This window comes from Vicia villosa, linkage group LG5, assembly GCF_029867415.1.
Source record: "Vicia villosa cultivar HV-30 ecotype Madison, WI linkage group LG5, Vvil1.0, whole genome shotgun sequence".
In the NCBI taxonomy this organism is placed as follows: Eukaryota; Viridiplantae; Streptophyta; class Magnoliopsida; order Fabales; family Fabaceae; genus Vicia; species Vicia villosa.
This window is the reverse complement of record NC_081184.1, coordinates 438745-582923: the sequence shown is the minus strand read 5'-3', so window position 1 is coordinate 582923 and position 144179 is coordinate 438745. Positions and strand designations below refer to the sequence as shown.

General features: G+C 32.8%; 12 protein-coding genes, 1 long non-coding RNA gene and 2 pseudogenes across 14 annotated transcripts; 8 read left to right on the top strand and 7 right to left on the bottom strand.

Moving 5' to 3' along the window:
• The first annotated feature begins 6675 nt into the window (after positions 1 to 6675).
• LOC131601594 (F-box/LRR-repeat protein 3-like) lies at positions 6676 to 8460 on the top strand. Its single transcript, XM_058873452.1, has one exon. It carries the CDS (start codon positions 6676 to 6678, stop codon positions 8458 to 8460), a length of 1785 nt encoding a protein of 594 aa, XP_058729435.1.
• Positions 8461 to 13319: 4859 nt separating this feature from the next.
• LOC131606079 (ERAD-associated E3 ubiquitin-protein ligase HRD1A-like) lies at positions 13320 to 16480 on the bottom strand (annotated as a pseudogene).
• A 107-nt stretch (positions 16481 to 16587) lies between these two features.
• On the bottom strand, positions 16588 to 17174 carry LOC131601579 (uncharacterized; annotated as a pseudogene).
• Positions 17175 to 24711: 7537 nt separating this feature from the next.
• LOC131601578 (uncharacterized) lies at positions 24712 to 26245 on the top strand. Its single transcript, XM_058873428.1, has 3 exons — positions 24712 to 24816; positions 24859 to 24981; positions 25703 to 26245. Exons 1-3 carry the CDS (start codon positions 24712 to 24714, stop codon positions 26243 to 26245), a joined length of 771 nt encoding a protein of 256 aa, XP_058729411.1.
• Positions 26246 to 27517: 1272 nt separating this feature from the next.
• Positions 27518 to 34863, top strand: LOC131601567 (F-box/LRR-repeat protein 3-like). Its single transcript, XM_058873420.1, has 4 exons — positions 27518 to 28110; positions 32126 to 32988; positions 33055 to 33283; positions 34731 to 34863. Exons 1-4 carry the CDS (start codon positions 27518 to 27520, stop codon positions 34861 to 34863), a joined length of 1818 nt encoding a protein of 605 aa, XP_058729403.1.
• A 2723-nt stretch (positions 34864 to 37586) lies between these two features.
• LOC131601565 (F-box/LRR-repeat protein 3-like) lies at positions 37587 to 40030 on the bottom strand. The gene is made up of 2 exons (XM_058873417.1): positions 38276 to 40030; positions 37587 to 37785 (listed from the first exon to the last, which is right to left on the bottom strand). Exon 1 carries the CDS (start codon positions 40028 to 40030, stop codon positions 38303 to 38305), a length of 1728 nt encoding a protein of 575 aa, XP_058729400.1. The 3' UTR covers positions 37587 to 37785; positions 38276 to 38302.
• Positions 40031 to 41142: 1112 nt separating this feature from the next.
• On the top strand, positions 41143 to 41970 carry LOC131601560 (uncharacterized). Its single transcript, XM_058873413.1, has one exon. The coding sequence runs from the start codon at positions 41143 to 41145 to the stop codon at positions 41968 to 41970; it is 828 nt and encodes a 275-aa protein (XP_058729396.1).
• A 501-nt stretch (positions 41971 to 42471) lies between these two features.
• LOC131601067 (chloroplastic group IIA intron splicing facilitator CRS1, chloroplastic-like) lies at positions 42472 to 87811 on the bottom strand. 2 transcript variants are annotated; one of them, XM_058872789.1, is made up of 8 exons: positions 87023 to 87811; positions 86205 to 86724; positions 85948 to 86078; positions 85330 to 85686; positions 85077 to 85233; positions 84692 to 84984; positions 84538 to 84597; positions 42472 to 42630 (listed from the first exon to the last, which is right to left on the bottom strand). In XM_058872789.1, the coding sequence occupies exons 1-8, from the start codon at positions 87716 to 87718 to the stop codon at positions 42577 to 42579; spliced, it is 2268 nt and encodes a 755-aa protein (XP_058728772.1). In that variant the 5' UTR covers positions 87719 to 87811; the 3' UTR covers positions 42472 to 42576. The 2 variants fall into 2 exon arrangements, with proteins under 2 accessions (XP_058728772.1, XP_058728773.1); XM_058872790.1 differs by lacking the exon at positions 42472 to 42630 and adding an exon at positions 83998 to 84465.
• Positions 43759 to 45585, top strand: LOC131601446 (F-box/LRR-repeat protein 3-like). Its single transcript, XM_058873256.1, has one exon. The coding sequence runs from the start codon at positions 43759 to 43761 to the stop codon at positions 45583 to 45585; it is 1827 nt and encodes a 608-aa protein (XP_058729239.1).
• On the bottom strand, positions 59214 to 61733 carry LOC131601068 (F-box/LRR-repeat protein 3-like). The gene is made up of 2 exons (XM_058872791.1): positions 59867 to 61733; positions 59214 to 59434 (listed from the first exon to the last, which is right to left on the bottom strand). Exon 1 carries the CDS (start codon positions 61679 to 61681, stop codon positions 59906 to 59908), a length of 1776 nt encoding a protein of 591 aa, XP_058728774.1. The 5' UTR covers positions 61682 to 61733; the 3' UTR covers positions 59214 to 59434; positions 59867 to 59905.
• On the bottom strand, positions 76945 to 78663 carry LOC131606455 (uncharacterized). Its single transcript, XM_058878681.1, has 2 exons — positions 77241 to 78663; positions 76945 to 77168 (listed from the first exon to the last, which is right to left on the bottom strand). Exons 1-2 carry the CDS (start codon positions 78661 to 78663, stop codon positions 76945 to 76947), a joined length of 1647 nt encoding a protein of 548 aa, XP_058734664.1.
• Positions 87812 to 89535: 1724 nt separating the features above from the next.
• LOC131601069 (glutamyl-tRNA reductase-binding protein, chloroplastic) lies at positions 89536 to 92150 on the top strand. Its single transcript, XM_058872792.1, has 5 exons — positions 89536 to 90113; positions 90208 to 90288; positions 90991 to 91095; positions 91236 to 91385; positions 91676 to 92150. Exons 1-5 carry the CDS (start codon positions 89730 to 89732, stop codon positions 91904 to 91906), a joined length of 951 nt encoding a protein of 316 aa, XP_058728775.1. The 5' UTR covers positions 89536 to 89729; the 3' UTR covers positions 91907 to 92150.
• A 2149-nt stretch (positions 92151 to 94299) lies between these two features.
• LOC131601066 (uncharacterized) lies at positions 94300 to 101054 on the top strand. The gene is made up of 8 exons (XM_058872788.1): positions 94300 to 94502; positions 94593 to 94821; positions 96320 to 96382; positions 96493 to 96632; positions 97341 to 97378; positions 97466 to 97511; positions 98159 to 98323; positions 100510 to 101054. Exons 1-8 carry the CDS (start codon positions 94331 to 94333, stop codon positions 100683 to 100685), a joined length of 1029 nt encoding a protein of 342 aa, XP_058728771.1. The 5' UTR covers positions 94300 to 94330; the 3' UTR covers positions 100686 to 101054.
• A 3031-nt stretch (positions 101055 to 104085) lies between these two features.
• LOC131601065 (probable xyloglucan glycosyltransferase 5) lies at positions 104086 to 107620 on the bottom strand. The gene is made up of 5 exons (XM_058872787.1): positions 106527 to 107620; positions 105771 to 106079; positions 105401 to 105691; positions 105150 to 105263; positions 104086 to 105060 (listed from the first exon to the last, which is right to left on the bottom strand). Exons 1-5 carry the CDS (start codon positions 107268 to 107270, stop codon positions 104425 to 104427), a joined length of 2094 nt encoding a protein of 697 aa, XP_058728770.1. The 5' UTR covers positions 107271 to 107620; the 3' UTR covers positions 104086 to 104424.
• Positions 107621 to 126642: 19022 nt separating this feature from the next.
• On the top strand, positions 126643 to 127526 carry LOC131606078 (uncharacterized). The gene is made up of 3 exons (XR_009284720.1): positions 126643 to 127028; positions 127151 to 127220; positions 127393 to 127526. It is a non-coding gene; the product is annotated as an uncharacterized LOC131606078 (long non-coding RNA).
• Positions 127527 to 144179: the final 16653 nt, after the last annotated feature.

The following is a 144179-nucleotide window of genomic DNA, read 5'->3' as shown; positions in this document are numbered from 1 at the left end:
GAGGGGTAAGGGTCATGGTGTGACTCCAACCTCTTTTTACAAGAGTCCTAGGAGAAGAAATCCTACCAATGAAGAAGTGTTGCAAAAGTTGCAGGAATTGCAAGCACAAGTCTCTGAATTGCAAAGAGATAAAGAGATGTATATGAGAGAAAAGTGCAACACTTCATCGGTGAAATAAATTAGTGATAAGGCTAGTATCAACTATCAAAGGAAATTTCCCGAGGTAATTATAATTTTTTTTCCTTTTAAATTGTTCTATTTTATTAATGATAATGACTTTATATTTACTATTGGTTTAGGGCATTTCATCTTGCCAACTATACTTATCGGAACCGAATTATCGACTAGTTGGCAAGGGAAAAGTGCACAACACTTTGGGAGATTTACTTCACCATAGACCGCTCCCGGATGGACACCTGAAAGTATCGGTGGATGTTGTAGTAGATCATGATGCGATGCTACCGGTACCTGACATGGTCTCAGAGACGACATTGCTGCGAGATGCAATAGGATCATTTGTTGCATGGCCCTCGGAGCTCATTACCATTAGTGATGAGGTATATTGAAAACGATTATGAATCATTTAGTTTTCGAATGTCAATTCTAAACCGTTTATTAATTATTTTTTACATTTTAATTTTAGACTGCTCCTATAAAACCCGCAATTAAGGGTAAAGGGATTTTACAGGAGGAGGAGTCTGTTGCATCACTAAAAGAGGTACATTTAAAGTGTTAATAATTAATCTGAATCTAAATCTGCATGATTTTATATTTTACCTAACTTATATGATTTTTAGGCATCCGCTCGGGAGTCACAACAAGTGACGCAGCAAGTTCGTACCGTACCACCCACTGGTCCTCCGAAGCAAGCGGCAAAAAAAGGCGGTGCTTTTGTGCCTCGATACCGGTCGACGCTCGCAACAATGGTTGATATGTCCGATTTGAAAGATGGTGCTTTACGTGAAATCGATATGGATGAAAGTGTCTTCGGTATTGAATTCAAGTCACTTATTACAATTGATGACTTGGAGGAGATTTTTAGGCATGATCAACTAGGCGTCAGTAACATGCACTCATACATCCGGTAATGTTCACTCATCCGATATATTATTTAATTAGTCCCACAATATAATTTATTTACACATTTCAATGAAAATAATCTAATGTTTATTATGTTTTTATTTAAGGTTGTTGTATGACAGAGTGTTGCGCGGGAATCCATTGTCTAACAGATTCCGTTTCGTGTCTTCCGCCCATTGCAGCGGAATGGCAATTTCTTCGGAACCGAAATCAGTTAGACAACGCTTAGTCGATAGATTCATGTCCACCGGCAATACAGAAAGTCTGCATCTTTGGGCGTATAATACCCGACCAGTAGGGTTAGTTTCTCATTCTTTGTTCATCTAATCTCTGTTTCTTTTGTGTATAGCAAAATTTTCATATAACCTATTGTTTTAATTTATAGAGCACACTGGTTGCTGCTTGCTATCAACCCTATAAGGGAAGTCGTGTATTATCTGAATTCGGTAAATGGTGAATGGACCAATTATCCGGCTATGAAGGACATCGTTGATTTGTAAGTGGGATCGTTCTAAATATATATTCGTGTATATTTATATATTTACTTATTTGTGGGATTGATCTAAACATATGCTTTTATATATTTGTTAATTAGATCAATACAAGTGTTCCGAAGTCAATGGGACGCACAGGTATCCCGAACTAAATCTAACAACATTACTTGGATCCAAGTGCAGGTACATTATTTTTCACAATTTTGCTTATAATATATTTATGCTACTTGATAAAACAAGACAACTATAGAATCTTATTTGTTTTTCTATGTAGTGTCCGCAACAGCGAAACAGTTACGATTGCGGAAACTTTGTATTGAGGTTTATGAAAGAAATCCTTCAGGCAAATCAATTAGAGATTCCGCTCACGGTATGAATTTATAACTTAAGATAATTTCATATAATTTATTACATTTAACTAAATATATCATTCATATTATGTTTTTGTTTTGTAGTACCTTGACGAATTCCGTGCTGCTGGGTACCCGAGACTTAAGTTGGAAGAAATAAAAGAGGATTTGTGTCAATTTTATATTAAGCAATTTTTCATGTAGGATTTGTGTCGATTTGAACTATAATATTATCGATGTAATGATGTATATATATAATTTTGGATATTATAATGGTATTATATTAGTATATATATTGTCTTACTGATGGCTGAAATAATATCGTCGAAAATAAATTACAGGTCGAAAATATTACAGGTTGAAAACATATTACAGGTCGAAAATATTACAGGTCGACTGGGAGGATTAAATTACAGGCTGCACATTAAAATACCTCATTTAGCAACGACAGCGCTTTTAAAAAGCGCTCTTAAAGGTCCCCCTACTAAAGCGCTTCTTAGTAAAAGCGCTGCCAAAGATTAATAAAAAAGCATAAAAAATAAAAAAAAATGCAACATACGAAAGCGCTTTTGGAAAAGCGCTCTTATAGGGGGAGCTACCAGAGCGCTTTTTCTAGAAAAAGCGCTCTCATAGGGGGGGCTATCAGAGCGCTTTTCTGGAAAAAGCGCTCTTAAAGGGGGGTCTACAAGAGCGCTTTTTCCAGGAAAGCGCTCTTATAAGGGGGCCTACCAGAGCGCTTTCTGAAGCGCTTTTGTTACCTACGCCAGCGCTGCCTTTCACAGTGCTTTTAAGCGCTTTTAAAGCCCATAAAAAGCGCTTTTAAAGCCCTTCCGTGTTGTAGTGACACCAAAACTATAAGAGACGTTCTAAAAAATGATTGTGTTTCTCATAAGCCATAAGCTCCAAGTAGTTGCCAACCAAATGAAATTAATCTTCATCTTCACGTTTACATTATTCACTTTATCTTGGATATAGGTAAAGTCCAAGAAATCATCGAAAAGATGATCGAAGTCTTCTTCCAGCCACAAGAAGATCCGCTCCCAAACCACTCTTGAGATTGAACAATGAAAAAAAAATGGTTCAAAGTCTCCTAAGTAGAATTAAAAAACACATAATTATGATTGTTAGCTAGAACGAAAACACCTATTAAAATCAAAAGATCTTTCAAGGGTAGTCTGTTTATGGGCAACCTCCAAGCGAAGATTTTGATTTTTGCCGGGCATTTCATTTTCCACACTGCAGCCAGCAAATTCACCGTTGAAAGAGTCGAAGCTAAAGTTTTATGATCTGAAACCAAATCAGCAACACTAGCGATTTTATTTTTAATATATTAATTACACATTTACTCTTCTTAACTCTTTTATTATAATTAACATTTATTTTCATAAAAATACAAATGAAATAAAATTGACCAAATATTATGATTATTAATAAAAACATTTGGTATTTACTTTATTTATAGATTTATATTGTTATTAAAAAATTAATTTTTTTATAAATGGGTATAAATGGGAAAGAGAAACTCATTCCTCGTTGAGAGCTAGGGTGAGTGGTCATTTGTTACTCCCGAATAAGTTCAAATGCAGGAGCAGATGCAGTACATGGAGTCAGAGACAGAGTTAATGTGGTATATGGAGTCAGAGACGAAATAAATAAAAATATGTTTGAAAATATATAAGTTTAAACACATCTTTTATTTCCTATTTTATGAGATGTAATGAAATAAAAATATGTTTGAAAATATATAAGTTTAAATGCATCTTTTATTTCCTATTTTAAAAATATTAAAATTTGATCTCTATTTTAAAAAATTGTAGTTTTGGTCATGATTTCAATTTTGTCAATGTCGTAGTCCATAACTAGACAAATTTAATAACACATCTGCAATTTTTTTTATAGAATATAACGAAAATATTAAATTTGTTCATTTAAGAATTCTCATGTCAATAAAATTGATTTTAAAATGAGGAGAGACTAAGGCTATTTTGGTTAAAAAAATCGTTAGACTGATAACTTATAGAATAACATATAAGTTAATTGAAATGTTTGATAAAATTAATAGTTCAATAACATAAAAAACATTATATATATTGTGAAAATATTTAATATACATAAATGTTTTATTTTAAATTAAAATAAATTATAATTTATAAAAATAAATTTTAGTTAAAATAATAAGAATAAAAGTGGAAGAAAAAATCTTATTAATTATAATTTTTAAGTTAAAACACTATTTAAAATAGTATTTGAAAAATAAATTATAAATTAGTAAAATAAGTTTTTAACTCATAATAAAAAATCTGTCATCAAACAGTTTTTTATTATCATACGTGCTTGGAAGTAGGGGTGAGAATATGTTAGGTTTTGTTAAATATATTAAAAAAATATTAATGAGATTAAATGTTTATTTTCAGTTACTCATTCAAGTTTACTTATTAGGATATGTTTTGTGATATTATTTTTTTTGATAAAACTTATGAAAACAACTTTAGATAACAACTAATGACATGGTTCGTAAAAGTTTTTTCAATTTATTTTCATAAGTTTTTCAAAATAATTAAACATTATTTTTCGTATTTTAATTCAAAATACAAATATAATATAATAATAATAATAATAAAATTGTTCATGTTTATTTAAATATATCTGACAAGTTTAAAATTTATTTTTATGGCTCTTGAACTAGTCTTCTTAATTAAACAAACTTATAAAAAAATTTGAATCTATTCTATTTTAAAAAAATTGATTGAGTCCGTTTAAGTTAAGTGCAGGCCCATAACATTAAACAAACCCTAAAAAAATTAAAACTTCTAGTTTTATTCTAAACAAACCCTAAAAGGTTAAAACTTCTAATTTTATTCTAAACAAACCCTATTTTAAATAGTTAAAATACTTCATTCTAAACAAACCCTAAAAAATTAAAACTTCTAATTTTACATGTAAATAAATAGATGTAAAACTACTCCATAACTTTATAACCAGGAATAATAATCCCTCAAATATTAGACTGCACCAAAGTTTCTAAAATAAAAGGGATTTTAGTTAAAATAATAAGAATAAAAGTGGAAGAAAAAAATCTTATTAATTATAATTTTTAAGCAAAAACATTATTTAAAACGGTGTTTGAAAAATAAATTATAAATTAGTAAATTAAGTTTTTAACTCATAATGAAAAAACCGTCATCAAACATTTTTATTTTCATTGACCCCAATTGTAACTTCTACGATTTTTGTAAGGAACCGTTGTATTTTCTATCGTAGGGCCAATTGGTTGGTAATGTCTTTTTGTCGAGTTTATCTCGTTATCTTGTGTAACAGGTTTTGAGAACCCTTAGTTCTCCATCTAATATATCTTGCTTACACAAAAAAAAAAGTTTACTTATTAGTATATGTTTTGTGATATTATTATTTTTATAAAACCTATGAAAACAACTTTAAATAACAACTTAGGACATCGTAAAAGTTTTTCAATTTATTTTCATAAGTTTTCCAAAATAACTAAACATTATTTTTCGTATTTTAATTCAAAATACAAATAAAATATAATAATAATACTAATAATAATAATAAAGTTTTTCATAATTATTTAAATATATTTGATAAGTTTAAAATATAATTTTAGTGGACTAGTTTTTTTAGTTAAATAAACTTATAAAAAATTTAAATCTTTTTTAGTTGAATCTATTCTATTTTAAAAAATTTGACTGAGTCAGTTTAAGTTAAGTGTAGGCCCATAACATTAAACAAACCCTAAAAAATTAAAATTCTACTTTTATTCTAAACAAACCCTAAAAAGTTAAAACTTCTAATTTTATTCTAAACAAATCCTATTTTAAATAGTTAAAATATTTCATTCTAAACAAAACCTAAAAAAATTAAAACTTCTAGTTTTATTCTAAACAAACCCTAAAAGGTTAAAACTTCTAATTTTATTCTAAACAAACCCTATTTTAAATAGTTAGAATATTTCATTCTAAACAAACCCTAACAAATTAAAACTTCTAATTTTACAAGTAAATAAATAGATGTAAACCTACTCCATGTTGAGAATCAAGTGTGAGTGTGGATAATAGTCCCACATTGGAAATGTGTGTGGTGACTTGAGCATATATAAGTGGGAGAACCCACTCACCTATCACCTTAAGGTTTTAGGTGGAGAAGTGGTGTCTCTCCCACAAAGGTGTGTTGCTCAAAGGAATGTCCCGAAAATTAACAATGCTCCCGAACTCGACCCTCCCCCGATGTTGCGCTAACAATGGTATCATGAGCCTTTGGTTCAAGAAAAAGGGACCGGCTAAAACTTGTAGTTGAAAGTCAACGGATACATGTAGTTGAAGAGAATCAACAGATACATGTAGTTGAAGTCAACGGATACAAGTGTATGTGGAAGAGGAGCTTCCACATGAGGGGGAGCATTGTGTAAGACTCACACTTGAGGGGGAGTGTTGAGAATCAAGTGTGAGTGTGGATAATAGTCCCACATTGGAAATGTGTGTGGTGACTTGAGCATATATAAGTGGGAGAACCCACTCACCTATCACCTTAAGGTTTTAGGTGGAGAAGTGGTGTCTCTCCCACAAAGGTGTGTTGCTCAAAGGAATGTCCCGAAAATTAACAATGCTCCCGAACTCGACCCTCCCCCGATGTTGCGCTAACACTCCATAACTTTATAACCAGGAATAGTAATCCCTCAAACATTCTACGTTTCCAACATGAAGAGAAAAAGAAACTCTCTCAAATCAAAATCAACAATGCCCATGGCTGCTGCTTCTTCTTTATCATCCGTACAAACTAGAAGTGATGTTTACTTACAAGATGAATGTTGGGAATGTATCTTCAAATTCCTTATCAACCACGACACCGACTACACTCACCGTCGCTACGTTCATCTGAAGCCTCTTTCCCTCGTATCCAAACAGTTCCTCTCCGTCACAAACCGTCTTCGATCATCTCTCACTGTCTATAATCCAGCATGCCAGTTCTTCCATAGATTCTCCAACATCGCCTCCCTCGACCTATCCTACTACGTTGGTGGTGATATGGATGATCTTCTCATCCAAGTCTCTCGTTTTCCATTGAGAATCACATCACTCAATATCTCAAACCAACTCAGGATTCCAGCAAAGGGATTGCGAGCTTTCTCCGAAAACATTACTACTTTGACATCTCTCGTATGTTCCAACATTGCTACTCTCATTTATTCCCACATGGTATTCGTTGCCGAATGCTTCCCTCTCCTCGAAGAACTTGACTTCAGTAAAGCTAAAAATTTTAAATTTGACAAAACCGCCTCCTTCCCTGCAGAGGCTCTTTCGTTGGCACTGCCCAAACTCCGCAAAGTTAACTTGTCTCGTAATTCCTATATCTCCAACGAAATACTTTTCCACTTGTGCAAGAACTGTAAGCTTCTCAAAGAGGTTACCGTCATTAAATGTAATTCCATAACCATTTCTGACATTGCATCTGATCTCCACGAGAGGCCAACGTTGAGCTCTTTAACTTATTCAGCAAACTATTCCGACCGCCTTACTTCATCTTTTATTGACACTTTGCTGAGTTTGAAGGGTTTGACTTCACTTGATTTGTTCATTTTGAGAATATCCGATGAGATGCTCTCCTCTATTGCAATGGTGGGTCTTCCTTTGACAAGGCTTGGTCTCCGAAATTGTTCAGGCTGTAGTTATACTGGAATATTTTCTTTGCTATCAGAGTGTTCAAGTATACAACATTTGAATCTTGAAAGAGCTTATTTTCTAAATAATCAACATGTTGCCGAGTTGTCTTTATTTCTGGGTGATTTGATCTCTATAAACCTTCGTCATTGTGACAAACTCACAGAATCAGCCTTGTTTGCACTTGTTAGGAACTGTCCTTCACTTATTGAGATCAATATGGAGTATACATCTATTGGAAAAGAGAGCGTAAGGAATTCTAATTCTTCGATGGATTGTATTGTAAACTCTCAATTAAAGTCTCTCTATTTGGCTCATTGTGAGGAGTTAGGAGATGAAACCATCATAAGGTTTGCTTCCATTTTCTCCAATTTACAGCTGCTTGATTTGAATTCTTGCGAACTTATATCTGATGAAGGTATTGATCAAGTTTTAAGGAAAGTTTATAACATTAGACATTTGAAGTTAGCCCATTCTTCAAGAGTGGAGCTATTTGTTGGAATGAACTTTGAACTTCCTAACTTGGAGGTGTTGAATTTGTCATATACAACTGTTCAGGATGAAACACTTTATGCAATCTCAAAGCGTTGTCGTGGGCTTTTGCAATTGGACCTTCAAGATTGTCGTTATGTCACACAGAAAGGAGTGAAAGATGTGCTTGAAAACTGCACACAACTAAGAGAGATCAATTTGTGGAATTGTTATGACGTGCATGGTGATGTTTGCTCAATGTTATTGTCAAGCCTGTCTTTAAGAAAGATAATTGCTCCATCTCATTTTCGTTTCACTAGAGGAATTATGAAACTCTTTTCACATCATGGATGCCATGTTAAGATGCAACCATTAATCTACTTTTTTGATTGAATGTAAGTTATTTTTTTCAACTTTAATTCTACGAGTGTTACACGCAATTTTTAATTGTATTGCTTTTCATCACTTTGTTTTGAATTATTATATTACTTTGATAAGATTTGTGTATGCCTCATACATTGTGCTGCAGGAGAAGCTAACATCAATCACAATAAAATAGGAGATTTTTCTATATCTGTTGGTTGAAATTGAAAATCTGAAAGGAAGAAGGCACAAATTTTAGTTTCTTTTTCCAGTGGATAGAATACCAAAAAAATTGTACTTCATGTTTTGAAGACAAGTTTTGTTTTTCTCATAGTTATTCAGTATTGCTACTTTGTAGAGCAACTTAAGTTTTGAATGTTTAATTTTTTTATTTATGTTTTCAAGCTTACATCTTTAAATAAAGAAAAATGTTTAGTTTCTTTTATCATAGATTACATTAACATTCTCTCTGCCTACAACTAATTATATCATTCTTCTTTACTTTTGGCTGATCAACAGTGACCAAATCCTATTCTCCAAATTTTGCATTGTATATTTAACTTATTTCTTGTCAACCATAACATCATCACTTTCAATTCTTCATGTAAACCTTATAGATTGGTATAACACTTTCTATCAAATGTTTGCGTATACTTTTCCTCAATACCTCGTCATAGATTATCCAATTACATTGCTTCTTGTACCTTTCATTGAAAGCTAGACTAAAAGCACTTATTGTCTTAACCAAATCTTGACAAGTCATGGAGGATGAAACTACAAGAATATTTTGCTCATCATTGTGTCATGTTAATGAAACCAAAGGAAGAGGCATAGAGTTTGCCATTAGAATATTTATTTTTCTATAACTTTATATATATATATATATATATATATATATATATATATATATATATATATATATATATATATATATATATATATATATATATATATATATATATATATATATATATATATATATATATATATGATAGATTTATGCTAGACTAAGTTTAGATCTAAAATGTCATTAAAAGAAATTGCTACAAGAATATTTCTCATGTCAATTGCAATTTCTATGAGTTCGACAAAAACTCTTTGTTTTACTTATGTTAAATTTCAATTGGTGGACAATTTTTCGTTTGTGGTTTAGGCCACAGTTTTTGTATTTCGTTTCGAGATCCTTTGGTTGGTTCGTGTATATATATATATATATATACACTAGTACAAAAATGTTAATTTACACCCGTTTTTTATTAAATTTACACCCATTATTTTTAATAAAAATCGGGTGTATATCCACAGGGTGAGAAATGTCTAACGCATTTACACCCGTTTAAAACGGGTTTAAAACGGGTGTAAATACGTTCGTAATTACTCCCTATTTTAAAAATATCGGGTGTAAATACGTTCTACGTTACACCCTATTTTAACAAAAATCGGGTGTAATTTGGCGTAATTACGTTTTTAATTACACCCTGTTTTAATAAAAATCGGATGTAATTACGTTTTTAATTACATCTTGTTTTAATAAAAATCGGGTGTAATTGGCGTAATTACGTTTATAATTACACCCTGTTTTAATAAAAATTGGGTGTAATTGGGCGTAATTATGTTTTAATTACACCCTGTTTTAATAAAAATTGGGTGTAATTACGTTTTAATTACACCCAGTTTTAATAGAAATCGGGTGTAGATACGTTCTTAAATTACGCCCTATTTTAATAAAAATCGGGTGTAAATACGCCATTTATGAATGAACAATTATATTATATTTAAATCTATTTACACCCTATTTCATATACATCATTTAGTTATATTTCATGTACTATCATAATGTTTCAAATACTATAAAATCATACACATAAAAATCATATTTTAACTAAATCATAATATTTTTAATATTAACCAAAAAGTATACAAAATCATGTATAGTCATAATATTTCAAGTACTATATATCATACACATAAAAATCATATTTTAACTAAGTCATAACACTTTCTTCATATATAAGTTTTCTTCGTCTTCTTTGGCTTTTGTTTTGGCAACATTTCTATGTCTTTATCCTCTTCAACCATTTGCATCACCGTGAAGAAGTTTCAGTATCTGCATTATTGAAGAAACTTGATTAATAACCCAAAGGACACAGTGTGAGACAAAACAGAAGGGAATGAATTTGCATGACAAAGGACTTACAACTCGGATTTGAGGTCGCAATCTAGGAACCCGTCTAATACAAAGAGTAGCAGCTAAAACCATTCATTCTCTTGATCTAACAATCGTTGTATTCACTGCCAAGGCTTGGGTCAAGCAACTGGGAAATCTTCCCACTTTTCAAGATTGATGTTGCCTGAAATTGGATGTGGTCATTAGTCATATTGACTTCCAACTCTTAGGATCCAATACTAGTGGAATGCTGAGTACTAATATTAGCACATGCCTTATTTAAATACATACAATGTTGTAACTATCTTAGATGCTGAACTCATAAGACTATTAAAAAACAACTTACCCACATAACAAGGCTCTCCTGGCCCTTTGGAGATTCGTTGTTAATGGGTTTCCTATTGGATAGAAGCTCAAGGAGTACAACACCAAAAGCATATACATCAATTTTGTCGGTAACTCTACCGTGCATAAAATATTCAGGAGCTAGGTACCTGTCAGATAAAATCTTTTCAGACCAAATCAAATAAAGATAAACAAGCCATGGAAGATAGAAAAAGTAATGCTACTGACCCAAATGTTCCGGCAACATCAGAACAAATAATATGAGAAGAAGATCCCCAACTAGCCAGTCCAAAATCTGAGAGCTGAAGAAATAAACATGTGGCTTAGAGGAAGGGTATAACTGAAATCAAGTCCAAAGAAATATAAAAAGATGACAATGCCTATCAGAGAACAAGGAGAATAAATATATTACAGTACCTGTGCCTCAAAATCATCTGAAAGAAGGATATTCGAAGATTTGACATCCCTATGGATTACTGCTCGGGCACAGCCATTATGCAGATAATCCAAGGCTTGAAGCTTGTATCCTACCAACTTTAAAATTCAATTAGTTGAATCTAACCTGGATGCTGGAGTTGAATCAATTAGAAGTTTGTCCAGTAAATCTGGGATGTATAGCCTGTATAGAAACAAGAATAAAGTCCAAGATTATTTATGTGACTCAGTTGTGAACATATATTTAATAAAATCACTAAAATTTGCAAATCATACAAATGCTTATGTATAGACCGAAAACAGGAACAAAATGCACCCTACCAACACTAGATCCCTTATAATAGACTAAAATCCATCCCAAAGACTAGTAATTAGAAAAGGAATTCCAGCAAAATGAAAAGTCAAAATGACAGGGAAATAACTCAAGCAAAACATTAAGATGCTCTAACAATTGTCAACCTTAAAAAGTGTGAAATTGCTAATGCTAGCAAGCACATAACTCACTTTAAGATACAAAAAACTCTGCTAAGTAGAATCAAATTGAAAGAAACTAATACTTTAATTTCATCTCTATAATTTTCATGACAATGAATGTGGCTAAACCTATTTCATTTGCAAACCAAGTTGTCTAAGAAAGCTATCAGGGGTATCAGGAATCCAATATACCAGCATCAAGTAATCTAGTCGAAACGAACAAAGCCGATATGAGAATAACTCACCTCTATCCCACCAATGCAAAATAGAACCACCAGAACTTCAACAAACCAGAACGACATTAGTTTGTACAGCATAACCAAGAAACAAGAAGCAAACACGACGAATAAAATCGCTGCTGTGGTACTGATTTCCACGTAACCACGAGAACCAACACTTTCTGCAGTATATTCTTCTGAAGCATCCTGCAAGCTCAAAAGTCATCCATATATCAGTAACCGAATTAAAGAATTCATAAATATGAGCACAAATTTCCTTCACAGAGAAAACTCGGTAACCTTTAAAAGCTTGTCTTGCTCAATAACAACTTCTCTCGCAGTCCAAGCAGACCAATAAGAAGCACATAAAATGGTACCAACAGCCATAAGCCATAGAAACACTTCCGCAACATCAACCAATGGACGCAATGGAGAATATAACTGTATGGCCACTTAAGTGCAAGAAGTGTACATGCAATAGCACAAAGACTATATATATCAGCAACTAATTATAACATAAGCGACACTTCCAAGAAAGTCGACATACCCATCAATTTATTGTGTATGTGTCTTTCCAAGTTTAATCCAGCATCTTGTGGAAGCATAACAGCAGGAATTCCAATATCCACATCAGTTTCATTTACCTCACAAACCATCTTGAAAAGTTCTGTACGATTGTTTATAATGATAATGGCTGAAGCACCGGCTTCATCAGCTATATTTCCCTTGGTTGTGAAGCTACATATTCATAGGAAAATCCATGTTGCATCCATTAGGGAAGTGGCTAATATCTCTAAAAGTTTCTACCTGTAAGTTAGAATAAGTTTACTTTTAAAAAATATCTAATTCTACCAATATAAGCCACAGGTCTCATTGAAATTATAAATAAGGCAATGTTACTTATTTTACATGAACTCTTCACATAGATTAGTTGAATTTAAATGAACATAAATTATTGTTTTTACAGTGTTAACTATACTTTATCTTACTAAAATTAGGGAACAAATTGTCACAACAATGCATTGACATAAGTGAAATAAGTAATTATTTAATAAAGAAAAAATTTAAAGTGGAGTTTGAAAAGAGAAAAGATCCGAACCAGCGGAGCTGTTGGAAATATCGACGGTATCTTTGAAAGTGGAACCGAGCAAAATGCCGACGACGTGCTTGCGCGTGTCCTAGGCGGTTCTGTTGTAGTTTCAAAATGAGATTGTCCATAACAATTAACAGTTATTCAGCACATCATAAGATACAAAATTCATAAAGAATAAAAACTGATAAGTATGTTACATTCAGAGGAACTCTTGATTCACAATAATGCCTGCAAAAACAAGTTCAGTGTCACTTCCCTTTACACAAAAATACAGCATGGGCTATACAAGGTTAGATGAAACGTATATCAACATGGAAAATCACTTTCAGAAGTGGGACAAAAGAATATCAGACGATGATAATCATCAAAGAATACCAGACAAAACCAAAATCCGCATCAAAAGAAAATTAAGGTTAGAATAAAGAGAAAGAGAAGATCTCATTGTTTGGAGAAGTAAAAAAAATAATAGTAAATAATACAAAGTAAGGAGAAACAATATCAAAAATTAATATACAATAATATATTTAAATTAATGAAATATTTTATGTACAAGGCACATGAAAATGTTTAACACAATAAAATAATTCATTTTTATTTAAATTGATCTGATAGCAAGTACAATTATTTTTATAATTTAAATTTTGATATTTTCGAAATGACATTTTCCTACCATAATTTCAAATAATTTTAGACATGAGATAGATGTGCAAAACTAATAGTGGATTGGAAAGGTTTCACTGTGAGTCAGGGACTGAAACAGAGAGAGCATCCACTTCCTAATGACATTTTGCACATCTATCTATTTCTAGACAACAACAGTTTCAAATATCATATCATATGAATTAGACCTTTGATAGCTTATCTAAAGCATATTTTCAATTCCAAAGAAAGTGGATAATTGTTCCAAACTTTCAAAGATTCACAAGTAATGAAACTTTGTTGGCATATATTCAAAAGTTGCATAAAACTTTGAAAGTAAGCTTTTCTAAGTGGCTAACATTTTATATCAAGAAAATAGTTCTTTCAAATCTCAATGAAAACTAGTTAATTCAAATAATGTTGTATATATAAATCTAACACTCACATGCTCGGTGAGGGCTAGATTTGCCTCAAAGAATTATCCGATGGTCCCTATGTCTTCCCAGTAATCATTGAAGAGATAAACCTGCATTCAAATTTCCGCCTTAATATTCATAACAAGTGAAAGTAAACTTTCTGCTGGTGCAAAGGTAAGTTTCCATATTCTATTTTATTTTTTGAGTCATACCTTCATGTAAAATTCTATGCAAAAAAACAATAAAGCTATAAGATATAATGACCTATAAGATACCTGTATATAGCAGCATCTCTTCGTGCATTTGTTCTCCTCCAGGAGCATTGCACTGCAATTGTTGCTTTCTTTAGCCTTTTGAAATAAGAATGAGCTAAATAACATTTTTAGTAACCCTATGATTGAAAAAAAAAAACTCACATTAATTTAAGCATACCTTATGTATAAAAATTCATCAAATATCATATTATATAAAATATATGATGGGATTTATAAAATAATAAAGCTTATTACATTGAAGGCAAGGGTAAGCAGACGCCTCTTGCAAGCAGTCACCTCATCAGGGCTGCAGATATATGTTTGTTATTAATTAGAATGTTGCGATAAAAATCTAGGTGGTTAATGCAATTCAAATTGATGTTAATTATGTTCATTATGATCACATTCATTTTAAGATGTACATATATATATTCAATTTAAGATGTATCTTGAAAATGATATCAGTTCAATTTTCAAATCTTGCATACCATTGACAAGTTTTACAAGCACCCTACAGCGGATGATTGGATGATTATCATATGATTGTGTTATTACCTTTCCGATGGGCATTAGATTGTGATCCATGCTTACCCCCAGCCGCGGTTGTTCCATTTTTGGCTGGTACAACCAAGGCTCTGCAGGTAAGGCAAGTATGTTGTCGCTCTAGCCATGATCGGAGGCATTGGACATGAAAAAGGTGTCCACATATCAGTTTCTTAGCAGCAATCATCTCTTCAGGACAGATAATACAAGTTGCATCACTACTGCACAACCATTTAAAATAATGTAAATTTATTTCACATTAATATTAAATTAATAAGCTGATATGCTATATCAAGTTTAGAACCCACGCTTCAAGCTCTTCGAGGGTTGCATCTGGAAAGCGATCATTCATATTTGAAGTGATCTTACGATATCTAATGTAATATTCAATGCGAACTTTGAAGTTCCTAAATGTCTCGTACAACTCCCGTATTAGGTGCAAGGGAATACCGTAGTTTCTAATAGATCAACTTCAAGTTAGTAGGTAAAAATGATATTTGGGGGAAGGTTAAACATGAAATCAAACCAAAATAAAATGAGTATGAAAAACAGAAACCAAATGTATGCATGGGAGTGTAACATAAAGGCCGAGTATCATTGTCAATTAAGATAGTAAACTAGATTATAAGTGCAACCCAAAGGTTAAATGACTAAATCTCAATGAGACACGCATAAAAACAGAGACTATCCCCTCTAGTACACACACACAAATATAATATATAATATAATTGACTGATCTCTTACACAAAAATAACAAAGAAGAAGCACAGATACATGGACAAGTGCAGCAAGTCCTTCATAAGTTCCAGGTAAAACGTGAAGACTGGTTTCTTTTCCCACTGTCCCTCCATAAGCATGTCGCTGACATAGAAAATATATTTTACAAAAATTGACACGGTTGTTGTTGCCAGTATCATGTACCTGAGATAGAAAAAAATAACTTGTCAACAAAAATACTCAAGTATAAAGTATAAGAAACAACTATTTTCTCCCGAGTGCCAAGAAAATATGATAATAAGAAGGCTTACTCAAAAGCAAAGAACAGAGAAATCGAAGCCTGCCACGTTTCTATCAAATGCTTTAAAGAACTATATAAAAAATGCTATCCAAAAGAATAAGGAAGCCCATAAAAGACACAATCCGAACATGAGACAACACGGTCACAGTAGGAGTAGTATCAATATACTAAGCTCTCTTCTGAGCCAACCAATGCAAATCCTTAATCAACAACAAAGTCGTAACCATCGCAAGAAACGTAACCGAAAATCCTGCCTAAAAATAGTAATCGTAAAGAGAATCACCATAACCTCCCTCCACGATTGCTCATTAAGCCTCTCAACTTCCGCCTATCGAAGCGAACCCAAGAATATCTTCTTTGTTAGCTGCCACAAAACACACATGATAACCAAACTCATGTTGAGAAAAAGCATCAAACTTATCAGATAGTTGACACTCAATCTCGCCATATCAAACTAGTCACCTCATTCAATTTTGCATTTGAAATTGACACTCAATCTATGTGATCAATAGTTGATTCTTAATTGTTCTATTACTTGCAACAGTATGCTACGCTTGTTATGATGTGATCCAATCAGTGACAACGAAAGCATTGTGTTGATGAGCAAGAGTAGTACTGTGGGGATGAAGCAAACAACAGCCTTCCAAGACGCTAAGACCAATTGCAATTTCATCATCTATAGAAGGACTAGTTAACTTCATAGGTTCCACACCAAATATATGACTCATATCTCCTACAGTACCTTACTGTAGTTATCATCATTCCTAGTTTCCTTTAACGAGTACTGAAAGAGAACCGGAACCACTGCAATCAAAGCAAAACCACCGTAAACAAATTGAAGAAATTGAAACAGTAACAATAAATATAATGAAAATGCGGAAGAAATAAAATTGACCTTGAAGTTGCGGAATGGATTGGGTTAGGTTAAAGAGGTAAATAGTAGAATCGGAATCAGCAATGGAATTGAGGAAATTGAGAATGGAGCAGAGAGCACGGAGATAGTGGAATGAGAATTCGGCGCGTGCGTCCCGAAGACCGGTAGTGAGAGCGAGAGTTACTCCACCATGGAAGCATTTGGATATGATGATCTCTGTTTCAATCCCTTCACTCCAGAGTGGTTTCTTTAGATACACGATTTGGGTTTGGATTGGGTTAGTGATGAGTCATGGTTGAATTTGAATTGGGGAAAATTTGGGTAAGAGATAGGGTTTGTGAAGAATGTAAGCGAGGATTGGGATGAAGCTCAAACTGAGAAAGTATCCGTTGGGGTGAGAGATAGAATTTCTCCCTTTGTACGGTTTTTTAGTTTATTTAAATTTACACCCGTTTTAAGTTTAACGGGAGTAATAGATATTTAATTATAATAATAGATTTAATTTACGCCCGTTTTTAAAAAATAAGGTGTATATTATCACATGATAATACTTAAAATGACACTTTATTTACAAAATTGCCACCGCGTTTCATATTTACACCCATTTTTAGAATATCGGGTGTAAATGTTAAAATTATATTGTTGTTTTTGTACCAGTGATATATATATATATATATATATATATATATATATATATATATATATATATATATATATATATATATATGTATATATAGAGAGCGTATCCGGTGAGAACTGATATCTTTGTGAGAAACGAGAACTATCTATATCAAACGTCAGATTTAATTAACGTTCAAGATTTAAAAATTCCATATAAAGATCACCCTACTGAATTATTTACTACTATGCTTATTATTTAAAAACTCCATAAAATAATACTCTTACCAAAAATACTTTTACTTAATAATTAAATTGTTATAATATTTTTTACATACATGTTTAATATTTAGTTAGAATATGATTATAAAAATATTTAACTGTAATAAATATTTTTAGTTAAAATTAAAATTATCTAAACTATTAATAATTTTCATGACTATAATAAAAATTCAAAAATAAAATTAGAAAAATAATACTGATTTAAAATAATCAAAAACTTAAATTATTTACTCCTCTTCCTAGTATTAAAATTATTTTAAAATAAAATTTTTATTTAAATTTCTTTAAAAAAAATTAACTATTATATGGTTGTATTTCACATTTTATAAAATTATATTTACTTAATCATCCCAATAAAGAATAAAGATTATTAAGTTCAAATTTACAACAACTACATAGTATATTATCTGAATAATCAATAATTAAAAAAATAATTTTATTTGATAAAAAACCAATTATTTAAAACTAACAAAGGCCAATATATATCTAAATATTGCAATAATAACTTCACCATAAAATTTTATTTAAAATTAAGTCTAGAACCACTTATTAACCAAAATAAATTATAGAAAATATAATTCTATAAAATTCAAGATACAACAGTAAAATAGATTTTTAAATGAGTTAAGATTTTTATCGAAATTTATATAACATATTTTTTTAAATATAATTTTTTCACTAGAAAGATGAGTAAATAATTTATGCTTTTTATTATTATATAATTAATATTATTTTTCTGTATTTTTATTTTAGTTTTGAAAATATTTAAAATTTATATAATTTTAACTTTAAATAAATTTTATGGATAAATTTGACTTATATTTTATCTTCATAATATTGTAACTTAATATTAATTATAATTATAATTATAAAAATTCAAGATACAACGGTAAAATAGTTTTTTTTAATTAAATTATATTTTTAAGAATTAAGATTTTATGAAAATTTAAATAAAATAATTTTTTCACTAGAAAGATGAGTAAACAATTTATGCTTTGGATTATAATATAATTAATTTTAATTTTCTGAATTTTTATTTTAGTTTTGAAAATGTTTGAAGTTTAGATAATTTTAAGTTTAAATAAATTATTTGGATAAATTTGAATTATATTTTGTCCTTATAATGTTCTAACTAAATATTAATTATAATTATAACAAATATTTTAATAAGGATTTAATCATGAAATAAGAATATTTTAGGTAAGAATCTCTTTTTATGGAATTTTTAAATACCAAGCATAATAGTAAATAATTCGCTATGATGAACTTTATTTGGAATTTTTAAATCTTGAACGTTAATTTAATCTGACGTTTGATATGGATAGTTCTCGTTTCTCACGATAGATATCAGTTCTCACCGGATACGCTCCCTATATATATATATATATATATATATATATATATATATATATATATATATATATATATATATATATATATATATATATATGTGTGTGTATATATATATATATATATATATATATATATATATATATATAGATACATATATATATATATATATATATATATATATATGTAATATCTATATATATATATATATATATATATATATATATATATATATATATATATATAAAAAAGATATATATATATATATATATATATATATATATATATAAAAAGATATATATATATATATATATATATATATATATATATATATATATATATATATATCTTTTTATATATATATATATATAAAAAGATATATATATATATATATATATATATATATATATATATATATATATATATATATATATCTTGTTTTCTTAAAAAAAAACATATTTAAGTTGTAAATTAAATTCTGATTTCAATAATATATCGAAATATTTGTTAATCAACATAAAATAAAATTCATCTATATTAAATAATTTCCATATTTCATATTAATTATGTCGTTTTAAGTTGAATTGATTTTAGAAACAAAGGATACCTAATAGAAAATTTATATTATTTAAAAATCTTAAAATATTTTTTTTTGAGAGAGGGCTAAAAAAACTCGGAGAAAGAAAATTACAAATAGACAACTCTAGGAGCACTAATGATGTTCTCATCAGCTCTACGAATATACTGTTGGAAATTATAAAATAATAATTACCATAGTGTGTTCTAATGTGACAAAAAATGGGAATATATCTTTTTAACAATCTTAAAAGTATTTCAAGCATGGCAATCGAAGTTTTTGTTTAAAGTATAAAATGGAAGAATGAAAAGAGGAGAAAAACAAATCCAAATCAAGAATACAAGAAGAATCGGTGTTATAAATCCGGGTACGTTTTAATTTTTCTCAAAAAAAAATTAAAGATAAAAATAGAGATAAAAATACTCTAATTTCCAGTTGTTTTGTTTTCAAATGAATAAAATACCGGAACATTAAAATTTAAATTATATATCTTGATGAACATGTTAAAGTGCTATAGTATGTTAATATATAAATTACCGTTCCGAGATATCATAAGGCAATATTACAAGTTTGTTTTTAAATTTACTATAAATCATTGCCTTGTTTATCATAAAAAGAAGCATTGGTTCAACTGCACTATTATGTGTCCGTTTGCGATTGTGGCACCTTTGAAAACATAAAAATAAAGGCAATATACATTTACTGTATTAGAGTTATATCTATGCATATACATACACAGTATAACAATAAGTAAGAATGTGGCTTCGTACTGTGTTAAAAGATATTAAATTATTTTAAAAAGGCTTTAACCTATACATAAAAGCAACATAACTTAGTTCTATATTATCTAATTATGATTCCTATTTTGATATCATAATAATATATATAAAATGTATATATATCTTATGTTTATAGAATTTCTATTGCACATATATATGATTATGTATATATAAATGATCAAATTTATTGAAGCTTATAATTTTAAATTATACAATTGAATTATGATCTATATGTTATGTGAATTGTTTGTGTTTGATGAAACTTATTATTATAAGACATATAAAGATCATCCGAAAATGGATCATGTCTTATATAACAATTGAATTCTGAATTGTGGAATTTTGAGAACCTTATCACGGAGGATATGGAATTTGAGATTCCCACAAGTTAAGAACACTGTGAGGAAGGTTCTCCACTAATCGTTGAAATACAATCAAAAGTTTGTCAATGTTTTTAAAATTAAAAAAAAAAAAAAAACTCGAACTTAAAATAAGCAGAAAGTCTGAAAGGCTAAGGATCTAGGACCAAACAAAATTGATTGTCGACATATTTCTTTTATCAAGTAGAAGAAAATAGTGAGAATTTTGTTCGTAAGATTCCTATTATTCTTCGAGTGGAAGATGATCCTAAAGAGTTACAATGAAGATGTAATTTCAAGGGACTTCTCTTGGAATGATGTTATCCAAGATGAAATAGATTCAATAATGTCAAGCCATACTTGGAACTTGTCAATCTACCTAAAGGATAAAAATCCATTGGATGAAAATGGATGTTGAGAAGGAAGTATCATAGTGATGATACACTAGACACCTACAATGATAGATTGGCCAAGAGTTTTATACAAAAGGAATGTGTTGATTATTTAAACACATATGCACCACCAACAAGGATGGCGATGATTAAAAGTATCGCTTACATTAGTTTCTTGGCATGATCTTATTGATCAAGTAACTGTCAAACGACATTCCTAAATAGAAATCTCAATGAGGAGATTTATATGGAGCAATCAGAATGTTATGTACTTCCCACTGATGAACAAAAAAGGTGTACAAGCTTGTTAAATCCTTGTATAGATTAAAACAAGTACCGAAACAATGACATTAAAAGTTTGACTTTGTCATTGTAAGATTCTCCGATTAAAGAGGAAACACACAAATTAAAAGGGACACACACAAGTAAGGGGCGAAATTTCAATTTTATCAAAACAAGAATTCAAAGAGTTTGTCATCACCAAAAATGGGGAGATTGTGAAGAATATATATCTTATATTTAGTTTTGATGAAGACAAAGATTATCAAAGAAGTAAAGGATCAAAAGTGTCATGCACATCAATGATGAAGTTGATCAAGAAGTTTTAGCATAGAAATTCAAGTGAAGAACTTGAGAGAAGTGAACATAACTAAGGTACTCATTGCAATTTATATTATACTATTTTAAATTGCTCATGATTTCATCTCTCACTTCATCTAAAAACCTTCTTGCATTATCATGCATGATTATCTCAAACTTGTACTTCATCTAATTCTTGTGACAAGTGTTTGTAAAGAGAGTCATGTGAGAATATTGTGATATTCCTTTGTCTCTCTATACGGATTACATGTTGATAATTATCAAAGAGATGAATGGAATCTTAGAAACGAAGAGGTTTCTAACTTCCACAACCAAGATGAAAATCTTGAAATAGTGGACACTCTTTTCGATCAAAGTAAAGCGAAAGAGCGGGAGTTTAAAACATAGTCAAACACACTATATTGAGAAAAACTTCCACATTCAAGATGAAAGATCTTGGATTAATTGACACTCTTTTGGGGATCAAAGTAATGCGAAAATAGTGGGGGTTATGAACTTAGTCAAATACACTTTGTTGAGAAAGTTCTTGGTAAGTTCAAATTGTCACGTTTCAAAAAGTGAATATTCAATTTGATCTTAGTGTCAAAATGATGATGTAAGAGTTATGGCTATATTAGAATACACAAGTGAAATTGGTTTTCTAAATGCAATGTACTATATGCAATATAGCAGTTGCAAATAGTAAATGAGTAGATTTACTAGAAATCCAAATAGTGAGCATTCGAAGGACATCACAAGGATTTTGATTATCTTTTAAAACCAAATATTGACCTCCATTATGGTAGGTTTCCTGCCATAGTAGAAGGATATACCAATATGAGTTGGATATCGAGTGTTGAAGATCATAAATTTATAACTGAGTTGATATTTACACTAGTTGGAGGTGAGATTTCTTGGAAGAGCAAGAAGCAAACATGAATCGCTCTCTTGACCATGGAGCCATGGTGTGTGGATCTCGCTTCCACTGGTCAAAGAAGTTAAATGGTTGAGGGACCTTCTGTCAGAAGTTCCATTAGTTAAGCACAGTGTTTCAAAGGTGTTAACACAATGTGTTAGTCAAGCCAATTTAACAAGAGAATTCAGATAAGTGTAAAATGGAAAGTCTAGGCACTGAGGCCTTAGACATTCGTGAGAAAATTGATTAAAGATGTAATCATTTACTCGCATATATACGATCGATCTATAATTTGGGAAATTTATTTACTAAGCCACTGGCCAGAGACTTAGTAAAAACAACTTCGAGAGGTATGAGGTTGAAACTCCTTGAGTAAGAGTTCCGACAGCGGCGGCAACCCAATCTTACGTTAACAAAACATTAACCTCAAGATTTTCAATGGGTAACAACAAGTCGTTGATTTGGATAATTGTCGAACATTTCGTGATAATGTTGACCTTAAAACGAGGGTTGAGTTTTTTTTAAAACTCTTAATGAAGTTCAATACCAAGGGTACGTGTCTCGTGGAAAAGGACACAGTATGAACTTCACCTATGTGAATTTCGAGATGGTGCCGTCTCAAAGTGAGAGTTGGAGTTTCTCTCATGAAAAATTCATGAAACAGGATAGCACATGGCCATAAATAAGTGCTAAGCGAGTTATGCAGAGGAAGAACCTTTAAAGAGTGTGTGTAAGGCAACACCGGTCTAATCATATGGATTCATGGTTTAAAAGCTTTGCTACCTAATATTCCGATTAAGCTTTGTGTTGTCCTCACTAAGGTTAAGTTTTAAATCAAAAGATACCTAACTGTATTAACACTCTTTATATCTCATTTCTGGAATTATTAATTTTGTCATTATTAGAACAAGTGGGGGATTGTTGGAAATTATAAAATAATAATTACCATAGTGTGTTCTAATGTGACAAAAAATGGGAATAGATTTTTGGTTGTTACATAAATTTGTTTTTTGAATTCAAATTTACAACATTTCATGAAAGGGTGCCTTGTGTCATTATAGATGAATCATTGCAATATATGGTGAAAAGGTGTTGTTTCATCAAGAGTTGCAAACTTATGAAACAACACATGCATGGCCTATATATACACATTTATGAATCCAAAATGAAATACACAAAAAATCATTATCCTCTGATATATTTTCCAGACAGCTTCCTTGCATTCGAGTTTCTTCACCGGTCTTGTGCAGACTCGAGTAAGGCTGAATTATCCTGGGTATTCAGGTCGTTGCAACTCTAAGACAATCGAGAGTGTGCTTGAAATACTTTTAAGGAAAGTGATTTCGTTCACGATTCTAGCCTCGTTCCATTCGGTTTCAATTAATTTTCTAACATATACTCAAAATTAAAAGGACAATCTAGAAAAATGCTATACTTTTTCTACTTTTTCTTCAATAAAAAACTATGGTTTGCCAGTGCGTCAGCCAGTTGATTAGCTTCCCTATGTACATGAATGATTTCTAACTCCCAGTCGAGATCCCACATACTAATTATCTTGGACACTAAATTATTCCCTCCTTGATGGAATTTCCTCCTCTTTTGGATCCTGAACCACTACCAATGAATCCACCCCAACTTTACCTTACAAAAGTTCATATTCCTAACAAGCTGCAACCCTTCATAGAGACCCCACAGTTTAAAAAGATATCGATCACCTCTCCCAATAAATTTCGAAAAACCACTAACCTATTCACCGACATCCCCTCGAATCACACCGCCATAACTAATAATACCTTTTTTACAAGCTCCATCTATATTAATGCAAATCCACCCACTTCTAAGAGGAACAAAGTGAATTTGCATAATAACTTCTTTCCCCATACAACACTCTCTCATGATTTCGTTCGATATCGCATAACACCCAATCACCCTCCTCACTCTCTCCACCTGATTATGCGGCTTAACGAAACCTTCATCAAACTTCTCTTTATTCCTCCACATCTACAACATATGGCAAGCATTCGCCGAAAACCTGTCTCAGTTTTCCGGCCAGCCAAGGTTCCGCTTATTGCCTATATTCATGTTGATCCATGACGACAGGTTACACATGAAAAAGCTATACCTTCTAGTATTTGGAATAATACTGCTCCAAAACTGAAACGTCAACTTACAGTCCCGCGGGCCGCAGCACGTGAAGTACCATTTTCGGGAACTCACAATTGCGTATGCCTAAGTCCCATACGGTGTTTCCGAACATTAGTCACAACATGAATTATGATTTTAATAAATTTCAATAAAATCAAAATATTTGCTATTAATCTATAAAATATTTCTCTCTAATTTTTCATTGTTTCATATAATTTTATTAATGATCGAGTAACATGATGCCTATTGATCTTGTAAATTAAATTATGATTTCAATAAAAAAAAATTATACTGACAAGGTATATCAATTAAACTCAAAATAAAATCCATCTATATGAAATAATTTCCATATTTCACATTAAATGTGCCGTTTTAAGTTGATTTGGTTTTAGAAACAAAGGATACCTAATAAAAAATTTATATTATTTAAAAATCTAAAAATATTTGCTATTAGTCTATCAAATTTTTTTCTGATGTTTTTTAAAATTAAAATATTTCTGTTTGTGTATTTTTTTTTTTTGGGTTAGCAGGTGTATTTAGATATAATATCTGATTTGATTGAAACAGTTAAAAGTTTTAAATCTATAAAAAAATCCAAACAAATTATATTTGTTAGATTTAGCGGAATTTTCGGTAGTAGTTTAATTTTTTTAATGCTATATATAATCTCAATATGTAACAAGAAAATAAGAACCACGCGCGACTCCAATATTCCATTGTTCTTCAACGTAATAGTCTCAATATGGAACAAGTATTGAATATGAAAAATAAGAAAATAACTTGTATTGAATCTTCGCAGCAACAACAAACAACAACAGACCCTATTGCTGCAGAACCTGATTTTTACTTACCTGATGATTGCTGGGAGTATGTCTTTTCATTCCTCGACGGCGACTTTAACTCTCTATCCCGAGTCTCTAAACACTTCCTCTCCATCACCATCCGACTCACATTATCTATCAACATCTCTCATCCATCACATTCTTTACTATCATATCTCTTCCATAAGTTCTACAACCTTAATTCCCTTGAAATCAGTTTCCACTCCCTTGATCTCGATGCAGGCATTGCTTTGGCTCTCCGTGACACACTAACATTGAAATCCTTATCTATTGCCTGGATTGAATTTAATCACGTTACTTCACAGAACATTGACTCATTCGTGAGTTTGAAGGGTTTGAGTTCTCTTAAATTTTACCGTTCGAAAATTTCAAATGATTTGCTCTACTCTATTGCAAGAGAAAGTCTTCCCTTGAAGAGATTTGTTCTTGAAGAATGTATCGGCTATAGTTATAATGCAAAGTGTTTGAGTGGATGGGGGCTGTTTCGTGGTTATCCTTAGCCGAGTTTAAGGACTTCGGCTCTATTCTAGTAAAGGTGAGGAGAACTAGCATAAAAGATAAGCTCTTATCAGTGTGGATTGCAACTACTTGGAGTCTTTGGTGCATGAGAAACACTATGGTGTTTGAAAATAAGATGTATAGTTGTGAGTGGGTGTATAACAATATTATCTTCTCCTCTTGGAGGTGGCTGTTTGTAAACAAAGATTTGGTTAAATGCGGTTTTTACGAATGGTACAAGGCTCCCTTAGTTGGCCTTTGATCCGTTTTTATTGGATCTTTTTGTAAGGGTTGCACCCCTAGTGCACTACCTCTAATCAATTGCTTATTGAAAAAAAAAATTGTTTATTATCCAAGTGTTGCGGGATACAACATTTAGGTCTTCAAGGTGATGCTTTTCTAAATGATGATCATGTTACCCGATTCTCTCCGCTCCTTCCTGATTTGGCGTCTATAAACCTTAGTAATTGTTGGAAACTCTTAGAGTCAGCCTTGTTTACAGTCATAAGAAATTGTCATTCACTTAGAGAGATCACAATAGAAGGCATATTTATCTTCAGAGAGAGTGTAGATAATTCTGATTCTTTGAAGGATTTTCATGTGAACCCTCGATTAAAGTTTCTACATTTGGCTTACAATTCATTTATAACTGACGAAAGTCTCATATTGTTTGCTTTCATTTTTCCAATTTGGAGTTTCTTGATTTGAGTTATTGTTATCGTTTCACAGAAAAGGGAGTCTTGCGCGTCGTTGAAAAGTGCACACAACTGAAACAATTTGATTTAACATATTGTGATAAGTTGAGTGGTGATGATATTATCACAATAGTTTTATCAAAGCTATCATTAAATAAAGATAAATGCCCCATCTCATTTTTGTTTTAGTGACATAGATAGAAACTAAGGATGTCTTGTTTGCAAAGTTTTAACTCTTAAATATAAGATTTTTTTCTTTCTAGACTTGTTTCTATGAGAGGTAATTTTTTTCAGAATACCAATTTACAAATTAAATATGTATTTAATCGTCATTTGGCTACTCTTCCTTAAATTTTAATAAACTTATAAAAATACTTAAACCTATTTGAGTCGGTTTAAGTTAAGCTGTAGGCCCATATTTCTTACCCTAGTTAAAATACTTCATTCTATTCCATAACACATACACAAAACACCAAAAACGAAAACCTAAGGTTGCTTTTCTCAAATATTGGCGGCACCAAAGTTTCCAACAACATGAAGAGGAAAAGAAACTCTCTCAAATCAAAATCAACTATGCCCATGGCTGCTGCTGCTTCTTCTTCTTCAAGTAATGTTTACTTACTAGATGAGTGTTGGGAATATATCTTCAAATTCCTTATCAACCACGATACCGAGTACACTCACCGTCGCTACGTTGAACTAAAGCCTCTTTCTCTCGTATCCAAACAGTTCCTCTCCGTCACAAACCGTCTTCGATCATCTCTCACATGCACCGTCTATAATCCAACATGCCAGTTCTTCCATAGATTCTCCAACATCGCCTCCCTCGACCTATCCTACTACGTTGGTGGTGATCTCGATGATCTTCTCATCCAAATCTCTCGTTTTCCATTGAAAATCACATCACTCAATATCTCAAACCAACTCATTATTCGAGTAAAGGGATTGCGAGCTTTCTCCAAAAACATTACAACTTTGACATCTCTAGTATGTTCCAACATTGCTACTCTCTATTATACCCACATGTTATTCATTGCCGAATGCTTCCCTCTCCTCGAAGAACTTGACTTCAGTAAACCTAAACAGTTTAAATTTAACAAAACCGCCTTCTTCCCTGCACAGGCTCTTTCGTTGGCACTGCCCAAACTCCGCAAAGTTAATGTTGCAAATTATTAATGATAATTAATAATATGATTATGTTCCAAAATGACAAGGAAAATATGTTATGATTTGAATTTTGAATTCGAAGAGTGGTAACTCTTCATGGAATATTGCAACTGTTGGTGAACCATGCTGTGGGCCAAAAGTCATAACTCTTGGAAAAGAAATTGTTTCACCAAGGGTCGCTACCTTGTGAAACAATATCAGCATGGCCTATAAAAGCATAATTTCGGATTCATAATTAAAATCAGAAAAAATGCAAATCCTTTAGAATAATTCCAGTGCACTCTTCGCTACATTCGAGTTTTCGCCGGTCTTGCGCAAACTCGATAAGGCTGAATTATCCTGGGTATTCCTGCGTAGAAACTCCAAGACAAATTGGGAGTGCTTGAAATACTATAAGGAAAGTGTTCCGTACACGATTCTAGCCTCGATTCCATTCGGTTTAAGTTAATTTTCTAACAATCTTATAGTACTTCAAGTAATGGCAATCGAGACATTTTATTTCAAACATCAAAAGATGAACTATTTTGTTGTAGACACATTCTTAACACAAGAAGAATTTGCATCATGAATCCGGGTACGTTTTATCATTTTCATAAAGATTAGACAATATATGGTGTTTTGTATGAATCAGAACACAACTATTTAAAGAATAGTTTTCTAACATATATGTACATAATTATAATTTGTAATTGCCGAACGTTGCTTGCCTTGATGTAGAAAGTTTTATGTAGAATATGATTTCACATTAATAGAATATTGGCAAAAAGAATGAATCATATATCTATATCATATTAAATTATACCATGGTAATGTTTCATGTTATTTTATTAAAAATAGTTCAATTTCCATCAATATATAATATTATATAATTAGAATTAGAGACTCATAAACAGCATCCAAATCAAAATCGAATTCCATATTTGTGAATTCAAATGTACAGTTACCTTAAAAAATCTGAATTGTATACAATGTTTTATGTTTTAGTAGTCTCAGATACTGTGTATAATACTTGTCTTTTATAAATACTGAAACGGTGGTATGAACATATTAAAATATGTAATTGTCTTGTACCGGTTGGTATTTTAATGGATTTAACGGAACGATTAGAAAATGACGTAAAATATGGAAATGTAATATTGGTGTATGCATGATAAATGATCGATACTGGTCTTAAACATTTAAGTGTGTTTTTGTTTTTTGACAAGATGTAAGTGTGTTTTTGAAAGCAAGTGTTGGTATAAATAAAAATATTGGAACGTAATCAATTTCAAAGATAGATTAGTGCCAAGGATTTTATACAAAAGAAATGTGTTGATTGTTTCAACACGTATGCACTAATATAGCAAGCATAACGAACATTGGAGTTTCGTTTGCATTATTTTTTTTGCATGATCTTATAGTTCATCAAATGGAGATCTCGATGAGGAGATTTATATGGAGAAACCAGAAGGTTATGTGCTTCCTAGTAATGAACAAAAGGTGTGAAAGCTTGTTAAATTCTTGTATGGATTAAAACAAGCACCGAAACAATGACATTAAAAGTTTGACTTTGTCATTGTAAGATTCTCCGATTAAGGAGGAACCACACAAGTTAGGGGGAGAATTTTCAATATTATCAAAACAAGAATTCAAAGAGTTTGTCATCATCAAAAAGGGGGAGATTGTGAAGAATACATCTTATATTTAGTTTTGATGAAGACAAAGGTTATCAAATAAGAAAAGGATCTAAAGTGTCATGTACATCAATGATGTGGTTGATCAAGAAGGTTGAACATAGAAGTTCAAGAGAAGATTTGAGAGAAGTGAACATAACTAAGGTACTCATTGCAATTTATACTATTTATTTTAAATTGCTCATAATTTAATCTCTCACTTCATCTAAAAACCTTCTTGCATCATCATGCATGATTATCTAAAAACCTTTTTCATCTAATTCTTGTGATAAGTGTTTGTACACAAAGTTGTGTAAGAATTTTGTGATATTCCTTTGTCTCCATGTTGATCATTATCAAAGAGACGAATGAAATCTTAGAAACAAAGAGGTTTCTAACTTCCACATTCAAGATGAAAAATCTTGAAATAGTGGGCACTCTTTGCGATCAAAGTAAAACGAAAGAGTGGGGGTTGAGAAAACCACATTCAAGATGAAAGATCTTGGACTAATTGACACTCTTTTGGAGATCAAAGTAATACAAAAATAGTGGGGGTTATAAACTTAGTCAAAGATACTTTGAGAAAGTTCTTGATAAGTTCAAACTATCACGTTTCCAGAAAGTGAATATTCAATTTGATCTTAGTGTCAAAATGATGATGAAAGAGATGTGGCTTTATTAGAATACGCAAGTGAAATTGGTGTTCTAATGTAATGTACTAGACCTGACATAGCATTTGCACTTAGTAAATGAGTAGATTTACTAGCAATCCAAATGGTGAGCACTCCAAAGAAATCACAAGGATTTTGATTATCTTTCAAAACAAAATCTTGACCTCCATTATGGTAGGTTTCCTACCATAGTAGAAGGATATACCAATATGAGTTGGATATTGAGTGTTGGAGTTCATATATTTACAACTAAGTGGATATGTACACTAGTTGGGGTGAGATTTCTTGGAAGAGCAATAAATAAAGATGCATGACTATCTTGGCCATGAAGCCATAGTGTGTGGATATTTCTACCACTGGTCAAAAAAGTTGAATGATTGAGGGACCTTCTGTTGGAAGTTCCATTGGCTATAAACACGGTGTTTCAAAGGTGTTAACACAACGTGACAGTTAAGCCAGTTTAGCAAAAGAATTCAGATAAGTGTAAAATGAAAAGTTTGGGCACTGAGGCCTTAGATATTCTTTCGTGAGAAAATTGATTAAAGATGTAATCATTTCATTCACATATATACGATCGATCTATAATTTGAATGATTCATTTACTAAACCAATGGTCATGGATTAGTAAAGACAATCTCAAAAAGTGTGAGGTTGAAACTCCTTGAATAAGTGTTCCAACAATGATAGCAACCCAATCTGAAGTTAATACATCTTAACCTAAGATTCAATGGGTAACAACAAGTCGTTGATTTGGAAGTTGGTGCAACATTTTGTGACAATGTTGACTATTATATAATTGAGGGTTGAGTTTTTATAGAAACTCTTAATGAAGTTCTATATCGAGGAGGATATGTATCTCAAGAAATAGATACAAACTGAACTTCACCTATATGAATTTCAAGATGGTGCCGTCTTAAAGTGAGAGTTGGAGTTTCTCTCATAAAAAATTCATGAAAACAGGAAAAGCACATGGCCATAAATAGTGCTAGGCGAGATATGTAGGCGAAGAACCTTTAAAGAGTGTGTGTATAGTAACGCCGGTCTGATCACATGGGATAACGGTTCAAAGCATAGCTACCTAACGTTCCGATTAGGCTTTGCGTTGTCTTTACTAAGGTTAAGTTCAAATCGAAAGATACCTAACTGTATTAACACTCTTTTGCTTTCTATATTCTGGAATTAGACTTGTCATTATTAGAACAAGTGGGGGATTGTTGCAAATTATTAATGATAATTAATAATATGATTATGTTCCAAAATGACAAGGAAAATATGTTATGATTTGAATTTTGAATTCGAAGAGTGGTAACTCTTCATGGAATATTGCAACTGTTGGTGAACCATGCTGTGGGCCAAAAGTCATAACTCTTGGAAAAGAAATTGTTTCACCAAGGGTCGCTACCTTGTGAAACAATATCAGCATGGCCTATAAAAGCATAATTTCGGATTCATAATTAAAATCAGAAAAAATGCAAATCCTTTAGAATAATTCCAGTGCACTCTTCGCTACATTCGAGTTTTCGCCGGTCTTGCGCAAACTCGATAAGGCTGAATTATCCTGGGTATTCCTGCGTAGAAACTCCAAGACAAATTGGGAGTGCTTGAAATACTATAAGGAAAGTGTTCCGTACACGATTCTAGCCTCGATTCCATTCGGTTTCAATTAATATTCTAACAGTTAACTTGTCTCGTAATTCCTATATCTCCAACGAATTACTTTTCCACATGTGCAAGAACTGTAAGCTTCTCAAAGAGGTTAACATCATTAATTGTTGGCGCATAACCCTGTCTGACATCGCAGCTGATCTCCACGAGAGGCCAACGTTGAGCTCTTTATCTTTTTCAGCAAGCAAGTTCCACCCCCTCACTTCATCTTTCATTGACTCTTTGGTGATTTTGAAGGGTTTGACTTCACTTGATTTGTTCAATTTGAGAATATCCGATGAGTTGCTCTCCTCTATTGCAATGGAGGGTCTTCCTTTGACAAGGCTTGGTCTCCGAAATTGTTCAGGCTGTAGTTATACTGGAATATATTCTTTGCTATCCAAGTCTCCATGTATACAACATTTGATTCTTCAAAGGGCTTCTTGTCTGAATAATCAACATGTTGCCGAGTTGTCTTTATTTCTGGATGATTTGATCTCTATAAACCTTAGTCGTTGTAAAAGACTCACAGAATCAGCCTTGTTTGCACTTGTTAGGAACTGTCCTTCACTTATTGAGATCAATATGGGTGGGACATCTATTGGAAAAGAGAGCGTAAGGAATTCTAATTCATCGAAGGATCCTATTGTAAACTCTCAATTAAAGTCTCTCTATTTGGCTAATTGTGAGAAGTTAAGAGATGAAACCATCATAAGGTTTTCTTCCATTTTCTCCAATTTGCAGCTGCTTGATTTGAATTCTTTCCAACCTGATGAAGATATTGGTCAAGTTTTTAGGAGATTTTGTAACATTAGACATTTGAATTTAGCCAAATGTCCAAGAGTGAAGCTACTTGTTGGAATGAACTTTGAACTTCCTAACTTGGAGGTGTTGAATTTGTCATGTACAAGCGTTGACGATAAAACACTCTATACAATCACAAAGGGTTGTCGCGGGCTTTTGCAATTCAACCTTGAAAATTGTCGTAATGTCACACAGAAAGGAGTGAAACATGTGCTTGAAAACTGCACACAACTAAGAGAGATCAATTTGCGGAATTGTTCTAATGTGGATCGTGATGTTTGCTCAGTGTTATTGTCAAGCCTGTCTTTAAGAAAGATAATTGCTCCATCTCGTATTCGTTTCACTAAAGGAACTATGAAACTCTTTTCGCATCATGGATGCCGTGTTTGCAAGCATTCTGCAAAAATGTAAGTTTTTTTTTTTATCAACTTTAATTCTATGATAGTTAAATGTCAACTTACAACTGAGTATTTACTCATTAGTCTGCATATGATAATCATTTACTCATTAGTCAATCATTTAGTGATATGTTGTTTAATCACATTATCAGTTTGGGTGCTTGAAAGTGTTTCTAGATGTTTTTGTTTTCTGTTGGGTAATATTGCTTAATTAATAATCCACAAGTGTGTTCTTCTATATGATGAATCATAATTGAAAACAGTGAATGGCACTGACTAATACACAACACATCATTGTGCTGCAGGAGATGCTAACATCAACTACAACTACAGGGATCTGTTGGTTGAAATTGAAAATCTGCAGATAGAATACCAAAGAGAGTGCTTCATGTTTTGAAGACAAGTTTTGTTTTTCTCCTATTTATTCAGTATTGCTACTTTGTAGAGCAACTTAAGTTTTGAATGTTCAGTTTTTTTTTATGATAGATTACATTAAGGCTTTGTTTGGATTGATGGAATCGGATGGAGCGGAGCGGAATGGAATGGAATAAAATGATATTCTGTTGTTTGGATAATTTAAAAACGGATGGAGCGGAGCGGAAATGAATGGTATGGATTCCATTCCATTCCATCACTTACCACCATATTCCTTCCCCTCCGATTTGGGCGGAATGAATAATTTGTCTTATTCCGTTCTAAAATTTCCAAACAATGGAATGGTATATTCGTTCCGCTCCGTTCCACTCCATCCCACTCCGCTCCATTCCATTCCACTCCGTTCATTTCGTGATATCCAAACATACCCTAACATTCTCTCTGCCAGCAACTAATTATATCATTCTGTTTAATGTTATCATTCTTCTTTACTTGGCTGAAACAGTGACCAAATCCTATTCTCCAAATCCTATTCTCAAATTTTTTTCTCTGTATATATTTTTTGGGTTAGCAGGTGTATTTAGATATAGTATCTGATTTGACTAAAACAATTCAAAGTTTTAAATCTATGAAAAATCCAAACTAATTATATTTGTTAGATAGAGCAGATTTTCGGTAGTCGTTTTTTTATTGTTATATATATATATAATCTCAATATGTAACAAGAAAATAAGAACCACGACACCAATACTCCATTGTTCTTCAACGTAATAGTCTTAATATGGAACAAGTATTGAATATGAATAACAAGAAGATAACCTGTATTGAATCTTCGCAACAACAACAATCCCTTTCTTCTACCAAAACAACAACACCCCCTATTGCTATTGCTGCAGAACCTGTTTTTTACTTACCTGATGATTGCTGGGAGCATGTCTTTTCATTCTCTATCCCGAGTCTCTAAACACTTCCTTTCCATCACCATCCGACTCACATTATCTATCAACATCTCTCATCCATCACATTCTTTACTATCATATCTCTTCCATAAGTTCTACAACCTTAATTCCCTTGAAATCAGGTTCCACTCCCTTGATCTCGACGCAGGCATTGCTTTGGCTCTCCGTGACAGACTAACATTGAAATCCTTATCTATTGCCTGGATTGAATTAAATCACGTTACTTCACAGTACATTGACTCATTCGTCAGTTAGTGCAATAACTGAAATAAAGGAATTGTAAATTGGGGAAAACGGAAGAAAATGTTTTGATGCTTTCATCTCTTAATCATGAATTGCGAGACAACCAAAGTGACTCTAATTGAAAGCTTACAACAATTAATAAAGTTTGATTATGTTAGATATGTGGGTGTTTAGCTGCCTTCTTTAGTTGGACTTTGAAAGTTTGATTTCTATCTTGATTCAAATTTCATGTTGTAAATATTTTGACATGGTTTTGTGTTGAAATTATTATTAAATTAATTGATTGATTATATTTTGTTATGATTTGTTCAAAATTTGAATTTAGGACCTGTGCCTGAGGAATAGTAGATGTCCCCGATTAATCTTTACCATAGCGACTTGATTCTTAATTATTGGGTCTCTCATGTATGCTATTATTTTTCGTCAATGCCTACCGGTAGTGATGTTTAAATATGTTACTGATTTAACTATGCAGTCATATTGTGAACTAACCAAAATCTAGTTTGTTAAAGACATTTTTGATGTTTTTCATAATCTATTTTGTGAAGTGAATTGAAATTGGTGACTCCATTGACATATGAGTGGAGGGATTCAAACTACATTATTGAAAGACACTTGGAATTATGTTTTATTATACATTGCAGATAGGAAATAAAAAGCCTAGCTAGGGAGATCAAGCATTCAGGCATTAGACAAACAAATAGAATCATCCAATTTTTCTCCTTTGTCTCTCCCGACATTGCTGATAACCCCGCTTTTGTGAAAACATTGAGATAGAGGTTGTAGGCTGACTTAACCAAGTAGTTGTCTTGTCGAACACCTGTTCAGTTCTGTTGATCGGTTTCATTTTGATGCAGAGTTTGCATGCACACATTTGTACGACATGTCAGGGTTCTCTTAAACCTAAGCATATTAGTATTGGAATAAAAACTTGAACCAACCTTTAGCTTGTTGATTTCATATTCCAAATTTAGATCAATACTTTGACTTTTTTCTATTTTGGATATTGCTTAGGAATATTATTGATATCTGAGTTCACAATCTGTATCCCATGATAGATTAATCGAAATAACGGTGAACAAATGATTTTGTTTTATTCTTTAATTGAAATATTATTGCTGCCCTTAGTTATTCTGTTTTATTCTTTAATTGAAGCTTCAAATGTGTTTACTCCGAAGAACAAAGTTTATGTGCATTCTAATACTCCTATGATGTGTTTGTTATGAAACATGGACTGTGTTGCAAAACTCGTGTGGCTAATTAAGATCATAAAAAGGGCTTCTTTATTGGATTCAAAAGCATATAAAAAAGAATGACATTTAAGGACCAACACTTGTATATGTTTACTGCCTCTATAATAAATAAACTAGGTAAGATAATTATAATAAAAACTTTCAGTTTGAAAGCAATAATATGCAGATAAATAACAACATGTTTACTTTCTTCCAGTTTCAAACGATTTTCCATTCAAACCAATAATCAAATTACTTTTATAAGGCAATTCTAAACCAATAAGATTGAAATTCGAAGTGAATTATAAAACGTATACATATACTCATAAACGAAGAGCTTAACAAGACTCCAGATTTTGTTCTCATACCTTGCATTGGTAGTAAAGAGGGTTTCCATCTATGCCACTCTTAAGTTGAACCGTGTTAAAAGGCACGTTCGGGCCCGACACCTTTGAAAAAAGGCATGTTCGGGCCCGTGTCAGACACATACACCTACACTTATGAATTATGATTACATTTAACTTATTCATTTTTTCAAATTATTACCAGTATTTATTGTCGTGTCAGACAGTGTTAGTGTCTTGCTCGGGGTGTCCATGCTTCAGTCTATAATAGAGTGTAATGCTATATTCAACTTGTTTACTTTCATGTTGATCGTTCATAATCTATGGGGGCTTTTCATATGTTGCAGAAATCGTCTTCCACGGTCTCCTCAGGTCTGCTGAACTTGTGCAGAATAGAATAGCTGAATTTCATACTGAGTTGGATGGTGACATGATCTCAAGTAAAATTGAGTGCTCGGCAGACAGTGCCACATGAAACATATGTTTATTTCATGGATCTTTTGGCAAAGACAATCAGGTCAAAGTTTCTCTTATCAATGCATGATGTTATCTTATTGTGATTTTACTTGATGTGCCTAAATCTCGCTGCCCAATAATGTTATGTTCTCCCACACTAAAGTTATTATCTACTAATTGCAGGAGCACCCCGAGTGGGAAATTAAGAACGGTTCCGTCTTCTATCAAAAGGCAAAAGACTCTGCACCTTGCAAAGAAATACCATCTCTGCAACTCATCAACCAAACACTTAGTTATGCTAGGGAGTTGGAGAGGATTATCTAAAAGGAAATGCATGCAAATAGGCCTGCGTTTTCAGAAATTGCTAAACACTGTCTTTTGTCTATGGATTGACTTCTATATCATAGGAATTAGATAACTAATGAGGATGCAGTTCCAATTTCAAGTTAGCGGAAATGGATTCAGTGACTTTCCCCGGTAACTTTGGTGCAAATTGCTGTGGTGATGGCTTTAAAGTCACTCAAACTTTATCCGAAGTTAATAACTTAAGTTTGGTCAATACAATCTCAAAATCCAAATTAGTAATCATTTTCCAATCTATAATACCGAAAGCAAAGAAAACATTGAAGCTGTCAGATAATTCTTAACTTCTATTATATATCATTTTTCTTGTAGGCAGAGAGAATGTTAATGTAATCTATGATAACAAAAAACTAAACATTTTTCTTTATTTAAAGATGTAAGTTTGAAAACATAAATAAATAAAAAATTAAACATTCAAAACTTAAGTTGCTCTACAAAGTAGCAATAGTGAATAACTAGGAGAAAAACAAAACTTGTCTTCAAAACAAGAAGCACTTTCTTTGGTATTCTAGTTGTAGTTGATGTTGGCTTCTCCAGTCCTGCAGCACAATGATGTGTTGTGTATTAGTTACTGTCATTAAACAGGATGAGCCATACATAGCAAAAAAGCAGTCACTGCATTTGTTGTTTTTTCAATTGTGATTTCATGGATCAGATTTGTGTCATATAAAAGTAATGCACTATTATTAAGCAATATATAATTTGATTAAACTGACCACTAAATGATTGCAAGTTTTGTTCAAAAAGAAATACATAAAGTTGATAGAACGCATAGAAAACTCAAAAAAGTAACGGTAGAGAAAATCGTGCTGTGTAAAGATATTAATTGCAGAGACGTGAATTCAAATTTACGACATTCGGTTTGTTCACCTTTAAAAGAGTGAATTTCAAATCAAACCATACAATAAAACAGAGGCTTGATTTGCAATTTTGCATTGCACAATAATTAAAGCTATTTCATACACATTAACTTTCTTAAGAAAAACGTAATTTCTTTTAGGAGTAAATCTGAGAAGAAAAATATCTTACATTCTTAAACTTTAACAAGACGCTCTCCTAATGTTGGCAAATAAGGCATCCATGATTCGAGAAGACCTTTCTCTCTTTCTTGCTTAAATAACAATGACTTGGAGTTGTTATCTTTCTCAATGATGGTCTTAATACCACCATTGAAGCAACAAATTTTGAACGCACGTTATCGCAATACCCCAAGTTGATCTCTCTCAGGTGTGTGCAATTATATATCACATGCTTCACTCCTTTCTCGGTGATATAATCACAACCTGCAAGGTTCAGTGTCAAAAGTTGACAACAATAGTTTGAGATCACATAGAGTGCTTCATCAATAACTTCAGTAAATGACAAGTTTAACACCTCTAATTTAGAAACTCCAAAATTTATTCCAGGTAGCATAACTTTAGAACAATCTTCTAAGTTGAGATGTTTAATCTTTAAACATCTCCTTAAAACTTGACCAACACCTTCTTCAGAAACGTTGCGACAACCATTCAAATCAAAGAGCTCTAGATTAGGGAAAATAGAAGCAAACATTATGATGCTTTCGTCACTTAACCATGAATTAGAAGCCAAATTGAGATATTTTAATTGAGGGTATACACATACACCCGAGTCTATACAAAAATTAGTATCATGTATACTCTCCCATCCAATTTCTTTCATTTTGATCTCACCAAGTGTAGGACAGTTTCCAACAAGTGCAAACAATGTTGATTGTGTGAGTTTCTTACATTTGCTAAGATTTATAGACACCAAATCACTCAGAAATAATGACAATTTAACAACATGTGCATCCTTTAGGAAACCAGCATTTTGAAGATCCAAATGTTGTATTTGTTGACACTTGGATAATAGATTAAAGATTCCAACATACCTATAGCCGGTGCAATAATGGAGGACAATTCTCCTCAGAGGCAAACCTTCCCTTGCAATATCGGATAACAACTCATCGGAGATATTAAGAAAAAACAAATCAAGACAAGTCAAACTCTTCAAACGCACCAAAGAGTCAATGAAAGGTGGAGTAATGTTAGTTGCAGGTTTGGAAAAGGAAAAAGACCTCAATGAAGGTCTCTCAGAGAGAGCTAACGCCATTCCTGCAATAGTTATTTTAAAACAGCAATACAGGTTGGCCTCTTCTAGATGGTTGCAATTCTTAAACAAATGGAAAATCATTTGATCGTTGATATAACTATGACCAGAGAGGTTAACCTTACGGAGTTTGACAAGTGGTATTGTAAGCGCTTCTAGCTTTTGGAGGTATTTACCGCGGCATTCTTTGGGATTACTGAGGTCGAGTTCTTCGAGTAAAGGAAAACAATCAGCAATGAGTAAGAGGTCCGTGGTCTTGATAGAATGTAAGTTGGAACAAGTGAGAGAAGTCAAGGTTGTAATATTTTTGGAGAAAATTCTCAATCCATTGGCGGGAATTGTGGGTTTATCGGAGAGATTGAGTGATGTAAGGTTGAGTTGAAAACAAGATATTTGAGAGAGAAACATGTTGAGGTCACCGTGGAAGCAGGTAAGGTTGAGGGATATGAGATTGGTGAATCTTTGGAAAAGGTTAGGGAGGAATGGATAGTAGAGAGTGAGAGAGGATCGGAGACTGTTAGTGATAGAGAGGAACTGTTTTGAGACAGTTGAGAGAAGCTTGAAATTGTCTTCATCTTCTTCTTTGAGGAATTTAAAGACCAATTCCCAACACTCATCTAGTAAATAAAGAAATTCTTGTTTTGAAAATTTGAGAGATTTTCTTTTCCTTTTCATATTGATTGGAACAAATTTGTGATGTGATGGTTTAGGGTTTAGGTTAGGTTATGATATATATAATAGTAACAAACTCAACGAAGATTTTTTAAAAACAAATCGGTTGCAATACAAATACCATGTCAAAGTTTGTTTTAATCTTACGGAAAAATAGGTTATTTAAACCTTCCATCCCAGATAAAACAAAATAAAATCTTTCTCATAACACAAATATTTATGGTTGCATTTTTATTAGGTCAATTTACTATCAATTTATCAAATAAAACAAAGTTAAATCTCTCTCAACACAAATATTTGCTGAATATAATTCGGCTAAATTAGAGGATTATATATTAAGATTTATTTCTCAAAAAATACAAAATATATACTTTATAATTTTTAAATAGCCTGTCAATAGTTACTAAATTTTGATCTTTAAATAAATGAAATAGAGAAAAACGATAATAAATAACATTAAAGTATAGAATTTAATTGAAATACACTAACGTCGAACGGTGTAAAGAAGTTTTACACTGTTGGTGAATCTCAACCGTGATTTGTTAAAATTATTAGTACTATTATCTCGAATAAATTTAAAATTCATTTTTCCATTTTTCTATTTTATAATTATAATAATTTATTAATTTCATAAATATGCATTTAAACTGATTTATTTAATACATAATTCATGATCAATTTATAGAAAAATTAAAAATATTTATTTACTTAAAATTAAAACCTAATAAACATTTATTCAAAACTTCTCAAACAATAAAAATTCAAATTTCAAAAATTCAAAAATTCAAAACTAATGATTTATCTTTTTTTAAATTTCAAAATTTAATATATAAATTATAAATATGAAATTTAAAATTTAAAATCTTCTACAAACTTAAATCTTATCCAGTCATAGGCTAGCTGTAAATTTAAATCTAATATTTTATTTCCAAAAAAGGTTTGGAACTGCAATTTTTGATAATAGTCAAATATAATGGATAAATTTGTAAAGTATTTTGATTTTTGTGATAAGAGAAACCCACTTATAATTGTGACGTGAAGACCAAGAAACCTCTCTATCTATATATAAGGTTTTACCCTAACCCTTATTTTCAAATCCAAATCAACACCACGATATGAAAAGGAAAAGAAATTATGTTCAAGTTTCAGAAGTACGAGATGATTTCTATTTACCGGAAGAATGTTGGGAATGTATATTCAAATTCCTTAACGAAGACTTCAAGTCTCTCAGCGTCGTCTCGAAACAGTTCCTCTCTATCACCAACCGCCTTCGATTCTCTCTCACTCTTGTCCTGTATCCAAATCTACCTTTCTTCCTTCGCCTCTTTCAAAGGTTTACCAACCTCACTTCCATCGACTTCTCGCGAGTCTACTGCGACCTCAACACTCTTCTCCACGAAATCTCTCGTTTTCCATTGAATATTACATCCCTCAATCTCTCCAACCGATCCAACTTTCCTGCCAATGGCTTGATAACCTTCTCCCAAAACATTAAAACTTTGACCTCTCTTACTTGTTCCAACATTAATTTTGACTCTAACTACCACTTGTTCCTCATTGCACATTGTTTTCCATTACTACAAATACTCCACTTAAGTAACATGGAATGTTATATCTTAATCGACTCGTTCATTGAATTTGAATTTCCCAAATTAGAGATGTTGAAGTTATCCGATACAAGAGTTGATGATGAACAACTCTATATAATCGCAAAGGCTTGCCCTCGACTTTTGCAACTCTCACTCAACGATTGTCACGAGGTTACACAGCAGGGAGTAAAGCGTGTGTCAGAAAACTGCAAACAATTAAGAGAGATTCAAATACTTCCTTCAAAGGTATTATCAAGGCCATCATTGACAGATATAAGAGAACCACGATGGAGCAACATAGAGAATGAACTTTTTTCCAATTACATTGAGAAATTTCCTTTTGCTTTTATATAATGTAAGAAATTTGGATGAAGTTATCAATAAAGACAAATCTACCCGCATTTAACAAGTGGTTGTTCATCAGTTGTTATGTTTGTTCCCTTCACATAATATAGACATGATTTTCACTCTCAAGTGTTATGTTTGTTTTCTAATTATTTTGTTCTGCATGTAATATGTGTATGCAATTGCTTCATCGAATTCAGTTTGCTATGTCTTATAGGTTTATGTTCCTGTTCCATAATTGATTGCATAAATTTGACTGGTTTTTTATTGAGTTTTTCATGAGCTTGATTTGCAATTGTAGTTTGAATAAGTAATTTCTGCACAACAGACTTATTAGGTCGATTATGCCGAGAAACAGCAATATGAGGTGAGCATGTGAGCATGTTATGAATTATTTTACCCTATGAGTAAATGGTTACTTAGACAAGTCTTCATTCAGAATTTGTACAACATGTTTTTACAATAATACCGACACCAAACAATAACAATAAAACAGAGAGTTGATTTGCATGCTGAGCCATATTGAATTTTTCGTATGTCTTATCCCGTCGACCGTCGATAAGCGGACAATTTAAGAACAGTTGCAGGTTGAAACAAGTCTTAGACATGCATGCATTAGTTTTCAAATTCTCTAACCTCAATTTCCTTTCCCTGCTGCTTAAGAGTTTCCTAAAGTTTTGTCAAAAAAAAAAAAAAAGAGTTTCCTAAAGTTGCAAAAAGAATCTCAGCTATACAATAGAACAAATAAAGTTAACTTGAAGCTTAAGTTTTCAACCATAGATTATTGGAACTTACCAGTTTCAGCTTCAAATCAGAGATTGTCTTCTCTCTCTGATGAGCAAAAAACTTCAGTGACTGAAAAGTCACTGAAGTTTTCTTTTGGTTAGAAGTTTTCTTTTGGTTAGAGATTGTCTTCAAGAGACCTTTGCAATGCTTTTCTTTTGGTTAGAAGATTTCTCGCGATCCTTTCTTTAGGCCGGCTATAGTTCTTACCGCGGTAAATAATAATAGCATGTCCCTCTTTTAGTTTATCAACCGAAACTAAAATTCCGCCACTCTCTTTTTCTATAAACTGTGCAGTGTAGATGACCCGACTGAGTAGTCTCTGCATCGTTATGACCTTCGCTACTTCCCTGAATTTCCAATGTTGATGCAGTCCTTCCAATACACCGTCGAAGATTCCTCGCCTTCCTGCGCTCATTGTTGAGTATAGTTTCTTAGACAAGGCTATACAGACTAACGAACAGAGACGAATCGAAATTCAAGAAGTGAAATTGGTTTACCGAGAACAAGGGAATTTTAAGATAGCAGCAGCTAAGCCTTGAAGTCCTTTGTTTCTTCCTTCATAATAAAGATCGAATTGCATCTATTTTTTAGCATCAACCATAAAACAAGAAAATAAAAATCTATAATATATTTTAAGCCTGATAAGAAATTGAAGAACTTAATCAAGAAGGAGGGTACTACCGAGTACCGAGAACAAAATGAGTTGGTAAAGGGTGCGAAATCTTTCTGAAGTATGTTAGTTTTTTAACTTATTTTCGTAAGTTTTTCAAAATAATTAAACATTATTTTTCAAAAATACTTAAACCTATTTGAGTCAGTTTAAGTTAAGCTGTAGGCCCATATTTCTAACCCTAGTCAAAATACTTCATTCTAAACAAACCCTAAAAAATTAAAACTTCTGATTTTACAAATAAATAGATGTAAAACTACTCCATAACATATACACAAAACACCAAAAACGAAAACCTAAGGTTGCTTTTCTCAAATATTGGCGGCACTGAAGTTTCCAACATGAAGAAGAAAAGAAACTTTCTCAAATCAAAATCAACAAAGGCCATGGCTGGTGCTTCTTCTTCTTTATCATCCATACAAACTAGTAGCAAAGAAGTAGCTACGTTTTCAAGTAATGTTTACTTACTAGATGAATGTTGGGAATGTATCTTCAAATTCCTTATCAACCACGACATCGAGTACTCTCACCGTCGATACGTTCATTTGAAGCCGCTTTCCATCGTGTCCAAACAGTTCCTCTCCGTCACAAACCGTCTTCGATCATCTCTCACGGTCTATAATCCAGCATGCCAATTCTTCCATAGATTCTCCAACATCGCCTCCCTTGACCTATCCTACTACGTTGGTGGTGATCTTGACGATCTTCTCGTCCAAATCTCTCGTTTTCCATTGAAAATCACATCACTCAATATCTCAAACCAACTCAAGATTCCAACAAAGGGATTGCGAGTTTTCTCCAAAAACATTACGACTTTGACATCTCTCGTATGTTCCAATATTGCTACTCTCTATTATACCCACATGTTATTCATTGCTGATTGCTTCCCTCTCCTCCAAGAACTTGACTTCAGTAAACCTACACATTTTAAATTTGACAAAACCGCCTCCTTCCCTGCCCAGGCTCTTTCGTTGGCACTGCCCAAACTCCGCAAAATTAACCTGTATGGTAATTACGATATCTCCAACGAAGTACTTTTCCACTTGTGCAAGAACTGTAAGCTTCTCCAAGAGGTTACCGTCATTAAATGTTGGCGCATAACCCTGTCTGACATTGCAGCTGATCTCCACGAGAGGCCAACGTTGAGCTCTTTATCTTATTCAGCAAGCAATTTCTACCCCCTCACTTCATCTTTCATTGACTCTTTGGTGATTTTGAAGGGTTTGACTTCACTTGATTTGTTCGATTTGAGAATATCCGATGAGTTGCTCTCCTCTATTGCAATGGTGGAGGGTCTTCCTTTGACAAGACTTGGTCTCCGAAATTGTTCAGGCTGTAGTTATAGTGAACTATTTTCTTTGCTATCCAAGTGTCCATGTATACAACATTTGATACTTGAAAGTGCTTCTTTTCTGAATAATCCACATATTGCCGAGTTGTCTTTATTCCTGGGTGATTTGATCTCTATAAACCTTAGATATTGTAATAAACTCACAGAATCAGCCTTGTTTGCACTTGTTAGGAACTGTCCTTCACTTATTGAGATCAATATGGAATCTACATCTACTGGAAAAGAGCGCGTTAGGAATTTTAATTCTTCTAAGGATTGTATTGTAAACTCTCAATTAAAGTCTCTCTATTTGGCTGATTGCGAGGAGTTAGGAGATGAAACCATCATAAGGTTTGCTTCCATTTTCTCCAATTTGCAGCTGCTTGATTTGAATTCTTGCCCACTTATATCTAGTGAAGGTATTAGTCAAGTTTTAAGGAGAGGTTATAACATTAGACATTTGAAGTTAGCCTATTATTCAAGAGTGAAGCTATTTGATGGAATGAACTTTGAACGTCCTAAATTGGAGGTGTTAAATTTGTCATATACAACTGTTCACGATGAAACACTTTATGCAATCTCAAAGTGTTGTCGTGGGCTTTTGCAATTGGACCTTCAAAATTGTGTTTTTGTCACACAGAAAGGAGTGAAACATGTGCTTGAAAACTGCACACAACTAAGAGAGATCAATTTGCGGAATTGTTATAATGTGCGTGGTGATGTTTGCTCAGTGTTATTGTCAAGCCTGTCTTTAAGAAAGATAATTGCTCCATCTCATATTCGTTTCACTAGAGGAACTATAAAACTCTTTTCGCATCATGGATGCCGTGTTTGCTAGCATTCTAAAAGTACTTAAGTGTAAGTTTTTCTGCTGTTACTTTTCTGAGTATTTCTCTTTGAACAAAACTTGCAATCATTTAGTGATCTGTTGTTTAATCACATTATCAGTTAGGGTGCTTGAAAGTGTTTCTAGATGTTTTTGTTTTCTGTTGGGTAATAATATTGCTTAATAATCCACAAGTGTGTTCTTCTATGTGATGAATCATAATTGAAAACAATGAATGGCACTAACTAATACACAACACATCATTGTGCTGCAGGAGAAGCTAACACATCAACTACAACTACAGGGATCTGTTGGTTGAAGTTGAAAATCTGCAGAGAGAATACCAAAGAGAGTGCTTCATGTTTTGAAGACAAGTTTTGTTTTTCTCCTAATTATTCAGTGTTGCTACTTTGTAGAGAAACTTAAGTTTTGAATGTTTAATTATTTATTTATTTATTTATGTTTTCAAGCTTACATCTTTAAATAAAGAAAAATGTTTAGTTTTTTTATAATAGATTACATTAACATTCTCTCTGCCAACAACTCTAATTATATCATTCTGTTTAATGTTATCATTCTTCTCTACTTTTGTGTGATGTTAATGAAACCAGAGGAAGAGGCATAGAGTTTGCCATTAGAACTTTGTGAAAAGCATTCTCTAGCTTGTCTAGGGCAGTGCTAAGACTTCCTCCATCGAAGTGCATACCGTTCTCCGTTGTCTGCCATTCTTGCAATATTCTCAATGATTTGTTAACATTCAATAGGTAAGAGCCATTGGTATTAACTGTTGATTTGTTTTGTAACAACTTAAAAACACTCTTCAACCAACAGCAATTTGATGTTTCTTCAAGCTTCTTTGTGTATGAGACATATTATTTTGATGTTTCTGAGCCATAACCACAGCAATTTGCACCAAAGTTACCGTGGAAAGTCACTGAATCCATTTCCGTTAACTTCAATTGCAAAAGAAACATGTCAGAAACGCCATCAACCACCAATGTATTTGAAATTCGAACTACATCCTCATTAATTATCTAATTCCTATGATATAGAGGTAAATGCATGTATACAGTAAAAAAAGAGAAAGGAAAAGGTACACCAAGAAACAATCCCTAGACAAAATCATATATGTTGGAGAACTAGTTAAAAGGAAAAAAAATCAGGTAGTAGTGATGCATTTTATCAAAAATACATATATTAATCGATTTATTATTAATCCGGAAACTCTAATCAAAATCAAAGTTTATATTTTTTTGGCTAAAACCTGTCCCAATTTTCCGGCCAGCCAAAGTTCTGTTTATTGCCTATATTCATGTTGATCCATGAGGACATGTTTATACCTTCTAATATTTGGAACAATACTGCTACAAAACTGATACGCCAACTTACAGTCCTGCAGCACGTGAAGTACCGTTTCTGGGAAGCCATGACATTAGACACAATTGCGTATGCCAATTCCCGTACTGTGCTTCCGAACATTAGTCACAATTGAATTATGATTTTAATAAATTTCAATAGAATCAACATATTTCTATAAGACTATTATATGCTATGGAAGGGGTAAGAAGCAGCTTAAAATAAGTATATAATGAGAATACTGGATTGGTCATAAATTAGTAAAGAATCACAACAGAACATTAAAAATGTAAGGAATTAAGAATAATCATGCATGTAGTCAATATTGAAATAGCCATGTATCTTAGATAAGGAAATACTCCTAAAGAACTTCATAAGCACCAACGGCCTCCAAGTCGCCTCCTTTCTAGGATCGAAACCAACCGGAATACCAAAAAAATAAAAATTGCTTTCCTCCACTTTACAAGAGAGAAAAGAACCCGCGGCTTCCACAAAAGACTCCGTAGTATTGATTCCAATTAATTTGCTTTTATGAAAATTGATACCGAGACCCGACACAATCTCAAAAGCTCTTAAAACCCCCTTTATCGCCCTTATTTGCTTCCAAGATCCTTCCCCCACCAAAAGAGTGTCATCCGCAAATTGGAGAATATCCACCCGACAAGTGTTTTTAATTCTAAAGCTCTCAAATTCCCCAATTTCTATAGATTTCCTCACCAACCCCGCAAGACCCTCCGCCACCAAAACGAAAAGAAAAGGAGAAAGAGGATCTTCTTGTCTTAACCCTTTGAAAACACCAAAATCCTTCCTAGGACTTCCGTTGACAAGCACCGACATACTACTATTGAAAACCAACAATTCCATCCAACCCATCCATCTCCTACCAAATCCCATTCTCTTCATCATATATCTCAAAAAACTCCAACTAACTTTATCATACGCCTTCTCAAAATCAACTTTAAACAACACACAATTTTTTCTTTCCTTCCTCGCATAATCCACCACCTCATTAGCCACCAACACACCATCCAAAAGGTATCTACCGGGCACAAAAGCATTTTGACAAGGAGAAATCACCGTATCAAGTACCCATTTTAACCTCCCCGCCAAAAGCTTTGCCACCACTTTGTACATGCAACCGACCAAACAAATGGGTCTATAATCGTCAAGAGATAGCGGGTTACTATTCTTCGGAATCAAAGATAAAAACGAGGAAGATATTGCCTTTGAGATTACATTGCCGGAATAGAAGTATTTGAAATAATTCACAAAATCATCTTTAATGATACTCCAACATTTCTTAACAAAAAGAAAAGAAAACCCATCCGGGCCCGGGCACCTATCCCCCCCACAACTCCACACCGCCTCCTTTATCTCCTCTTCTAAAAACGGTTTTTCGAGACTCTCCGCCACCTCCTCATTAATACCCTTGAAATCAACACCCTCCAACAAAGGTCTACTCTCCTCCACCTCGACAAATTTATCTTTAAAGTGCTTAAAGACCGAATCCCTCACTTCCTCCACCGTAACCGCCATTCCCTCCTCCGTAGCAATAGGACCTAAATGATTAAAACTTCTCTTCTCTTTCATGACCTTGTGGAAAAACCCACTATTAGCATCACCATCTTTAATCCATCTCAACCTAGCTTTTTGAAGGAGCATATTTTCTTTTATTCTCAAGTTTCTCCAAATCTTACTAGAAGCCTCCCTCCTTAAATCAAGATTGGCCTCAATAAAGTCCTCGGAAATATTCTCCAAGCAAACATCAACCGCATTCAAGTCCCTAACACCTTCTTCCATGTTCAACTCATACCTACCGAAGACCTCCCTATTCCACACCTTCAATTTATCCTTCAAAAGCCTAAGCTTTTCTTTAAGAACAAAATCACCCCTCCCATAAATTCTCATGTTCGCCCACTCCTTCTCCACGAAAGGCAAAAAGGAATCAAAAGAAAACCATTCATTATTGAATCTAAACGGTTTTGGACCCCAATTCGAATTATCCACCTCAAGCCAAATAGGACAATGGTCGGAAATATCCCTCTCACCAATCAATTGGCCAATCACTCCCCACCTACTCACCACATTATCCGCCACAAGGAAACGATCAATTCTACTCATTGATTTTCCATCTCCACTATACCACGAGAAATTCTTCCCCTTACAAGGAACATCAACCAACAAACTTTTGTTAATGAACTCCGTAAATAATCCCATTTCAAGATTATTCACCATACCCGTTCTCCCTTTCCTCTCTTTTCTATCTTTAACCGCATTAAAATCCCCTCCAATGATCCACTCCCCGTCAACATAAGACTCCTTCAATCTAAGAAGCTCGTTCCACAATAATCTCTTCTTAACCAAATCACAAGACGAGTAAACATTCACAACATAATAGCAATCACCCTTCCATAACACTTTAATACCTAAATAACCCTCTCCTTTGAAACTATTCACCACCTCCATTTTTCCCGCCTTCCACAAAATTAATAAACCACCCGACCTTCCCAAAGAATTAGAGAAAGAATACCCAATATCCGGTGAGACCCAAAAACTTCTCGCCACCTCCTCATTCAAAGATGTAATTTTCGTCTCTTGTAACAAAAAAATCTCCGTTTTGCCCCTCCTTATCACCTCATCAATTCTCCTCCTCTTTAGCGCACTAACGCCTCCTCTAATATTTAGAGACCCAATAATCATTGCAAACAACTTTTAAACCCCTTCCTTACCCCCTTTCTTCCATTCTCCAAGGTATTTATTCGGCTTTCCAATTTTTTCCTTCCCTCCGCATCTACCACTCCCAAAGCTACGATAGCCGATAGTATTTTATCGCCACTATCACCATCCAAGAACGCCCATTGTCTTTTATTACTCCTACAAATATCTGACTCCTCATTTTGTTGCCCATATTGGATTTTGTTATCAACAAACAAACCCTTACCCCTTCCTGCTATCACCGCCCCACTGCCAGAATCAAGACATTCCGACTTGCTCTCCTTTCTTTTATTCACTTCTCCCTTCTTACTCCTACCTGCTAAGTTGACATCAGCCAAGCATTTAATCTTTAACTTTTTTTCTTTGACAGCCACCAAAGGATTCAAACTGCATTTGATAGGCGACTCCGATAAAGATCCTGGGAGCATGACCGCAGCATCTCTGCCTGGGCTAGGAACAATCCTTTTATGTTGTAAACTAAGCAAACTGTCAAACTGTCCCACAGAATCCAAACTGTTCTGCTGAACCGACACAGAATTAGCTGGGACTTGATTTACTGAGCACGGCATACACGCATTAGGATTCGAGAAAAACCTCCCCTGTCCAATCTCCTCAACCTGTCCCAACTCTCCAATTCCATCAGCCCCTCCCTTCACCGCCGAAATCTCCTCCGAGAATTCCACTATGCTATCCTTCGACACTGCCCCCTCTAAATTAACAGAAACATTTTCAAAATATTCAATCGAATCTCCCCCCACAGACTTTTCGTTATCCACCTGCATATCATTAACAGAAAAACCATCCGAGTCTGAAGACTCTCCACCAGGGTTTTGAGTTTTGCGGTTACCTGGGTTTGTTCTCATAGCGTCCAATTTGTCTTCTCGTATCATCAGAGTGAAATCATTACCGTCAATGTCGACAACCACCCTCTCTGGTATACTGACTTCTCTTTCCACACTAATCATAATCCTTGCGATGTCGTAGCTATCTTCATTTTCTGTTTGGGCATCTAGACAGATGAAGGAACCAAAACGTTCAGCCAGCTGCTTGAAGAAATCCACAGACCAAGCAACAACCGGAACTCCGAAAATGCTTATCCACACCACCTTGCTCGTATCAACCATGTCTTCCTTCCATAAAGAAATATCTTCGAACCAACATTTCCACCACTTATCTCCGTCTCCGATCAAATCTGCAATAACACCACCTTCCGTCTCTTCCAGCAAAACAAGACTCCCACCCATCGGTGTTGCTTTTATGGTGAAGAAACCCCCCATCTCGAACTGGGTTTGTATGTTATACGCAGATCCTGGAACTTTAACGCGCCCCACAAACGCTTTGCTCAATCTCGTCCGCCTGTGTTCATCCACCTTAAACCCCCACTTCTCTATATCCTCCTTCGATGTTTCCCCCATCCTGTGCCTCTTCGCAACCACCTCAACATAACTTCTGTCATCCCTTTCCTTCGCGCTTACCCCTATGAGCTGAGAAACAGACTGATGCTTTGCAAAAACCCGACCATTACTCTTGTTCCGAACTTCTGCCTCCCCCTCCCTTTTCGATCCCCTTTGAAATCGAGGAATATTCGCGTGAATCTTTTTCCCAAGTATCTGAACATTATCCAACCTCACCCCCAGCATCCTCTCATCCTCCACTTCAATGAATCTAGCGAAACCGAAACATTTTCCTAATTTGTTTCGTCTTGGTGAAATTGAGACCTCCACCACTCTTCCAATACACCCAAACAGCTCGAAGAACTCCTTTGCTTTGAACTGGAAATTCAGAAAAATAGAAAGAAGACACCTTTGTCGCACTGTTTCCCTGATTTTTGAGCCACCCACCCAAAGGGAAAGTATCCCAATTTGGCTTCAGATTCCTGAAAACCCTACTCCGCCGTACTTCCTGCCATCCTCCGCCCCAGTTTCCTTCTCTCCGGCCACCGCTCATCGGCTAAAAGACAACACCCTAACCCTCTTCGTAGAGAGAGGTTATTGTGATAAAAAATGGTTTAACGTATGCATTTATATTATGTAATTTAAATATTTTGTGACATGCACCCTAATAAATCTCCCGGCCCCGACGGCTTTAATCCGGCTTTTTACAAAAACTTTTGGGAACTTTGTGGTAGAGACATTTGGCAGGCAGCGACTGAATGGTTTCGAGGGGGTATTTTCCAACATCCCTGAACAATACCAACATTTGCTTAATCCCGAAATGCTCCAACCCTCAAAGTATGAAGGATTATCGACCAATTTCCCTTTGTAATGTTGTGTATAAACTGGTGTCAAAAGCTTTAGCCAACAGAATGAAACATTTATTGAATAAATGTGTCACAGAGGAACAATCAGCTTTTATTGAAGGTAGATCGATTCTCGATAATGCTATGATCGCTTTTGAGGTCATCCATGCACTTAAAAGACAAACACGAGGCAATAGGGCGAACTTGGCCCTTAAAATCGACATTAGCAAGGCGTATGATAAAGTGGACTGGGGTTTCCTAAGAGGTGTTCTATCCCGTTTGGGCTTTGATGAGAAATGGATTCATTGGATGATGATGTGCGTTACTTCGGTACACTATACTGTTCTTGTTAACTCGGATCAGGCAGGACCAATTGAACCAGGGAGAGGGCTTAGACAAGGGGACCCACTGTCCCCTTACTTGTTTATTCTTGTTACGGAAGGTCTTTCCAAACTCATGAAAGCATCGGTGGCCCGTGGTGATACTCGCGGGATACAAATCTGTAGAGGGGCACCTAAAGTGTCCCATCTACTTTTTTCTGACGATTGTTTTTTGTTTTGCAGGGCAAACTTATCCGAAGTGACAAACTTGATGAAGATAATTAAGACTTATGCGGAGGCTTTAGGTCAGGAAATTAATCTGACTAAATCGGAGGTGTTTTTTAGCCGCAACTTATCCAAACCAGCCCAGGAGGATCTTGCCAGTATCATGGGAGTTCGTCATGTGTTAGGAACAGGAAATTATCTTGGCTTATCCTCCATGATTGGAAGAAGTAAGAAGACTACGTTCGCTTATTTAAAGGATCGAATCTGGAATAGGATTAACTCTTGGAAAGGGAGATCTCTATCTAAAGCAGGCAAAGAAATTATGATCAAATCTGTTTTCCAGGCTATTCCATCGTAAATTATGAGTCTTTTTATCCTTCCAGAGGCTGTTATACAGGATATTGAAAGGATGTTGAATGCTTTTTGGTGGGGAGGTTGGAAGGATGGTGGAGGAATTCGTTGGATGGCATGGGATAGGTTAGCGTGTCCTAAGGAAGAAGGCGGTTTAGGCTTTCGAGACTTTAAAGCTTTTAACATGGCTATGGTTGCTAAACAAGGTTGGTCCTTACTTTCGAAACCAGATACCCTCGTTTCTAGAATTTTCAAAGCAAGGTATTTTCCCAATAATTCTTTTCTTGACTCTTCTCTTGGTTATAATCCGAGTTTTGTCTGGAGAATTATCTGGAAATCCCGTGATGTTCTAACTCTAGGATGCAGGTGGTGTATTGGTGATGGTAGTCAGATAAATATTATGCAGGAACCGTGGTTTCGTGGTAGCAGTGACGGTAAATTAAGAGGACCACAAAAACAGGAGGTTTACCATCTGTCTGTTAATAATCTTATGCAGGTCAATGTTAAACAATGGGATGTTGATATCGTTAGAGACCTTTTTGATGCGTCGGATATGGAAAAAATTCTGTCAGTTCCTTTGATTGAAGAAGTTACAAAAGACAAAATGATTTGGAAGGATGAGCAGGATGGTTTCTATAGTGTGAGAAAGGGTTATAATCTGTGGCGTAACGCGGTAAGAGGTAGTGAGGTGGTGGGGGGGGCAGAGAATTGGGGAAGTATTTGGAAGATCAAAGCACCTCCTAGAGCCAAGCACCTTCTTTGGCGAATTTGTAGAGATTGCCTTCCTACTCGAGAGAGACTCAGGAAACGTTTTGTGATGTGCCTGTCAGCCTGTCAGTTCTGTGATAGTACATCTGAGGATGAATGGCATCTTTTTCTGACTTGTATTGTTACTAATCAGTGTTGGAGGACAGCAGGTTTGTCTCATCTTATCGATTCCCGATTACATTCCTTTCAAGATATTAAATCTCTTATCTTTGATATCTGCTCGAAGGAAAGCCGGGAAGTTGCAGGTAGATTTGCAGTCATGTTAGATGGTATTTGGAAAAACAGGAATGACTATGTTTGGCATAATGAGCAAGAAGAAGCGTCAGCTTTGGGTTTAAAAGCGAATTACGTATGGAATGAATGGTTCCAAGCCCAAGAAAGAATGACTAGTAATGCTAGTCCCAATCATGTTCTTGATTGGAGTCCACCTCCCGTGGGTTGGCTCAAATGTAACGTTGATGCGGCTTTTAATAATAACAACAGCACTACTAATAGGGGGTGGTGTGTGCGTAAACACTTTGGCAACTTTATCTATGCAGGTATAGCATGGGATCTAGGAACTCTACCCGTCTTTGAAGATGAAGCCTTGGCTCTTAAAGAGGCTATCCTTGGGGCTATATCCTCGAATTTGGAGTTCGTAATTTTTGAAAGTGATTACCAAATTGTTACACAAGCTGTCCACTCAAATAAAAAGGGTGACTCTGAGTTTTGTCTTATTATTGATTATATTTGTAGTTTATTGTGTAACACCCTTCTAAACCCCCGCGGAAAATAGAATAATATTCAGAGTAAACATGAAATACAAGGATGTCACAACTTCTTTAACAGAAAAATACCATGGTCATTTGTCATGCTACACGAGGAACCACTTAACATAATTACAATTCATGTTCAACACAGCGGACAATAATCCATAACATTGCATATTCATTATCCATGCAAGTTATTCTAAAACAATCATAAAACAACAAGACCGACATAATAATTCGTCTCTAAACTATCGTTCCCCAGTGTTACAATCAGAGCATGACTCGACACGAACTACGGGCTAGCTTACAAGCTATCTTCACCCAGTCAAGACGCCGCTACATCCTTAATCTGAAATCATCAAAGTAAGGGTGAGTTTCATTCGAATTAATAAGCATTATGCAATCATAAGCAATAAAATCTCATAGTAATTATCATCCACTCAATCATACATATAATCGGAATTATTACAACAAGCAAGCATCATCCAACAATATTGGCCATCGGCCCACAACTCATCAATTTCATCAAGGATCAAGTCATATTAACAACATCTTCTTCATACATCAACCATGTAAAAACACACCAAGGCATAACACTGGATCTCATCCAATCATGTCATAACCAATGCATATGATTCGACTGACACTATGCATGTGGTACCAAAATTCGTGAATCATATCACAGGACTTCTCTCTTTGATACTGCCCTCTAGTCGCTCACACCCCACATGGGCACACGACTACTGCCTCATCGCTCACACCCCACATGGGCACACGATGACTTCCCGCTAATCTCCGCACAATGGGAATTAGCCTTCCAATGCAAATGATTTATGAATAATGCACACACGACACATACTTACATCTTTATACATCATCATCATTCCGATGCTTAACATCGCTTATCACCTCTTACCAATAAGGTCACAACAAGTATGTACATGTATAAGCATCATTAAATCATTCACATCCATACATCACATCATCACAATTAACATACACATCATATTAATGTTAATTGCCAACATATTAATATTAACAATATATTAATTTTCACAATCACCAATCATCATCATCATACACATACAATCATTCACATATGTACACTACATCCTCACAATTAACATACACATCATATTAATGTTAATTGCCACCATAACCAACATTTTAATATTAACAATATATTAATATTCACAATCACCAATCATCATCATCATACTTCGTACATCTATCATCATTACACACCACATATTAATTATATAAGACAACTCAACAGTAAGTCACACAGCATGTATCATTTACGACATGTTATACACCAACATCATTCATTGGATATTATAATCCCATCACCAACATAAATACATGCATCAATAGTCATATGAATAAGCACATATACGTATACCATGTTTCAATCATCAATAATTAATTTGAGTTCTTAAAGTAAAGTCGGCTACTGCCCATTTATCAATTCATCAGTTAAAGCATCTCATTAGCTTCGCAACGCCCAAAACGGCACATAAATCGGATACTCAGATCAGAAGTTATGAGTTTTCAAAGATAAAACATTTTTAGAAAAATGCTGCAGGAACCGGGTTGTCCCTACGTGGGAACCGGTTCCTGGCAGTCTCCAGAATCACGCCTCGGATTTTTACTATGGGGAACCGGGTTGTCCCTACATGGGAACCGGTTCCCAGCAACCCAAAATCCATACCTCTCTGTTTTTACAAGGGGGAACCGGTTCGTCCCATACGGGAACCGGTTCCTACGTACCTGCACAGCAAAATTCACTATTTTGACAGCATTTCCCTATCCCATTTTCAGGTACATAGAACATACGACACATATAACATCAATTTTCATATAAACACATAATTCAGACAAATTTTATACAAGTATTAACAACACATAACATGAGCATCAACAGAATCATGTAATTCATACCAATTCATCAAAACCTAACAAAGTCCCAAACCCGACACGTACGATTGAACTAGACAACAATCCTTATCAATCATACTACCTATAATCACATAAGGAATACTAACCCGAAGAATCCCCCCTTACCTCAGAGTCGAATCTTCGAAGTTCTTCTCCCCCTTTGGCTCTTCTCACTTTCACGTGTTCTCCTTTTCCAAAATCTGCTTCTATTGCTTCTGCTTCTCTTTTCCCAATTCCTTTATTTTATGAAAAATAAAATAAAATATTATAATGGGCTTGCTTAGTTAACACCCCCTCTTCTGCTAATCACCACTCTAGGCCCAATGCCAATAACTCATCATTTTCCAAATAATTCCAAATAAAATACTAAAATTCCAATTATTTAATTTAAATCCAAATTAAATTAATAAACTGAAATTATGGGGTGTTACATATTGCGGTCCTTCAAAAACTTTGAGGTAAAGTTTGTCAAACGTCAAGCGAATTCGGTTGCTCATTCTCTTGCAAGGGCGGCCAATTCTTGGGTTCGACGTAGTTTATTGAGTTCGACACCTCTTTGTATTGAACATCTTTTGATTAATGAAAGTCGTTAAGTGTGTTTTATTAAAAAAAAAAACTTGAATTATGATTTTAATAAATTTCAATAAAATCAAAATATTTTTTATTAATCTATAAAATATTTGTTTTCTCTTAACGATTGAGTAACAAGATGTCTATTGGTCTTCACAACGTTTTTAAATTGTAAATTAAATTCTGATTTCAATAAATTCCAATCATATATCAAAATATTTGTTAATCAACATAAAAAAAAATCCATCTATATTAAATAATTTCCATATTTCATATTAATTGTGCCGTTTTAAGTTGATTTGGTTTTAGAAACAAAGATACCTAATAAAAAATTATATTATTTAAAAATCTTAAAATATTTGCTATTAGTCTATCAAATTTTTTTCTGTGTATATTTTTTGGGTTAGCAGGTGTATTTAGATATAGTATACTAATTATATTTGTTAGATAGAGCGGAATTTTCGGTAGCCGGATGTGACAAGTTTAACATCTCTAGTTTGGGAGTTTCAAAGTTCATTTTAAGTAGCTTAACTCTCAAGTAGCCGGATAAATTCAAATGTGTAATCTAACAACATCTCCTAAAATATGAAAAATACCTTCTTCAGATATGTTAGTGCAATAACTGAAATAAAGGAATTGTAAATTGGGGAAAACGGAAGAAAATGTTTTGATGCTTTCATCTCTTAATCATGAATTGTGAGACAACCAAAGTGACTCTAATTGAAAGCTTACAACAATTAATAAAGTTTGATTATGTTAGATATGTGGGTGTTTAGCTGCCTTCTTTAGTTGGACTATGAAAGTTTGATTTCTATCTTGATTCAAATTTCATGTTGTAAATATTTTGACATGGTTTTGTGTTGAAATTATTATTAAATTAATTGATTGATTATATTTTGTTATGATTTGTTCAAAATTTGAATTTAGGACCTGTGCCTGAGGAATAGTAGATGTCCCCGATTAATCTTTGCCATAGCGACTTGATTCTTAATATTTGTCTCCCTTCTCATGTATGCTATTATTTTTCGTCAATGCCTACCGGTAGTGATGTTTAAATATATTGCTGATTTAACTATGCAGTCATATTATGAAGTGACCAAAATCTAGTTTGTTAGACAAATTTTTGAAGTTTTTCATAATCTGTTTTGTGAAGTGAATTGAAATTGGTGACTCCATTGACATATGAGTGGAGGGATTCAAACTACATTATTGAAAGACACTTGGAATTATGTTGCAGAAAGGGTTTCCATCTATGCCACTCTTAAGTTGCACCGTGATAAAAGGCATGTTCGGGCCCGACACCTCTAAAAAAAGGCATGTTCGAGCCCTTGTTAGACACATACACCGACACTTATGATTACATTTAACTTATTGATTTTTTCAAATTATTACCAGTATTGTCGTGTCAGACAGTGTTAGTGTCATGCTCGGGGTGTCCGTGCTTCAGTCTATAATAGAGTGTAATGCTATACTCAACTCATCTACTTTCATGTTGATCTTTCATAATCTATGGGGGCTTTTCATAGGTTGCTGAAATCGTCTTCCACAGTCTCCTCAGGTCTGCTGAACTTGTGCAGAATAGAATAGCTAAATTTCATACTGAGTTGGATGGTGAAATGATCTCAAGTAAAATTGAGTGCTCGGCAGACAGTGGCACATGAAACATATGTTTATTTCATGGATCTTTTGGCAAAGACAATCAGGTCAAAGTTTCTCTTATCAATGCATGATGTTATCGTATATGTTTCACGTTTCCATATATATATTGAGCTTATTGTGATTTTACTTGATGTGCCTAAATCTCGCTGCCCAATAATGTTATGTTCTCCCACACTAAAGTTATTATCTACTAATTGCAGGAGCACCCTGAGTGGGAAATTAAGAACGGTTCCGTCTTCTATCAAAAGGCAACAGACTCTGCACCTTGCAAAGAAATACCATCTCTGCAACTCATCAACCAAACACTTAGTTATGCTAGGGAGTTGGAGAGGATTATCTAAAAGGAAATGCATGCAAATAGGCCTGCGTTTTCAGAAATTGCTAAACACTGTCTTTTGTCTATGGATTGACTTCTATATCATAGGAACTAGATAATTAATGAGGATGTAGTTCGAATTTCAAATTCATTGGTGGTTGATGACGTTTCTGACATGTTTCTTTTGCAATTCAAGTTAGCGGAAATGGATTCAGTGACTTTCCACGGTAACTTTGGTGCAAATTGCTGTGGTGATGGCTTTAAAGTCACTCAAACATTATCCGAAGTTAATAACTTAAGTTTGGTCAATACAATCTCAAAATCCAAATTAGTAATCGTTTTCCAATCTTTAATATGGAAAGCAAAGAAAACATTGAAGCTGTCAGATAATTCTTAACTTCTATTATATATCATTTTTCTTGTAGGCAGAGAGAATGTTAATGTAATCTATGATAAAAAAAAACTAAACATTTTTCTTTATTTAAAGATGTAAGCTTGAAAACATAAATAAAAAAATAAATAAAATTAAAAATTTAAAACTTAAGTTGCTCTACAAAGTAGCAATACTGAATAACTAGGAGAAAAACAAAACTTGTCTTCAAAACAAGAAGCACTTTCTTTGGTATTCTAGTTGTAGTTGATGTGTTGGCTTCTCCTGCAGCACAATGATGTGTTGTGTATTAGTTACTGTCATTAAACAGGATGAGCCATACATAGCAAAAAAGCAGTCACTGCATTTGTTGTTTTCAATTGTCATACAGAAGAACACACTTGTGGATTAATAGACGAAAGTAATGCACTATTATTAAGCAAGTTTTGTTCAAAATATAAAGATGATAGGACGCATAGAAAACCCAGAAAAGTAACAGTAGAGAATATCGTGCTACAGGAAGTATGCGAAACTCATATACCAAGGAGGGCTGCAATAAATATGACTCAAATCTTATCAAAGTAATATGATAATTCAAAACAAAGCCATGAAAAACAATACAAATAAAAATTGCATGTAACACTCAAATGCTTACAGAATTATCATATGCAGACTAATGAGTAAATACTCAGTTGTAAATTGAAAAAAAAAACTTACATTTCAGAGTTCAAACTTCAATAAAGTACTTTTAGAATGCTAGAAAACACGGCATCCATGATGTGAAAAGAGTTTCATAGTTCCTCTAGTGAAACGAAAATGAGGTGGAGCAATTATCTTTCTTAAAGACAGGCTTGACAATAACATTGAGCAAACATCACCATGCACATTATAACATCTCCGCAAATTGATCTCTCTTAGTTGTGTGCAGTTTTCAAGCACATCTTTCACTCCTTTCTGTGTGATATTCCCACAATTTTCAAGGTCGAATTGCAAAAGCCCACGACAACCCTTTGTGATTGCATAGAGTGTTTTATCGTCAACGGTTGTATATGACAAATTCAACACCTCCAAGTTAGGAAGTTCAAAGTTCATTCCAACAAGTAGCTTCACTCTTGAACAATTGGCTAAGTTCAAATGTCTAATGTTACAAAATCTGCTAAAAACTTGACCAATACCTTCATCAGATATAAGTTGGCAAGAATTCAAATCAAGCAGCTGCAAATTGGAGAAAATGGAAGAAAACCTTATGATGGTTTCATCTCTTAACTCCTCACAATGAGCCAAATAGAGAGACTTTAATTGAGAGTTTACAATACAATCCATCGATGAATTAGAATTCCTCACGCTCTCTTTTCCAATAGATGTCCCTTCCATATTGATCTCAATAAGTGAAGGACAGTTCCTAACAAGTGCAAACAAGGCTGATTCTGTGAGTTTATTACAATGACTAAAGTTTATAGAGATCAAATCACCCAGAAATAAAGACAACTCCGCAACATGTTGATTATTTAGAAAATAAGTCCTTTGAAGATTCAAATGTTGTATACATGAACACTTGGATAGCAAAGAAAATATTCCAGTATAACTATATCCTCCACAATATCGGAGACCAAGCCTTGCCAAAGGAAGACCCTCCATTGCAATAGAGGAGAGCAACTCATCGGATATTCTCGAATAGAACAAATCAAGTGAAGTCAAACCCTTCAAACTCACCAAAGAGTCAATGAAAGATGTAGTGAGGCGGTCGAAATAACTTGCTATAAAAGACAAAGAGCTCAACGTTGGCCTCTCGTGGAGACCAGCTGCAATGTCAGACAGGGTTATGCGCCAACAATTAATGACGGTAACCTCTTGGAGAAGCTTACAGTTCTTGAACAAGTGGAAAAGTAATTTGTTGGAGATAGAGGAATTATGAGACAAGTTAACTTTGCGGAGTTTGGGCAGTGCCAACGAAAGAGCCTCTGCAGGGAAGAAAGCTGTTTTGTCAAATTTAAACTGTTTAGGTTTACTGAAGTCAAGTTCTTCGAGGAGAGGAAAGCATTCGGCAATGAATAACATGTGGGAATAATAGAGAGTAGCAATGTTGGAACATATGAGAGATGTCAAAGTCGTAATGTTTTTGGAGAAAACTCCAAGTCCCTTTGTTGGAATCTTGAGTTGGTTAGAGATATTGAGTGATGTGATTTTCAATGGAAAACGAGAGATTCCGACGAGAAGATCATCCAGATCACCATCGTAGTAGGATAGGTTGAGGGAGGCGATGTTGGAGAATCTACGGAAGAATTGGTATGTTGGATTATAGATAGTGAGAGATGATCGAAGACGGTTTGTGATGGAGAGTAACTGTTTGGAGACGAGGGAAAGAGACTTCAGATGAATGTAGCGACGGTGAGTGTGTTCGGTGTCGTGGTTGATAAGGAATTCCAAGATATATTCCCAACATTCATCTGGTAAGTAAACATTACTTGAAGAAGAAGCAGTAGCCATAGCCATCGTTGATTTTGATTTGAGAGAGTTTCTTTTCCTCTTCATGTTGGAAACTTCGGTGCCGCCGAATATTTGAGGGATTATATTACTGGTTATAAAGTTAGGTTAAACTCAAATTTTGATAAAATCAACCTTGGATTTCGTTTTTGGTGTTTTGCGTATTAGAAGCAGGCCCGGCCTAAGCCCAAGGCAAGTAAGGCAAGGGCCTTAGGCCTCATAATTTTGGGCCTTTATTTAGGCTTCATATGCTAAATAAAAATAGGCCCCGTTTTAAAATAATTTGTAAATGTTCCGCAGTAATATATTGTGATATAAGTTGACGGAATGGTAACGTGATTTTTAAGAGGGATGATGTTGTTGGGCTCGATACCCTTTGCTAATTGTTTTCTATTTTTAAATATTTTGGCATATCACATGATGGTGCATACTTGCATGACTTTTGCTAATATGCATAAGGAAAATGCTTATGCATCATGCATAAGCCTTATATAAGCCATTTGATCATGTTTTTAATACAGTATTAAGTATTGAGTATTAACTATTGAGTGATGAATATTGAGTATTGAGTAATAACAATTGATATCTAGAATTTAATCCAATGGTCCATAATAATCTATGCATGGTGCATATATTTTTATCTATGCACGGTAACTGCACCCTACTTGCACTACCTTATAAATATTTTTGCATATCATCATGTTCTTATTTAATTTAATATACACCGTTTTAAAAATTGTATATTTAATAATTAATAAAATTTAAAATTACTTTATAAATATCTATTTTTTATTTGTTAGACATTTACTTTAAAAATTTAATAAAAAAAACGTTTTTTTTACAATTAAACATTTTTAAAAGTAAAAATTAGTATGATTCTAATTCAATCTAAGACTAAATGTATACACCAGCTTCTATAATCATTATATTATATCAAAAAAATTATAAAAAATTATGTAAAAATTTAATACATTGCTTTTTTATTTTTATTTTAAAAAAATTATTAAAACTCTATTATTGCTTATACACAACAAAAACTAACATTAATCATAAAAATTATACTTTCAAATAAACTAAATTATTCTTCTTTCGCCTTAGGCCTACAAATATGTTGGGCCGGTCCTGATTAGAAGTTTTAAATTTTTAGGGTTTCTTTAGAATGAAATATTTTAACTATAAATAAGGTTAGTAATATGGGCCTATGCTTAACTTAAACTGACTCACTAATAGATACATCATCATATGCAATTGTGTAGCCGGGTAAATAGCTTTCAATTTGTATTTAAGAAAAACTTTGAGGTTGTGTTAATAGTGCAATTGTGTATCCGGGTAAAAATACTTAGTAATATGATAACATTTAACTATAAATAGCTTTCTTATATACATACATCATATGCATTTTCTTCACTTATTAAAGTTTTCTTGGTTTTTTTATTTTCACCACCCATATAATTCGGTAAATCTCTAATATTATAATTTATTATCTTCACTAGGTATAAAACCTGCGCGTTGCGCGGTTGGCCTATACTATATTACTGTTATTGCACATAAAATTTTAAACTTTATCAAAATTTTAGATTATTGTTTTGTTTGTGGACTATTTTTTAAATGATTTTATTTGAGTAGTTATTATATATAGTTTTATAAACACATATTTAAAAAAAATGAATTTTAAGAATAATATAAATAGTCATTTGATTATGTTTATATGACTTCTCTTTTAATGAGTTTGTTTGAATAATTATCTATAGAATGAGTTTATTATAATAATTGAGAAGATGTTAAATTTTAAGAAGTAATAAAAAAGATCGATGTAATATAAATAATATGGGAATTAGATTAAATTTTATAAAATTGTATCTTGAAAATTTAATGAATGAATATTAATATATAAAATAACATTTGTTTGATTGTCATTTAAATGATTAAAATTTCTATTAATAATAAGTAAGAAATATAAATTCAAAATTTCTAATACTCACCGATTATAAGTTTAGGATTAGAATTGATAGATAATTATTTGGAGTTTTTAGAAATGTTTCATATTTTATCATAATATTGTATCATATTTTTTTAATTAATATCATGTATTAATATAAACTCTAATATTTATTATATTTATTTTTATCAATTATATGTCGGAGGTTGTTTTTAACTCTTGGATGTGACTTCATTTTTATTATAATTTAGAGGAAAATTGTAACTTTTATGTTTGAAGTATTCTACCTCTCACTTGTTTTGAATAATAGAAATTTTCCGCTTTGTATTTACTTGGAATATCCCTTATACTCTTTTCATAATTCCATTGTTTATTAATTTTTTTTTTACCATAACCTTTAGCAAATATTCTTGATATATTAAATGCAATATTATTTACGATAGAGGGTACTCATGTCATGTACCTATTATTTACCATAACCTTTATATGTTATTTTTGTTATGAATAAAAATTTGTATTTAATATTTGTCAAACGGTTGTAATGCCCAAATAAAAGAACCATATTCAACTGAAAAAATTAGTGTAGTCACAGTAGAAAATAAAAAATTCTGAAACCACAAACCACAGTAAATAATTATATTTTTATTAAATTAATAATTTTAATGCAATTTATTCTTCTGACCTAACATAAAAAAAATAAACAATAAAATATATGTAAACAAAAATAAATATATTAAATAAATTTAAGGAGTAAAAAAGTGGAAAAGAAAATATTAAAATTTATATATATCTTGTTGTTCTTCTGATCTCACAAACTAATCCACCCTGAGGTATTGGAGTATTGTAGATTCAAAAATAAAATTTAAACCTGAAAAAGCTTGAAAAAAATATTATAAGACATAACAAATTCAAAAATAAGATTCAGATCTAAAAAAAAATACAAAATGAAATTTTAAAAACTACATAACTTTTATTCTTCTTACCTAGCATAGAAAAAAACATAAACAATTTATATAAATAAAATTAAATATTTTAAAATTAGATGCAATTCTTCATAAACAATTTATAAATTCTAAAATTTGCATACCTTGATGTCCTTCTAATCCATACACTAATACACTATAAGATTCAGATAAAAAATAAGATCTAGGCTTAAAAAATAAAAAAAATAAAAAAGAATGTAAGTTATTATAGATACAAAAATAAGGTTAAAAGAGATACATTTTTTTTCCAAAAATATACACATTTTTATTCTTCTGATGTAGCCTGAAGAAAATAAATATAAATAATATATAAAAATAAATAAAATTAAATATTTTTTTTCGAATCAATAGAATTTGATTAATTCAAAAAACATTCTATACACGGCGATCGCTCACGATCCAGCACAAGCACAAGCCCGAAAACAAAAACAAACTATGTGCCTACACCTACAGCATAAGCAAAGCTAATTGGTCCCTATATTTCTTAGCATTCCAAAGTCTATATACAAGAGTATCTATAATATCTTTATCAATGGCATCTATGTGATTTCTCAGACCAAAAACCATCTCATTCCTCGCTTTCCACACAGCATACACAGTTTCGGTAATGGCACTTTTCAAAAGTGTCGCTCTCCAACTTTTGCCCTTGCAATTTCTAGTAGCCCAAGCAAGTTCTCTATCCCAATCCATTGGTGCGTGGGTAATATTGGTCCAGTGCAGAACTTTTTCCCAGATACTTCTAAGACGGGTACAACAGAAGAAGAGATGGCTTATAGTTTCCTGTTGCGAATAGAACGAACATTTATCCTCGGGGAGCAATCCAAATCTCTTCATCCTCTCTTTTGTTGCCAATCTACCATTACATGCTAACCAAAATATGAATATAGATCGAGGTCGAGCAAAGTTACCAAACATCATATGCTTCCACACAGGTTTCACATCCGTGGCTAGAAGTTTGAAGTATAGGCTCTTCAACTGCAATTTATTACCAGCTAGAGGAATATCCAGATCTTGGTATAACTGTCTAGTAAGGAGTAGTTCCTTGAATATCCAAGAGTACCTCTCCTTGATGGGAACCTGCATAAGATCAACATCCTTCAAGTAGTACTCATGAGACCACTTAATCCAGAGAGAATCTGCCTTCCTATGTAAATTCCAAAGGAGCTTGAGCATACATAGCTTATTCCAGGATTCAAGGTCTATAATGCTCATGCCTCCATAAGCTTTCGGTTTGCACACCTTCTTCCATGCCATGGGAGCTTTCCTAGACACAGCCTTATCACCTGTCCATAAGAAACTACGACAAATAGCATCAATACGATGAAGGACTACCTTAGGAATAGGCAGCACTTGCATCCTGAAATTGACCACAGCAAAAAGAACACTCTTAATCAACAGCACTCTCCCCGCATATGTAAGGAGTTTAGAACTCCAATGAGTGACCCTCTGAATAATTTTATCAATCAGTACAAGATAGTGTTTTGCAGCCAGCTTCCTACTAGTTAAAGGGAGACCAAGATACCTAAACGGTAACACACCTTCCCTATAACCAGAATGCTCTCTAATTGCATCCCTAATGGTCCTCTCCACTCCACCAAAATAAATGAAACATTTACTAGGATTCAGATGCAGACCTGTGGATTTTGTGAAAACATCAACCTTAGCCAGAATCAGATTGATAGAATTCAGGTCTCCACGTGCAAAGAGCAGCAAATCATCAGCAAAGGTCAGGCTAGTGATCTTCAATCTCTTACACTTTGAATGATATTTGAAGCTAGGAAATCTGTCAAGTTGAAGAAGTAATCTTGTGAGGTACTCCATCATAATCACAAAGAGGAGGGGTGACAAAGGGTCACCTTGCCTGATCCCCCTCTTAGCAGCCATAGTTTGGGAATATTCACCATTAATATGAAACCTGTAGGACACTGTAGATACAGTTAGCATAATCCACTTAGTAAATCTAGTAGGGACCCCTAACTCCATCAAGATGCTTTCAAGTGCTTTCCAGTCTACCATATCATAGGCCTTTTGTAAGTCAATCTGCAGCATACAATTGGGGGTGGAATGTTTCCTCTCATACCCTCTGATTAACTCATACGCCAGAAGAACATGATCTTGCAAGTGTTGTCCCTTAACAAAAGCAGCCTGATTCTTAGAGATAATGGATTGCAAGACACAACCTAATCTCCCAGTTAAAACCTTAGAGATTATTTTGTAAATGGTGGTACAACAGGATATAGGCCTATAGTCCTTTGCAGCCTTTGCCAAACTGTGTTTAGGGATGAGAGCTATAACTGCAGTATTGAAACCATGATGCAAATTTCCTTGAGCAAAGAACTCCAGCATAGCCCTACACACATCATCTCCCACAATGTTCCAAGCCTTCTTAAAAAACCTTGCTCCAAATCCATCAATGCCAGGGGTTTTATTATCCCCAATACCAGTAAGAGCCTTATAAATCTCCTCCTTAGTGATAGGTTTTATAAGGAACTCTCTCTGCTCACAAGATAGGTGTGCACCTTGTCTAAGGGCAGGAATATTCACTCCATTAAGAGCCACCTCAGCAGTGCCCATAATATCAGTATAGTATCTCAACACCTCTGCCTCAATATCCTGATGGTTATGGACTATAGTCCCATCATCCTTGCTCAAGCACCTGATGAAATTCTGTTTTTGCCTTTGTTTGATATATGCATAGAAGTATCTGTTATTACCATCCCCTGCCTTTATCCAGTCTATTTTTGCCCTTTGACTAATGTCCAGGTGTTCCAATTCTGCTAAGTAAAGGACTTGATCCGTATGCTGCTTCACTAGATTAATGAGATCTGGGTTATGTCTATCAGTAGCAAGGGCCTGTTGAGGCTCAAGGAGAACCTTCCTAGCACCTTCTAGCTGCCTCTTTAGCCCAACCAAAGGTCTACCAAACCTTTTCAGAATGGGAACTAGCCTCTTCAACTTGTGCCAAACAACATACATGGGAGAGCCCCTAATAGGAGTTTGCCAACTCAGAAGAACTGCCTGGTGAAAACCTTCCAGCTCAGTAATGTTGTTTCTGAACTTAAACTGTCTAGTCTTCATAGTAACAGGATCCTCTTTCCTAAGGCAAAGGAGGGCATGGTCAGACACATGGGGTTCCATGACAAGGAGACCGGAATCCATATTGCTAGTAATCCAATCCAAGTTCCCCAAGACATGATCTATTCTGGAGTATATGATACCATCAACTTGCTTGTTAGACCATGTGTAGTAATCACCACTACTATCCATTTCCGCCAAACCAACTGTGTCCATCATCTCAACAAGGTCCTGAAACTCAGAGTCAGTCACATGTCTGCCGCCAATACGATCTTGAGCTTTAATCACATTATTGAAGTCTCCTATTAAGCACCATGGACCCTGTAGATTGTGACTAATCCCCTCAATATCCTTCCATAAGAAAATATCTAAATTTCTACACCTTGTTGTTCTTCTAAATCTTGTACAGAAAAACTACATTTAAACAACACGTTGTTAATTATTAACCCTCTTGCATGCAAAAGGTATGATATATACCTTGAAATTTATAGTCATCATTTATGTCAAAATAAATGTAAAAACCTTTTGTCGGTATGAGTTCTATGCGTTAGAATTCAGAGTATTAAAATTCATATAATGTTGCAATTAAATTATTCATTACAACTAAAAGAGTTACAATAGAGTGACTCATAATCGAATAATAAATAAAAAGTAATTAGAATTTATAGAGTCTTGCAATTAAATTATCCATTACAACTAAAAGAGTTACAATAGAGTGACTCATAATCAATTAATAATTAATAATTAAAAAATTATTTAAGAACATATGATTTTCTATAGATAGTTTTTATAAATATTTTTTTCTATTTATAAAATTATTAAACAAAAAGTAAGAAAATGTATGGAAAGATATTTTTTGACAAAACATATATAAATAAAGATTTTATACTGCAATACCAATTTTTTTAATATATAATGATAAAGAAATTATTAAAATTAATATATAGTTATGTGTGAATTAAATTTAAAAAAATGAATAGTTTTAAAAGCAGTCAAGGAGAATTAATAAAGAAGTTATACAAATAATTGATAATTAAAAGATATTAATCAAAATTAATTATTAAAATTATTTTTTAATTATATTAGTGTTATAATCCTTAATAATATTTATATAATAAATAAAATTGAAACTTAAAATGATTATAAAATTTTAACTATAATAATGCTAAGGCTAATTAATATTAGAAATTTTAAGAGATTGACACCTCAGCATTGGTGTTATATTAGAATGACACATCAATTTTAGGTTTAGGTTTGTTGCAAAAGTTGTCATCATGACAACCTTACATTTAGATTAAGTAGATAACTCAACATGCAACACCCCTTCTACACACAACAGATAAAATAAACAACACCTATATACCTTTTCCTCATATACGTTAACCAATGTTCTCTTGTCTATATATATTGCATTTATTAATTGTTGTAAGCCGTTAATTATGTTAAGGCAACTCGGGAATCACAACAAGAGAGCATATTTTACACTTATAACACACATTTGTGAGAGACACATACTGTAATTATTAGAAGACTAGTTTTAATTTTTAATTTTTAGATTTATTAGTCATTTCTATTTTAGTCTAGTATTTATTTTCTGCAACTTTAATTATATGTTAACCCCTAGAAGTAAAACTATATATAGTAGAATCATTTTATTTGGACCGTTTAACTCCTTCCATCTAAATAACAACAATAATATGCATATAATCCAAAATCTTATCATTAGTTAATTAATATTGGTAGTTATCATTTGTGTAATATATATTGTTGAAGAAAATGGACAATATAATGTAATTGCATTTTTTTGTTTCGAATTGCTATAAAATATATATTTTTACTTCTACAAATTTACAAATTAAATGATGTTGGTTCAGTGGCAAGTTAGGCGCATCATCACCTTTGAGAAGGTGAGGTCAATTGCGTAGTCTTTGAGGGTTTGAGATTTTATTTATTTATTTTGGTTCCGGGCACTATCAAACTCGAGACTCCAAGGGGAGCAAACCCTTAGGACCCGAACTTCCTTCCGCTGGGCCAACCCTTATTTGTAAAATTTTAATTTTAATTTTTTTAGGGTTTGTTTAGAATGAAATATTTTTGAGCTATAGCTACGGGTGGGATACGGAGATACTAATATGGCATGGCATAATCTATAGAGACTCATATTACATTAATTTTTTTTAAGCATAATTAATCAACAAATCCTTTAATTTAATTTAATGTTTCGCTTTAGTCTCTTAACTAAAAAATGTTATATTTTAGTCCCTTAAAAACACTTATGTTAGTCAATTTGGTCCTTAATTTCCGCCATTTTTTTGTCAAAAATCATTAGTTTTACTAACCGTAGATTTCCAACAAGGCTCAAGATACATTGTTGACTCATGATATGTATTAAAAATCAAATTTAATAAATTGCTGTAGTTGTAACATTAAACGTAATTGTAACATGAAGCAGCAGTAATTCACCTAGAGGACTTAGGGGGATACAAACAGATCGACTAATTCACTTAGAGGACTTTCACCCTGTGTAGTTCTTCGAACTCGAAATCTCAAGGGGAGCAAACCCTTGGGACCCGAGTTCCTTCTGTTGGACCAACCCTTATTTGTAAAATTATAAGTAATTTTTTTAGGGTTTGTTTAGACTGAAATATTTTTGAGCTATAGCTACGGGTGGGATTCAGACATACTAATATGGCATGGCATTACCTACCGAGACTCAGATTACATTAATTTGTTTTAAGCATAATTAATCAACAAGTCCTTTAATTTAATTTAATGTTTCGATTTAATCTCTTAACTAAAAATGTTATACTTTAGTCCCTTAAAAACACTTATGTTAATCAATTTGGCCCTTTCCGCCATTTTTTGTAAAAAATCGTTAGTTTTAATAACGTAGATTTAAAACAAAGCTCAAGATATAGCGGATTGGGTTGGCATAGGGAATTTCAAGGCGGACGGTTTTAAGGAAAGCTTCTTGCTGTGGATCTCCTTTTGTAAGAAGCAGAAGTGGAAAAAAGGAAAAGAGGGAGTGGTGTGGGTGGCGGTAGTTTGGTCGCTTTGGAAGGCGAGAAACGGTATAGTTTTTAGGGGAGATTCGTGGAATATATCGGATATAATATGGGAAATCAAAGCTTTGGTTTGGAGGTGGATGTTTATTAGGAAAATTACCCAACCTAATTTTAGTTTTTACAAGTTTAGTAGAAATCCGAGTTTTTATTTATGGTAAAGGCAATTGACGTGTAATTTTCTTATCGAGTTTTTATCTCGATCTGTTCTCCGTTATTAATATATGTTGATTTAAAATTTAAAAAAAAAAAAAAACAAAGCTCAAGATACATTGTTGACTCATCATATGTGTTAAAAATCAAATTTAATAAATTGTTGTAGTTGTAACATGAAGCAGCAGTAAACAAGTTGTTTTTCAAGTCGGTCTCTAGTTATAAGATCTAACCTTACAAACACAAAGTAGTTATATAGAACAAATTATAAAATAACTTCCAGAATGTCATTCCAACACCTTAACAAGTTATACTTAATTTGTGTTGCACTGTCAGCATCAATGACAAATTGGTTTTGGTGCACTACCTGCAAAGAGATTAAGAAGAAAGAATAAATTAAATTAGACTTTACGGAACTCTGTTAAGTCAGTTCAATTGATAGTTGTGTAAAGATATTAATTGCAGAGACGTGAATTCAAATTTACGACATTCCGTCGGTTCACCTTTAAAAGAGTGAATTTCAAATCAAACCATAGCAATAAAACAGAGGCTTGATTTTCAATTTTGCATTGCACAATAACTAAAGCTATTTCATACACATTAACTTTCATACACATTAACTTTCTTAAGAAAAACGTAATTTCTTTTAGGAGTAAATCTGAGAAGAAAAATATCTTACATTCTTAAACTTTAACAAGACGCTCTCCTAATCTTGGCAAATAAGGCATCCATGATTCGAGAAGACCTTTCTCTCTTTCTTGCTTAAATAACAATGACTTGGAGTTGTTATCTTTCTCAATGATGGTCTTAATACCACCATTGAAGCAACAAATTTTGAACGCACGTTATCGCAATACCCCAAGTTGATCTCTCTCAGGTGTGTGCAATTATATATCACATGCTTCACTCCTTTCTCGGTGATATAATCACAACCTGCAAGGTTCAGTGTCAAAAGTTGACAACAATAGTTTGAGATCACATAGAGTGTTTCATCAATAACTTCAGTAAATGACAAGTTTAACACCTCTAATTTAGAAACTCCAAAATTTATTCCAGGTAGCTTAACTTTAGAACAATCTTCTAAGTTGAGATGTTTAATCTTTAAACATCTCCTTAAAACTTGACCAACACCTTCTTCAGAAACGTTGCGACAACCATTCAAATCAAAGAGCTGCAGATTAGGGAAAATAGAAGCAAACATTATGATGCTTTCGTCACTTAACCATGAATTAGAAGCCAAATTGAGATATTTTAATTGAGGGTATACACATACACCAGAGTCTATACAAAAATTAGTATCATGTATACTCTCCCATCCAATTTCTTTCATTTTGATCTCACCAAGTGTAGGACAGTTTCCAACAAGTGCAAACAATGTTGATTGTGTGAGCTTCTTACATTTGCTAAGATTTATAGACACCAAATCACTCAGAAATAATGACAATTCAACAACATGTGCATCCTTTAGGAAACCAGCATTTTGAAGATCCAAATGTTGTATATGTTGACACTTGGATAATAGATTAAAGATTCCAACATAGCTATAGCCGGTGCAATAATGGAGGACAATTCTCCTCAGAGGCAAACCTTCCCTTGCAATAACGGATAACAACTCATTGGAGATATTAAGAAAAAACAAATCAAGACAAGTCAAACTCTTCAAACGCACCAAAGAGTCAATGAAAGGTGGAGTAATGTTAGTTGCAGGTTTGGAAAAGGAAAAAGACCTCAATGAAGGTCTCTCAGAGAGAGCTAACGCCATGCCTGCAATAGTTATTTTAAAACAGCAATACAGGTTGGCCTCTTCTAGATGCTTGCAATTCTTAAACAAATGGAAAATCATTTGATCATTGATATAACTATGACGAGAGAGGTTAACTTTACGGAGTTTGAGAAGTGCTAGTGTAAGAGCTTCTAGCTTTTTGAGGTATTTACCGTGGCATTTTTTGGGATTACTGAGGTCGAGTTCTTCGAGTAAAGGGAAACAATCGGCAATGAGTAAAAGGTCAACGGCCTTGATAGAATGTAAGTTGGAACAAGTGAGAGAAGTCAAGGATGTAATATTTTTGGAGAAAATTCTCAATCCATTGGTGGGAATTGTAGGTTTATCGGAGAGATCGAGTGATTTAAGGTTGAGTTGAAAATAAGATATTTGAGAGAGAAACATGTTGAGGTCACCATGGAAGCAAGTAAGGTTGAGGGATAATAGATTGGTGAATCTTTGGAATAGGTTAGGGAGGAATGGATAGTAGAGAGTGAGAGAGGATCGGAGACTGTTAGTGATAGAGAGGAACTGTTTTGAGACAGTTGAGAGAAGCTTGAAATTGTCTTCATCTTCTTCTTTCAGGAATTTAAAGACCAATTCCCAACACTCATCTGGTAAATAATGAGTTTGTTGTTTTGAAATTTTGAGAGATTTTCTTTTGCTTTTCATATTGATTGGAACAAATTTGTGATGGTTTAGGGTTTAGGGTTTAGGTTAGGTTATGATATATATATATATATATATATATATATATATATATATATATATATATATATATATATATATATATATATATAAAATAGTAACAAACTCAACGAAGAAGAATTTATAAAAACAAATCGGTTGCAATATAAATACCATGTCAAATTTTGTTTTAATCTTACGGAAAAATAGGTTATTTAAACCTTCCATACCAAATAAAACAAAATAAAATCTCTTTCATAACATAAATATTTATTATTGCATTTTTTATTAGATCAATTTACTATCAATTTACCACATAAAACAAAGTTAAATCTCTCTCAACACAAATACTTGCTGAATATAATTCGGCTAAATTAGAGGATTATATACTAAGATTTATTTCTTAATAAATACAAAATATATACTTTATAATTTTTAAATAGCCTGTCAATAGTTACTAAATTTTGATCTTTAAATAAATGAAATAGAAAAAACGATAATAAATAACATTAAAGTATAGAATTTAATTGAAATACACTAACGTCGAACGGTGTAAAGAAGTTTTACACTGTTGGTGAATCTCATCTGTGATTTGTTAAAATTATTAGAAATATTATCTCGAATAAATTTTTTAGCACTATTATCTCGAATAGATTTAAAATCTATTTTTCTATTTTTCTATTTTATAATTATAATAATTTATTAATTTCATAAATATGCATTTAAACTGATTTATTTAATACATAATTCATGATCAATTTATAGAAAAATTAAAAATATTTATTTACTTAAAATTAAAACCTAATAAACATTTATTCAAAACTTCTCAAACAATAAAAATTCCAATTTCAAAAATTCAAAATTAATGATTTATCTTTTTTTAAATTTCAAAATTTACTATATAAATTATAAATATGAAACTTAAAATTTAAAATCTTCTACAAACTTAAATCATATCCAGTCATAGGCTAGCTGTAAATTAAAATTTAATATTTTATTTCCAAAAAGGTTTGGAACTGCAATTTTTGATACTGGTCAAATATTATAATGGATAAATTTGTAAAGTATTTTGATTTTTGTGATAAGAGAAACCCACTTATAATTGTGACGTGAAGACCAAGAAACAACATTTACTAGTTCACCTTGAAACCTCTCTATCTATATATAAGGTTTTACCCTAACCCTTATTTTCAAATCTCAACACCACAATATGCAAAGGAAAAGAAATTGTGTTCAAGTTTCAGAACTACGAGATGATTTCTATTTACCGGAAGAATGTTGGGAATGTATATTCAAATTCCTTAACGAAGACTTCAAGTCTCTCAGCGTCGTCTCGAAACAGTTCCTCTCTATAACCAACCGTCTCCGATTCTCTCTCACTCTTCTCCTGTGTCCAAAGCTACCTTTCTTCCTTCACCTCTTTCAAAGGTTTACCAACCTCACTTCCATCGACTTCTCACGAGTCTACTGCGACCTCAACAGTCTTCTCCACAAAATCTCTCGTTTTCCATTGAATATTACATCCCTAAATCTCTCCAACCGATCCAACTTTCCTACCAATGGCTTGATAACTTTCTCCCAAAACATTAAAACTTTGACCTCTCTCACTTGTTCCAACAGTCATTTTGACCCTGACTACCACTTGTTCCTCATTGCACATTGTTTTCCATTACTACAAATACTCCACTTAAGTAACATGGATTGTTCCATCTTAATCCACTCGTCCATTAAATTTGAATTTCCCAAATTAGAGATGTTGAAGTTATCCCATACAAGAGTTGATGATGCAGAACTCTATGTAATCGCAAAGGCTTGCCCTCGACTTTTGCAACTCTCACTCAACGATTGTCACGAGGTTACACAGCAAGGAGTAAAGCGTGTGTCAGAAAACTGCAAACAATTAAGAGAGATTCAAATACTTCCTTCAATGCTATTATCAAGGCCATCATTGGAGCAACATAGAGAAGGAACTTTTTTCCAATTACATAAAGTAATTTCTTTTGTTTTTAAATGATACAAATGTATATTCTCTCATTACTCTGCACATTATAATTGCGTAAGTTATTTTCTTCTATATAATAATGTAGGGAATTTGGATGAAATTATCAATAAAGACAAATCTACCCGCATTGTCGTTATGATTCTTGATTTAACAACAAGTGGTTGTTCACCAGTTGTTATGTTTGTTCCCTTCACATTATATAGACATGATTTTCACTCTCAAGTGTTATGTTTGATTTCTAATTATTTTCTTCTGCATGTTATATGTGTGTATGCAATTGCTTCATCGAATTCAGTTTGCTATGTCTTATAGGTTTATGTTTCTCCGCATAATATAGACTTATTAGGTCGGTTATGCCGAGATAATTTCTATATTGTAGAGAGGAAGTCGGTGTAGCTCTGATACCATATAGAACAGTTTCAGAGAATAATTTCTTATGTTTATTCATATTGTAATGCAACATATATATACACAAGAGCCCCTATAATTCCTCTTCTATTAAGGGAATGACAGCATACAATTTACACTGTATAATTGACTTATTTACAGCTTACAAAATATTTGATTGCCTTACTTAACTAACACAGAATTATTTTACGGCTAACATAATATTTTATTGCCTAATTTAGCTAAAACAGAATATTTGACATATTCTAACAATGTGGATAAGTAATTTCTGCACAACAGACTTATTAGGTCGGTTATGCCAAGAAACAGCAACATGAGGTGAGCATGCTATGAATTATTTTCCCCTGTGATAAATGGTTACTTAGTCAAATCTTCATTCAGAATTTGTACATGTTTTTATAATAATACCGACACCAAACGATAACAATAAAACAGAGAGTTGATTTGCATAGTGAATCAAGATAGAAATGTTATATTTATTTCATGATAACTTTACATAATTTTATAAAAATGTTATATTAATTTTAATGATAAAATAAATTTCATTTGTTACTTTAATCAAAAGTAGTTTGTTTATGAACATTATATCATTTGCGCAAGTCCAAAAAAATAAACTACATATCATTTGTGGCAATCATAGAGAAATTTAAGTAACACGTTGCAAGTTTACTATTCTAACATACAAAAGGCTCTTGAGTTCAGGTTGTTAACTTCTCATGTCAATATTGCAAGTTTACGTCTCTAAATTACAAGGTAATTCGCATGTAAGAATTTGCTTATAAAATTCGCATGTTAATTATCGGTTGTTACAGCCCGGTTATTCAAATGGAATCAACAAGTAGTTGTGAGCAAGTGGTGGAATTCGTACTTAATCCATTGGTGAATTGGGCGATTTATCTACTACACAAATGTATGTGTAAAGACCAAACATACATGCTCAATATTTCTATCCAAAGACAACACGTATAGTTTTTTTTTTTTAATAGGCAACGAAATATATTGATAACGGAAACGAAGCATAAGGGGTGCTTCACCCGATACAAAAGAAACACAATCCACTACTCAAAGCAAGAAAGCGGAGAAGTGTGCCACTCGATACAAAAGACAACACGTATAGTGATAACCGTGTAACACCACTCGACAAAAAAGGAGAAAAAAAAGAGCAATTAAACACACCCTATCCAAGTAGTAATAACTAATGTTGGCAAACAAGGCATCCATGATACGAGAAGGCACTCTCCTAATGTTGGCAAATAAGGCATCCATGATACGACAAGACTTTTCTCTCTTTCTTGCTTAAATAACAATTACGTGGAGTTGTTATCTTTCTCAACTGTGGTCTTAATACCACCATTGAAGCAACAAATTTTGAATCCATGTTATCGCAACACCCCAAGTTGATCTCTCTCAGATGTGTGCAATTATCTATCACATGCTTCACTCCTTTCTCTGTGACATAACCACAATAGTGAAGGTTCAGTTGTAAAAGTTGACAACAATATTTTGAGATCGCATAGAGTGCTTCATCATTAACGTCAGTAAATGACAAGTTTAACACCTCTAATTTAGAAACTCCAAAATTTGTTTCAAATGTTTCCACATTTGAACAATGGGCTAAGTTTAGTTGCTTAATCTTAAAGCATCTCCTTAAAACTTGACCAATACCTTCTTCAGAAATGTTGTGACAATCCTTCAAATCTAAGAGCTGCAAGTTAGGGAAAATAGAAGCAAACGTTATAATGCTTTCGTCACTTAACCATGAATTAGAACCCAACACCAGATACTTCAATTGAGGGTATACACCAGAGTCTATACAAGAATTTGTATTATGTATACTCTCTCGTCCAATAGCTTTCATTTTGATCTCGCCAAGTGTAGGACAGTTTCTAACAAGTGCAAACAATGTTGATTGTGTGAGCTTCTTACATTTGCTAAGATTTATAGACACCAAATCACTAAGAAATAATGACAATTCAACAACATGTTCATCATTTAAGAAACTAGCATTTTGAAGATCCAAATGTTGTATATGTTGACACTTGGATAATAAATTAAAGATTCCAACATAGCTATAGCCCGTGCAACGTTGGAGGACAATTCTCCTCAGAGGCAGACCTTCCCTAGCAATATTGGATAGCAACTCATCAGAGATATTAAGAAAAAACAAATCAAGACAAGTCAAACTCTTCAAACGCACCAAAGAGTCAATGAAAGGTGGAGTAATAGTTCTAAATCTGGAAAAGGAGAAAGACCTCAATGAAGGTCTCTCAGAGAGAGCTAACGCCATGCCTGCAATAGTTATTTTAAAACACCAATACAAGTTGGCCTCTTCTAGATGCTTGCAATTCTTAAACAAATGGAAAATCATTTTATCGTTGATATAACTATGATTAGAGAGGTTAACCTTACGAAGTTTGACAAGTGCTAGTGTAAGAGCTTCTAGCTTTTTTAGGTATTTACCACGGCATTTTTCGGGATTACTGAGGTCGAGTTCTTCGAGTAAAGGGAAACAATCGGCAATGAGTAAGAGGTCAGTGGTCTTGATAGAATATAAGTTGGAACAAGTGAGAGAAGTCAAGGTTGTAATATTTTTGGAGAAAATTCTCAATCCATTGGCGGGAATTGTGGGTTTATGGGAGAGATTGAGTGATGTAAGGTTGAGTTGAAAACAAGATATTTGAGAGAGAAACATGTTGAGGTCACCGTGGAAGCAAGTAAGGTTGAGGGATATGAGATTGGTGAATCTTTGAAAAAGGTTAGGGAGGAATGGATAGTAGAGAGTGAGAGAGGATCGGAGACGGTTAGTGATGGAGAGGAACTGTTTTGAGACAGTTGAGAGAAGCTTGAAATTGTCTTCATCATCTTCTTTGAGAAATTTAAAGACCAATTCCCAACACTCATCTGGTAAATAAAGAGATTGTTGTTTTGAAAATTTGAGAGATTTTCTTTTGCTTTTCATATTGATTGGAACAAATTTGTGATCGTTTAGGCTGAGGGGTTAGGTTAGATTTTATAAAAACAAATTGGTTGCAAAGTTTGTTTTAAGCTTACGAAAAAATAGGTTATTTAAACCTTCCATCCCAAATAAAACAAAATAAAATCTCTCTCATAACAAAAATATTTATTGTTGCATTTTTGTTAGATCAATTTACTATCAATTTGTCAAATAAAACAAAGTTAAATCTCTCTCAACACAAATATTTGCTGTATATAATTCGGCTAAGTTAGAGGATTATATACTAAGCTTTATTTCTCAAAAAATAAAAAATAAAAAATATATACTTTATAATTTTTATATAGCCCGCAATGGTTACTAAATTTTGATCTTTCATATAAATGAAATAGAAAAACTATAATAAATAACATTAAAGTATAAAATTTAATTGAAATACAGTGTTGTCCACGGTATAAAGAAGTTTTAATCTGTTAGTAGTGTTGGTGAATCTCAACCGTGATTTTTTCAAATTATTAGATTTTTATTTTAATTTTTATTAAAATAATTCATTTGAATGGTACTGATGATTAATTATTTTGAGAAAAGGAATCATGCACTGACAGTGTAAAATACTTTTACACTGTCAACCAATCACCACCATACATCCAATTAAAATATTTTTTTATTTAAAAAAAACTTTAATGACATGGCACATTCATGACTCCCTATTGGATGACAGTGTAAAATAGTTTTACACTGTTAGTGCACTACCTTTTAACTCAATTATTTTTATATTGACAGTGCATACAAATTAATCTCTAAAGTATATGGTATTTAAAGATTTAATTTTTAAAATATACTAAAATTTATTATTTCTTTACAGTCATTATTATAAATAAAATTGAATTTTTTATTTTTTATTTTTATAAATGAATTTTTATGTTTTTAATAGTTTATAGCTATATATACGCCAGATGATTGAATGATCAAGAAACCAATTTTATTTATAATATCAATTTTAATCTTTAATAACATTTTAATACCCAAAATTAAATTGTTGAATATAATTATAATAAATAACATTAAAGTATATGATACTTATAGGTTTATTTAAAATATATTAAAATCTATTATTTCTTTTCAGTCATTATTATAAATAACATTATATAATATCAAATTTAATCTATAATAAAATTTTAGTCTTGCTATATAATTATAGTAAATAACATTAAAGTATAAGATACTTATAAATTTAATCTTTGAAATATATTAAAATTTATTATTTCTCTTCCATCACTATTAAAATTGATTTTTTTTTTTGTTTTAATATATGTAAGTCTATATTTTTTTTTTTAAACAAACTAAAATGATATATTGAACACTAAAAAACCCTTCCAGCACAAGAAATACAGGAAGAATTACAAATGTAAAGTAACATCAACACCCTGAATTAAAAAACACAACAACGACAACAAAATTGAAAACTATAAGTCACTATCTACTATACATTGCTTAGGATACATCCTCTAACTCTTGTAATCAACAATAAACTATTGGAAATAAGATTTCAACAATAAACTACTGTAGTTTAACCTTTTCACAAATAGAAATCAACGAATGAGTAATATTTTGATAGATTTTTTGATTATGTACTTTTCAAATGATCCACACAACGCCACCCAGATGATGTGTAAGGTGTTACATCCTGCTTTTGACCACTCACTCAATGCCACAAAGTGGTTATGTTGTTCCTGTAAATTACACTATGTAACCGACGAAAATCCTAACCAACCAGACAACATTGGCCGCAGTTTTTCCATAATAATCACACCGAACAAATATATGATCTTTTTTCTCCACCTGTCCACACTCTGCTATACATAATTGTTCCTCATCATTAATAATTTGACGCCTAACCAAACTATCTTTCGTCAAAAGCCTGTTACGAGATAACCGTCAAACAAAAATATTAACTTTTAGCTGAACCACTTTGGACCACCAAACATGAGACTCACTGAATTGTTGAGAAGCCTCCGACTTCGATAAAACATGATAAACACTTTATAATATCAATTTAATCTTTAATAACATTTTAATACCCAAAATTAAATTAATGAGTTTTATATACTTCAAAGTGTCTCTTTGGTAAAAATAACGGTTGACTGATAAGCTACCTGATAGCTTATAGCTTATGACTGATAGCTTATAGCTTATAGCGGATGGTTGAGACTGATAGCTTATAAGCTTATTGAAATGTTTGATAAAATTAGTGGTTCAATTAACTTATAAATATAAAATGACATAAAAATATTTAATATATAATTATTTATTTTAAATTAAAATAAATTATAAGGATTAAAATGGATTTTAATTAAAATAATAAGAATAAAAAAGGATAAAAAATAATAAGTTATAAGACATAAACTTAAATGCTATTTGAAATAGCGTCTAGAAAATAAGATATAAACTAGTAAAATAAGTAATAAGCTCGTGATGAAAAGACCGTTACCAAACGAGTGTAACTTATCATATGAGTTTATAAGACATAAGTTATAAGTTCGAAAACATGTCTTAGCAAACAGAGCCAAAATATATTTTATGAACATCAAGGTTATCTGGATAGACTGGATCACAACTATTTGGTGCATTTGGATTATGAGGAATTCTATCATTTTTTAAGGCGAATTGTGGGTTTACCCGAGAGATTGAGTGATGTAAGGTTAAGTTGAAAACAAGAGATTTGAGAGAGAAACATGTTGAGATCACGTGGAAGCAAGTAAGGTTGAGGGATAATAGATTGGTGAATCTTTGAAATAGATTAGGGAGGAATGGATAGTAGAGAGTGAGAGAGGATCGGAGACGGTTAGTGATAGAGAGGAACTGTTTTGAGACAGTTGAGAGAAGTTTGAAATTGTCTTCACCGTCTTCTTTGAGAAGTTTAAAGACCAATTCCCAACACTCATCTGGTAAATAATGAGATTGTTGTTTTGAAAATTTGAGAGATTTTCTTTTGCTTTATTTTCATATTGATTAGAACAAATTTGTGATGGTTTAGGCTGAGGGGTTAGGTTAGTTTATGAATTTAAAGAAGGTTTTATAAAAACAAATTGGTTGCAAAGTTTGTTTTAAGCTTACGGAAAAATAGGTTATTTAAACCTTCCATACCAAATAAAACAAAATAAAATCTCTCTCATAACACAAATATTTATTGTTGCATTTTAAATGTGCTTTTAAAATCCGGCTAAATTAGAGAGTAAAATGGTTACTATGTTTTATTTTCTCAAATAAATCATAGACTAAGTTTTATATCTCAATAAAAATTAAAAAAAAAATATACTTTATAATTTTTATATAACCCGTCAATGGTGACTAAATTTTGGTCTTTCAAATAACATTAAAGTATAAGATATTTATAAATGAGTTTAAAGTATAAGTATATAATAAATATAATAAACATAACATGTAATAAAATTTCATTTTCATGATTCCTGCATGATAAACTAATATACAATGAACAATTATACAACAATTTCTCTCTTACGTTACTATTTTTCTTCTAATGTGTAAAATATTTCTTTTATACTAAGGTTACTTTTTTCCATTAATTCATTATTATATTTTCCTATTTTGTAATTATAATAATTTATTAATTTCATAAATATGCATTTAAACTGATTTATTGATTACGTAATTCATGATCAATTTATAAGAAAATTAAAAATATTTATTTACTTAAAATTAAAAATTAATAAACATTTATTCAAAACTTCTCAAACAATAAAATTTCAAAATTTCAAAAATTCAAAATTAATGATTATCTTTCTTAAAATTTCAAAATTAAATATATAAATTATAAATATGAAATTTAAAATTTAAAATCTTCTACAAACTTAAACCATATCCAGTCATAGGGTAGCTGTAAATTTAAATCTAATATTTTATTTCCAAAAAAGGTTTGGAACTGCAATTTTTGATACTAGTCAAATATAATGGATAAATTTGTTAAGTATTTTGATTTTTGTGATAAAAGAAAGTCACTTATAATTGTGACGTGAAGACCAAGAAACGTCTCTATCTATATATAAGGTTTTACCCTAACCCTTATTTTCAAATCAACACCACAATATGAAAAGGAAAAGAAATTCTGTTCAAGTTTCAGAACTACGAGATGATTTCTATTTACCGGAAGAATGTTGGGAATGTATATTCAAATTCCTTAACGAAGACTTCAAGTCTCTCAGCGTCGTCTCGAAACAGTTCCTCTCTATCACCAACCGCCTCCGATTCTCTCTCACTCTTGTCCTGTATCCAAATCTACCTTTCTTCCTTCACCTCTTTCAAAGGTTCACCAACCTCACTTCCATCGACTTCTCGCGAGTCTACTGTGACCTCAACAGTCTTCTCCACGAAATCTCTCGTTTTCCATTGAATATTACATCCCTCAATCTCTCCAACCGATCCAACTTTCCTGCCAATGGCTTGATAACCTTCTCCCAAAACATTAAAACTTTGACCTCTCTTACTTGTTCCAACATTAATTTTGACTCTAACTACCACTTGTTCCTCATTGCACATTGTTTTCCATTACTACAAATACTCCACTTAAGTAACATGGAATGTTTGATCTTAATCGGCTCGTCCATTGAATTTGAATTTCCCAAATTAGAGATGTTGAAGTTATCCCATACAGGAGTTGATGATGAACAACTCTATATAATCGCAAAGGCTTGCCCTCGACTTTTGCAACTCTCACTCAACGATTGTCACGAGGTTACACGGCAGGGAGTAAAGCGTGTGTCAGAAAACTGCAAACAATTAAGAGAGATTCAAATACTTCCTTCAAAGGTATTATCAAGGCCATCATTGACAGATATAAGAGAACCGCGATGGAGCAGCATAGAGAATGAACTTTTTTCCAATTACATTGAGAAATTTCCTTTTGCTTTTATATAATGTAAGAAATTTGGATGAAGTTATCAATAAAGACAAATCTACCCGCATTGTCATTATGATTCTTGATTTAACAAGTGGTTGTTCATCAGTTGTTATGTTTGTTCCCTTCCCATAATATAGACATGATTTTCACTCTCAAGTGTTATGTTTGTTTTCTAATTATTTTATTCTGCATGTAATATGTGTATGCAATTGCTTCATCGAATTCAGTTTGCTATGTCTTATAGGTTTATGTTCCTGTTCCATAATTGATTGCATAAATTTGACTGGTTTTTATTGAGTTTTTCATGAGCTTGATTTGCAATTGTAGTTTGAATAAGTAATTTCTGCACAACAGACTTATTAGGTCGATTATGCCGAGAAACAGCAATATGAGGTGAGCATGTTATGAATTATTTTACCCTATGAGTAAATGGTTACTTAGACAAATCTTCATTCAGAATTTGTACAACATGTTTTTACAATAATACCGACACCAAACAATAACAATAAAACAGAGAGATGATTTGCATAGTGAATCAAGATAGAAATCGAATAAGACTTAAGCAATACCAGTACCACCCAACTACTTGAATTAGACAAGTAATTATATACACATTAACTTTCTAAAGAAAAAAGTAATTTCTTTTACATATCCAAGCTTTCAGCATGGCAAACAAGGTGTCCATGATACGAGAAGACTTTGCTCCTATATTGAAATCTTACTGCCAAAATATGTTGTTTTTGCTGAGCCATATTGAATTTTTCGTATGTCTTATCCCGTCGATAAGCGGACAATTTAAGAACAGTTGCAGGTTGAAACAAGTCTTAGACATGCATGCATTAGTTTTCAAATTCTCTCACCTCAATTTCCTTTCCCTGCTTAAGAGTTTCCTAAAGTTGCAAAAAGAATCTCAGCTATACAATAGAACAAATAAAGTTAACTTGAAGCTTATTGGAACTTACCAGTTTCAGCTTCAAATCAGAGATTGTCTTCTCTCTCTGATGAGCAAAAAACTTCAGTGACTGAAAATGCAGTAAGCAAATCAGTCTTGAATGTGGAATGAAAAAAATACAAATAAAGGAGAATGATGAATGCAAAAAAAAAGCCATCTCTTACTCCAATTCTCTGCATTTCAAGAGACCTTTGCAATGCTTTTCTTTTGGTTAGAAGATTTTTCGCGATCTTTTCTTTAGGCCGGCTATAGTTCTTACCGCGGTAAATAATAATAGCATGTCCCTCTTTTAGTTTATCAACCGAAACTAAAATTCCGCCACTCTCTCTTTCTATAAACTGTGCAGTGTAGATGACCCGACTGAGTAGTCTCTGCATCGTTATGACCTTCGCTACTTCCCTGAATTTCCAATGTTGATGCAGCCCTTCCAATACACCGTCGAAGATTCCTCGCCTTCCTGCACTCATTGTTGAGTATAGTTTCTTAGACAGGGCTATACAGACTAACAAATAGAGACGAATAAAAATTCAAGAAGTGAAATTGGTTTACCGAGAACTAGGCAACTTCTCATCTTCAATCCCATCTTTCGGAAACATTCTCTTTCCTCGTCTGTCATTATTTCTAAGTCTATATCTTCTCCAGAAGGTTTCCATGCAGCATTTATCTTCGATAATTCTATTGATGATCTCTCTATTTTCTTGTTAAGCTGCAGAAAACATAAAATTAATTTTAAGAGTGTATCAGAATCTCACAATGAAAAGCTTTATAACAAAGCGAAAAAAATCGATAAACCAAATCTCACAATGAAAGCTTTACGCTGTTGCTCTCTCAATTCCTTCTCCAACCTATATATTTCTGCTTCCAGTGGAACGTTTATGTCAACATCAACTTCTTTTATACTCTCGTGTTTATTTCGGATCTCCATATATTCTGTTAAACTTCCACTTGTACTAGTCTCTTGTGGCAGTTGAAATTCTTCGATAGAAGAAAAGGCTTGAATTGCTTTCAACCGAGCATCTTCTTCGTAAACTTGACAACTTTTAAACTCCAATTCTCTCCTTTTTACCAAATCTGCAACTCTTCTTGGAAGGAAATCTTTTCCCCTGTAGAGTAATATATAAAACTTGTTGCGCAACAATAGAACTCCTCCGGTGAGACGCTGTATTGTAAAACATCAAAGTTATTCATATTGGTTTCCCGATACATAAACCGAAACAAGCTAAAAATCAGTGCAATCAACCTCTCACGACTATTGAACATAAAACATATATACAACATGAAATCCTGACAAATCGCTCGAAATTAATAAAATTGATCTCAAAGCAACATGAAAACTCAAGCTCATATACATAATACAAAACCGACTAAACCTAAACCTGAGAGGTCTAGGATTAAAAAGTAGATTTTCTATGAAACTTGCCTTCAGTTCATTGGCCATTGTTTCATTGTCGGTATTCTGAACTCCGTACTTGATAGCAATTTTCACTATATGACTCTTGTGCCACAACTTTAAGATAGCAGCAGCTAAGCCTTGAAGTCCTTTGTTTCTTCCTTCATAATAAAGATCGAATTGCATTTACTTTTTAGCATCAAGCATGAAACAAGAAAATAAAAATCTATAATATATTTTCAGCCCAATAAGAAACTGAAGAACTTAATCAAGAAGGAGGGTACTACCGAGAACAAAATGAGTTGGTAAAGGGTGCGAAACCCTTCTGAAGTAAGTTAGTTCACCATCAGTTAGTTTTACTCTAGCATGAGGTGGACAGAGCCTAAACGGGGGCTTAAATCCAGGAACCACTTCTGGAAGCAAGTCAGCATCAACAGGAAGCGGCGTGTTCATCCACCAATCAATGAATCGAGGTCCTAAGCCGTCCAATAATCTATCACATTCCCTCTCATACAATGATCTGTTGGTCGGTTGGTAATTCATATCGTGGATGTCAATTGATTGAGAATCCTTATGATCAACATTCCCGCTCAGTATCTCACTTCTAGTTTGGTCGGATTCAACCAGGTAATGGTCAGCTTTGGTGGATGATTTCACCTCGCTCGTTTCATAAGAATTTTTTCTTTGACTAGGAATATAACCGGTATGTATCTTTGGAGAACCCTTAGAGGTTAACTGATAATCGCATCCTCTGTAAACCACAAGAGCATCCTTCTTACTCCATACAACCAAGCCTCCAGTCTTTGTCTATTCAAACATGAAATGAACACTATATAGCCATCACATAACATGGAAGGATAACCCATATAGCACAAAACAGAATAATTTATAGATATTTCATATCTCCGGAGCACCGACACCTCTGAAAAAGTGTGTCGTGTTTCTTTCAAACACTGAAACTTGTAATTACATTTAGTTTATTCATTTTGTCAAATTATACCACTGTGAGCGTGTCAGTGTCGGTGTCTGTGCTTCATCATAGTATTGTATTACAAGATTCAATAAACAAAGAGATCATATAAGAATGGGGAGAAAGAAGCCTAACCTCAACAATTTCTCTAGCTCTATCCATATTTTGACATAAAGGGATATCAAATTTAACCATAGCAAGTTCATTTGTCCTCCAAGTCCTTTTAATTTCCTTCACAACATCTTGTGTGACACCAGCTTTCTTAACCTTGACCCAAATCCTCATTTTTGCAGCCTCACCCCTTAACCTTTGAAGCAGCACCTTATCAAGAGCCAAATCCGCAGAAGTTACAATTTTCTCCTTCTTCACCTTCAAAAAATCAATCTTTTCATCCTTCTCCCATGGCATTCTCCCTTTAGTCACAACCTCCTCATTCTCCATCAAACTCTCCAAACAAGCCCCAAAGTTTTCAACTTTTTTAGAACCCATTTGAGTTTCAGTACTGTGAAGCCTCTCAACTTTGTGGGCAATTTTCTTCAAGGCTTTTTTGCCTTTAACTTGTTTACCAGTTAAGGATTTATCTGAATGGTCGCGTTTTTGGAGGTTGGGATTGGGAAGGTCTTTGGGTTGGAGAAGAAGAGGAGAATTCATCCATGGAGGTGTTGGGGCTTTGAATTTGATGGAAACATCATCGTCGTGAGAATGAGAGTTGTTGTTGGAAATTGAAAGGGAAGTGGGTTTGTGGTGATTAAGGTTGTTTTTGGGGTTTGAGGAAAACGAGGAAGATGAAATATGAACAACCGAATATGATGAATAGTTAAGGAAGAGCATGATGATGTCCTCAAACCCAACTGCAGTGTTCTATTACACCCAGGATGATGAAGCTATCCTAATACTATATTTTACCACCAACCACTATTTTAGAGTTTAACTCAAAAATGACATTTGTAATAAATTGTCACTCAAACTTTCGATAATTCTGTCGTTAAGCTCAAAAAATTGTCACTAAGTTGTCGGAAAGACTAAAAGTGTGGATAAAATTTTTTATGAAGATTATTCTTTAAATAACATATTTTAAAGAGCTAAAAATAAAAATTGAGATACTTAGAAGGACCACAAACATATTTAACTTTTAATTACAAAGTATCGTGTTGAATTAGCTCTTGGGCTAGCTCAATATTCTCGTGAATGCTTCTTCCTTAGATAGACTCAATTTGAAAAGGAACAACCACCTCATCAATGCAAATCTTAAGTCTATTATAATTAACTTATTCAAATATTTATATATTGAATTACACAAGGACATAAGTTTGAATTGTAGTACCTGAGTAAGATTAGTAGCCTTGGGAATCAAGCATATTTCTATTTGATTCACCTCTTTGATGTGATCAGGTGTGTCCCACAAATCCTTAATGTATCTGTAGCAGATGCTATCAGTATCACCAATAAAGGACCAAGACTTTTGGTAGAATTTTGTCAAGAAACCATCTGGGTCAGGTGTCTTCCAAGGGGCGTAAAGAACGAAGAAGTCAAACAAGCAATTTATCGTAAATATGATAAATATTGTAAGGCGCTCTCGAAATGAAATCTACGGTTCCCTCTTATCATATTTATCTCCTGTAAATTAACAATGTTTCAACCATGCAGTCACATATTTGCACAGCCTCAGAATCCCTCTCATTCCGATGTAAATTCGGCGACCACTCATCGCCCTATTTGGCCTTGGGAGTGTCTCATTGTCATGCCTCAAGCACCGATAACCACCCCCCACTATCGTTGGCCTCGAGTGTTACATCATTCATCAATATATGATAGTAGATAGAAATATGCTGCATATGTAAAAAATGGAGGACTTAGTGGATGAAAATGAAGAGTGGAATCGCAGTCTGCTCAAAAACATATTTAATCATGATACGGTTGTAGAAATTACAACCATCCTTCATCCTAGAGATGACCATGGTGATGATGTTTGCTTGTGGGGAGAAACACATAATGGAACTTTTTTAGTGGCTAGCGCGTCTGAAAACATAATTGCAGAATATCCGAAGAATGATACTATTTTAACATGGAAGAACATAATTGCAAAGTTGAGGTAGTTAGTCTCCCTTTCATTCAACCTATTTGTATTTGGAGCACTATTATAATTTGTATTTTATTTTGACTTCATTGCTTACTCCAGATTTATTCATTTATATAATGTCATTTTCATAGTATATCTTTAAAACAAAGTAAAAAAACGACTGTCTAATAAAAATACAGAAATACGTCTCCAGATTTTGTCTGATATGAATACAGAGATGTATTTTTGAATCAACTTATCTTAATATGGGATGTATATAGAGTGGATCCAAAAATGCTTCTCCAAAATAAATTTTGAAAAAAAAAAATGAGGACTCCAATTAAATGTGTTTTGGTGAGATTTAGGGTGAAAGACAAAAATTTGTGTGTAGGTTACTTTTTCTTTAATATTTTTTTCTTAGCCAGGCCTGATCATCCAGTTCACTCCAAGAGACATGCTTGTCCTTGGCTTTATAAAAAAATAAAATCAAAACATTAAAAATCATTTTAAAATAATAACTATAATTATTAGCATTAGTTTTAGACTTGACAACACTCCCGAAAACAGAAGTGCCGTTTACATTTTACTTACGTAGAAACGACACTCTGTTCGCTGTCGCGTGTATCAAACAAATTCTTATCCATTTTCCCTTTCGCTTCAACACTAAACCAGTTAACCAAAATAAAATAAAAACATCCTTCACTTTCATTTCAATTCAATTTCAATTTCAATTCAATTCAATTTCATCATCGAAACCCTAAAATCCCAAATCCAAAAAAAAAAATGCTTCTTCAAACAAGAAACTTCACTGCACCATGCAATTTCACACCAAAAACAAGAAACTTCACCACTACTACTAAAATCTCTACTCAACCTTCAAATTCAATCTCATTTCGCTCAACAAAGTGTTCACTTTCAACCCAATTGGAACTCAAAACCGATAACAAGATTACCAAACCATTTCCAGCTGAAGTATCCAGAACCATTATGGATTTAGCTACGTCTGGCACGTTTTCGACTTTGACTCAACAGGGTTGCCCAATTGGTATTGGGGTTCGATTCGCCGTTGATTCGGAAAATGGAAACCCTTTTTTCTATTTCAATCATAATTCTATTCCCACTGCCAATCACCAGATTGATGATACCCCTTCTTCTCTTCATGTTAAGGTATTTTTCTGTTGAATTGTTTGGAACAAATTGGAGTAGTTGAATTGATGTTTTTTTAATGCATTGTATGTGTTTGTGTTTTTGTTTGTACCAGTTTTTACAGTCGGGATTGCGGACACCTCAGTGTACACTTCAAGGAACACTTACCAAACCGCAGGATCCAGTTTTGATCAAAGTGAGTGGATTCAGATTGATGCCAATTATTTTTAAATTAAGTTCAATGATAGGTAATCAATTAGTATTAGAATAATAGGTACATATGCAAGGTTGTTTTCAAATTGTGATTGTAATGAATCATCGATTTAGTAGCTGAAATTTGATGAACAATTTGATCTCTTAAATTAACATAATATAGAACACATTAGTTTGAACCAATTGGTTAATGAACTTTAGATAAAGTCAAATCGACGTTCGAGCTTTGCCTAGAATGTTCCTTGGGCGAGTTTTGGTCATCTCCCGGCCAAATTGTAGATTACCATAGCTCATTTCCCTAGGAAACCAGAGGGTTAAGCCAAAAATACCGCATTAATTCTTCTTGGACAATTGTAGACTAAATTGACTAACTCAATGTAATTGAGGGTTTTCAACTTTGGAATCATTCTAGAATTTTGTTAATTTTAATTATAGAGAATTTCAAGGGCAAAGTTACTGAATTTTTCATTGAAATTATGAACACATTGTTCGTTATCTTGGCATTATGAAAGAATCAGAAAGGTTGTTGAGAAATGTGGGTGATGTTTGACAAATTTGGTCATGAGGAACTCAAAAACCCCGACCTTGTGATCTCAATTGTAATTGCATACAGAAATTTATAACTTTCTAAATTTGTGTATTCTGTTTATGTTTGTTTAATCAAACCTGTACTGCCACTCTGCAGCGGCTTGTTTCTTTGTGGAAGAAGAGGTTTGGAGAAGAAGTTGGTCAGGATTTTATGTATATTATTGATGTAGATAGGGTGCTGCATTTGGATGACTTCCAGGAGGTTGGGACCCCGACCCTTCACCTTTTCTAAATCGTATTCTAGCCTATACTACTAGTGTACTAGTACTAAGATTTCTTACTTTTTAAGCTTACGCAAGTTGGGTTTTCTTATATAAGTTGGCTATGTCCCTGTTTTTTCAGGACGGTGTGTGGTTCACCTCTTTAGACTACAAAAATGCTCAACCCGACCCCCTTCGAGAATTTGCTGAGAATTTAGTAGCTGAAATTAACACCAATAATATGGAAGACATTACTCGCTTTTGTAATGTCTATGTTGACTTGGATTTCCAGGTACTTTTCATTTCAGTTTTTTTGGATGATCTGAATTTGAGATTTCACAGGCTTGCCCAAGCTAGCCTAGCTTCTGTTTCTTTCATTTCATGCATATTATTAACAACAACAAAACTTTGTCCATTTTTATTTCTTTATTATCCATTGATTTAACTAGTACACCTGATGCATCTGTGTAGCATTTTCTTTATTCATTCATGTCCTGTTGTGAATGCTAAACAAAAGCCAACTTCAAAAAATCATTGGGGATCGATAAGTTAGTTTTCAATGTATTTGATTTCCCATTGTAGGTCTCGGAAGCAAAGATGATATGGGTAGATCGCTTGGGATTGGATATGCGTTTGTTTTCTCCTAACAACGGTTTATTTGAGGTCCGCATCCCTTTCCCTAGAGAAGTCACGGATGAAAAAGGGGCCAAGTCAACATTTAATTGTATGTCACAATTGGCTTGGGAGGTAGAAAGAAACTTCCATCCTCTGGATTTTGAGAAGGTTACACAATTGAAACACATAAAGTCATGATGCCTCGAGTTATAATTTTTTTGCACAACCACTTACCAGTTTCGTCAAATATGCAAGGTGAAGCTTTGTAATTTTTCAAGAATATGACCATTTTTTTATGGTGTTTGTATTACGTGATGATTCATTTGAGGCTTGATGTTGAGATCAATTTGAAGACTTAGCTTGACTAAGTTTTGGAAGGTTTAGTTTTGGCTTTTGTTTAGTCTGTTGCAAGGTTAATGAGAAGATCAATATTTTACAATCACATTAGCTCAAATACATAACAACAGTTATATCTTTCTCAATAATTCAAAATTAAATTTTCCATTAGCACTATTTCTCAATCTACACTACCAAAGACTTATCATGAGAAATTTTTTCACTGTGATGATAGACAAGCTCGTCTCATTAAGTTTCTTTGGTTGATTTTACAATCAGATCAATTTTTGTACCTTCTCAGACGCTACATTTTACACCCTTCAAATTCAGCGTGAGGCTAATCAGATATTTCTATCAAGAACACTTGGCTAAAGCAGAAGGGAAAACAGGCCTTCAAATAAGAGTTTCTAGTCCTACTACAACTCCACAACAAACAATTATGAATCTAGTTTTAAATGGCACACTTGAAAACAAGCTTCTTCCAAATGTACTTGAAATGAAATATTCAATCTCTTCTAGTGGCATAAACATAATGATTTCCAAGATTGTTCTTGTGACGCCTTTATATCCTCGATACAGTGAGAATTTAAAGAAAATGCATAGGAATAAATCAGTTGTTACAAGGGAAATAATTAAAGTTTATCAACCAAGCGGTAAAGAGAAACAAAAATTTAACAATAATAAGCATAATAGGAAGGTTTATTATACATTAATATAATTAATATTCTTTCATCGTATTATATTAGTTTTTTTTCCTATATTAAATATTCAGGTATTATTTTATACAATTTAGATATATATTGTATTTAGAAACACATTATAATATTTATAAGAGATAATATAGTATTTAAAAATGTAAAAATGTATTATGCTTTAAATAATATAATTTTTAATTTTATTTATAATAAATATTATGAAGATTTTATTTAGTTTTTTTTTTAAATAAAAAAATTCGTTTAAGATCGGGTAGTTCGAAGTGTATCTAAGATTGAGTTCGGATAATAATTTTCGAGCTCATATTACACAGGACTATTTTAGCTCAGCCTTAAAAAGCCTAGGGCCCACCAGAACCGGCCAGATTAACATTAGAAAGTCCATTTTGAGAGCTCTAATTTTTATAGGGAATTTCTTACCCCACCCCTTGGGGTTCTTAGGCAACATGTGTGCTTTCAAAAATATTCCTCGGCTTCCGGAGATGTATCTCCGAACGCACCTTTTTTTACTCAACGTCAAAATGTTCTAGAGCTACATTTACGGAAAGACCCCAGATATATTGGTTCCGAAGGTATATCTATGGAAACTTCACTGGAACTGCAACTTAAAAACCTTCCGTAGATACATATACGGAACTTTCACTGTTACATTTTTATATCAGAACAGAATAATAAGGAAAGTGAGTATAATTCAATGTTAAAAATTGATTATATTGCAATGTTAAAAAGTGAGTATATTACACTTCCAAAATTCAAAACAAATCAAAACAAGTGTCGTCGACTAAATCTATTGGTGGTTCCATCTTGGACTTTTCCGCATTCGATTCCTTTTCAATGTTGTTTAATCTTTCGAATTCGTGCATCCTTTCAACAAAACGATCGGACCACGTCTCGACATTTGCGGTAGAATGAGTTGCACATTTCGGTGATGTAGGTGGTATGGGGAATTCCGGTTTCAAGTAAACATGTACAAAATGACTTGCAAGGCATCCAATACACACGATGCCATCATTTGGATTTCTAGGTGGTGTGGTGCGGAGCGGAAAAAAGTTTCTAAAAACGTGTATCGCGTTAAGTCAATGCACACACTATCACATGCACATGCAATAAGATGCCCCATTACTGGGAATCTCATCCATTTTGACATTGGTGCCTGACCGCTCAAGAAAGGAACAAGAGATTCATAAACCGCTTCAAATTTATTTTTCTCTCCATACAACTGCGTGTATGATTCTTTATACGTCTTCAACTCTTGGATAAGTTGATGACGGACAAGCGCACGACTATCCTCTCCCTTACCAAGCAAAGCCAAAAAGGCCCGGTAACCGCAATTACCGTCCCTTTCAACATTGACGATCCACTCGATGTATTTGTACATAAAAACTGGCATCTCGTCGATGAGTGAAATTTTTGGTGAAATCGGGGTCGGAGGCAGTTTGCATATGCGGGCTCCTTACATTAAGTAGCTAAGAGTAAAAGTAAGAAATTAAAGCATAGCTTGATAAAATATTTATTTTAAACAAATTAATAAAAAAAATTGGTCTATAATTTAAATGATCTTAATTTTCAATAAATGAGAAGTGGAATTTCAAATTTGGGTGGTGCAATCAAATATCCTATGAATACAGCGACAGCCACCGCAGCAACACCAAGTTGGTGGTGCTGCTGCACTCATAACCACCATCTCCATCCACATCCTCCACCTCCTCATTTCTTTCCACGCCATAAACAGCCACAGTTCAGAGGTAAACGAGAGAATAACTTAAAAATGCTACTTCAATTATTAATTACACTAAATTTGATTTTATTTTGTTTGTTTTGTTGTTGTCCTATAGGTTTAGGGTTGTTGAACAGAAAGGGAATTGTTGAATCTAGCTGGGGAAGCAGTGCTGTGTCTCGAAGCAATGAATTGAATGTATCCTCATGGGATGATAAACCCTTTGAAATTCTTCCGAATGGTAAAAGGTCTTACTTGGATGAACAAGATGTGGTTGCGTTTATTGATCCTCCTGATAATTTGATTCCTTTGGACCCAGATTCTTATAATCCTGCTGCATATCTATGGTAATGCTCACTCATTTTGTTCTTTCATGGTTTTATATTCATAATCACATTCTATAGGATTGGGTTTTATATTTGTTTGCCATATTCTATTTCGAGTACCAAAACTCGGATGATAGATTAACAATTTTTTAGATTGTGGTGAGTAGAGGTAGCATCACTTTGAAATGATTGAATGTAATCAAATGTGTTGGACACTGGACACACCTTCGGTCTGAAGTGTTGATTAGAATAATAAGTTGGAGTTTATCAAAAAAGTATATGTAAGTTGGTTAGGGTTAGTTGCAAGTTGGTTAAGATCACTGTATAATGTGTATCATTGTAATCAATATTTTTTTTAATTCTATAAGAAGTAGGAACAACGGTTTGGATAAGACAAGTTATTAAGAAAGATTTCAAGATTAATGGTTTGGATAAAAGCATAGTCTTCAATAGAACATTATAGTGCAAGTTGATCCATGTAACCAATCCCACTTAGTGGGATAAGACTTGGTTGTTGTTGCTGTATAAGTTTCAAATAGTCAATCTTGGTCTCAAGTTATTTTCTATTTGTTGGGTTTCGCCATGCTTCACAATGGTGTCTTCTTCAATCTGAAATCTCAATGGTATATAGGCCAAATAGAAATGATTGAATGTAACCAATGTATTTTCGTGTTGGACATCAGACTTACCTTTAAACAGAAGAGTCGGTGATATGTAGGCCATAACAATACACAAAGAAACTGTTAGGAGTTAGAATAGAGGAGAATTGGTTACTGAATTATTTTGTTCGTTAATTTGTTAGTGATATTATGTATAAATAGGAACATAAAATAGGTAGATGTCATCATTGAATTTTGTAAACATTGCAAATAGAGTACACTGACTCTACTTTGAAGGGGAATCTCTTGTAGGAGAGATTCTCTCCTATTTTTATTTTTTTTCCTATTTTCTTAATAAAATTGTTATCTCTTTTCAAGTCAATTCTCAGTTTCCTAACAGAGACACTAGTTTTGTTCCGCTATACCGACGACTTTAAAAGGTGGTTTCGAGTGTGGCTTTCATTTGTCATTATGTGATTGTCTGCTAATGTAAAATCAATATTTTTTTGTTTTCACATCTAAAGTTGATCACCTAGTGTATCTCTGAGAGCAAGCAATGATTGTTTGGATTGATGAAAGTGTTGAGAGCTCCTCCCTTGGTGGTTAGTCGGAGAAATAAGAATGGGAGGTGTATATCTGCAATGGATATCAAAGGAACACTTCTTTATGTTCAGTTTTACCACCCACTATATAGTGTATTCGTATATTCTTCAATAGTGATTATGTAATACTAGTTTTCTAATGTAAAGAAGACATTTATTTGTATATCTCTACTTGTCTACTCTACATACCATGAGATGCGAGAGTTAATTTTAACTAGGTTCTTGAAAAGTTTAGTCATGTTTCAATTTTTTCAATGAAAGTTCTTAAATCTGAAGAAACTGATCTTTCTCACACTTACTTTTAATCCATATGCTCAGGAAAAAAATTGAAGATATTCCGGAGGAAAGGCGTCATCGACTACTGCCACTAATAGAACCTAGGTCTTGTCCTCGCTCCTTTTTTTATATGCTTATAATGTTCTAAACCGTAGTTGGTATTTTGTGAGGATCTTATTGAACTGTGGGTGTATGGACATGAGAGATTTGTGCAGACTTATATCAAAAGCTTGGCAGATAGCTGGTACACGATATGAGGATCCCAAGTTAGTACGAAAAAGCGAATCTACATTATTGATCAACTCAAACAAAGATGATGTGATGCTTGAATATTATAAATGCCGAACAAGTGGAGGCAAGTGAAGTGATTAATTACTTTTGTTGGTGTATGTCACAGTTAAGTTCAATACAATAAATGAGAGTCTGCTTGAATTCACTTATTTGAGCTAATCTATTGACAAAAACACTTGTGAGATTACTTGGTAGAACTTATGAAAATAGTATATGACACGTCCATAAGTTGTTTTTATAGCTTATTTTCACCAATTCTCTAAGATAGCTTAAGAAAACATCTTATATGAAAACAACTCTTACTCGACTTTTATTTTATCTTTTGTTATAGAAATAGCTTATACATAAGCACTTATATGATAAGCATTTATGCTTTGTTGAATTAAGATGCTAATCCAAACAAGGCCTGGATGCATTCCTTCCTAATACTCCTTTGTATTCTAATGTCAGATGGGGTGTATTGAATGGAGGGTGAATACGAAATGGCTTCCTTGTATTGCTCACCAGCCACTATACCTTAGTTTTTTCTTTCTTCTACTTAACTTTCCAAAAAATAATACTCTTTAAATTGAATTAGTAAATGTTTCTTTCTGTGCAACTTCAACCTACTGTCTTTGATAGTTTTCTCTTCCTACATTATGTTGGTGTTGCACCTCAACGTGTATTTTGTCTTCAACTTAATTTTTGTGATTCTGTGTATATTTGCATTTAGTTTTTAGCATGTCTCGATCTTCAAAAACCTGAATTATCAATTTTGAATTTTTTGAAACAGGACCATTGCCCATTTCCTGGATTAATTCCTTCAAAAAGGTAAACTTTCAGTTTTCTACTGTTTTGTTTTAATCTCTTGTACAATAAATTTGAAGACTTCGGTTGATTGTTTTGCTACTTTTTAAGGTTATATTTTCTTGCAAAGATGGGAAAACGTATGGACGGCTCATTGGTGAGTTTCTTAATTTTTGGTAAAGAAATCACAAAAGTAATGTAGTTTATTGACTTGAATACTACCATATATCTTTCCAAATTCATGCTATAGTGTAGTTAATAGATGGTTGCTCAGTTATTTATATGGTGCTTCACTGTTCATATTTATTCAAAATGTTGTAGAAATAGTTATTATATGCAATACATGCATACATGCACACGTGCGTGCGCATAGAAAGACTTCTTACTTTCTTATATGCACAAGTTTTGAAATTGTTCCATCCCTTTTTTTTAAGGGGTGATAAAAAGTTTTATATATTTTTTGATTGTCCAAAAGTAACAGTCAAATAATGCATATTCGGTTTTGCCTTACCTGTTTATTGTTTGCTCATTAGTTATTTAAATCACGGTTTCTCAATCTTAATGCTTCAATTATCAATTTAGAACTGTAGAAGTTTATTGACCAGGTTATAAACGCATGCTGGTTTTCCTCAATACATCGATGTAATTATGGATTAGTTAATGTTCATTGAAGAGTTCAACTCTCCTGCTTGGTTTTTTATTGTTCTCCTATTAGTACTGCATTGCATTGCGGTTTTTGTTTTCTCAAGCTTAATTTAATTGTTCTAACTATAAAAATATTTCGTGAACTTCACAACCACACAGGGGGATCAGTTTTGACTTCATTTGCTGATTCTTTCGCTCCTCTGTATTTTACAATGACTCGAATTAAGGAAGTGTTGTCAACTGAAGAGCCTTGTGATTTATCATATGAATTTGGGGATGGATTGTATGATATCAAAGAACTTCCAACAGGATTTCCTAAACCAGGTAGGGGTTATTTTCCTTCTTTCATTCAGGGTTAGTCTTATTACTTACTGCTGTAAGTTTATATTCGACATTGTTAAGTTTTTAGGCGTATTATTTAGGGGGTAATTCAATGTTTTAAAATATGCACCATAGACCCGGGAGACTTATCGTTACATGCCATAGTTTAATTGGCTCAAAAAAGTACTAAAATGTAGTACAAATAAATCAAAGTTGTCAAGATCGGGATCTTGCATAAGATCAAGAGAGGATAGTAAGATTGTGAAACATAAGATCTTTACTAAGATCGGAAGATCCTACCCAATTTTTGTTGTAAGATTGAGAGGGGATGGCAAGATCGTAAAACATAAGATCGTAAGAAAAATCGCAAGATATTACTAAAACAAAAAGCAATACTATATATTTAAAGTTTCTTTTGCATGATATTTTGGTAGGCAAGTGTATTTGAGGGAAAATGACCTCTATCAAACCATCTGTTGCGCCTTGGCATCTTGTCATCCTTCTGCGCTTGTAATGATGGTGGCCGGAAAGCGGCCGATCTTGGCCATATACTCAAGGGTTTTACAATTTTTTTTTTCACAATTTGGCTACAACAAACGATTCTACTTAAGACCGGGATCGTTTGGGGTGAGTGAGATCGCAAAATTGTAAGATTAAGATTTTTTTTTTTTGGTTTATCACCACCGGTTTAGTCCGGTTCGGGGGTCAGTTCTGGCATCAAGTGGTTCCAGCCCCCTCCCGATCGGAGTTGCGGGGGATCGAACCGTGGTTCTCCCTACCAAGTTCAGCGTCAATCACCACTGAAACAACTAACGATTGGTTGTAAGATTAAGATTTAGATCGAGATCTTGACAATCTTGAAATAAATTATTAATGTAAAGAAATAAAAACCCTTTAAAAGAACCAGTTCAACCAAACTGTAATGAACCGTGAACCGTGATCAAACCAACCGGTGAACAAGCCGATTCCCGGTTAAACCAGTTGGTTTAGTCTGGTTCTTAAATATTGGGGTAATTACACTAATCTTCATTGAAGATCTGGGCAGGCTTATTTCTATGACATCTTATTATAGTGTGACCTTGGTTCTGACTTCTGTCAATAATTCTTGACTTGATACTTTTCTCATTATTATTTCTCGTATATATAAAGGTTACAGTATATCGGTAATTACACTAAATAAATACATTTAAACTAATTCCTATTCACATCCCCCCTCAAATTGATGCTGCTTGTCAATGAGCATCAATTTGCTAACAAGAAACTGATGACGTGGACGCGGAACAGCCTTGGTAAGAATATCTGCAATCTGCAACTGAGTACTGACATGAGGAAGTGATATTATTCTGTCATCATAAGCGTCACGGATTGAGTGACAATCAACTTCAATATGTTTGGTGCGTTCATGAAAAACAGGATTCGCAACAATTTGGATGGCACTTGTATTGTCAGCATAAAGTGAAGTTGGCTCTCTTTGAGGAAATCCAAGTTCAGCTAAAAGACCACGAAGCCAAATTATTTCAGAACAAGCAGCAGACATGGCACGATACTCAGATTCAGTAGAAGATTTAGAGACTCTCGCTTGTTTCTTACTTTTCCATGAGATCAATGAAGAGCCAAGAAACATGCACCAACCAGTGACAGATCGTCGAGTATCAGGGCACCCTGCCCAATCGGCATCACTATAAGCACTCAATTTAAGAGGAACGCCAGTGGGAAAGAATAAACCACGATGAGAGCTTCCCTTCAAGTAACGAATTATACGTCGAACTGCTGCCAGGTGTAGGTGGCGAGGAGAATGCATGAATTGACTTACTTGTTGAACAGCAAATGATATGTCAATAATTCTTGACTTGATACTTTTCTCATTATTATTTCTCGTATATATAAAGGTTACAGTATATCGGTAATTACACTAAATAAATACATTTAAACTAATTCCTATTCACAACTTCTTCATCAGGTTCCTGGGAGCTAGTGATGTATAAATATTAAAAAAATTATGTTGATTATTAGATGTTAAAATTTAACCCTTATAGGTTCAAGTTCTGTGATAAATATCTGTTGTGACATTGTTCTTATTGTAGTTCTGTTCTAGTTATACTATATCACTTCATCTTCATAGGTTTATCATGTAGTAATACATATACTTTCTTCCAATTATATCTAATATTTAATTATATTTTTGGCAGTTAAACATCCTTATCCTTTCAACGATCAAATTGTTATATACGTTCGCTGTCTTGGACCGGGTGTTTCCGTAGGGCAAGCATGGCAAGAGGGAAACAAGTTAGACCAAATACCACAAAAATTATGTGGCGAGATTTTAATGGTGAAAGATTACACATCATTACAAAAAAGCCAGTGAAGAAACTTTTCCCTTAAAAAGTTTTGCACATACCAACCAATGCGTCTGTTAATCGTTGCCGTGAGTTTTCTGTTTCGCTTCAGGTTCAGGCCAACTTGGTATCGAGCTAGTTGAGCGAATAGCGCAATCGAATGTAATGTTACATGTTAAGCTGTAAGATAAGGTAATTTGCATCACAATCATTTATTAATGTAGCATGTTCCACAGTTGATTAAAGCCAATAGCTGAAATTAACTGGTATAAGATTATGACAAATCTGAGTTGATAGATTGTATAAACAAAAAACCTCATGAGACAAATGTGATGCACATGAGTATGTAGTCTGGAAAACAGACATACAGTATATAAGGTGAGATGTCAATTTTCCAAGTTGTCTGTTTTTTTTATTTTTGTTGAGGTTAGATTTGTCGGTGGATAGGTCATGTATTTCAGGCATAACAGAATACATGGAAGGAGAGGACAAAGTATTTGGCAGTAAGGGCCTAGTTTTATGACAACCTTTAAGGAAGGGTCCAAAAGATTGCATGGTTATAGTAATCTTTGGCCACTAATGTCCAAAAATTGTTTGGTATGGTTGACTGTTGCACTGAATCCTAATCATAATCAGACAAGTTCCTTAAAACACGTTCTTTGCAGGTTTTAAGCTTTCTCAAACCCTCTTTTGGTATTATTATACTACATACATTGCCGTCTTAAATTTTTAGAGATCCGTAGGTTAACCACAGATTAACTGGGACGACGAAATAAACAGGGATCTTATTTAATCATGGTTTAATTGTGTGACCGATCTTTTAAATTATATATTATAGTCTATCTTGCACATTTTTAAAGACTATTCTTGCTTGATTCAAGTATGGTAGGTAGCAATACAATATCTGTTTGAAAATAACACAGGCTGTTTGAGATAAGATTGTTGTTCACGTGAAAAAGGTGAAGAAGATATTGAATAGCAGAAAAAGAAAGTTAGAATGATTAATGAACAAGTTGTTGAATGTCTTTTCAATATTCATTTTAGATTAGTTACCTACGGCATATAGATGGCATACAAGAAATGCTTTGAACCAGAAGAAGCAAAGTACATTTACTGAACTCATTCACCTCATATTGACCTTCACATGAAGATTTTGAATACTTATATAAATTTTAAAAATTTTAAAAATTTTGAATTAAATTTAAAATTTGATAAATAGAGATTAATTTATAGTTTTTGAAACTTTTGGAGTAATTTGTAATTTTAAGTAGGGCTGTTAAAAAAAATCTAAGAACTGGATCGAACTACCGAAGTGGAACTATTATGATTGGTTAGTGAATCAAACTATTATGTATAAACAGTCATAAAATCAAACTGTAACTGAAACCAAACTGAACTGAAAGTTAATTGAACTGTTGAATCGAACCGAACTGAAGTTAAAATAACCGAGTCATTATGATTGGTTAGTGAATCAAACCATTATGCACAAACAGTTCTAAAATTGAACTGAAGTTAAAATAACTGAACTGTTATGATTGGTTAGTGAATCAAATCATTATGCACAAACAGTTCTAGAGCTAAACTGTAACTGAAACCGAACCGAGCTGAAAGTTATTTTTTTTTTTAAAAATAACTTAACAGTTCGGTTCTTTGATAACCGTTTGGTTTGTGAAAATTATCTTCTAACAATTCGGTATAGTTTGAAATTTTAAAATGATATACCAAATCAATAATTTTGTTCAGTTCGATTCTTAGTCAATTGAAACAGTTGAATTCAGTTTAAATAAAATTTTAAAGCGCCAATTTAAAAAAAAAATGTGAACCAACTGATTAAATTTAAAAACTTAATTCCATAGATAAAATATTTCATACATTCCTACCATTTTAAAAAATTTTAAGATGTATTTTCACTTTCAAAAATAATTTCTCTAGTATACTTTTAATAATTATTGTTTTTATACCGCATGGTAAGTATGCTTTTAACAAAATTAATTTTATATTTGGAATCACACCTTTATCTCACACAAATATTCTAAACATGCAATAATGACGTGCAAATGATATCTAAATAACATTAAAACAAATTTAAAAATTTAACTTTTTTGTCCCTCAATAAAAGCAAAAGTATAGTCTATTTTAATTTTAAGTTGGTGAAGTGGACATATCATGTAAACGCACACGACAACATAAAATAACATATAATTTACACTAAACTTGTAAAATTTAGACAACAATATCTTACTAAAGTACTAAAAACAATACTACTAATATATTTGCTATGATGAATTTAGGACTAAAGTATTTCAAAAGCAAAAAAATAAAAATAAAATAAAATTACTTTGTGGAGGCAGTAGGGTCCACAACCCTTGAGAGGTATCTGTTTATGTGTCCTACCATTATTGAAGCAACTATTACCATAGACAACATATACTCTAAAATAATAAATATTTTTGGTTTTGCCTAAGGTTTTAATTAAAACAATTTGGGTCCAATGTGGGACACTAGCACAATTTAACTCACAAATTCCAAGTTAGTGAACAATTTCATGTTTGCACCATTTTGAGTATTTTCTTTCCTAAAAAACTTTACTCTCTGCCGACATTTTCTTTTACCATTCTAAGTACTTAGTTCTCAATGTGTTTTCTCATATACATAAACCAATTCTAAGTAACCTTAAACCCTATCTAACCAAAAACAAAAATAAGAAATATATAGTAACATGTTGAATATGATTTTTTTTACGTCGAACAGACACATCTAAATAAAGACGTGTTTTAGTGTCTGAAATGCATCAATGTCTGGTACCAACACATCACAAATACATGATATCATATCAAATCAATTTTTTTTAAAATTATTATTGATATCGATGTATCTGTGTCATATCCAGTATCTTATATGTATTTCATAGGTTTTTATGATCATGACATAGAAGTTTCAAGTTTACACTTTGTACTTGGTGGCATGTAAATGAAATTTGGGTCCATAAACATTAAACTTCACATTAAGTGAGCACATTTGTTTGTTGGGAGTTGTAGCATATTAATATCATGTTATGTTGTATGTTGGTAAAGTATTTCAAAAGTGATTCACAAGTTGCTTGATGTTATAGCTTTTAGAGAGCTTATAACATGTGATTTGGACTTGTTAGCAAATTTATAAGATTAGACATAATTGAATTATTTCTCTCTAAATCATCTGATTTGTACCCTCATGCACATGATATTGTTGTCATATATAGTTTGATCTTGATTGATCGATCATCATTTCGACTTAACATGTGTTTGTTAATGCGAGGTATCTGGCGTAGCAGTTGAACCAAACATTCTTAGTATTTTAAACATATTTTATCAAGTTGGAGTCCTAACCGTCCAATTAAAATTGGACAGTTAAGATTTGAATGCATTGATATCTCAACGGTAATACGAGTTCGAATAAAAATTCTTACATGTAATTCAACATATACAAATGAACCAAATGTGAACAATAGTGTGGAAGAGATAAAATGAATCATGTTATCTTACAAGACAACAATTAAAAGACAAGAAAATCAGAAGAGTAAGAAAAAGGACAAAAGAAAACAGAAAAGTTTCTATAAAGACAGACACTTCAAAAAATAACAAACTTATTATGATTTGACGTGCGGCGGCTTTACGCGTTTTAACTGCCAAAACCAACTTTCTCACAGCAAATTTATATCGGTCGGAGTCTTCAATTATTTAACAGTATAACGATCAATTTTCTAATTTACACATTTTTTCGGATCTTCTAGCTCATTTGTTCTCCGATTAAGTCCAAACCTACAAGCAAGAACGCCACGCCTTGAAATAATAAGTAGTAGAAATGCATTCCTTGCGACGATAACAGGCTCCTAATCGCGGCCGTTAGCAACAAGAATGCGAGTGCGAGCTCTTTCTTATATATCTTGTTCATTTTCTTCGCAGGAACGGTTTCTTGGAGTTTCTTTATCTTGTTAAGTTCGGAAAGACCACTATCAGAAGTCCCTCGGTGAAGTTGGAGACTCATTGCCTTAGAATCGCGTTCTTCAGCAGCTAATAGGTCAGGCTCAGACGAACGACCCGATTTCTTGGTGACGATCCACTCGTACGAGCTTCCTAACTGGAACAAACCGGACACCATTGCGTTGAATTTGGTTACTGACATAGTGTTCTCGAAAAGTAGGTAAGGGACGATGAAGGGAAAGGATTTCGGGGCTGGAAGAATGTTCAAGAATGACATGAATACAGGAATGTAACAAATAACCCAAATAGGAAGCTCGGCTTCGGGGACGAACATTGTTAATGGAAGAATGATGCAGAATAATGTGAAAGAATAGAATGGTAGGATTAGCTTTCTAAGTAGAAAGAATAGAAGTATAAGGTTTGTTTTCTTCCAGAACGCGATCTGCAACAACACGAAAACCAAATCATGTTTAGGTTGTGTTTTTTGACGAAAATTGTGTAATACGAAACAATGAAGGAAAAATGCTTTACCTTAGAGGTTATGATCGCTGGAAGGCACACACGAAAGAGTTGCATCGGACCCGAATGCCATCGATGTTGTTGTTTCTTATAAGCTTCATATGATTCAGGAAGCTCACAAAGTACCTAAAAGCAGTTTTGTTCAGTTCAAAGTTAAGTGAAAGAAATTAAGACTCAAAATTGATTTTACTTGAAACTCGGTTTCAACCAAAGTGAAATTTCCAGGATCAGTTCATTCAAAATCAATTTTCTAGAAAGGTTACCTTTACATCATTGAGATAGATAAATTTCCAGCCATTAAGATGAGCCCGGACGGCTATATCCATGTCTTCTACGGTTGTTCGCTCGAGCCAGCCACCGGATTCTTCAAGTGCTTTTACTCTCCAAACACCAGCAGTACCGTTAAAACCGAAAAAGTTAAGGAAGATTCCATTAACCTGTTGTTCAACCTCAAAGTGGAAACACAAATTAATGTTTTGAAGTCTTGTGAGTAAATTCTCATCCTTGTTCACAAAAGTCCATCTAGCTTGAACCAATGCCAACTCAGGATTTCCCTGCAAAACAAGAATTCGAAAAAATGAAAACGTGAAACCGGTAAATAGATTATGAAACTACCAAGAAATGCAAAACAACCTTAAAATGTGGAACGGTTTGCTTGAGGAAATCAGGACACGGTTGGAAATCGGCATCGAAAATTGCCACAAACTCGTAATCCTTCACATAATCACAGTTCATGGCGGACTTGAGATTTCCTGCTTTATAACCAGTTCTATACTTCCTATGACGGTAGATGATATTGACGCCTTTCTGACTCCACTTTGCGACTTCTCCTTTGATCAACCATTGTATGCTCTCATCATCAGAGTCGTCGAGAACTTGAACAAGTAACCGATCTTTCGGCCAATCAAGTTGACAGACTGCAGAAATAGATTGTTCATATACCTACATTGAAAACCAAACTCATCATCATGAATCATGATCCTTAATTAATGCAAACAAAGAGGACTAATCCATAACATCAAATGCTAAGTAACAAAGAGTACTATAATTGATTTTTAGTCTCAAATTCACTGTTCAACTAAATTTTGGACCCTCAAAACCACGTTTAGCCAGAATCAATTCATTCAAAATCAATTTTCATCACCGCACAACCAGAAAGGTTTAGCCAGAATCAATTCATTCAAAATCAATTTTCATCGCCGCAGAACAAGAAAAGAGATGAATTATCATCATAATATGTTTAAAGGAGCCACTTGATGAATTATTGACTTTGGATTAAGGTCACCACCGACAAAAAAATATTCTTTTACTTTTCAAAACAAGAAGTGAAAAACAGTAGAAAAGTACTAACTAAGTACACAAAAACCATGAAGAACAGAAAAGTTTCACCTCTTTCTCATTGCACATAGGAATCTGAACAAGCACCAAAGGATAACCATAATTTGAACCTTCCAAATCATCTTCCACATTTCCATCAACAACCAAAGGTTTAATCTTTCTGAATTTGATCCAAAAGCAACCAAGACACAACACCATTCTATCTATAGACTGAATCAAGAACAGAATTATGCAGAAATTTGAAAGGTATTGAATTGGTGGTGCAATGTAATCAACCCTAAACTCCAACCACTTAACATAAACCTCATGAAACAACCCTTTAATCTCCCAAGTTTGTGGAACATGCAAATTATGGTTGTGAAAATAGTACAAACCTTTGAAATGAGCAACAATTTCAAACAAAAGAAATGCCATAGCCATCACCAGAAAAGCAACAATCACTCTAAAAAGCAACTTTGCCTTCATAGATTTATCACTCTCATCACTCTCCACAGCACCAAAAAAGAGTCTTTTTTTGACAGAACTTATCAAAGAACAAAGAGAGTTTCCAATCCAAGCAACACAATTTACAGCTTTGTGAGCTTTGAGAAGCAAAACCCATGTGAATTGTTTAGCATTCTTGGTTCTGTCTTTGTTAACTGGTTGAAAAGCTGAATCAGGACCATTTATTTCAAGCACTGAGTAATTTGGATTCTCCATAGTAACAACAACAGGGTTACCTTTCTTTGAAGATGAAGTTGAGTTTGAAGCTTCTTTAACCCAACCCCACTTGGAAAAATCTAAACTTGGAGCCATTTTGTGAAACAAAACACTATACACTCAAAAGGGTTGGAAGATTTCATCAACATAGAAGTGAGTGTTGTGTCAGATCCACTAGTTTTTGAGTAAAAGCCATTTTTTTTCTTCCCGGAATGCAGCAAGGTAGGGAATAGAGAGAGGCACTAGACAGTGTTTGAGGTTGTTTTATTGGTTTCTTTTTCTAGCTTTGGAGTAGAAAAAAAATGTTTGTTCTACATAGTACATTGTATTTTTATACGGTTTTCAAATTTTAAATTATTTTGTCTCTGAAATTTGTTACTACTTTCACTAAAAAATCATATCCATACTCAATAGTGATAGTACTATACTATGGTGTTTGAAATGAAAGATGGGAGAGAAGTAATCTTATTGAGATTGTTAAGACGTAATCCATGTGTGGGGTGTCCATCATTACTCAACAAGTTTTTCTTTTTCTAAAATCAACTACTCCCTTGAAAATATAATTATTATAATATTGCATGAAAACTTTTATATATATATATATATATATATATATATATATATATATATATATATATATGACTAAGATTGAACAAGACTTTATAAGGACTAAAATTGTCTCGTCGGGTATGATTTGGAGGAATCACAAAGGTAATGTTGTATTTGACCTATAAGTAAAGTTAAAGTGATCACCCTTTATTTTTCAAAGATTCATAAGGAGGAAAACGAACTGTAATTCTTGTATATATTGATTATATTGTTCTTACATAATTGAGGTAGCTCATTCAAATAAAGACATTTTTATTTCTCCGGAAATAATATACATTTAATCTTTTACTTAAAATAAGGAACTTTGCATGCAAGCCTTCAAGTTTTCACCATCGAACAAAATCGTAAGATGGGCTATGAGGAAGAAAATGTTAAAGTTGACAACAATTACTAACAGAGATTAGTGAGAAAGTTTGTTGTTACATTTGATTCACATCATTTTAATAGACGATATGTGGAGCAAGATGTCATGACAATGCGTTGAGACATTATGTCTTTGTGAGCTCAAAACAAGGAGACAACATGTGGAGTAAGATGTTTCACAGATTGTGTTGAGTAAATCTCGCTCCTAGTGCAGATTTGTTTTCCATACTTATTCTATCTAATTTATAAGCTTTTAAGAAAAAGGAAAATTTTCCTAAAAGATCAATTTTCAAGTATTAAAGAGATCAAATCTGATTGTTGAAGATTTATCAAATAAAAAATTACAAATCAAACTAATGAAGAAAAATTACTTGTGCCATTGGATTTGCTTCAGCTTCATGCAACGATACAAACCCTAATGGGCTTTGCAGCTGGATTTTATTTCTATTTAAGGAGGATCTCTTCATGTAAAGACTCAGATCTTGTGACAACAGGCAAGACATAAGTTTTACCGGTTCTTTTGTTTTAGTTGTTAGTTTTGTGTCGTTAAACTCTATTTGCTGGTAACATTCATATATAGAGGAATAGAGTTTGTTTTGAGTGGTAATTAGTTTTCTTTATTCTCAAAATAATGTAACTATCCAAACACTTGGGAGAATGCTTAAGAAAGTGAGAGGGGTCTCATATTCAGAGGGAGTGACTTTGCACCAAACTGAGTTAACAATCCCTTGTATATTTTTACTTATTTGATTTTTATTTATTAATGCATTAATATTTTCATACACATTGTCCCAAATATTAGGTCTGACATTTTTCCAATTGACGAACAAAATTTCAATTGTCATAAGAGTTGACACTCTATTTTAGTTGGGTGAGCTCTAAGGGATCTATACACTTTGTTTAAAATGAAGAATTCTAAATAAGGGGGATCAGTAAATTAGCCATCTATCCTAGATGGCATAAACTATTATTATTGTAAAGCTCGCATGGTTGCCTTTCTCAAATCAACGGACAACAAAACTTAGAAGACAATCATCAAAGGATGGACACCCCCAATGGTTATTACATAAGATGGCACATAATCTCTTATGCCAAAAGATGACTGGTCTAAAGATGAAGATGAAGAATCACATGAAAATTCATGAGCTCTCAACGCCATATTCAATGGAGTTGACAAAAATATCTTTAGACTCATCAACACACGTTGCATTGCCAAATAAGCCTGAGAGACTCTCAAAACTGCTCATGAAGGCACCTCAAAAGTTTGAATGTCAAGACTTGAACTTCTTAGTATAAAATTTGAGAACCTAAGTGTAATACCCCTTTTCTAACCCAAAATAAAATACATATATTCACAAAGTAATAACATGCATACAATTAAAAGGGCATCACATGTTGTTTCTATAGCGATGGAAACCCAAAACAAATATACAAACATGCACTTGATTACATTTATAACACAATTTGAAATTTCATGTTTCATCAATATGCATATCGCAACAGAATAATAATTTCTCGAATAATTTCAATGATTATATCCCATACTATAATCATCTACCAAAACATAAAAACATAGTTATCTCATAAACATGTTATACGAATCCAACAATAGGAAACATAACCATCAACATAATATATCCAAAGTATCGTGTCGAATACAATAAAATAACAATATTCAAATATCAAAAACAAGAGTTCAAATATCCCCCAGTGTTACATGATCAGAGCATTGACTCACTACCTAAATCAAAATGAAATAACCGATAAGCTCCTTGGCTAATTCCTCGTGCAAACACGCTACTCGTCACAACCTGCGCGATGTCGCATTGAACATCATTCAAATAAAAGAGTGAGAATTCAAATCATTATGAAGATATATAATACGACAATGAATATAGCATACAATGTTATAATCATCCATCACACTTCATAACTTGAACAAGTTCCACAAATATTGCACAAAATACAATTTCCAATTATTACAAGTAAACACATCAATTCAAATAATCACAAAGCACACAATGTGACTCGAAATGCAATTAATGTGACTCATGCATATGGTACCATGTGAGTATCAAGCTCACCGCTCCCGATTCCACACTCAAGAACCAGAGCCACGCTTCCGATCCGGACAAGACCCAAGCCCTCAAAATATGAACATATAGTTCACCGCTTCCGAATCCACAAAGGAACAAAGCCGCCTCTATTTCCACACAAGGATCAAATCCAACTCGGAGTACAATCTTCCTATGAATGCATGTGCAATAATTCACAATATATGCAATTAAGATTATCACACAACCTTAATTATCCAAGCATATCACAATAATTCGTACAATTCGAATCATCCACCAAATCGTTGCCCAACACCCATTTATCATTAAACAAGCACACACTTAGCATTTAATAATCTCATATAACATATAGCACACCAACCAATTCATGTTATTCACACAATTCACAAATTCACATTATACATATACCAAAACACAAGTATCATGTATCAATTCATTTTCGATTCAAAACCTATCCAAACATCATTGAATAAATTATTAAAATTCATAGAAATCCATCTTAAATCATAAGCATACAGGATTCCAAGTAAACGAATCAAAATTACAAAAATTCCATAATAGGTCGCGGCACAAACCAACTCAGAAGGTTTTACGCGGCGCGTCCAGACCCTTTGCGGTGTGTCCTGTGCGATTTTTTTAGAAAAACTCATTTTTTACAGCACTTGAGAAAATCATTTCATCCAAACAAAACCCACCAAATAGCCAAAAACACACACACACACACACACACACACACACACACACACACACACACACACACACACACACACACACACACACACACACACACATATATATATATATATATATATATATATATATATATATATATAAGGGTTCATAAACATGTTTCTACCATGGGTTATCAATCATAACAATAAAAACATGGTTTAATCATACAATTTCATGAAATCAACACAAACCCTAACAATTGAAATTATGAGTAATTGAGAGATGAAAAACTACGTATACTACTACCCATATCATATTATAACATACCCACAATAATAAAGATTCTCCCCTTTATCTTAGGTTAAATCCTCTTCCTCTTCTAGTTCCCCCTTTCTCCTCTTTCTCTTCTCTTATCTTGAGCTCTCTCTTTTTTCTTCTTTTCTTTCTAACTTAGGTTTTTCTCACATAACCTCTCTTACTATCTTTACTCTTGTTGGGCTTCACCCACCCAATTCTATATTCTAATTAATTAGGCCCAATAGCTATTATCTCATTATTCTACTAATAACTCAATTAACCCCATTAACATAATAACACACAATTAAATAATTACTTCGAGTTGGCTTTGATCGTTGTGTGGAAATAGAGGCAGCTTTATGTAACACTCCATAATTTCCATAATTTAATTTAATCAGAATTTAAATTATTTAATTGGATTAATTAGATTTTTGGTGATTTATTGGAAAATTATGAAAATAAGTGATTGGGCCTAGTGTGATGGTTAGTAAAAGGGAGGTGTTAACAATGTAGGCCTTACTAGTCGTCTTTCTATTTTTCACATATTAAGGAAATTTGGAAAAGAAAAGAAAATAGAAAATAAAAGAGGAGAAAAGAGAATAACCAAGGATACGTGAAAGAGCAGAGGAAGAGGAAGAAGGAACATTCAAGAATCTTTAGCTAAGGTAAGGGGTGACTAATCATTTTAGCCTATATTATTAGTTGTGAATAATAGAACTGATTATGTAGGTTGTTTGTTCCAAATGGATGTATGTTAGGTTTTGGAACCTATAGGGCAAATTGGATGATTTTGATATAAATGAATGATTAGGAGTTATACTTGATGTTAGATGAACCTAAAGCATGTTAGCAAGGTGTTAGAATATTGAATTGATGATGTGTTGATGTTGCACACATTTTGGGAAATTTTGGGTTATGAGGGTTTGATGAGAATATGATGAATTTTGATGATTTAGGTGTGTCATTATGCAATAGAATAATAAGATTTTTGTTAAGATGATGTAGTTGATAACCATAGTTTTATACATGTATTAGAAGGCTTAAAATTGTTTAAAATAATGGAAAAAGTGGGTTTTGGGGTCAAGGAATCGTAGACCTAGAAACACAAAATCGCAGAAAAATCCTGCATAAAACAGCCATGCGTCGACTCAAGGGATCTTTGCGTCGACTCATGCAAAAAAATTACCCATCATGATTCGACCATAGATCGGCCTGAGTGAACCCGAAGGGGGTAGAATCATCTATGCGTCGATTCATGGAATCCATGGGTCGTCTCACAACATTCAATTTTGACAGATATTTCTAAAGGTCATAAGTTTTGAATCGTAAGTCCGTTTTGGTCGCTGTTTTGTGCGTTAGAAAGGTAATTAAGTATCCTATCTAATGGATTGACCTAATGGGCAGTGAATCGATTTTATTTTGAAAGTCTCGATTTTATCCATTATGGTGTGTTTGTACATTGTGTGTATAATCTGAGGAATGTGACAATGCGGTGATGTTGTACCAACATAATTGTGATGTTGATATTGTGAATTATGTATAATGTGATTGTTTGAATGGTGTTGAAGCGTGAATACATTATACTCGGTGTTGCTTTCGGTGAGTTATTTTTTGATAATATTGTTCATCTTGATTTGGTGATGATGATTAATATGCTATATGGTGCATGCATTCATAATCGTTATTTGTGGTTGTATCCTGGTGGTGTCTGGATCAGTGGTAGCTAATTCCCATTGTGTCGAATTAGTGAGTTGGCGGTGGTCGTATCTCGGTGGTGTTTGGATCGGTGAGATGGGTTAATCCCATGGCTGGTACCACATGCATCGTGTCTCATTGCATTCTTATGTATGATTATCATAACATGAGTGGATGAATTCCAGTATTGTAATGCGGTGATGTAACTTATATTATTGGTGATTTGTGAATTGTTGGTTGAATTTCCTAAAATCTAGAATATGTTGCAATAGGGTGAACAATTTATTTATGATGTTTTGTTATTTATGAACTCATAATATAGTTTAATTGTGAATATGTCTCACCCTTACTGTTGATCATTTTCAGATTAAGGAGAAGCAGCGTTGTGCTTGGTGAGGATAGCTCGTATAGCTAATCCGTCTAGTTTCAGTCGCGTCGGTGTCATGCTCTGGTCTTGTAATGCTGGGGAACATTTGATTTAGAGTTATTTTAAGTAAACTCTTATTTTATTTATTGGATAATTTTAGTTGGATTGATACGGTGGTTTTGGTGATGATTCATTGAAGTTCTACATTATCTAATTATAAAATTTTATTCCACTGTGTTAAACATGTTTGGTTGAAATATGTGATTATGTTCCTTGGAAAAGCATAACAAATAGTTTTAAGTTTTTATTAAGGAGTTGTAGCATCCTTTTTACATGTTTTACTTTGAATTTAATTTGTATTCCGCGGGGGTTTAGAAGGGTGTTACACTTTGTTCCTGTGGTTGATTTCTAATATAAGCATAAAATCTATATTTTTTTTGTTTAAGCCTTCTGCATTTATAAAACTCTGATATCTCACTTTGAGTATCAGAAATTTTTTTAAAAAAGGATTTATTCACCCCTCCCCCTCTACACCATTTCTCTATTACATTTTCCTACCCAACATACATGTCACAACATCATGTTCGATATTATTACCAACACATAAATGTCTACAAAAGACCATCATGGATATGTCACTGTTATGGTTAGCAAGGTCATATCCAAACCTTTTGCTACAAATTGTATGATAGACCCCCTACCATTAACAACAACGTTCCATCGTAAATACATCAAGAAGTGGTCGTGGACAATAGGTTTGAAAAACCAAAGAGGCAACTACAATCACATTGCTTGATAATTTGAGAGTGGTTGCTCCGGACACATTACAAAAGAGAAGAACTGTTTGAAAGAGGAAAAGCCATATTCTAATAGCTATGTTTCTTTTGGTGATGGTTCTTGGGGCAAGATTGTGGGAAAAGGGAAACTGGATTATCCAGGCCTCCCGAGCCTGGAAGATTCTATTTTAGTTGAAGTTCTAACATCTAATCTCATCAATATCATCTAGCTATGTGATCAAGAACTTTGTTTTAACTTCAATCATTTTGAATGTATTGTCACCAAAAAATTCTAGAGCAAATCATTAAGGATACAAGGTCTTCAGAAAACTATTACATATGGAGCTTTCAATAAAAGGATCAACCTTAAACCTACTTGATCACTAAAGAGGATGAAACCAAGTTGTGGTACAAGAAACTTGGCCATCTAAATCTTAGAAGCACGAGGAAGAGTATTTCTATCAGTGGTCTACCTAATATAAAGATTGAAGAAGGAAAAATTTGTGGAGACTTTCAGATAGGCAAACAAACCAAGATGTCACACAAGAAGCTACAACATTTTACCACCTCAAAATTCTTGTAGTTAATTCACATGGATCTCATGGAGCCCATGCAGGTAAAAAGTATGGGTAGAAGATGATATGTTTTTGTGTGTATGTGTTGATGACTACTCAAAGTACACCTGGAATGATTTTCTTAAAGAAAAATCGGACACCTTTACCACATTTGAAAGACCGTGTTAGCGTCTTCAACTTGATAAATGAAGTGAGATTGGCAAGATTATTCGCATACGAAGTGACCATGGAAGAGAATTTTAAGACTCCATCTTTTCAAAATATGCTCTTTTGAAGGAATTTCTCATAAGTTCTCTGCATCAATTACCCCATAACAAAATGGAACTCTATTTATAGGCTAGAGGTTGGCACAACAAAGGAAAAATTTTATGGCCAAAATTGATGAGCCAATCGACTGACATAATCCACCATTCTATTGGTTGGCCTAACATTTATCAATTAGAAAGTTTTAAAAGGAAAGAAAAGATATATAAATGTTACCATTAATTAAGATGACATACTAAAAATTTAGGACACATTTCTACACTAACCCAATCGATTAGGTATAACACCAATCAATTGGCCTGTATGAAAAATTGCCCAAAACTTTTTTGACAACTATTGAATCATCTGGCGTGACTTTAAGACATTTTTGGAAATTTTTTCTTGAGAAAAATAGGTTATAAAACTCTTTTTTAGTGTGTGAGTGAGATTAGCTATAAAATTTACAAGAAAGACCTTATGCTTTTATAATTATTATCACACAGACACGTCAAGGCAAGCTTTCACACACTTTAAGACTTATCAGATATTTTAATCTTGTAGACACTTGCTTAAACTTTACTTTGAGATGAGGCTTAGGTTATATTACATTTAGGTGATTGCATCTTTTAATCGCTTGTTATGCTTTAGTTGTTTAGTTGTCATCATAAAAAACATATCCAATTGTTGAGATCTTCCTTAATCACTAAACTTACAAAACATGATTCCGAATTCTCCCCCTTTTTGTTGATGACAACTCATCTCGCAGGGAGGTTGGTAAAAGAAACAACATAGATATATTTTGTGTGATTAAACTCCTCATTAATTAAGTAAAGATCATACTCTACTCCCTTTGAGAGTATACTTCTTCCCCTTTGTCAAAATCAAAAATGCATGTAAAGATACCATGCGATAATTGAAATATGTAAACATATTGGCAAATGAACATTTAGGAAGGAAAAATTTTATTTGATTTAAGGAAGAAAAAAAAGGAAATTGAAATAATAATAAAAATAAGTCATAAAGGCAAACAAGAAACAATTAGCTCATCTCATCATCATCCTCACTTGACACTATTGAATATATGAGGTTTCTTTTCTCCACTTTCTCAATGAGTTTGTTAATATTTGAATGCATTGCCATTTGATTATCACAAATATCATTGATAGTATTTGAAGAGGATGGAGAAAGGTCATTTTTTCTTCGTTGTCTTTCCCTTCTTGGAGGTAGTGGAACAATTTCTCTTCCTTGAATGGTGTATCCCGTTTTGCTCACGATCTCTTTTCCTACCTTTGAATGCATGAATTTTGGTTATTCGTCTTCAAAATCAAGCTAGTGTAAGCCAAAATATTTATGATTGATTCACCATATGGTAGAGCAATGTTCTTCCTTTTATTCTCCAACATGTGATGAAGCATAACATCTATCCAATTGTTCTCAATCTGTTTTTCCAAAAACCAAACTGCATGAACATTTAATTTGGATGGTGCTAAAGTTACTTTTCCTTGGGAACAAACTATGATTCATTGTATACTGAATCATTATACTGTCTGGGCGTACAAGACCGAAATTGAATGGATGTGGGATTCTAGAGGATAGATCAATTTGAAGGGTGTGAGCATAAATGTCAAAATTAAATTCATTACTTTCATAGTCTTTTTTGTCATAGTCTTGTTTGATTAAGGGTAAGTTGCAAGCTTGTGCAAAATCTTCAAGAGATGGAATGATTAAGTGCTTTTTAACTTTGGAGCTAATAACACTGTCTTGATACGTGAGGTTTGCATAGAACATTGTTACTAACTAGTAACAAACCCGTGCGTTCGCACGGGTTCTGGTACGTGACGCGCATTTGTTTCATATATATTTTTTAATAGAAAAATGTCAGGTCACCCGTGAAAAAATAATAATTAAATGTATAATTTATTAAAAATATTTTGATCAGTAACTTCATGTCCCGTTAATAATCAATATTTTGATCAATAAGTTTATGTTTCCATGTACAATTATTATTTTTGTTTAGGTATCGTTATTAAAAATATTTTGATCAATAGTAAATTTTCGTATAAAAAATATTTAGATCAATAATAAATTTTTTCGTATTTATTCATTTCTTTAAAAGCAGTGTATTATTCAAATATGATATTTTTTTATGATATAAAGAGAATAATAATAAAATAATTACAACGATTTACTTATATGATAATCAAAATTTAAATATTTCTCTATCAATTTTTTTAAAATAAGATTTAGTCAAAACAAAAATTTAAATAACAATTAAATGTTACATTTAAGAGAAGATTTATTCATTTATTTAAAAGTCGTGTATTATTCAAATATGATATTTTCTATGATATAAAGAGAATAATAAAAAAATAATTACAATGATTAATTTATATGATAATCAAAATTTAAATATTTCTCTATCAATTTTTTTAAAAGAAGATTTAGTTAAAACAAAAATTTAAATAACAATTAAATGTTACATTTAAGAGAAGATAATCAAAGTTTAACGTGGACACGTTTCTAGACCCATAATTTACTGATTCATTAATAATATTAACTCATAATATTAACTCATTTAGAGTGGAATGTGGCCCAAAACCAAAATGTCTCAATTAAACTTCATAAGTTCTCAATTAAAATGATAACATAAATATAAATGTCAATTAATGAGATTTTTAATTTCAACTTACACAAATATACTCTTCGTCTCTTACACTTTCAATACACCATATTTTCAAGATTATTGTACACATATTTGTAAGTAAATTTAAGATATCATTTTTACTAATTATAAATACCAATGGAATTATATTTCTAAAACAAATTATCATTATTTCGAAATTAAAAATATGAAAATTTACAATATAGATAAAAAAGTTATAATCAAATATTTAAACATTATAAAAATAAATGTTGTATCCAAAAAATAATATTACATTTTTTCATTAAAAATAAAATTATTATATTTTCTTTTAATATTCATGATATATTTTTTAATAGAAAAATGTCTAGTTACCCCTGAAAAAATAATAATTGAATATATAATTACTAAAGAAATATTATGATCAGTAACTTCATGTCCCGTTAGTAATCAATATTTTGATCAATAACTTCATGTTTTCGTGTACAACAATTATTTTTGTTTAGGTATCGTTATCAAAAATATCTGAATCAATATTAAATTTTCCTATATAAAAATATTTAGATCAATAATAATTTTTTTTCGTATTTATTCATTTCTGTAAAAGTAGTGTATTATTCAAATATGATATTTTTTTTATGAGATAAAGAGAATAATAAAAAATTAATTACAATGATTTACTTATATGATAATCAAAAATATTTCTCTATCAGTTTTTTTAAAAGAATATTTAGTCAAATAAAAAATTTAAATAACAATTAAACGTTACATTTAAGACAAGATAATCGAAGTTAAATGTGGATACGTTTCTAGATCCATAATTTATTGATTCATTAATACTATTAACTCATTTATAGTGGAATGTTGCCCAAAACCAAAAAGTCTCAATTAAACTTCATAACTTCTCAATTAAAATGATAACATAAATATAAATATCAATTAATGAGATTTTCATTTTCAACTTACACAAATATACTCTCCGTCTCCTACACTTTCAATATACACCATATTTTCAAGATTATTGTACATATTTGTAAGTAAATTTAAGACACCATTTTACTAATTATAAATACCAATGGAATTGTATTTCTAAAACAAATTATCATTATTTCAAAAGTGAAAATATGAAAATTTATAATATAGATAGAAAAATAATAATCAAATATTTAAACATTATAAAAATAAATATTGTATTGAAAAAATAATATTTCATTTTTCCATTAAAAATAAAATTATTATATTTTCTATTAACATTCATGAAATATAGAATGTAGTTTGTCTTATTAAAAAAATAGAATGTAGTTTGTCTATGGTGTTATGTCCCTTCTTTCTACTGGATTAAAATACTAACGGTCAAAATTTAAAAACAAATGATAATAGTTATAACAATAACAAAATTCTACCAATAATAAATTTATACTAAATAAAATTTAAAATTGGTAAATAATAAAATTTTTAATGCTATTTAAATTTAATTAACATATTTATATACATGATTATACTAAATTATAAATAATTTTTCAGAAAAACTACCTCACACATACTAATATTAATGGTCAACTTGCTAGAGAGGTGAAGTTGTAAAGAAAAGAAATAAACCTGTAAAGAAAACTCTGCATGTATTAGTCTTCTCATAAAGTCAATACTCAACATTGTAGGAGAGAATATTAGTGTAATGATTTTCAGCAAAGTATGGTTATGAAGATGCTTTTGGAAAACAAAGTAGGATCCTGCTAATTGATGCAAATGAATTCAAATTTTTTATTTCAACCCGCCAGAACAACAATTAATCATATTAGCACCTAAATAGGTAATATGTTGTATTTATAATATTATATTGCGACATAAAGTTCAATTAATATCATTTTGTGGTACTTTAAGTCCATAGACAACTCAGCTTTGTCACTAAAAAAATCAATTTGCAAGAAATACTCTTCATTTTATTCTTCATTGTTGATAATACCTGACAACTTTGTTCAATTACATATTTTTTTGAAAACCAAAAACCAATTTAATCAGATTGTATCATCAATATAATATGAGTGACACAGAGCATTTAATATTACAGAACATATATTATGCACAAAGAAATATATGAAAAAGATCCAACATTTTATTTTTCAAAATACTTCAAATAAATAAATATATATATGTATCAATAAATGTATCAATGAATAAAATACCTTGCAATATGCTTTTTCATCTCCAAATCTGCAGTAAATAAAAAAAAAATTAGTTTCAACAAAATATCAGCCCACTTAAAATTAATCTTAGTCTGGCCAAGTAGAAATGCTTCAAGATTTAGAGATATATCAAATATCAAAGAACAACATTAAAAATTCAACAAATCAATCACAGTACTCAGAAAATTATCATAACTCAAAATTACTTAACCACAAATTATCCCTTTTCATTATCAACACCAACAAAATGAAAACCCTACCTTTCCCAATTATTTTATTTCTCTCGTAATCATACATTTCTATTTTACCTACGAATTATTTGTTGTTGCTGATGACGAAGAAAGTTAGAAACCCATAGATTAAACCTAAAGAGCCTGGAAAAATAAGAGTGAAGTTAAAAACCAAATTGATCTTGTTAGATATCACAAATCGAAAAAACATCACTAATATTTTCGCATATCTAAAAAAATTAATGTAAATAGAATAAAAAGGGAAGAGAGAAAAATAACATATTTGAAGCATAAATGGAAGAGAGAAGAAAGAAGAAGAGAGAGGGCAGCGAAAGAAGAAATGAAGAGATTGAAAGAGGTAAAGGAAGAGAGAAGAAAGAATAAGAGGAAGAGAGAGAAATTGATTTTGAATTTGGGGAAGGTAGATTTGTGTTGAATATGCAAGCCAAGGAAGATTTGTGTTTCTGTCAAAATCTTTGGATCGGAAAGGTTGACAAGGTTGAGTATGTGGTTAGATAATCTTGCACTGGGAAGGTAATAAAAATAATTAATATTATGGCATCAGTTTCAAAAAGAAGTATAGAAAGCAAACCAAAATAATGAATAAGTTGATACGTTGTGTAACAATTGAAAGAAATGCAATGGGGGCATCCACGTGGTAGCATGTATGAGCACCAGGGCAACTTAGTCTTTTTCAGAGCATATAATTTTCTTATATGATAGATTCGGGGTACCTCTCTTGAAATTTTTCAAAGACGAAGTTTCTTATTCCGACAAAGTTGAAAGCTTTCATAAAGGAGCAATCATTGAAGAGTTATTCATCCAAATAGTGTGAGACGTGCAATTCTTTATCAACATATATTTCCTAACATGATAAAAATCCGGTAAAAACTAAATTTAAAAAAGAAAAAGCATACTTGTTTGTAAATTTCCGGATAAATCCACCAAAACTTCAAAATGATACAATATTTTTTGAAAAATATGAAAATGTTTAATTTTAATTTTATGATTTTACTCTTTTCTGGTTAAAAAAAAATACTTTGTTTAAATTGTCCATAGTGTAGAGGTGTCAAGTATAAAACAAGGGGGTGCAAGATACAATCCTCCAATTTGAACTATGCATGCATAATGTAAATGAGGCTAATGGGCCATTTTCAACAAACTTATCAATTTGAGCTACTTCTAGAAATGTATTATCTCCACATGCTTTCAGGCAATGATATTAAATAAATGCAAAAATCAACTAATTAACCATATCACATGGTTCTTATAAATGCTTTTAAAATAATAAACTAGTGGCAACAATGTGACATATACTCATTTCTTAAAATAAGTTTATAGTACTTTACTTGCAAAATCAATATAAGAGATCATATATATAAGTTAAATGAGAAAGCTTGTAACAAATATTAGCTTATGTCAAAAACTGTTGATAGAAAATTAAACACATAACAATTCAATAATGTTTTAAAAAACCGAACTTTACATTGAACATGCAAGATTGTAAAACTCCAAAGGACATAAGGGTTGTGCGATAGTTTCAAACATTAAGAAATGGGGTGCATTTTTGAAAATTCAAAAATGTCTCTCAATAAGCCTGCATGAACAAACCAGTAGATCCATAATATCATGCACAACTAGTATGTGTTCCTTCGGCTCCACTTAGACTTGTTAAATCCTTCACTTACCATGGTCACGAATTGTAGAAATCTACATGCCACCCCCTTAGTTATACATGCCACCTCCTAAGGGATACATTTTTACCACTCTACTCCTAAAATACCGGATTTTTTAAACTTTTTGGTTCTGTACCAGACATTTCACAAGGGTATCGGATATTTGGTTGGATTTACCATTTACTGCACCTGATGATCCTTACCGAAAATTTAGAATTTCCGATACTGTATATTTGAAAAATCCTATACTTATCACCCGTTAGTGTTAATACCGAAAATTGAGAATATCCGGTACTGAAAAATATACCGGATATTTCAAATTTCCGGTGTGCCTGCAGTCGATAAAAATACCGGAAATTTACGGATAGTTCAAATTTCCGACAATAGAAAAAATACCAGAAATTTTAAATTTCCGGTAATACTAAAACTTAATTTTTTTTTAAAAATTTGAATAACATAGAATATATATCGGTAAAATAACGAACCGTCTAAATATATAAATAGAATAAATGCATACATATCTGACCAGATTGTAACAACAGCAACACCATGACTTCTTCTAATTGCCCGTGCTCATTCTAGAATCTGATAATCACAAAAACGTACAATTACATATCTGCATCCATTTATAAAAAACAAAAAAAAAAGTATGAAGTGAGTTAAGCATACCGTATCTGTCACAAAGTACTGCGTCAGATCACTGCATGAATCAATAGAAGAAGCTGAAGCTACCGGTTCAGGACCGCAAAGATATAAAACTTCATCTGCCATACCGGAACTTTCAGGTTTTAATGAAATTTCTGGTAAACACCGGAAATTTGGAAATTCCGGTATTGGGTTAAATACAAAAAATTTGTGAAATTTCCGGTATGGGGGGAATGAGTTTCGTAAAAGTATCAGAACTTTTAAATGCTCGATAAATCGCACCGGAAATTTAGAATTTCCGATTAATGGATACCGAAAATTTCGTAAAATCAAATAATTTCCAGTATCGTACCAAAAAAGGTACCGGATATTTGCTAAAGGGTACCGGAAATTTACTTTAAGTAACTAATCTCCCACAGTAAATTTACTTTAACACCTTTAGTAGAGGAAATAACAAAGAGCATTTGTAATTTATTCGTTTTATCTGCAAAATACAGACACACATGTAAAAAGAACTTCAATGACTCCGTCCTCACCAAATACATCTTTTCTTTCTGCACGACTGACCATTATAACAATAGTTCGAGTATCAATAGTTCTCCACCTCTGCAAGGAAGACGACACTTCACCAGGACCGAACCTTTCTTTATAACCAAGTCCCTGTATAGAAACTCTAGATCCTCCATCATCATAACATTCTCAGCAGAGAGAAAATCATACTTGATGTTGTAAGAATCGAGGCTTAAATCATAAATGAGGCCAAGATCAGTATTTAAAATACTTGCTCTTGGAATAATGAGAAGACTCGATCGAGATAGAGTAAAAGGCAAGACGATACTCCAAATTACTGGGCCTCACAGGTATGAAATGCCTCAATAAATCGCCCTAATCGTCAGTGAAGGAGCCGAACCAGAGAAGATTCTAACGAAGCTCAATAAGCTCATGATCCCGAATTCCATTCTAGGAGGTATGTACGATAATCTAAAAACAGATAAGGGAAATGTTTCCAAGACTTGTACTCGATCGGAAATTGGAACACCTTAATGTAAATCCAAGAACCCTGATGAATATGAGAGGGGGAACCTTTAAGTACTTCAATACGACCACCTCAAACTCAGAAAGTGGCAGCCGCCGACTTATTTTGGCAAACAGAAACTCATAAAATGTAGCTGAAAACCCATCAAAGGGGTTGCATATCCTTTTTCTGAGTCCTCAAGAAGGACCGACCAATATAAAGGATAGCCGACCACGATATTGATCGTGTCTATTGTCACCTTAATACTTAAATTAAAACGGGTCCTCACTATCTATACAGCCACCTAATTATATTTGATCGCATGAGCCGACTCCACTAACATAACCCATTTTAGAAATAGCTCATCAACCTTAAAATGCTCGGCAGGTTTAAGTGAGGAGAGTACATTCTGTCAATCCTTGAACTGTAGATGCTCCTTGATGTCAGCATCACTAGAATCTCGCTTGTAGTTTTTCAATAAGCTTGAATATAATCTATAGCACGTTCTCTCCTCAAACTAGCAACCCATATTAATGAAACCGAAAAATCAGGAGAAGTCAAAACTTCTACAACATGAAAAGAATTAGGTATGCAAGCAGCTACATGATCCCTCTCAGCGTCGTCATCAGAGAAAAGAGCGTCAAAAGAAGAATCACTAGAGGAAGCTCCCTCATCCTGAAAGTGAAACGTTTCAATGATGGGAAGACATTAAAAACACCCGCCCCTACAACTTTTGCAACAGACTCAAGGCGTGTCAACTTTTGATCTAAAGTGAACATCATCTTCAGAGGCCGCCCACGACTACTAAGATTTTCCCGGCTGGAGTACTGCCTAACAAGCCTTGGGAGAAACTGTTTTGGACCGACCAAAGGCCCAAAAAGCAAGGGTCCAAACCAACGTCAACCCACTCAAAGTGATCCAAGGTATAAAAGTCATCACACAAGATATTCAAGGTACATTTTTTTATATCCATGTCTACTAAACTCACCTTATATGTTGAACTGACTAGAATTTTCGAGTGTTAATATTGCAGAGTCACCCGACGTCATTGTACCGGAGATCAGCATAACTGATTCATAAATTTTTACTATTATTATACTCCTAATTCTGATTCCAGGATATAAAGTGGTGTTGAAGTTAATTTCCTTTTACTGCACGTCGACATAAGCACATATCAATTCCATAAAAAAAAAACTACTACTACCTCGTTGTTTGCTTTAAAAATCATAGATCTTTTTCTATACAAAGGTAAAGTATTCATATTTAACTATTTTTTGTGTAAAATTAATCAACTTTAAGAGCTTTTTCTACTTGTTCCAATCCATATATCTTCCATTAGATGTCGGAGAGGGAAAAGATATGGCATTTACTGTGTAACAAAACTCTTCAGTGATTTCCTGACACTTAAGATATTACTTTCCTTAAAAAAATAAAATAAAAGTAGTTTTTGAGAAGAGGGGGAGAGTTACCGACTTTGCTCATATAATTTACTATTTTATAAAACAGTTCAATAACACCAAAGATGTATACACTTGATGAAAGTTTGAGTCTAGCATAAAATTAAAAAAGACTAGACCCCTATAACTTCGTGAACTAAGATTCAAATTTTAGTTGGGAAAAATACCTATATTTAATTGTATGGTTTGGATATTTTGTAACACCGGTAGAGAAAACATATGAAGTAAAAAAAAAACATATGCATGAAATTTCTTTTGCGATATAAGAAATTAATATATACTTGCTAAGTCATCCAAGTTGTTAGTTGAACTAAATGAGTCATAGAAATTATGAAAGGAGTAATATTCTTTTTTATATGTTTGATTAAAAATTAAATTTCTTGAAAATAATTACAAAATTAATTTGATTTAATTATTACAAAAAAAAATAGTAACAAATATGTGTAATATGGCTAGAAATTATAGGTAATTACTTAATTTCTTTACTAAGGTTGGATTCTCACCCTTTAAGACTATCTTTGGGAGTTTGGAGGGGAGGAGAGGAGAAGGCTTCCAAAAATGAAATTTTAAAAAAATATAGAAAAATATTTGACATTTTTTGAAAAAATGATTTTGTTTAGAATGATAAAAGAGTCATTATCATTACTAAATTTTTAATTTTTCAGAATACTATAACAACCTAAAAGATATTTGGAAAATTTATGTAAGCCCTTCAAAACCCTCCTTCAATACAATTTTTGAGTTCCCCATTTTATGGGGTTTTTGGTGTTATGAATAAACTCAAACCCTCCAAAACCCTCCTACCCAAAATCTTTTTATCATTTTCACTCAATTCTTCTTATTTTTCAAAGCCCTCCACTCCGTTCCCCTCCAAACTCCCAAACATAGCCTAAATATAACAATAACTATAAGAAAATTATGTGCTAAAACAAGTTCAATAATAAATTTGGCATGTCTCGTTAAAACAGTATGACAAATATCTATCATATAAGAAAGATAGATGTTCTTGAAATACCATTTATATCCATTTTTCAAATTCTCTTCAATTAGGCTGTCCACGTGGACATCCTCTTTTTTCAATTTTTTCCTTTTACTAACTCTACACTCAGATAACCTTTTTATTTTCTTTCCTTTCCCTTACTCAACCTTTTGCTTGCCTTTTCAGTTTTCTTTCCTGTTGCTTTTCTCAATACCATTTGTTACTTTTTTTTTTCATCCTATCCTATCAAGTCTGCAGTTTGCTTTGGTTTTTCAAAAAAAAAAAGTCTGCAGCTGATTGAACCTATCAGCTTTGCTTGCAACCATGGATTTGGTTCAATCGATACAAACCACTTTTCTCTTAAATATCTCTCCTAAAAATATACTAGCATTCAACTCTTTCAAAATCTATCTCATTTCTTTAAACCTGTTAATATTTTTTCTGAGTTGAATTTGTTATAACTTTATTGATTAAAGCTACTATTTTTTCTCTTCTATTTTCTTCTTCAGATCTGTAGAAGATTGTAGATGAGATTTTGAATTTGGAGCTAATAGTAGATCAAAAGTATGTTATCTTATCCTATCAAGTCTGCAGTTTGCTTTGGTTTTTCAAAAAAAAAAAGTCTGCAGCTGATTGAACCTATCAGCTTTGCTTGCAACCATGGATTTGGTTCAATCGATACAAACCACTTTTCTCTTAAATATCTCTCCTAAAAATATACTAGCATTCAACTCTTTCAAAATCTATCTCATTTCTTTAAACCTGTTAATATTTTTTCTGAGTTGAATTTGTTATAACTTTATTGATTAAAGCTACTATTTTTTCTCTTCTATTTTCTTCTTCAGATCTGTAGAAGATTGTAGATGAGATTTTGAATTTGGAGCTAATAGTAGATCAAAAGTATGTTATCTTATCCTATCAAGTCTGCAGTTTGCTTTGGTTTTTCAAAAAAAAAAAGTCTGCAGCTGATTGAACCTATCAGCTTTGCTTGCAACCATGGATTTGGTTCAATCGATACAAACCACTTTTCTCTTAAATATCTCTCCTAAAAATATACTAACATTCAACTCTTTCAAAATCTCTCTCATTTCTTTAAACCTGTTAATATTTTTTCTGTGTTGAATTTGTTATAACTTTATTGATTAAAGCTACTATTTTTTCTCTTCTATTTTCTTCTTCAGATCTGTAGAAGATTGTAGATGAGATTTTGGTTTTGGAGCTAATAGTAGATCAAAGGTATCTTATCTTCAAGTTCAGATGATTTTATGTTTATTTTTATTTTCAGAGCTGTAAAAGTATTATGGACGGAACTTTGTAATCCGGAGAAGTTTGATGAATGAGCCTTTATGAAATTTGGTAAATCTCCATCTTTTATTTGATTTCTTTGTTAATTTCATTTTAGTTTTTTTTAATGTTTCTCATAAGGGTTTCATAATTTGAAGCTCATATTTTCGTTTCTTTTCCATTTTCTTCTCCAGATCTATAAAAGTTTGTGGATGAGATTTTGAATCTAGATCCAATAACAAATCAGAGATATTTATGTTCAAGGTCTGGTGATTTTATGTTTTACTTTCATTTTCAGATATGTACAAATATTTTAGTTTCATGTTATCAAGTAATCAAATTTTTATATTTATTTCTTGCATAATCACACATCTGTTTTTCTCTGCTTTGTTTCTTAATTACAGTGAAATTGATTTTTGTTTCTGAATTTACACAGAATGATCAAAGGGAATATGAACTGATCTAACAAGAAGATGATGCAGGTATATGTATCTCTTTCCTTTTTATTTATTTTTTTTTATATCAATTTTGTGTCTACAAGGAGAATAAATTAATTTTTCATGATTTTATTTTTTTAAGGGAACAGCAGATAAATGCAGGTACCTCCCATACAATTTTATATTCACTTTTTATATTCTCCATTATTTTTATATTTTGGTTGTAAGATTATTGTTGATTCTCTCATTTGCTGATATAATGTATTAAATAAATTGAGGTATATTGATTTTCTTCTATTTTTGGTTAAGATTGCTTAGTGCATCTAATTGATTACTAATTAAATTTATTCTAATTTTTAAGATAATTTCCTTTTTCAGCTTAAAGATCATGTTCTTCATTATCATTTTTTTGGATGCTCTATAATAATTGACAGTAGATATGTATTGTTTACAATAGTACATTGGATGCTTTATACGTATGATCAAGCCTTAATTTTTTGGTACAAGCATATCTACCGCTTGCCTTTGCATGTTGCACTCTGACTGCTCTTTAACCATATTTTTTATCAACCAAAAGAGATAGTCTGATACACATCATGTTGATAGACATATTTTTTATCAAATAGTCAACAAAATCAATATAAATTAACTGTCCACTTGCAACACATCAAATCTTTTTAAAAAAAAATTAAAACTCATCCCGTCAACCTTTTTTGTAATTTACAATTGGTCATAATTGAGAAACCAATAAATAGAGTTAATATCAATTTTAAAAAATTAACATTAAATTAACATTAAATGAAAATAGAAAAAAATAAAACTAAATTAAGAGAAACTAAAATATAAATTTATGTTACTAATATTTGGTGTTGTTTATACCATATAATCATTATTACACTATTAAAAAAAATTATTACTCTTTTCAAAATCTATTGTCTATTTTTTAAAATATCATTCACTTATAGTTACAATTTTCTTAATAATTATTTTATTAAATTCTATAATTGATACTAATGTAAAAACACTCTAGAATTGACAACGGTAAATTCTACAATTTTTACCTTGACTCGTTTTACCTAGGTAAAATCGAAACGTAAAATCATAGAGTTTACCTCATAATAAAATTATATTAAATTTATATAATACGACATATATATACTTATATAATATTCTAAATGCATTAATTATTTAAAATTTTATCTTAATTATAAAGCAAAATATACTATATCATCATAGTAAAGTGTACTATTCACAGACTTGTATCAAACTACACAAATTGTCCATCAAATCATAAAATGTAACATCCAAAAGATTATAAAAAGAACAACAGTTTCACAAGTTTTTCAAGTTCAAAAAAACAAATCTTTTCATCTTCGTCTTCCACTTAATCAAAAGTTTAATCCTTCTACAACATCATCTTCATTAGAACATTCATATTCGACTTGATTAAATCCATCTCCAAATGTTAAAGATTCTTTAATATTATAACCAAGAAGTGAATGTGAATAAAATGAAAAATCCATAAAGAAAATTTTGTGGACCAAAATATAAAATGTGATTTATAAATTTGGACAAAAAAAGTAAAATCAGGTCAAAGAGTAAAATCCAACGATTTTACATGATTTTACACGATTTTACTGATTTCAAAAAGATTTAAATTAGTTAAAATTGTTTTGGAATACGATTTTACCTAAAAAGGTTTTTACCTGCGATTTAACACGAAATGCTGACCTAAAAACGTGAAACCTATAGAGTTTAGGTTTTAAATCGAGATTTTAACAACCTTGTTCTCGAGGATGCTAGATGAATTTGACCAATCGAATCTAATGCCCACATTCAAAAGGTTATAGTTTAATTATTAGGAGCATTAACAATTAAAGAGTAAAATATAGTTAAGGAGCTGAAGAATTATTAGCTAACATTGAACATGTAACTTATTCTTCTAATATAACTTAATTTATCATATTATAATGTTCTATATCAGACTGAAAGGTTATATGTTTAGTGACCATTGGCGAAATAAGTATTTCACAAAATTTATAATAAACTCAGTGTATACATCACAATAGTTGTTTAGAACAATTATTATTAAATAATTTTCTTTAGAACATATCACAACGGTTGTTGGAAGTAACCATTCTGATACTTAGCGCGCTACTTGACTTATAATCACAGTCGTGCGAGTGTGGTGGAATGCATCATATATACAACCATCCATTATCTCATAACGGTTGGTTAGACATTGTGGTATCCCTTCTCCAACCGTTGTGATATCACTTTTACGGTTGGTTAGCCTTTTGTTCGAGTGACCAACCCACTTGTATCAAAACTCCTCCCCACATGGTGGTGGACATGAGGCATGTCCCGTTGAAAAAGTGTCAACGACGATAGTGTATGTGGATGAAAGAGCTTCTACTTGAAGGAGAGCTTAGTGGATAGATTCACACTTAACAGGTGTGAGTTGGAAGTATTGAGAAACGAGTGTGAGGAAGTCCCACATTGATTAGAAAAGTGAAGATTGATCATTTTAAAAGTCAGAGAACCCACACACCTATTAACTTAAGGTTTTGGGTGAATATGTGGTGTGTCTCTCAACTGTTTGAACGAATATGTGGTGTGTCTCTCACAAGATGTATTGTTCATAAAGAAATGTTACAATAAATAAAAATAATTTATCGTATTGATCCCCAAATTGATGACCCATATATAATATCTTTTTCTCTTACATGTTACTCTTGACCTAACTTAATAAATTCAGTTTTGAGAATTAATGAAATATTTTGTTACAACTTTTATAAATTATTCCTCTTGCTCTAACTATAAAATTTAAATCTATAACTTGTGAGTGAAGTATCATATTAATCAATACTTGCCGACCTATATTCAATTATTCCCAAAAATGTATTCAAGTCAAATAAAGATCCTACTATACTTTTCTCTTTTTTCATTTGTTTTTTTGTTCAATTGGTTAATTAAAGGTGAAGTAAAAATCCTATACGTACGTATAATCAACATAAGAATCTATCTTAGAGAAAGATTCAAAGCAACATAAGAATCTACCTTCCAAAAGATTCAAAGCGAATCCCACATTGAAGTACGATCAAATAATACATGTTGGACAATTACGTACCACATATTACACCCCTTTTGATCAAATAATGCATGCATGTTGGCCAATTACGTACCACATACTGCACCATCTTTTGATTCACAACTAGCGAGCAAGAAATAATGTTTGCTTATTGTATCTAAACATATAATTGATGTCCAATGAATGCATTGATAAGACTAAAATAGCTTGATCCGATTAGATTTGCATGCAACTTATAAAAAGGAATTTATGTTGATTTTAATTTGTTTGCTTACCTATGTCAAAATCATTTTGAAAAGTACTGCATGAGCCGCCGATAACTTTCTTTAAATTAATTCATTTGGAAAATCATTTTGAAAAATTAATTCATCACCAATACTATTACTAGACCAAAACCTAAGAGGGTTGACTCAGCAGAAGGGAGCTCAGGTTCTAAGGATTTGCTCCTTTTGGGGTCTCGAGTTTTATGGTGCCTGAGACCAAAAATAAATCTCAAACTTTCAAGGCCTACGCGGAATGAAAGCCCTTCATGTGAATTAGTCGATCTGACTAGTTGGATACCACATATATTAAAAAAAAAACTATTACTAGACCAATGAAATGAATTTCCGTAGTAATAAGACTATGTGAGAATAACCTAATATACATGAGTTTATTGATCTAGTAATGAATTTCCGTATTAATAAGACTATGTGAGAATACTAGCTCAATTGGTAGCAGGAATTGCTATGAATATGTACTTAACCCCTAGGTACATGGTTCGATTCCTGCGGGAGGCAAAAACAATATTTCCTGGGCAGCCGATAAGCGGACCTAGGGGGGATTATTGATTAAGCCGGTAACATGCTCGGTTGGCCGACACGGTTGATGCGTGCAGCGGATATCGGGGTGTTACAACAACCTTCTGAAGTGTTGCTTTCCAACTAATTGTTGTGCCAAACATAGTGAAAACATATCCAGAAATAGATTTTCTGGAATCCATACAACCTGCATAATCAGAGTCGACATATCCTTCGATTACTGCTTTACTATCTTCACCTAAGGCTCCACCATAAATTAAGACTCTATTTAGAGACCCATTTATGTACCTTAAAATCCACTTCAATGCTTGCCAGTGAGCCTTTCCAAGATTCGCCATGTACCTGCTTACAAGACTTACTGCGTATGCTATGTCGGGTCTAGTACAGACCATAGCATACATCAAAGAACCAACTATATTAGCATATGGGATGCTATTCATATAGACTCTTTCCACATCAGTACTGGGACACTGATCAATACTCAGCTTGAATTGAGGGTTTGTTGGAGTCACAACTGGCTTCGAATTCGACATACCAAACTTTTCAAGAATCTTCCGTAGATATGCCTCTTGAGATAGGCATAACTTCGACTTCTTTCTATCTCTTCGAATGTCAATTCCAAGAATCCTGGAAGCAGCTCCCAGATCTTTCATATCGAACTCCTTATTGAGTTGAGCCTTCACCCTCATCTCATCTTCGACACTGTTGCTTGCTATGAGAATATCGTCCACATAAAGCAAAAAAATAACAAATGAATTACCAGGTCGAAATCTGAAGTAAACACAGTGGTCGAACTGACTTCTAATGAAACTTATGCGTGCCATGAACTTGTCGAATCTCCTATTCCACTGTCGAGGAGATTGTTTCAGCCCATACAAGGATCTCTTTAACTTACACACATAATCTTCCATCCCCTTTTCGACATACCCTTCAGGTTGCCTCATCAGGATCGTTTCATCTAGATCACCATACAAGAACGCAGTTTTCATATCCATCTGTTCCAGTTCAAGATCGAACTGTGCCACCATGGCAAGCAGCATTCGAATGGACCTATGCTTCACAACAGGAGAAAACAAATCATTAAAGTCGACACCTTCTTTCTGAGTAAAACCTCTTGCGACTAACCTTGCCTTATATCTTTTCGACGTCACTCCTTCAATTCCTTCCTTAACTTTGAAAATCCATTTACAGCTGACTAACCTTGCCCCAGCAGGTTTCTTGATCAGTTCCCAAGTGTGATTATCATGAAGAGATTTCATCTCATCATCCATGGCCTTCAGCCATTCAGTCTTATTTTGACTCCTCATAACTTCCTTATAATCTCTAGGTTCATCATCAAGAACCTCACTGGAAGAGATTAATGCATAAGCTATAAGATCTGCATACCCAAGTCTTTGAGGTGGTTTGATGACTCTTCTCGACCTATCTCTCGACAATAGGTAGTCATCGTCAGTTTCCTCAACTTCCTTAGCATCTTCTGCTTCTTCTTCGACTTCATCAGGGATATGCAATTCAGCATCAACATGCTCCACCTCAACAGGAATCTCTACCTGTTCTAGCTCTTCTGCACTTCGACCATCATCATCAGTTTTTTTGAAAGCCATTTCAGCTTCATTGAAAACTACATCTCGACTGGTAATACACCTCCTGTGACCTGGCTCTAGGCACCATAGCCTATAAGCTTTGACTCCTTCAGGGTATCCCATGAACATGCATTTCAGAGCTCTAGGTTCGACCTTGTCTTGCCTAATGTGAGCATAGGCTGCGCAGCCAAATACTCTTAGTTTGTCGAGATCTGGTGGATGTCCCGACTAAACTTCTTCAGGTGTCTACATATCTAACGCTGTCGAAGGACATATGTTTATCAGATATGTGGCTGTCGAAACAGCATCAGCCCAGAACACCTTCTTTAACCCCGCACTAGTCAACATGCATCTGACTCTCTCCAAAATAGTTCGATTAAACCTTTCAGCCAAACCATTTTGCTGTGGAGTACCTGCAGTAGTTCTATGCCTTGCAATACCAGAGGCAGCACAAAAACTGTCGAATGCCTCATTGCAAAATTCGAGGCCATTGTCGGTTCTCAACCTCTTGACCTTTCTGCCAGTCTGATTTTCAACCAGAGTCTTCCAACTTTTGAAATTCTCAAAAGTTTCATCCTTAGTCTTCTGGATGAATACCCATAATTTTCTGGAATAATCATCTACTATGGATAGAAAATACCTTGCTCCTGAATGTGATGGACACCTTGCAGGCCCCCAAAGATCAGCATGGATGTAATCAAGGGATCCATGTGTTCTTTGTTTGCCTTTGTTGAACTTCACTCTGCAAGATTTTCCAAGTACACAGGGTTCACAAAACTTCAGCTTTTCGACTTTGTCTCCACCAAGCAGATTTTGTTTCCCTAATTCGACCAAACCCCTTTCACTGACATGGCCCAATCTCATGTGCCAGATTTCTGTTTTCGACAAAGGTTTCGTGGATGCAACATTTGTCGAACCACTTACAACTTCAGCCTCAAGGGTATACAAGCCTTGTTTCTTCACGCCTCTCAAGACTTCCTTCGAACCCTTCATGACTCTTAGGATACTTTTCTCTCCTTGGAAAACATATCCTTTCTTGTCGAATTCACCAAGAGAAAGCAGATTTCTCTTCAAATCAGGAACATACCTGACTTCAGTCAACAACCTTATTGACTCATCATGGAGCTTGAATCTCACAGATCCAACACCTGCAATCTTGCAAGCCTTGTTGTTTCCCAGCAATACTGATCCACCATCTTGATCACATAATTCCTCGAACAAGTCTTTGTTTGGAGTCATGTGCCAAGTGCAACTTGAATCCATAATCCACTCCTTCTTAGAGTCACTGCTTGAAACCACAAGAACATCAGATGATTCGAAATCATCTTGAACAATGGCAGCGTTGCCATTATCCTTACCTCCATGATATTTCAGGCGTTCAGGGTACACCTTTCTTGTGTGACCCTCCTTCTTACAATGGTAGCATCGAATGCCAGATGCTTCGCCACTGTAAGACTTCGACTGGCTTTTGCCTTTCTTCTTGTCGAACTTACCATCCTTTCGTAAGAGTTTTCCTTTAACGGCCAAACCTTCGCCAACAGCCGAAGGTTTATGCTCCTTTCGTTCATTCAAGTCCTTAGAGTACAAGGCTGATTGAACTTCTTCAAACGTCAGGGACTCCCTTCCATACAAGAGAGTTTCTTTGAAGTGAGCATGTGATCGAGGCAAAGAACACAATAGTAACAGCGCTTGATCTTCATCATCGATCTTCACATCAATATTTTCAAGATCAAGAATCAGCTTGTTGAACATATCCAACTGCTCAGCCAATACTTTGTCTTCAATCATCTTGAATGAATACAAAGCTTGCTTTAGGTAGAGTCGATTTACCAGCGATTTGGTCATATACAAACTTTCAAGTTTCACCCATAACCCTGATGCCGTCGTCTCCTTTGATACCTGTCGGAGAACCTTATCACCAAGGCTCAACAAAATTGCACTGTGTGCCTTCTCGATCATAGTTGTCTTCTCCGCTGCCGTCAATTCTGCATTCATGGCTGCCTCTCCCTTCAACGCTTCCAAACAACCCTGCTGAACCAGTAGGGCTTTCATCTTCAAGCGCCACAGACCGAAATCATTCACTCCGGTGAACTTTTCAATCTCATACTTTGTTGAAGACATCTTCTCCACGCTCACCGCACCAATTTGTTGTGAATTCAATGCCAAGAACAAAGTATAAACCAAGGAAGAATAAAGGACAAGGAAGAAGAGGAACACAATAATTGGTTATAACTGCTATTCTTTCACTTTCTCTTAGAAAATAATATTACAAGTTTACAAGAATAACAAATAACCTCTCTCACCCTAAATTAGGATTTGCAGCTTAGCAATGATGAGAGACTAGTATGCTATTTATAATAAAACCTAACATACTAACTAATGGGTTTTTTCCACAAGGCCCATTACACAAGCCAACTTAATAAACAAGTTAACTTAACAAATTAGGGTTTAAACACTAAAACCTAATTTAACATGCTAACAGTCCTAGCATCTTCGACACAAGCATGTGAACAACCTTCGACTTTATGCTTAACCCTGTCGAACCAAGAAGCTACCCTTCAGCCGTACTAGAGTTCGATCCAAAATCTCTCAAACTTCTTATGTATTAATTCATAATATACTATGAGTTAATCATAAACAGTAGCTAGGGTTATGTTACTTCATTGATTATTAGTAAAATAATCAAAACAAGATATTAATTCTTAGCTACGTTCGACGGCATATATGAGCAACGAAAGTATATACCTATTACAAATTAAAGCATAACATTGAATGACTTATATGGAGGCTGACTCTCACTTCTTTTTTTTCATGTACCATAGTGGGAGCTAATCTAAGAAAATATTCGAATGGATCTCAGTATAGGAATAATTGAAGAATATACTATATTTTAGGAAAGGGTCGATATATACACCAATAAATGATTAATACGAATATTTTTATAAGGGTAATGCTAACATGCATGTGCCCTTAAAACACATGTTTAGAGTTAAATGTGGAAAAAATATTTTAAAAAATTATGCATTATTTTTATTAAAAATTGATAATTAATGTATTTATTACATTTTCAATACAAATTTTTTATATTTAAGATTCTTAACATGTGTACCAAGAGCACACGTTAGCTTTATTCTTTTTTATAATTATAAAAAATAATAATAAAATAATTATTAATAAAAAAGAGCGAAAACACCCGACAAATAACAATAAAAAGACGACTAGACACAAGAAGTGTCAAGCCAATCAAAACAACTACAAACACGAGATTAACTAAAGCACAAATAAAAAAGAAAAAATAACTAAAAGCAACTAAGAAGAAGGTGTGAAAGTCAAGGAACCACCCGCACAACAGGGGCTAGACTAGAGCTCTGACTCTAGATCCACCAACAGTAGACCAAACTCATAAGCAACACCAAAAACCACTAGGCACTAGAGGGGCAGGTAAGAACTCTTGATCCATTATTAATTTAGACATATGACGGGATTCTAAAGCGAGTCGAAGAAAAAAGAAGAGTTCAAAAAAGAATCTATTAAGAAATCAGCTCCAAGCCAAAGAAAAATTTATCCTTCACCTCTTTCACATTTGTTGATGTACCAAAAAAAAGTTTATTATTACGAACAATCTTGATAGTCCACACCACAGTATGCCAAATCATAATAAACCCACCCCTAAACTTTTACTAATTGAAAAAAAACTATATTAAAAATCTCAATTGTTTTATATTTAATTTAATAGGTTTTTATTGAGTTAACAATATCTATGACCTTTTTTCCAAAAATAAAATTGTACAAAGATGAACAAAAACTATTCAAGGTAGCTCGTTAGGGGAAATCACTAAGGTCTAGTGAATAAAAGTCAATGAATTTGAAGGATTCAAAATAAGAAGCCGAGCAAGATAGTCCGTGAAACGAGCTAATAAATAGAGATTCTCAAAGGTTGTGCAAGAGTAAACTCATGAGGAGATTCATGGTCGTTTTAGTGACCCACATAAATAAGCTGACATATATTTTAGGGTGAAGAAATCTTGACTCACGAGGCAAGCATACATTTATCTAGGAGAAATGTCAGTTACTCACAATCTCCAAATAGAGCGTCAAATCAAAGTTGTAGACATAAAATATTTGGAAAGAAGAAAATTATAGTGAGAAATAGAAGAAATTTAAGATCAAATTGAAGCTTATCAATCTTAAATATTCAAATCAATGATGCTATTTTATTCTCTCTTCATGTTTTGTATAAGTTACCAAAAATATAAGTAGATAATTTTATTTGTATTAGGATTATGTGAAGTAAATTATGATTCTACAATAAAACTCTTAATTTTCTCTATATTGATGTTGATGGTCTCGTTCTTAATGTTTTTCTGACGTTAAATTTCAAAACTGGTTACTTTGATTTATAAAATGTTAGAAATAAGTTTTCTAATTAACGATCTAGAAATCCATTCTTAGTAAATGCTAATTGTTAGGAACAGGGTTAGGTTACGGCCGGTCACCATATAAATAATCTTGGATTGTAATGCTATTGAATTGATTAACTGAGCAAGAAATTAGAAGTTAGTAGGTCTAATTGATCTTGTGCAATTTGTTGGGAACAAAAACATACACTAAACTGAAGTTGTTTTGCCTCTTAGGATTTACCCTTTTATATTTTGTTGCTTGTCAATTTAATTTTTTTGTTTATTTGTCATAATTGAGTCTTATCACATAGTTGCATTATAGGGTTGAGTGTTTAGTCGATTTTATGCATGCACAAATAGAACCATTTGGCTTAAGTCAATGCAATATATTTCTAGTCCACTAGTCGAAGTTTTGGATCAAGAAATACATAATAGTATAATTTAAATCATGCCAAGTCTCGATTCAAAATAACACTTCATTTTGTAAAAATTTGAAATTATTGAAATATGATTTGAATCACAAGATTGGTTGAGTCAAATCAAACTAAATACAAAAAATCATGAATTTGGTCATGTCCATTTGATTTGAATCATGGCATAATCTGAATTGAATCAAACATAGTTCTAAATAACATGATTTTAATTATGTGAATCACATGAAAGTCTTACTCGAATCGTAGAGGTTTTAAATCAAATCATGGAAAGGCTTGACTCGAGTCAAAGCATTCCTGTAAATCTTTTATTTGGGTTTTTGTAAAGTTGATTTGAGTCATAGATCTGTGTGACTCGAGACACATGACTTAAATAAAAAATTCTTGATTCGAATCAAACAAATCATTTTTATGGGTTTTTAAGTCTTGATTCAAATTATTCACTCTCTTGACTCGACTCATACCATTTTCTATTGACTTGAATCAATTGGGGTATTTTATGTCATTTTTGTGCCTTATCTCTAGTGTGCGTGCACACACGCGCGCGCGCTCACACACACACATATAATTTTTTGAATCACGTGAATAAAATCATAAAAGTTCTTATTTGAATCACAAAGATCATTTTTATGGGTTTTTAAGTCTTAACTCAAATTATTCACTCTCTTGACTCAATTCATACCATTTTCCCTTGACTCAAATCAAATGAGTTTTTTCTCTCATTTTTGTGTTGGAGATGAGACTCCAAATATAATAGGGGTGAATTATGTTTGACTGAAAAATCCATTTTCAAAATAAAAATTTGTTTAAACAAACAGATTAGTGAATGCAATAAAAATAAAAAATAAAATAGAAATGCAAGCGAAAATGAACTATTGGAAATTAGAGAGTTAAGGAATAAGAGAAAACATCTGAATTATAGAGGTTAGGTCTTAATGATATGACCTAGTCCTCTCCCTAAGAATTATTTTTAGGAGTTTCCACTATCTTGAGAGCTTTTAACATGATATGCCCACGAACTTCCTTTTGCAAGGATTGAAGTTTTTCAATGGCTAACTTCCAACCAACAAAGAACGGATGGAGTTTTAAATACGGAGACCTCCCAAACTAACTGAGAGCTTTTAACATATGGCTAAACTCACAAACCTACTAAGATTTTTAGCTACATAGACCTCCCCAACAAAACAAAGGTTTTACTTGATTTACCTCAACAATCAAACAACAATTTTTAATGGTTTAACTCACAACGAAATACCACCTTCTTACAAGAAAAATATTACACAAGAGATAATACACTCTTGAGTAATTTACAAATTTTCCCCTCACCAAAATGGTGAAGATGTGAAGTATGATTTTGTCTCTTATGGTAACTCGCAGTAACAACTTGATGAATGATGGAGATTTTTTAGGGTCCTGTGATTAATTTTTGTGTAAGCCTTTTGTATGGCAGAATTTTGGGTTCTTTTCTCTGCCCATGTGGGAACTATTGTTCTATTGATGTGATTGTCCTTAATGGGCTGGATAATAATGGATTAATTGCAACTTTAGCCCCCTATTTTTTCTTTTACTTGATTTTGATCCCTATATTTTAAAAACAACTATTTTAGTACCCTTTTTTAAATCTTTTGTGCAATTTCTGTCCCTCCATTTTGTTTTTTTCTACAAAATTAGTCCCTATTTTTTTCCCTTTTTCAACAGAAAACTCAAAAGAGGAACACAAATCATGGTTTTAAAAATGAGGAAATCAAAATAAATAAATAAATAAAAGACAAAATAGGGGGATCAAAGTTGCAATTAAGCCTAATTCTTTTTTCTCTTTGTTGGGTAGTTTCTTCTGGTTTTCTAATTGCCTTTAATGGGCTTGATATTAAGTTATCTTCCATTGTCCATTTATGGGAAATAGGGGGAAATGGATGTGATGCATTCTCTATGTATCACCTATATTTATTTTGTTCTTCATTTTTCTGAAAAGCATATGGTCCCTCATGAAGATGATGTGCTCTTAGTTAACATAATCTTTGTTTGGTTTTGATACACTTTGATGTTTCAATAAACATGTTTTGAAGAATGTCAATAATATTATGTCTAACATCTTACATGTTGTATTTGTGTAAAATTGACCAAAGGGGAGGTTTGTTATTACACATGATTAACAATATTTTATAGACAACATGTGAAGCAAGATGTTCTGTCAAGATGTGAGACATCTAGTCTCTATGTGATCAAGACACTTATGTGAGAAAATAACATGTTAAGCATAATATCCTTCATTCTGTGAGACATCATGTCTTCGCACACAATATAGAGTATTTCTCATGCTTTTAAGGATTTGTTTATTTATATATATAATAAAGGATCTTACTTTTGTGAATTTTTTGGATTAAGGAAGTTTTACTCATAATCTCTATTAGCAAGATTAAATTTGAGGAATTATGATTTGTTCAAGATTTAATCAATCACTGTTTTATAATCAGCATTATTGAAGATTGGTTTCTTGCGCTTTTTGGATGTTTAGTCACATTCAAGATATAAACCTTAATGGGATTTAAAGTTGGACCATTGTTGCTATTTAAGAAGGCATTCTCCAATGTGAAAGACTCAAACCTTGGACTATAAAGCTAAGCATGTTAATTTGTTTTGAGTCTTGTGTTTGCTTTTGTGTAATACTTTATTCCTACATCTTATTTCTAAGTTATGAGAATATAGTGTTTAAGTTGTAATATTGTTCCATCTTTCATATTCTTTTGTAATTGTCCAAACACATGGGATAGTGTTTGAGTGAAAGTGAGAGGGTTCTCGGATTCAAAGGAGCCTCGATCGAGGTTTACATGTAGTAGTATTAGGAAAAGAGGAATTAAACTTGAAGAGTTTAAATCATAATAACTTGTACTTATGACTATTAAGAGTGTATTTTCTTTCGTTGGGTTAATGCCCTCCAGACGTATGTGATTTTGCACTGAACTGGGTTACTAATTTCTATGATAATTTGATTCTACATTTACTCCGCCTGTTACGAATTATACTTTTAATACAAAATATTCCAACATTGAATTTGAAATCTTGTTATCTAGAGAAAAAATTTCATTTATCATGTATGTCGTGCTATGTACTCGGCCAGATGTCTCGTATACTTTGAGTGCAACAAGTTGGTACCAGTTTGATCTTGGTGATGCTTATTGAGTTGTTGTCAAGAATATTCTTAATTACTTGAGAAGAACTAAGGACTCATTCTTTATATATGGAGGTTATCAAGAGCTTGTTATAGTAGGATACATCGACACTAGCTTCCAAACAATTTGCTTATATGTTTTTCTTAAATGTGGAACTATGAGCTATAAAAGTTCAAAGTAAGATACAATTGTTGATTCTACGACCGCCTTGAATGCAACAAAGGAAGTTTTATGGGTTAATAATTTAATTACTTAACTTGTATAGTCCCTAACATTGTGGATTTCATTGATCTCTATTGTGATAACAATGGAGCCATCACATAAGGTAATCAACTTATATCTCAACAACGATCCAAACAAATATTTTGGAGATATCACCTCACTTGAGAGATAATAGATAAAGGATATGTGAAGATATGCAAAGTATCAACACTTGAAATTAATGTTGATGGCCCACTCACAAAGCCTCATGCACAGCAGAAGCATGATGACCATACTAGATTTATGAGTATTAGGTGAATGTCGGATTGGCTCTAGTGCTAGATAAATATTGTTAGTGTAAGTTCTAGAGGCCAATAATTTTATTAGAATTTGGTACTTGTATCAAATTATCTATTAATAGTAATAAGACGTTTATTTATAATCTTTGTTTTTTCAAAGTAATTAAGTTCCTAGGATAGCTAGTTTGTTTGAAAAGTTAAGTGTGATTTAATCATGAAACTTCATCAAATATAAGGACATTATTATTAAAGTATTTGTAGTCGATCTTTAATGTAAAGTGGGATAACATTGAAACATTGAGACTGATATGTGAATAGATTAATGATCATATCTCAATGATCGTGAACATTGAAGCATACTTTTAAATTTGTTCAATAATTTCTCATTGAAAATTGATAGACCGAATTCTAAGAGAAATTAGAGTATATGATTGTTTAGTGTCGGTCTAGGCCATGTTCTATCTAAGTGTTGCTTCCGTTAGGGTACTTGAGTGAAGCTTGCACTTGAGCGGTTATGTAACTTTGATGATTTTCATCTACGTGTTGATGGATGCTACGCATTCATGTGGGTCATATTTTCCTTCGAGAGTCATCAAGTGTGGTGGTTTAAAATTCTCTGGCACTAAGGCATCCTAGATAACCTCGCACAATGGTTGGGGATCTTCTATCTTGTTGTCTGACTCATCCTCATATATTTGTTCTAGTTGAATTATTACCACTCGTGTTTGCAAAGCCTTGTTTTGATATCACAACTCGTACATGGTGGATTGAATTGCGATCAAGGCCTCGGTTTCTTCTGGTGAGAGCGATAATTGCATCGTCTTGTTAGTTAGATTAGATCAATGGTTGGGTGTCCAAGAATTAGTCTCTCAGTGGACGGTAAATAATTTTGTTGAACTTGATATGGACATTGCTAACATTGTGCTAGGGACAATGATCCATGATGATGGGTAGATGGTATGAGGTGTAGGATTGATATATGCTTAGATAGAGATATCTAAGTTCTTGTTAAACCCTCTACTTATAGAATCGTTCTTAGTTATTTTTTGTTATTGGGCATTATGGGTATGATGGAGTAACATATTCTCCATATTGGTTGTGGATATGGAGAAACCTTTGTTGTTAGTTGCTTTTTCCCTCTTACATGGCGTGGTGGGGAAGTGGCCACCCCTTCCTATTTTGGTAGGAAAGCCACCTTTCACCCTCTTGTTTGACCAAATTAGACCGATGGCTGACTAAAGTCAAATTGTGTGCCTATCATGGAGGGTTTTCAACCTTATATCCTTTTTTTTACATGTATTGGCATTTAGGTTCTTCATAAACAAGTGTGGTGGATCTTGACTATTAGATCAAAATTCATGTTTATCTAGTTATCGGGTACCTAGCCATTTGACCCTCTTAAAATTACAAATAAAAATAAGTTATATATGCGCGCAAGTGTTCCCCTGAATAAATAATTCAAGAAATGAATGACTCTACCGTTTTAAATAAATAAAATATTCAATAAATTTTATACATTTTATGATGTTTATAAGGTGAACAAAAATCGAAATAAAAGTATTCTGATAAAAATTGAATCTCTTAAATGTTTTTTTTTTAAAAAAAATTATTAGGTCTTAAAAAATCAATCAATCATATCCACACACATATTTCAAACAGGAAAGTTGGAGACAAATCTCTTTTTTATTACTATAATATACATTTAATTAAAACAACATTATCCTATATATAGAAGAAAATCAATACTTGCATATGGACTTGATATTTTCTTTTATTTCCAAATTAGGCCAACATTTGGACTCATTCAAATTAGGAAACCGATATTAATGATCCAATTAGGAAACTTCTAATAGGATTTATATACATAGAACTATGGATGAACCCAGAAAAAGGTATGACAAGCACACAAGAATTCTAAGCAATGACACGCATATATCGCACTACTTTATGTTATATAGATTCATATCTAATTTAATATGACATTCCAATAAGAAAATATGTACATTCCAACTCATACACAGGTGGATATATAGCTCTTAATATCCATTTGTTCTTGCTTTTAAATTTTCATCTCAAAGTTTTTCAACAAAGAGGGACTTTTCAAATTTAATAATAATTTCATTCTTAAAATGAGTTAATATAAGTAATTTCCTGGCAGCTACCTCAGCAGTACATTTTTGATATTTCATTTTATGCAATACTTTGAATGCTTGTCATACGTCAATTCAAAACATTATGCATGGCATGAGTCGGGTTTGAGACAATTTATACATTTTTATATTTAAATCTAAATTAGAAACTCCTGACTTTTTATAAGAGACACTTCACCTTTTTAAATTTATTAAATAATTAATATATTTTAGTTAGTATTATAAATCAAATATATTAATTATTCAATAAATTTAAAAAGATAAAATGTCTCTTATAAAAGGGACTATAAAAAATATAAAATCATTTATGTTTCTCGTCCTAATCTTCAACAACGTGAAGAATCAAAATTTGAATTTATTTCAAACAGATTCAAAATAGATTCTAATATTCCCACTTTGTCATTATCCATATAATAGAATTAGTTTTATCAAAAATATTTAATTTTTCTCAAACATTAAACTACATTATAAATAATAAAATAAAACAATATTAAAAAGTTTCATACATAAATTTTGAATATTTCAAATAAAGGACAAATCAAAATAACAAAGCACTTATCGACGTTATCGTATATTTAATATTTTAAATTATTAAAATTAAATAATAAAATATTTAATAAAATAAATGGGACGAGTTTTCGATGACAATTAATGTCCTTGC

Bases quoted from the DNA above. Each gene is read 5' to 3' on its own strand.
- LOC131601594 (XM_058873452.1), top strand. From the start codon at position 6,676: ATGCCCATGGCTGCTGCTTCTTCTTTATCATCCGTACAAACTAGAAGT.
- LOC131601578 (XM_058873428.1), top strand. From the start codon at position 24,712: ATGCGGCTTAACGAAACCTTCATCAAACTTCTCTTTATTCCTCCACAT. The intron at 24,817-24,858 runs GTTCCGCTTATT...CCATGACGACAG, and splicing joins CAGTTTTCCGGCCAGCCAAG to GTTACACATGAAAAAGCTAT. The intron at 24,982-25,702 runs GTATGCCTAAGT...GAATCTTCGCAG, and splicing joins TTTCGGGAACTCACAATTGC to CAACAACAAACAACAACAGA.
- LOC131601567 (XM_058873420.1), top strand. From the start codon at position 27,518: ATGGCTGCTGCTGCTTCTTCTTCTTCAAGTAATGTTTACTTACTAGAT. The intron at 28,111-32,125 runs TTAATGATAATT...GTCTCGTAATTC, and splicing joins AAAGTTAATGTTGCAAATTA to CTATATCTCCAACGAATTAC. The intron at 33,284-34,730 runs GTAAGTTTTTTT...CCTTGAAATCAG, and splicing joins TGCAAGCATTCTGCAAAAAT to GTTCCACTCCCTTGATCTCG.
- LOC131601565 (XM_058873417.1), bottom strand. From the start codon at position 40,030: ATGAAAAGGAAAAGAAAATCTCTCAAATTTTCAAAACAAGAATTTCTT.
- LOC131601560 (XM_058873413.1), top strand. From the start codon at position 41,143: ATGAAAAGGAAAAGAAATTATGTTCAAGTTTCAGAAGTACGAGATGAT.
- LOC131601446 (XM_058873256.1), top strand. From the start codon at position 43,759: ATGAAGAAGAAAAGAAACTTTCTCAAATCAAAATCAACAAAGGCCATG.
- LOC131601068 (XM_058872791.1), bottom strand. From the start codon at position 61,681: ATGAAGAGGAAAAGAAACTCTCTCAAATCAAAATCAACGATGGCTATG.
- LOC131606455 (XM_058878681.1), bottom strand. From the start codon at position 78,663: ATGAAAAGCAAAAGAAAATCTCTCAAATTTTCAAAACAACAATCTCTT. The intron at 77,169-77,240 runs ACGTTAATGATG...ACCTTCACTATT, and splicing joins GTTAAACTTGTCATTTACTG to GTGGTTATGTCACAGAGAAA.
- LOC131601067 (XM_058872789.1), bottom strand. From the start codon at position 87,718: ATGCTCTTCCTTAACTATTCATCATATTCGGTTGTTCATATTTCATCT. The intron at 86,079-86,204 runs GTAGTACCCTCC...TTTATTATGAAG, and splicing joins ACCAACTCATTTTGTTCTCG to GAAGAAACAAAGGACTTCAA. The intron at 84,985-85,076 runs GTAAACCAATTT...CAATGAGTGCAG, and splicing joins GAGAAGTTGCCTAGTTCTCG to GAAGGCGAGGAATCTTCGAC.
- LOC131601069 (XM_058872792.1), top strand. From the start codon at position 89,730: ATGCTTCTTCAAACAAGAAACTTCACTGCACCATGCAATTTCACACCA. The intron at 90,289-90,990 runs GTGAGTGGATTC...GCCACTCTGCAG, and splicing joins AGGATCCAGTTTTGATCAAA to CGGCTTGTTTCTTTGTGGAA. The intron at 91,096-91,235 runs GTTGGGACCCCG...CTGTTTTTTCAG, and splicing joins ATTTGGATGACTTCCAGGAG to GACGGTGTGTGGTTCACCTC.
- LOC131601066 (XM_058872788.1), top strand. From the start codon at position 94,331: ATGAGAAGTGGAATTTCAAATTTGGGTGGTGCAATCAAATATCCTATG. The intron at 96,633-97,340 runs GCAAGTGAAGTG...TTTTTGAAACAG, and splicing joins TAAATGCCGAACAAGTGGAG to GACCATTGCCCATTTCCTGG. The intron at 97,379-97,465 runs GTAAACTTTCAG...CTACTTTTTAAG, and splicing joins GGATTAATTCCTTCAAAAAG to GTTATATTTTCTTGCAAAGA.
- LOC131601065 (XM_058872787.1), bottom strand. From the start codon at position 107,270: ATGGCTCCAAGTTTAGATTTTTCCAAGTGGGGTTGGGTTAAAGAAGCT. The intron at 106,080-106,526 runs GTGAAACTTTTC...TTTTCAATGTAG, and splicing joins CTATGTGCAATGAGAAAGAG to GTATATGAACAATCTATTTC. The intron at 105,264-105,400 runs GTAACCTTTCTA...AACTGCTTTTAG, and splicing joins TCTATCTCAATGATGTAAAG to GTACTTTGTGAGCTTCCTGA.